The 144,179-nt window shown below is 41.5% G+C and overlaps 4 protein-coding genes across 16 annotated transcripts in view; 3 read left to right on the forward strand and 1 right to left on the reverse strand.

The window, feature by feature from the left end:
* Positions 1-2,792: 2,792 nt before the first annotated feature.
* On the forward strand, positions 2,793-30,623 carry ece1 (endothelin converting enzyme 1). Of its 4 annotated transcripts, none has more exons than XM_083938621.1 (19): positions 2,793-2,922; positions 12,101-12,187; positions 14,813-14,951; positions 18,414-18,626; positions 18,743-18,867; positions 19,003-19,149; positions 20,802-20,867; positions 21,197-21,385; positions 22,108-22,250; positions 22,397-22,511; positions 25,671-25,781; positions 26,219-26,317; positions 26,493-26,570; positions 26,679-26,782; positions 27,118-27,228; positions 27,863-27,930; positions 28,080-28,270; positions 28,855-28,950; positions 29,621-30,623. In XM_083938621.1, the coding sequence occupies exons 2-19, from the start codon at positions 12,101-12,103 to the stop codon at positions 29,795-29,797; spliced, it is 2,259 nt and encodes a 752-aa protein (XP_083794747.1). In that variant the 5' UTR covers positions 2,793-2,922; the 3' UTR covers positions 29,798-30,623. The 4 variants fall into 4 exon arrangements, with proteins under 4 accessions (XP_083794747.1, XP_083794748.1, XP_083794746.1 ...); XM_083938622.1 differs by lacking the exon at positions 2,793-2,922 and adding an exon at positions 11,557-11,720; XM_083938623.1 differs by lacking the exon at positions 2,793-2,922 and adding an exon at positions 11,837-11,897.
* A 1,329-nt stretch (positions 30,624-31,952) lies between these two features.
* eif4g3a (eukaryotic translation initiation factor 4 gamma, 3a) lies at positions 31,953-101,129 on the forward strand. Of its 10 annotated transcripts, none has more exons than XM_083939249.1 (36): positions 31,953-32,522; positions 42,771-42,843; positions 43,364-43,468; positions 45,772-45,939; positions 48,164-48,256; positions 49,229-49,261; positions 54,587-54,607; positions 58,280-58,459; positions 58,736-58,847; positions 58,982-59,142; positions 60,415-60,549; positions 62,595-62,769; positions 64,533-65,306; positions 66,525-66,613; positions 67,694-67,976; positions 68,167-68,291; positions 69,622-69,744; positions 70,346-70,504; positions 71,617-71,814; positions 72,348-72,494; positions 72,644-72,880; positions 74,001-74,105; positions 76,049-76,187; positions 76,535-76,656; positions 77,889-77,979; positions 78,912-79,029; positions 79,112-79,335; positions 81,825-81,937; positions 82,194-82,366; positions 93,173-93,298; positions 93,611-93,692; positions 95,890-95,988; positions 96,175-96,321; positions 98,888-98,969; positions 99,098-99,244; positions 100,137-101,129. In XM_083939249.1, the coding sequence occupies exons 1-36, from the start codon at positions 32,362-32,364 to the stop codon at positions 100,316-100,318; spliced, it is 5,502 nt and encodes a 1,833-aa protein (XP_083795375.1). In that variant the 5' UTR covers positions 31,953-32,361; the 3' UTR covers positions 100,319-101,129. The 10 variants fall into 10 exon arrangements, with proteins under 10 accessions (XP_083795375.1, XP_083795377.1, XP_083795378.1 ...); XM_083939251.1 differs by having other exon boundaries at positions 62,598-62,769; XM_083939252.1 differs by having other exon boundaries at positions 60,424-60,549.
* Positions 101,130-110,132: 9,003 nt separating this feature from the next.
* Positions 110,133-110,677, reverse strand: LOC310965630 (hairy/enhancer-of-split related with YRPW motif-like protein; the record flags this gene model as incomplete). The annotated part of the gene is made up of 2 exons (XM_083939334.1): positions 110,564-110,677; positions 110,133-110,450 (listed from the first exon to the last, which is right to left on the reverse strand). The coding sequence occupies exons 1-2, from the start codon at positions 110,624-110,626 to the stop codon at positions 110,133-110,135; spliced, it is 381 nt and encodes a 126-aa protein (XP_083795460.1). The 5' UTR covers positions 110,627-110,677.
* Positions 110,678-128,332: 17,655 nt separating this feature from the next.
* atrip (ATR interacting protein) overlaps positions 128,333-144,179 on the forward strand; it is a 16,101-nt gene continuing 254 nt past the window's right edge. Inside the window, exons 1-17 of the mRNA XM_083939950.1 lie at positions 128,333-128,581; positions 129,671-130,011; positions 134,119-134,201; positions 135,625-135,795; positions 135,988-136,100; positions 137,318-137,463; positions 137,557-137,652; positions 137,793-137,898; positions 138,252-138,422; positions 140,602-140,857; positions 141,059-141,112; positions 141,451-141,632; positions 142,786-142,922; positions 143,060-143,151; positions 143,517-143,603; positions 143,701-143,779; positions 143,898-144,119. Coding sequence (XP_083796076.1) covers positions 129,672-130,011; positions 134,119-134,201; positions 135,625-135,795; positions 135,988-136,100; positions 137,318-137,463; positions 137,557-137,652; positions 137,793-137,898; positions 138,252-138,422; positions 140,602-140,857; positions 141,059-141,112; positions 141,451-141,632; positions 142,786-142,922; positions 143,060-143,151; positions 143,517-143,603; positions 143,701-143,779; positions 143,898-144,119 — 2,335 coding nt within the window. The 5' untranslated portion in view covers positions 128,333-128,581; position 129,671. The remainder of the gene's footprint in view (positions 128,582-129,670; positions 130,012-134,118; positions 134,202-135,624; positions 135,796-135,987; positions 136,101-137,317; positions 137,464-137,556; positions 137,653-137,792; positions 137,899-138,251; positions 138,423-140,601; positions 140,858-141,058; positions 141,113-141,450; positions 141,633-142,785; positions 142,923-143,059; positions 143,152-143,516; positions 143,604-143,700; positions 143,780-143,897; positions 144,120-144,179) is intronic.

Genomic DNA, 144,179 nt, shown 5'->3' on the forward strand with positions numbered 1-144,179 from the left:
CCATTTTCCCAAAGGAAAAGTAGGCCCATTCATACAGGAGAATGTCAGTGTTATCATATGAGGTTATTATATTGGATTATTATTACTCATGCACTAAGATGTGATGTTGTAGCTCTATGTGGTGGAGCCATTAAAGGATTTTAGTCACTTTAATGATTATTATTATTATTGTTATGAATGTGGTCCTTTAAAATGCACACAAATCAACAAGAGAGTAAACAACACAAAACAACAGTCAACAAGACAGTCATTTCAATATGTAAAGTAACCAAAACAGAGGTCATTAAAATGTACTGTAGTGAAGTACAAAAAAAAGTCTAACATTCTCATTAAAATGTAGCCTAAAAGTTTACAACAAATAGCCTAAAATTGACCTTGGTATGTGGTGGTAAAATAATAATTATATTGGCTATATTTTGGTTTATTAAATCTTATTAGTGGGTATAAAATACGTAAAGACCGTCAAATTGTGAATTCTGATAAATTGCAATAGGCTCCTTACTGTTTCCTGTGGCCTCCTGTGGGTGTCACTGTAGTAGCTGAGCTGAGGTATGTAAAATCAGTCAATCAACAAAGTCAGTCATCAGTCTTAATATGGGATACAACACCTGCAGCCCTAATTTCTTTATTTTTCCTCCTTATTATAGGCCTATACCATTATTCTGGCTGACTCTGGCCTATATTCCCAACCCTACAATTGGCTAATTAGCATAGAGTTAAGCGAACCAACCACTAGGCCTCAGTATGGCATTTGTGTTGTTGGGTAACAGCCTGGAAAATTATTAACTCTTTTTTTTCTGTACTAAATGGTCTTTCTGAGTGGAAAATCAATATTTAGCCTACAGAGCAGTAGCAGATCTATTAAAGTCTAGAGAGCTTTCAGTGAGCACGACAGAGCTTCTGCCCCCCCTCTGTCATATAGGCCAGCCCCGGGGTTGTCAATGCTTTCTAGGCCAAGGACAACTTAGCTGAACGAGAGACAAAGCAGGGACCCCCTACTACAAATATTGTATTAAACTGGGCCTAACAGCTAGGGCGGCCTAAAGCCTATACACACAGCTTGATATGGTGCATACAATACTAAGATATTACAGTGATCATTATTGGCATATTCATATGTTCATACATCCTATGTTAATGTTAAACATACATTATGAAGGCACATTGAATCCTTCAGCTCAACTGTATCTGTGCCCTCCCTTTTCAACCAATCCAGACCTGGTTCTAGTGCTGGACTGGTGCTGGTGCTGGTTCACTGTTGGTTCAACTTGGGAACCTGTTTGTTTATCACAGGCTAGAGAGTCCTCTCATTATGTCACTGTCTGAGGTTTCCCCAGAAATGCTAAAGCCCACTTCAAGCACAACGACAACAACAACAACAACAACAACATTGGTGGACTACAACACACTTGTACTGCTCTTCTTGAATACAATGGATGATTTTGTTTGAGAAGAAAGGTAATTAACTAACATGTTTTGATTCTTATCAACATTGAATGTAAGATGTTAATGTTAGCCTTTGTTGGAAGCGCTGATGTTAGCGCTACCTACATTTGATCACATTGCATTTAAAATTAATGATCCATTTATGTCTTTAGAATTCATGTCTTTACAGGCAACGTCAGAACCAAATGACTGCAGCTGGAGCTGTGTTCAATGAAAACTGCCATTACACCTGGCATGTACTTGTTTATGTTTGCTTTCCGAGTTGTAAGTTGTTGAAAGGACCTGTTTATAATTATTGCGTATAACAGTGAATAAACATTTTCAAAAACTTAACTCTCTGTTGATTAAGCATACTAAAGAAGACATGTCTCTTTAAAAAAAGTTGTTAATTTTGACAAAAAACAACAACAATAAAATACACAAATTCTAAAATCACAACATTTTTTAAAGCGTGCAAGCAGTGGTGCTGGTTCAAGGCCAGAAAAGAGTTGGTGCTGCTCTGGAACCAGTTTTCCTAAACGAGAGTCGGTTCTTTGGCTGTGGAAACAGGAAGAACCGGTTCAAGATTGGGCACCGACTCTGAACCAGCCCTCAAAATGTCTTGGTCGAAAAGGGGTATTAGTGGCTTCTTGCCTATAAACCAGTAAGCCTATCATCAAGTTTGTGTAAATGTATTTTTATCACAAATGTATCTTTTCTTATGTTGCATTCGTGTTCATTTATATTTCCAGACATATTTTTGAAAGAAAAAAGTTGGAAAGATTATCAAACAATTTGGCGGACCCCTTGCAGTTACTATGAGGACCCCCTGGGGATCCCTGACCATCTTTTGACGATCTCTAATATAGACCATTTCACAGTTGTAAATATAAGCATTCTAGATGTGTCCCAGTTTATTTCCTGTTTCACTGTCGGTCTATGTAACTGACATATCAAATGTACATTACTCTGATAGCCTAAATCCTGATGGTATTGTAGCGGGCTTTAATAGTAATACATCATAATCTCGAGATATACAAGATTACATGATTCATACGTTTTCTATTAACCATATGTTTTCCTTTTACACTGGCACCGACATTTAGACAAGGTCCCTTTCGCGCGTCGGTGTGTCTCTATAGCAACGGATGAGGTTAGCGTTTTAACGTTCTTTTTCCAACGTTTGTTCAGTGGTCTTTGAACTGATAAAAATAAAAGACACGCTTATTGTGCAGTAGGAGATAACAGTTGTTCGTCTCTATTTCCCTAAAACTTATACAGTGCCCTCACTGCATCGCCGGTGTATGTGTGTTAACTTTCTTTGGTTTCCGGGTTGGCGGCGTAGCGGAGGTCGTTTCAGAGGGATGTGAACTATCTTGACAGTGAAGCGCAGTTGGTCTCTTTGTTTCGTTTCAGCTGAGGCTCCCTCGTTGTCCCCCGGTCAGAAAACACACCGGAGTCACGCAGAGAGGGGCGGACGGACCATCTGCAAACAGGGTAAGAACATGTCCTCCACTCACATGTATACCGTTGATTAAGAAAAAGAGGTTAATGAGGTGAAACCACCTGTTTGAGGCATGAAACAACGTCACATGTGTTCAATTGTACTCTGCAACTGTTACTATAGCCCCCCCGTCGTTGCCGTGAAACTAAATGCTTTACTAATAAAATTTCGCTGTAAACAAATGCAATTATGTGATTATATTTTATTGCAAAACTACAGAGTATGTAACGTTGGCCTTGCACGAAGTTGACCTTACCACAGCTGCATTGTGCTTTAACCTCCAATAAAATCAGTGTATTATTTCAATGGGAGCTTTTATGTTTTGCAGCTATACACTAAGTTGTCATTACATGTTTGCATTTTTTTAGGCTACTTCTAACTTTAAAAAAAATGAATAAATATGTCACAATCCATTTTCCGGTTTGAGTCTGTCTCAGTAGGACTTTTTAAACACTATACTCGGCTACTCAGGGTACTTTCAGTGAGTCATGTAGCCAAAATCAAATTGCCCCTCTACCGCCTAACATTTCAATTTATTTCAGTGGTCTCTAGATAGCAGTCTAGCCTCTATCCTGAATAAATCCACCAGCTGCAACCAAAACCACAACTTACAGACCAAAAATAGTGTTCAGCCACAATACAGTTGCATGTTTGCTTTGCTTGATTTAATGGTGCAGTGGCATAACATTAATATTTACTTTCACTGTCTAAATGTTAGCTTAAATTTGTATGGGCTCATTTATCATCTAGGGGTCTTGTAGAGGAGATTGCAACAAAGTACATGAACTAGATAATCAATCAAAAAATATATCTTTATGCAAACACTAACTCTGAACATAAACCAACTTAGAAAAACCATGGAAGATGTAAAATGTCATCGTGTTCATCTGTTGAAAGGGTGTAGAAAAAGCAAGCAAGCTTAATATAGTAGTATTTTTTAAAAGCAGAAGTCGCGAAACACTTCACAGGAAGAGCACAATTAACATAAAAAAGTGCTTCTGGATACAGACCAAGATGTTGAAACTTATTAAAACCGATTTATTGCCAAAATAAAGATTGCATCACACTCTAAAGTCAGTTGGACAAGACAGGCAGACATGATCACAGGCAGACATTTGTGTCTTCTTACTCTGTATCTTCTTATTCTGTATCATTCAAGCTCTGGTTCTGCTTTATTATTGATATAAAGTGCTACAAATTCAAACATGTAGGCTGATGATTATTAGACAGCTTGATTCAGGGAAATGTTGTATTGCTCGGGCATGAAATAGGAGACACACAGATCTCTAATTGTACAAGTTAATTCCTGTAATTTGATCGATAGGTTTAATAACATTACACCGCTCTGGGTGAGTTGCACTCAGGCAGCTTGGTTTACTCTGCAGTTATTTATTACCTATGTGTGATCGTAAGAGTGCTGTAGGGCGCCATAACAACGGCAGGAACAGGTAATCTCATGTTATCTGTCTGTGCCTTGGCTGAAAATCTCATTTTAAGCAAGCGTTCCATGTGCCACTCCTTTAATCCTGACATTATGTAGAAAAAAGTCAAAAAGTTGGAGCTTTTAAATTACATTCTTCTGACGTAAAATTCACAATATATTTCCGTTCTTAACTCTGTCTAAAATAACTGATATGCTGCCTCTAATTTCAGGCAATTATCCTTCATTCACTTGCAAATTATATATTATCTTTATAAAATAATGTAAAGAAAGAAAGAAACAAACAAAAAAATCTGCTGAATCATTATATATAAATCTGGAATGTAAATAGAAGGTATCATGAGTGTACATTCCTAGTGAGGCTGATAAATATAAAACTAAGCTGCGTGCAAAAGAAATAGTGGATGCCAGTCATACCAAGACCGATATGTGATCATTGCACATACGTCACAGTATCTGCAACATGCACAGAAGAATGACTTAGAGTGATCTGTCAACCTAGAATCTGAAGAATTTCAAAGCGGCAGCCTGCATATTAATAACCATATGAGAGAAAATGCAAGCTCTTGATTGTTTGTTTTTAAAGCATGCATGACTAAAAATAAATCAAAAGTGTTGTGATTGTGGTAAACGTCACTCGGCTTAGTTTAACAACCCAACTCCAGAGCAGGATAAAAGCTGATTGTCTGGGAAAGTAGCTTTTTTTGTTAACACTTGATTATCAGGGTGTTTTCTCCAAAGGAAACATCCCTGCACTGTGAAAAGAAAGATATTTCCAGTGCTGTCCCGACATCAGAGGTCAGAAGCTATAGTCTGAGACAGCTTTGTTTAATCTATGGCCTTGAGGCAGAAACACAGGGGACTGGACCAGAAAGATTAAGTGTGAGAACTGAAGTGGCTAGGAGCTGTACCTATGAATGTCTTCATGTTGTGTTATCATCTCTGTTTGTTTGATTGATATGTGAACGCACAATCAGCAAGTACATAGTGTACATTGCACAGGGTCAAGACCTCGCACACAGGTCCAGGATTGTACACGGCAGCTTTTACCACTGCAGCAAACAACCTTAGACATAATATAGTTGCAGTGTTTTCAATCAGTTTACCTTCAGGTGAGATTACCGATGAAATAGTTTGCACTGTGCTTGCTTGATCTTGTTGTAGTAAGAAGTGTGGTCATGTTTACATTTGGCCGTGTGGTATTTCTGGAATGTTTCCCCAAACTCTGTGTTCTCCTTTGGGATTCACAAAAGGGTTAACTGATAACTTTCAGCAAGAAGAGGAAGTTTTGTTTTGCTGTGGGTGACTTCCATGTTATCTCTGTGACAGAGAGAGATTAGGATACTAAAAAGCAGAAGCTGGGGTCACAGTAGAGGTCGAGTCACACAGAATTTGAGGCTTAAATTGTCACTTTGATTGTTTTTGGCATGTAGTCTTTAATTACTGTTCCTCTGTGGTCTGAAACCACTTCTCGCTCCTGCATCACACTGACTTACTATGGTGGTTTACTGAGCCGCCTTTCCTCAGATGCAAAATGTGTTAACTGCCAGCTTGCGTCAAACACGTCTGTAAATCACCTGCGTTCTCCTTCCTTCCACTTACGCCCTGTCAGCCTCAAGTCTTTTCACTATTCTTTTTTATTTCTCTAAATTCTTGTCCTGTTCTCATTTTTCTCTTCAGAAACAAACTGTCAAGCACTGTTACACTACAGTACATGCAGAACCCGATCCCGAACACAAACACGCTCCAGTTATTCCTGGAGGAATGCCCCTGCCCTACAAATAATCATCTGGTTTGCAGGATCAGTGACGAATTACTGACGCATAATTGCGGTTTACAGGCTCACTCAAAGGCCGCGGCCTGCGCCATTTCCAAGAATTGTTGGATTGTGACCACTCATACTTCCAGCTTGTCTTTGGGGAGACATCTTCACGCCCTGTGGGACACAGTGGGAGTTTATCAAACTGACCATGACCTAAGACTCTTATCATGAGACACACAATATTTGTAGTTTTAGATGGCGCCCAGTTAGCGCGACTTCCAGAAAGCAAAGACATCAGCCAGGACTCCTCAGTAGTTGTTTTTACAGATGTTATTCAACAGAGTTCACTCTCCTACCATAGTAGTATGTGACGACATGATGATGCCCTCTCAATTTTAGATTTTTATATGTATTCCTAGTTTCAGGATTAGAGCCAGATGGATATGTCACTTCGCAGATATTGGCCTGTCACAGACACATCAATTCAATTCAACTTTATTTACAGTGCCAAATCATAACAAAAGTTATCTCAGGACACTTTCAGACTAGGTGAAGACCACACTCTGTGACTTATTTATGATTTACATAGACCCAACAATTCCCCTGTAGAGTACGGGGCATCACTATCTATCAGTATCTATTGGTAGTTATCAGTATTGGCGTAAATGTTTTCTTTTATGAGAATCTTATTTACAGAACATATAATGCAGAAATGCTTGGGGTTAGAAATGGTGTCATTTAGGTTTTTTATACATTTTTTAAATTTAATTTATTCTTTATTGAAATGGTCAACAACTGACTGATACTCAATATTAAGAGATATTTAGTTATTTAATTTACTTTAATTTATTCTTTATTGAAATGGTCAACAACTGACTGATACTCAATATTAAGAGATATTTAGTTATTTAATTTACTTTAATTTATTCTTTATTGAAATGGTCAACAACTGACTGATACTGAATATAGAGTGCTATTTAGTTATTTATTTTATTTTTATTTATTCCTTTTTTTAAATTGTCAGCATTTGACAAATACTGAACATGATGTTTATTCAGCTATTTTATTTGTATTTATTTTCTCAGTGTTCATTTGTAGAATTGGTTGACAGTGAAATACATTTTATGTACAGTAAATGCATAATAATGTTAAATTTTATTTAACAAAGTTATTTGTTTAAGCTTTCTGCAAAATCGATGCACAATCCTCACAAATAAGTTGGATTTTCATTCCAGCTCCAAAATTCACTATATCAACCTCCATATCAGTAATTAGTGATTTTTCCCACCCTAATCAGGATAATAAATTTGGATCCGGATGTGCAGGGGAAATCATGACTTCACAGAAAAAATGGCTGATAGTAGTCACCAAATATCATTAACAGGAAAGGGAAGGCAATGTTTTTGCTCAGGGGGGTCAATCTGTGTGGCAACATGTGCAAGCACATCTGCACAGACCTCAATGCCAGGAAAGTGTGAGAAACTGTTATTTTGTTTGCTGAGGAATGTGTGAGTGTGACAACAACAACACCGGCGTGCGTGTGCGTGCGTGTGTGCGTGTGTGCGTGTGTGTAAATATTGATATCCCCATTAGACACTTTTTGCTTTCAGCTATAGGTCATTTAAAGCCATTTATGTAATTGAAAGTGTCCTAAAAACAATTGGTCGGCCTCATACTTCTCCCGTCTGTCTCCATCTAGCCCTCCATCTTTTGACCCAACAGTCCTTTCATAAGCTGATAATATGAGGAGTTTGAAAATGCATTAGCACAGGTGATTGATTCTATAAGCTTTATATGTTGTTGTCAAGATAAAGCCAACATCTGTTCCCTCCTCCTGGTGCTACTAGGTTGGCTTCTGCCATCTTGTTTGATAGTTAACAGAAATCTAGTTTGCCTGAATTTCCCTGGAAAGCTAGTAGTGGGTACATGACTTTTCATCTGTGGCATGTTTACAGGAAATAAAGTAAAGCATGGATCTGCCACTGGATTGCCTCCTGGTTGTGTTTACAAAAAAATGAATCTGTCTTCGTCAAGTAACATTTATACTATGTTTATATGAGACTGTACTTTTTGATAAAATATAGTCAGGAATCGTTCTTTTCGGCATTACGTCAGGTGCAGAGTCTTACAATGTGTTGAGGGATGAGTCTGGAGTGAGCTGTGTCTCTGTCGGACTAACAGACAGCTGAGGTTAATCATTACCCTCTTCACAGTGCTGGAACTGTAGTAAGAGAATTAGAGGTAAATAAGCTTCTGTAGTGCCTCCTGTTTCAGTTGTAGGACCTTTGTCTACAAGTTTTAAAATAGCATTTTAATTTGAATTGAAATCCGATTATTTAAATACAAGTATGTTATCTGCTAATAAGAATTTTGTATTCATCAGCTAATCATACAATGGATATATATCTGTTTTACCTTTGTTTATAAACACTGAACTTTCCACAGCATCTGAAAACATTAGATTAAGTTGTTGTCTAATGTAGGATGGTATGGTATATATTAGAGGTTTAACGATACATTGATCTGGATCGTCATCTTTAAGATAAGTGTTTCTTTTGAAGTCCCTACTGTGTTTATCATTTAAATATCTGGAAGAGCTCAGTAATAAATGTGTAAAATCATATTTTAGTTGCTATAAAGAGTGAGTTGATATAAATGCCCCTGATTGTGTGAAATGGGCAAATTATATCTTCTCAAATCGACCGGAGGACCCTGAATTTAATCAAAATCATATTGTGGCCGACTTTGTGATATCAGCATCATATCAAGTGTCCAGTATCGTAAAGAATTAATATAATATTGTATCTTGATGAAAATTACGACTTGTCCAGTAAACACATCGTGATAGACAGCTACACATTGCAAAGGCACTTGAGTTAGTTGAAAGAGAGTATCAATAGAAAACTGCACTTTAAAATATAACTATTATTATTTTTTAATCGTGTCTTTCGTGTTCAGTTCAATGTTAAATTTGTATAAAATAGAATACTGTTGGACTATACTAAAAGTAGCAGGACTGAGTACATTTTAATACCTGTTTTTAATCATTATTGTATTTAATTATAAAACGTTATCACATATTTTCCTCTTATCATGCGGCCCTATTCTGAAGGTGTCAAATATGATAGCTCAGTATAGTACAGCACAGTTTTGGGTCAAATTGACAGCAAATATAGACTCTACTATGAACACCTTCATAGCTAATAAATAACACAGCTGATAATGTGCAACAATTAACATTTACTCAAACTTTATAGGAACTCTGTCAAGGCGACTATTTAATGAACTCTTTACAGGCTCTTCTCCCATTAAGTTTAACCACAACCAACATTTCACTACAACAGGATACATTTAGTTATTAGAGCAACCATTTACCATCATCACAGATTGTACATTTTAAAGGGAGGCACTTCATGTGAATAGGGTAAAAATTCAAAAACAGATATCGTCATGAAACTTTCCCAGTTGATTACTTGCATTAAGACACACATTATTTGTAGTTTTCTGAAATGTAATGTTTAAATGTGCAAATGAGGTATTATCCTATGAAATATTTGTTAATATAATACAGGGTTTGCCTTTTTATCACTCTATGAATCAGAAAATATGCTGTGTTTTTAGGAGTAAAATGTTGTATAGATCAGACTATGAGTGATACATGAAAACAACCCTTCTGTACAAACCTTTAGAACATAGAGAGGAAGAAAACTGAAAAGTTTGGTGTATGAAAGTGCTGCTGAAGTGGAGATTTCTGTCTCAGAGTGAGAAAAACAGCCGTTGAAGATACATATTGTGCAATTCATACATTTTGCAAGACAATACAGGCGAATAGGGTAAAGAATGTTAACAGATCGATTTCACCATTAAAATTCCCCATTAGATTAACTATTGTTTTATTACAAGTTTTCTGAAATTGTTTGTTTAAATATTCGAAGTAGGAATTATCTTATGCTAACTTTTGGTGAATATAAGATAAATCTACAAAATGCAAAAAGACAAAGTGTTAGAAAAACTTGTGACACATGGACCAGTTCGGAACAACAACAACAACAACAAAAATGTATTCCTGTACAAGAAGAGATCATATAGCCAGTGTCTCAACATGCTCCGATGGCAGTCCTCGGAGCTGAGTCATTTTAACATGCAGTTTAACAGTAATGGTTGTCACGGTGATATATTTAGAAAACATAGTGAATTATCTCGGCTTTTCCCATAACAATTACCTACCCTCCTGCTGATTCCGCAACACACTGTGAGAAAGGGTCCTTGTTCTCACAGGGAAACACAAAACAATTAATACAGCTAGAGTTCTCACATATAACTGATAATAACATGTTGACTTTTTTCCCATGTAGTTAGGGTTCGTACGGGTGCTTGAAATCCTTGAAGGTTTGAAAAGTGCTTTAATTTTGAATAAAATGCTTGAAACAACTTGAAATGTATGGTATATAGGATAGTACATTATATGATATAACACAGAGAAAAGAAGATCTCCATATTTGAGAGACTGTAAAAACAGCACTTTCTGACATTTTGATTAACATATTATGAAAAATAGTTGGTGATTATTTTCTGTGGAGATAGTTTTCCTTTAATTTGTCGTCCGTCTGTAGAAAGCTGTCTCTAAACATCGTGTTAGTTGTTTATAGGACAATAACATCCAATGTAATGTGATGAACAAGTGCAATAATAAGTTTACTGAACAGTGAGTATTGTACTGTATACAAATACAGTATGTAGTTTACCACAGGTGCTAGAAAAGCATAAAAATGCACTTTGAACTGCTTGACAAGTGCCTAATTTGACTTAGGAAAAGGTGTAGGAACCCTGAAATGTGTATTTTGGATGTTTTCTCTCGAGCAAAATAGCCCAAAATCTCAAAATTGACTAGTGCTTGAAAACTATGTTTTTGCCTGTAGTGTCTCTCCTTAATTGCCAATGCTTTTAATTAATTCCATGCAACTCCTCCTGCCTTTGCAATGCTACAGTATCAGTTAGTATAACGTTTTACAATAATTTGCTTAAACAGTATGTTAGCTGTTTACTTGTAACATCTGGAGATGTTAAACCTTTACCTTTTCATCATACAAGTTTTAAACATCTTTCAGTACACTAACTCTGCCTGCATTTAATGAGTAAAATCTGCTGTGTTTGTATCACGTGTTAGTGGCTGTGTGGGTGAGGGGTTGAACTGCAGACGAACTGCCTATCAGGTAACGGTTGCCACGGGCAGTGACTGCAAGCATGTAGTGGGAGGATGTTTGTTCCCAGGCTCCTCCCCAGAGAGTATCATGTCCTATAGAACAAGACACTGGGTGTGAACTACAACTATGAAGATCCCTCCCCAAATCTGAGTGAAACCACATTGGGAAATGCACTCACACCCCGCACACACAATCACTCCCACACACTCCGTCTCGGTCATGTAAGTCACACAAGTCAGTGCTCCTTCCTGTTTTTCAGTAGTTCCGTCTTCTCTCGTGCCGTGTTTGCATAGACTTGGGCTGAGCAGGAAGTCTCAGAAAAAAATGGCCCAGGAAGAGCCACAAAACTGAGAGGACCCAGAAGGAGATCTAACGAGGATTTTCGTGAGGACTTTTTTGTTGGTGTTGTGACATTTGACACTGGGCAGGAGGGGGCGGGGGGGGCAGGGATCCCCCAGATGCCATGGGGGCTGTGAGAGGTGTTGTTGGGGCTGAAGTGAGCAGAAAGGTGCTTTTTAAAAGGAGAGGACTGACACTCTCTTTGAATGTCAGCTCGGCTGTGTGAGTGGAAGCGCTACAACCAGACAAACCAGATAGCTCCTGATGGATTTTAGAGGGAAACCCTACCCTTAAGCCTCAGACACTACTGAGGAATAGACATCACACACAAACACGCTCTCTCACACACACATCAGTGGGAGAGGAGAGGGGCTGGAAGGAACATGGAGGCACTGAGAGAGTCTTTTCTGCATTTGACTTTTCAGATGTCAACCTATAAGAGAGCCACGCTTGATGAGGAGGACCTGGTAGACTCCACCGGTGATGACATCTACCCTTCATCACCCATGCAGGTAAAAGAACAGGTCACTGTCAAACATAGGGAAAATGTATAGGCCTCTGAGGGCTTCACACATCTCATGGTTCTCACATACAAGGAATTATTCATGGTGTCTGGTGCACACAATAGACATACTGCAATATGTCTACCTTTAGAGGTAGATGTCTATATGAATGTAAACTTATAAAATGGCTTTGATTGCAGATGAACATCTGCTAATTTTTTGGGTGCTCTTTTGAAAAGTTTTCACCGGCTCATTGCGTCATGAATCCAGTTCAACTCATGAGAAGCGAGTCGAAGTAAAAATGCAAAAGTTATTTTTGCAGTATCAGTTCAAAAGTGATGGTTTTTGTTGAAACAAATACATTATTTGATTCATAAGTTGTGAGATGTGACCTTTCTATGGCTGCAACTTGTGATTATTTTCATTGTTGATTAATCTGTCAGTTATTTTCTCCGTTCATTGATTAGTTGTTTGGTCTATAAAATGTCTGAAAATGGTGAAACAAATTGATCAGTGTTTCCCAGAGCCCAAGATGACATCCCCACATATTTTTTTTTCATCAAGTTAAGGATATTTAGTTGAGTGTAGTAAAGAAACCATAAAATATACACATTTAAGAAGGTGGAATTTGGACTATTGTTCTTAAAAAATGCCTCTCAACAATGAATCGATTATTGACAACTACTCCATTAATCGGTTAACCATTGCAGCTGTGGACCTGTTGACTGACTCTTGTGATATAATGTTAAGCCCCTTGTCTTTTCTTTTTGAAACACATTTTCATATTTTCTCCATAATATGTTGCAGAGGACAACCTGCTAAACGTACCTGAATGCTTTACTGTGTGAGACGTTTAATGACTAGCATATTTGCCTTATTGCCAGTACAGTACATACAGTGATTAAATCATGCTAGCTGAGATAAAGAAAAAAACACATTGTTACCTTTAATGTAGTTATTTTTGTCTGAACCACCTTATATACTTCTGTCCTTAAAATTCAAATGGATTAAAAAACAAATGTAATCGTGTCAGCTTCTGGTTGATGTTCTGGTTATGGACCCCTTTTTTGCAACAAGATACCAACTCCGACTGTAATCTTGTTGACAGCGACACAAAATTCACAATTCAAAAACGTTCAAAGTCCAACACATGGAACTGCTGAAGTCAGGAGTTATCAGACTATAAGACCTTAATTTTCTTAGTTGAGATTCATTTATTCAGTAATTCTTGAGTTCAATATGTCTTTTGAAAAAGAGGCCTGAAAACAAATTGCATCACAATTAAATCATTTGAAATCTTTAAGCTGTTGTAACACTTATATTTATACTCTGAAATATTGGCAGCACTGCAGATTGTAAACATCTGCACACATAGACTGCTTCTGCATTTTAAAGCCACGTATCATATTGTATAAATAGCTGCTTATTTTTCTCTTACCATACCTGTTATTTATGGCTTTAAAAACGGTTTGCCTGTGAAAAACGTATAAATGGTTTAAGCACTCCTTTCTAGTCAGTTTGTTCCCTCTTCTTCCACTTCTGAACCGCAGCTGAGATCCTTCAGTGCAGTCATTCCTCACATATTTTATTTGACCAAAATTGTACCTGAAGGGGCTCCAAACAGAGTGCTTGAATTATAGACGTTCACATCATTTTGCCATCATTTTTGCTTGGGTTCTCAAGGGTAATATAGTGGGATTCTGGATAAAATACAGACAGAAAGTGCACAGGCTTGGCAGTGATTTTCACAGTCACACTCAGAAACACAGTTAGATCCAAACTGACTGAACATGCTGAGCTCCTGGAATTAAGAAGCCACTGTGGCTTTGGCATTTTATTCAGTTGACTGTTGAACTCTCATCTGAGCTAATAGCAGTAAATTGGATCCTTTATATATATACACACTGCAGGGGCTTCCACAGGATGCATGTGAGGTCCAAGATCCTGCATTTATTTACAGCAGGGATACTCAAAGACTGTCCAGAGTGCTAAATGCACTCTGTGAAAGACTTGTGAGTGACCCTTGGAGTCATTCCTGTAGCAAATAAGCTCCCTTGGCAGCGTTAACTAAAGCAACATTCAGTAGAAAAAGCAAAGGAATAGGCGGTGCTCGTTTAAGATCCACTGCACCCGACATTGATTTAAAAGTCACTAGCCTCTAAGTATTGACTCATTTATTCTTCCTTGTTAATTTTCTGAGAACCCGGTACTGTTTTTGTTTTTAGTTGCTTCTCATTGTTTTACAGGTGAACCACAACAAAGCAGATGTGGTTCAGCAGGATTGTTGTGTCTTATCCAAAATATAATTTACGAGTGCACGTTAAACTTGGAGCGAGAGAACAATAGAAGAATGCTTAACCTTTTCTATGTAGGAGGGTTGAAAGCGCTGCGATAGAGAAGCTATTGTGCTTTGTAACCAAACCTGTCATCAAATCCCTGAGAAGCTGTTTGACTATTTTCCACACTGCATTAGTTCAACAAACAGTATTAAGAGTGTGTGTTTGTGGAAATCAAAGCTAATTTCAAAGTCATTTGAGGTGTTTTAACCATGCTAAACCTTCAGAATGGTCATATTTAACATTTAAAAGTTTTTTTTCTCGTGTGTGTGTGTGTTTGTGTGTGTTTGTGTGCCAGGTGACTCTTCTGCACGGACGCGGTCCAACATGTTGGCCAGACAGGACGCAGAGAGAGAGGAGGCTGCTGTTTTTAGTGTGTGTCATGTCTGTGGGCCTGTTCATATCTCTCATCACAACCGGGGTCTTCTATAAACAGAGTGAGTTTGAAGTTCTATTTACACTCAATGCGATGGTTACATACAGTGAAAAGAAACACCTGCGGGCGATAAAAACAAAGCAACCTTTCCAAAAAGAGAAATAATTTTAAATAAAAAACACTCACACAAAAAGAGAAGGGCTTTAAAGTTATAACCTGTACGATTCTCATCTATTCAATTTTCTTTTTAGTCAATGTCTATCAAAGAGTGAGTTAAAACAATGGTGATGGGTCATATGACCCACCAATGAAAGCACTTCTACTTGCCTCTTTCCTGAGTATTCCAATATCCGTTTCTGTGGAGACATTCCCTCTCTAAATGCAAATGCACTGCCATGTTAGTGACACTGTTTACTCAATCAGTAGCAGAAGTTGGTCTGCCAGTGGAACTTGTCACTGAAGCGTATGCTGCGTTCACCTGTAATTGGAAATCGTAACTTCCAACTTCTGAATCAGGCTTGTAGTAAGGGTAGATAGAAGTGTAATAGTAACGTGTGTGTGTGTGTGTGTGTGTGTGTGTGTGTGTGTGTGTGTGTGTGTGTGTGTGTGTGTGTGTGTGTGTGTGTGTGTGTGTGTGTGTGTGTGTGTGTGTGTGTGTGTGTGTGTGTGTGTGTGTGTGTGTGTGTGTGTGTGTGTGTGTGTGTGTGTGTGTGTGTGTGTGTGTGTGTGTGTGTGTGTGTGTGTGTGTGTGTGTGTGTGTGAAAGGGGTACAGACTGGAAGTAGAGAGGTGAATGTGCGTCAATAAAGTTTACAAAAGAGCAAAAAAAAAAAGTCAACACAGTGAACGTGACAAGATGGAGGCTCTGAAAGAACAGGCTCACCTGCAGTTACATCTTACCACCAAGGAGGTAGCTGTAAACAAGGTGTCTCAGAGCTTATGGATTATAACTTTAAGGTAGTGTTTGACAAATACGCCTATTTACAGAATTAGATGAGAAGGTTGATTACACTCTTATGTCTGTACATTAAATATAACGCTACGCCCAGCAGCAAAGCTAATACAATCCACCTACCAGGACCTCTAAAAACTCAAGAATTAACACATAGTGTCATATAGGAATTAATCTTTTCTTCTTACTCACAGCAGTGCATGTAAATATTTTTATTATGATCATGTCACTTGTATGAGAATATCTTTATTTATTATGTGCTTAATTTAACGTATGCACTTTCAGTAATGAAGTTATGATCTTTTTTGACAGAAAATCCTAACCACGTACAGGGGTCACATCGACTCATAATCTTATACGCATTACATATGTATCGTAAAGCTTAAAAACACAATTTTCAAAATGTTAAACTATTCCTTAAATGGGCATTACTTTTGTTCATATAACAATGCAAAGCACAACAAATCCACATTTATCTAAGAGGTTTCTCATGTATCTCTTCTAAAGACTACAGGGCTGTACTATTTCATACAGTATATGTGGTTATTTTTTTATAAAACCAAAGCCGCACCTTCAGCTAAGCTGCCTAAAAACAACTCTAAATCTCTCCCTAGAGCTTGTTCATTATGGGAAAAGGACTTGTGGATTTACCATCACTTCCAGGCGGTGTCTCATCTGTGCCTGTTTCCTCAAATCTACCATGGGAAACCTAATGCCACTTCCTCCCATTCAGAACCGCATGTCAGATCGTACTTTGAAATAATAAAAGGAACGAGGATGAATTCTCCTCGGTGTACTAACCTCATCACTGCTCGTAACTATGTCTCCGTCTCTGTTTCATACCTTATATGGACAGACGATGAAAGTCTTTACAGTAAGTCAAGTACCAGAGGTGAGCTTTTCCCGCGAACTGTACTGCTACTTCTCTAAACACTGTTAGTTTTCCAATGCTCTTCCCGTTAAATAGCTTTCGTGTTTAAACTTTAGAAAGTAACACAGAGGGGTCAAAAGCCTCTGTGCTAGCCCTCTAATCTCTTTTGCTTAATGATGTTTTACACAACACACAAAAGGAGTAATGACATTTATCTAAAAGCAAGTAAAATACCCTTCAAAAGCAAAGTAGCTTACTCAAAATTTAGTTTCAAAACATCCACATTAATTCTTCTGGGGTCCTGAACCTTCATCTGGCAATCTTTTTGATCAATCAGACAATTACATAATCACTTGGCAATAGTTAACATGTGACATTCTCCTCCTAGACAAGATCATCAAACCTCATGTTTCAGCTAATTATTTAAAAAGGATTATTACAAGACGAGATTTTCCATCCAGGTTGTTTATTTTGGCTGTTTCTTCTGATAAAAGTTATATTTTCCAGATGGTCTTAAGACTCACGTGAATTTGGATATCCTACCATGAAATATTTTCAGATTACTTGGTCTCAATCAACAAACAAATGCTGCTGCAGCTTTTCTTTTTTTTTTTTAAAAACTATTCATTCTATATACACATGGATTTCTGAACAGTTGCAGATAAAGATTTCTGTTATAGTATAATGTTGCTATGAGCCTAACACCATGTCCTAACTCCAAGGAGAGTGAGCATCAATGAAAATGTAGTTTTCTGTTTGAATGTCCTAACTCTCATTTTGAACTTAACTTTTATCAAACGCCCTGTTTCTATTTTTTCTTGTTGCTTGGAAATTGAAATAGGGATTTATCTATGGTACTTGATACTTAGCTTAGAAAGTAAAATAAATACGGTAATAATAATTCGGTACAGCCCTACAGATTACCCACAGTTGTCCACAAAAGCCAAGGGTTTCAATGTCAGCTAGCAAAATTAAAAGAAGGATCGGCGGTTCCCCTACTTTAAATGAATTATTTATATTTGATCATATGGCCTCAATTTTGGTAACCTGACGCGTCAGATGGTTTGTTTCACAGAACCATCTGAGAAGCCGCCATTAGAAACTGTTCGGAAAAGGGCAGGTCAATACCTGGCAGGTGATTGAAAGAACCATCTGTCCATCATTGGCTAGCAAACTCAAGAGCGGAAAACATATTTTCCTTCGAAAAAAGCCTTCAGTGCCATTCTCTTCTCTTGATGAAGAAAACCTCTCCAGTTCTGACATAACTAATGCCATTGCAGCATCTAAGCTAACCTTTTTAGGAGCTCCTAAATTCAATGTTGTTGTTTTGAGCAAACATTAAACTCTCCTCATTGTTGTCACACCCCGCTCGCCCCTCCCCCCAGTAGGTCCTCACAGGACACTTTTTGGTTGATTGGCCAGCTCACCGTGGTTCTGAAGGCAAATGCATAACTTTGAGCCTGACGAGATGGATTGTCTTGCAATATCAATGTTAGTTTGGTTAAAAAACATGGCAGTTATATCACACTTGAGACCCTATTGTCTTCGTCTTTTTAAAGACAAATTTAAAAATGTAAACGACAGTCAATCAAGGCTCGATAGTCAAACAGTGGCTTCAAATTTTAAATCAAATGTTGAATCAAATGGTGGCTTTTGGTCGCGACACCTGCTCAACATTTTTTTAAATCTTTTTTCTTGCAGCTCACCCGGGCTTGTGCTTAACAGAGCCATGCATTAATGTGGCCAGTACGGTCATGAGAGCCCTGGACCGATCCATAGACCCCTGCAATGACTTCTACAACTTTGCCTGTGGGGGCTGGATGAAGAATAACCCGCTCCCTGAGGGCAAGTCCCGCTGGGGACCTTTCAGCAACCTCTGGGAACACAACATGCTTGTAATGAAGCATTTATTAGGTAAGTGCCCTTGTCTGAGTGCAGTGCAGTGTCCTCAGCTGCAGTGTTTTTCCAGAGAAGAGGAAATTGGCTTGCTTTTCATTCATGTAATTGATCTTAAGTCTTTTATTGTGCAGAAAACACAACAATTGAAGGTCTGAGTGAGGCTGAAGAAAAGGCCCAGCGATATTACCAAGCCTGCATGAATGAAGCCAAGATTGAAGAATTAGAAGCTAAGCCACTACAGGAGCTAATCAGCCAGGTATGTTTATTTCCTAAAGCCGTCAGACATCAAACACATTCATCATTTCAGTCCTTGATTTCTATTAAAAGAAACAAATTTCCCGCATCCAGCAGTCTGTTTTTAGTGTCTGCCTACAAACACTGCCTGTTTCAGATAGGGGGATGGGCCCTGACTGGACCTTGGGACAAGGACAACTTCCAGGAAGTTTTACGTATGGTGTCAGCCAGCTACCGGACCTCACCCTTCTTCACTGTGTTCGTCAGCACTGATGCCAAAAACTCCAACAGTAACATCATCCAGGTGAGAGGGTCAGGGGTTTGTAGACTTGTTATTATATATACAATTACATACATTTATTTATTTATTTAAAAATCATATATTTACATCTAAGAAAGTTTTTCTTCGCTAAACATCTTATCATATCCTTAAAAACTAACATTAACCTTTACGTCCTTACATCAAATCCCTCAAACACACTTTTACAGGCTTCTCTCAAGGGACAAGTTTTATCTCTGCTGATAATCTGCTTTGGCAGTTACGCCTGGTCCCTCTCTGTTGATGTATTATAAGAACTAGATACTGGATCCCGAAATGGCTCCCATTCAGTTCACTGAGAATTGTTGGCCAGGCATATACTCCAAAAAAGTTTATGCACATCAAGGTTAACTTCTGTGATACATGGCCACTGGATATTTGCAGTAGTTCACGCCACAAGTTCACATCACGTTGCGAGGACGTCACGTTTTTAACTCGCTTTTCTCGGTTCAGTTCGATGACAGTTTTACAAATAAAAAACGTTCATTAAAAGTAAAATAATCCCAATAGAAAGAGTCATAATTGACCTTGTTTGCAGTTCAAGGCGTCCTATCAACAGTTTTACAGACATCTCTTTTACAGTGGTGGTCTATGGAGAAAATGGTTTAGGGGCTGCAGGGGGATTTTTCGTTGATGTACCGCAAGTGGCTGAGCAGTTGCACCATATCCAGTTCTTTTAATACATTAATGCCCCTCTTCCATACAGACAGATTTCCAGCTGGCCAGAACCTGGGGAAGCCAATCACAACCGTTTATCTCATGTGGGGCGGGTTTAGGACAATGACTAACTGGTGTTCTCTGTCCAGTGTTGCTTACCAGGCTCACAAAACTCTAAATGTCGTTATCGGCCATTTCTCACCTAAAGTGTTTTCTGAAACACATTTTAGTGTTCTGTTTAGCTGTATTTGTGACCCAGCATAGTTTTCCTGCTTCAAAACGGACCAAGCACCTCCACAGTTGTTGCCAAGTAAGTGTGTTGATATTGATTGGTTACAGGTCTGTTGTTAGAAAAACTTGTGACACAAGGACCAGTTCGGAACCAGAATCAAGTTATAATAAAAACACAAATGTATTCCTGTACAAGAAAAGAGCATATAGTACACTTAAACACCAGTGTCTCAACATGCTCCGAGGGCAGTCCTCAGAGCTGAGTCATTTTAACATGCAGTCGAACAGTAATGGTTGTCAAGGTGATATATTTAGAAAACATAGTGAGTTACCTCGGCTTTTCCCATAACAATCTCCGACCCTCCTGTCGACTCCATAACACATAGTGAGAGAAAGTCCCTGTTCTATAATACAGCCAGAGTTCTCACATATAACTAACAATAACATGTCGACTTTTTTCCCTATCTGTGGCATTTTGCTCTGCACCGTTGATAACGGCCCTTGGAAATAAAAAATAAACTGAGAGGTGCCAGGCTAAGTGGTCTTAGTTTCAAATAGTTTGACATGAGAGTTTATTCCTCTGTAGGATCTTATGAGACCGTAACAAATGTCAGATATGGTCTTTGTCAAGCTTCTACTTCATGCATTGCTTCGATGCTGGCAACACAGGAATGAAAACAAAAAGCTTGTTTGTAACTGCCGAAATGAAGGCTGAACATGAAGTCATAGGATGTTTCTCTTGACTCCAGGTGGATCAGTCCAGCCTGGGGCTTCCTTCCCGGGATTACTACCTCAACAAAACAGCAAATGAAAAGGTACTGTGGGCGAATAGTTGGATTTACAGCAGTTCAGCACGTACAAAGTTGGACAATAAAATATATGAAAGTTCTAGTCAGGTTATCAAATCAAGATCTGGAATTTTCTGAAATGAGAATAAAAGATTGACTTATAATTGAATTATGACAATACACAAAGGCTCATTGCAAATAAAGTCAATGAATATTAAAAGAGAAGTATTTCAGCTTCACAGGGAAAAAACTATGCAAAGCAGCTTATGTTTGCATAGTTTAGAGTTACATTCCTAATTGAACTCCCCAACCACCCACACATCCACCTAACCGCAGGGCCTGATTTGTCTTTGCAGTATCTGTCGGGATACCTCAACTTTCTGATGGAGTTAGGGGTTCTCCTGGGTGGCTCAGAGGAGACGTCTCGGATGCTGATGGAGGAGATCGTGGACTTTGAAACCACCCTGGCCAACATCACAGTCCCTCAGGAGAAGAGAAGGGATGAGGAGCTCATCTACCATAAGATGGAGGCCAAGGATCTGACGGTAAGTGTCAACAACAAGACAGTAATTTTGACAAGCATCTACAAATCATGACTGCTCCTGTGAAGCTTTGTTATGTGAAAAAATAAATGTAAATGTGCGACTGGTGGTTTGACACAAATAAATAGATTATGCTGTTTGGAAATTGCAAAACTCATCATCATTCATTAAACCCTCTGTATTGTTTCCTTGTATTCCCGTATCTGAGTTACTTTGTGGAGGTATGTGGAAACACCTACAAAAACATCATACAGTTATTAAGCATACTACAAAAAAGAGCCATAAACAATGTTGGATATCTCGAACACATTAATAATAAAAGCAAGAAACTCTTTACTGCCTGGCTACATAAAGAAACTGTTCTCAGACAGAGAGGAGGGTGTATAATTTAAGAGGAAAATGGAATTTAATATTTCGTTGGTTTGAACATAGAACTACATTAAAGTCCAAATTTAAATCAGTTCAAGACGACGAAAAACACATTTATTGTTCTGAGAGGTATAGAGATTATATATGCCTGACACAGATGTTCTGATAAGTGAAAACTTCTTTCCGACTCCTTTCGGACCTGTAATATGTATTTGGTTGTTTAATGATGTCGTTTGTGAGAATCTTTATATTGAGTTTTCTGTATACCGGGTTTGTTTTGTTTTTTATGTTTTACAAAAACTAAACTAACTAAACTAAACTCTGCGTCTGTGTTTGGTTTATCTCTGTCTTTGCAGACTTTGGTTCCCGCAGTGGACTGGATGCCATACCTGACAGAAGTGTTTGCTCCTGTGCCGCTCAACGAGTCAGAACCGGTGGTTGTTTATGCCAAAGAATACCTCCAGCAAGTTTCTGACCTCATAACTAAAACAAATAAAAGGTAATAATAATAATACTATTTCAGTTTATTTGTCAAAAACTGTACAGGTTGTATGTTACTATGTCCCTTCATGTATTTACACTGTATTTACACATGTTTTCAAACCCTACTGAAAGGCACAATGAGTTTGATATTTCCTTTTTCAGCCTACTCAACAACTACATGATAATGAAGGTGGTGAGGAAGATGGTGTCCATTTTGGACCAACGGTTTCAGGATGCCGAGCAGCGCTTCCTTGAGGTCATGTACGGAACAAAGAAGGTGAGAGATGAAATTCAGTCCTTTTTACAGTCACTATAATCCAGCATGACACAGATAGATTTATAAACAGAGGTGGGATTAAGCAGATAAACATTGGTGCAAAAAAAAAACTACTGTGGCAGATTCTCGTCCAGATAATGTATTTTTAGCATGTTTGTGAACCGGATAGAAGCAGCCAAGTTGTGTCCTTGTCTTTCTGCTTTTTTGGCTTTTCTGAAGGCCAGTAGACTGAGGAAATGGCCCCAAGCCAGTTTAGTTTGGAAAGCTTTTTACTTCCCCTCTTGTTCTTATGTGTGAAACTCAACAGAGGATTTGTTGTTCCTGAATTCAGATAAATGGAAATGGGCACCTAGAGAGGAAGAATGTTCCCTTTATTATGACAAGACTTTACAAGAACTGCAAATGATCAGTGCTTTTTTGGCTTCAATATAGCAACATGTTTTTTTAAACTTTATGTAAAGGAGAAAACCTGGATTCCTTATTCAGGGAAAGAGGTTTAAAAGAGAAATCTGCTTAACACAGCAAAATTTCTGCTGGACAACCTGAATTCTTGGCCTATATGTTTAACTGGGGTTCTAACAGGATGTTTATGTCCGCGCGTGTGCTAGACAAAGAGCGGGGCCGACCTAGCATTATGGTAGAATGAAGGAAAAAGTGATTACATGTAGCTGTATGCCCCTGTGTACAATTACATCGCAATAGAGAGCTGCAGTAGCGTTCTTGCACTTATGGTTGCGTCGTCTCTAAGTCAATCCAATTTTTGAATGGGTTTTTGGTTAAATGTCATAAATAAAGGCTGTGGTTACCACAGGCTTAAGAGATTTTAACAATTTTTTCTACAAGATGAAATACGTCAGTAAATACACCACTCACAAATTTTTAAGCTTGTACGTCTCTTGTAAAAGGCAGTTGCTAACAAGTGGCAAAATGAGACCACAAATGTCATCGCGCTGTAAAAGAAATCACTGTAAAGCTAGTGGGTGGTGTAGTTGGTTTATACCCTAATATGAGCTTTCTACTTCTGGTGATAGCATTTTCGCTTCAAAAATAAGATGAAAAGTTTAGATTATCTTGTTGAACAAAGCATGTAAATATGATAAACTTTTGTTCGCCACAGAGCTTATTTTCAGCAATAATCCAAAATCAAATCAATAGGGTTTTTGTGAAGGGAATCAGAACAGTGCTAACCACCAGGTTGGCCAACATCATCCGCAGCACTCCATTAAAACTGAAATAAACCTGTTTATATAAAAGCAGGCTTTCTGTAAAATGCAGACAGTCAGGAAAACCTGTGATTTTACAGATTGTATCCAAAAAAAAAAGAATATATATATAAAAATAAGAAAACACTTAAACTGCACAAACATGTGTGTCACAGTCTTGATTAAATAAGTGTTATGGTGGAGAATGTTATAGAGGAGAAATATGATTACTGACAAGTTGCAAAAAAATGCAGGTTTAAGACGGGTAACTTTTAAGTTCATTATTTATTAATGATTTTCTGCCTTATCAGTAATTTGTTTTTTACGTACATAAACATGGTCAGGTGGTTAAAAGGAATGCTCAGAGACCAGTTTGGCAAAATTCCAAAAAAAAAACCCACTCATTTGTCTAGCCATGGTTCCACAATCCACAGACCACACTATGAACAGTTTTCCTTGGAACTCTTTTCTACCAATGAATTTGTTCCAATAAAAACTGTTTTGTTGTTGTTGCTGTTGACATTGAGCCTCACAAACTAAATTCCATTCATAAATGTTAAATCCACAGTTAATCAAACCCAAATAATCTGCGTTGCTAAATACTTAAACACATGTCCTGTCTAAGTGTACATTAAATAGCACCCTCTCAGGGAGTAACTGTTTCACTGTGAAGGTTCCGGTGACCCGACCTATATCTGAGCAAGATCCTGTGCCCTCGGCCTTCTCGGGTTGTAGCTGTGAAAACAAACCCCAAACCCTCTGTGTGCATCTCTTTGTGTATCTGTTTTCTTTGTTTTTAAGTCTCTTTTTCCATTTGTGCCTGTGTTCACGCATTCTCAACTCATTTCCTCACTCCAACTTTGCTTCCTCTTTATCTATGTATGCATGCACCCCCATTTGCCCTTGTCCTTCTTTTCACCTGATAATAACTTTGTCACATACAGACTTTTTATTTTTTTACATGCAGTCAGGTAATTACTTGATTGAGTTTGGTATTTTGATTTTAAAGTTGCAAATTAGAGCCCGACCGATCTTATTATCAGCCAATATTGCATATCACAGTGTATATCAGTGTATATGTTTTTCGATATGCGCCGATATGAAAACCTTTAAACCTAAGAGTGTAACCTTCGGAGTACCTTTGCTGACTCATATTGGTGTAAAACTGGTGCAAAATCCACATTTCATTCCAGCTCAGAAATGTTACTATATCAGCCGCCATATTGGTGACTGATTCATTTTCCCCCTCTAATTCCCCTCCTATTCCTAGTATAATTTTACAATAATACACAACTAGTGTATTTTGTATTCAAGTTTTTGTAGGTTTAAAACATAGATTTTTAAGAAATTCAGGAAAAAGCGAAACATAACCACATTTAACAAATCAAAGACTATTCATGTCTTATTGGTTAAATGACACTTGAAACAGAACTCTAAGTGAAACTGACTAAGTGAAAACTGCCCTTTATAAATAAGGATGTGTCTCTTTCCCCACTGATACCCTTCCCCACCCCCCCTTTTAGGTTTGAGTATAAATGACTTGTAGGATGTCCTGGTGGTTAACACTCAGAACGCTGCATCTTTCAGCCCACGGTGTTTTTAAAGACAAAGTTGAGCTGTGATCTGTTATCTCTCTGAGTGCAGAGGTCAAAAATTTCTTGTGAAGATCACATCAACTATCCCAGCATGCATTGGGCTTGAAGCAGGAACACATTCATCGCCAAACTCTCACAGGATTAGTAGACTGCATTGTTTTAGTAGAAACATTCTCACAGTCTTACTTTCACTTGGCTACTGCTTCACCATCGCTACAATTCTCTCCACCTACACATGTAGCCTGCAGCTGAATGGTACAAGTCTTCCCGTGTCTTGTTGGGTTTTTCATGATGATTGTAGGAAATGAGGAAATTACTTACTAAGTCTTCACAAGTCTTGATGTGTTGATTTGACATTGCAGAGCTGCACTCCACGCTGGAAGCTGTGCGTCAGCGACACAGACAGCGCCCTGGGCTTCGCTCTAGGCGCCATGTTTGTGAAAGCCACCTTTGCCGAGGACAGCAAGGACATTGTAAGGATTTTAAGTCAGTTTTATTTATAATGTTAAATCATAGCAAAAGTTATCTCAGGACACTCTTCATATAGAGTTGATCTAGAGTGCATTATGATTTATTTATGATTTACACCCAACAATTTTCCCATGAGCAAAAAGACAGAGAGAGATCCAGAAATGCCCAGGAGCCACAATAATAACATTAACAACTATGATAGTAATACAAATATGACTAATAATAGTTATTGCAGTGGATATACTAGAATTATTTGAATAATAGCAGTAATAATAAAATAAATTTGACTAATATTTAGTGCAGTGGTTATGGTAGAATGATATGAATTATTGCAATAATAGCAGTAAAGTCCAGTTCAAAGTCTTTCCCTCCCAAATAGCTGCTCCTGCTGTGTGAGATGGTGTGCCACTGACTTTTTTTTGTCTCTTCTGTGCTTCAGGCTGAAGATATGGTTGCACAGATTAAATGGGCATTTGAGGACAGCCTGAAGTATGTGAGCTGGATGGACTCAGACACAAAAAAAGCAGCAAAAGAAAAGGTGGGAGAAAGCCATTGTGTATTTTGCTTTCCTGGACGTTTTTCTTCTGCAGCTTTAAGAAACGAATGAGTTCTGTTTTGTTGTGCAGGAGTGGCTGAAAAAATACTTTACTGCCACCTGGTGTGAAAATGTGTTTATGTCTATGTGTTTATAGTTGTGTTTTTGTTTGTCACAGGCAGATGCAATATACAACATGGTCGGATATCCAGAGTTCATCATGAACGCCACAAAGCTGGACAAAGTATTCAATGATGTAGGTAAATGTGGAATTGTTTCATATGTCATTGTGTCACTTTTATGTATCACATGATGTCTCACCGAACTCTATGTTTCTGTATCTTCTGATTCATCTCTCTTTTAGTTTGAGGTGGTGTCAGAACTTTACTTCCAGAATGTCATGCAGTACTACAACTTCTCAGCCAGAGTGACTGCAGACCAACTGAGGAAAACTCCCAACAGAAACCAGTGAGTTGCTTCCAGTGAATAGCCCCCCCCCCCACCCCCACCCCCCGACAACAGAGAGCAGGCTGCAAACTCCCACAGGGACATATTCCCATTATCCTGACTCAGCAGAATACTGCTGCCATCCACAAATGTTCCCAGGCAACCAACTGCTCTGCACTGAACCGATCCTTGTCTCTAATTAGGCTAGTGGGGGGATGGGAGAGATGAGGGTTCCCATGCCTTTCAAAGTGCAGTCAGCCTGGCACAGCACATAGTTGATATTCAGAATTTGTTGTGGCCTTGTTGTGAGCCTCACATGGTGGTTCTGTGTTCCTTTTTTTTTTTTTTTTTTTCAGGTGGAGCATGACCCCTCCGACCGTGAATGCATATTACAACCCAACCAAGAATGAGATGGTTCTGCCTGCAGGAATTCTCCAGGCTCCGTTTTATAGTCGTTCCTTGCCCAAGTAGGTATTCTGCATTGCACTTCAGGTTTACTGAATCATGTTGGATGGATTTTATTACAATAGACTAGAAAACAAGTGGAACATTGTCTTAGGGCTAATCCAATATGATATATTATCGTCTTTCAGTGGAATGGTATCGTGATGAAATCATCAAGATATCGTGATGTACAGTCGATATATGTCTAAATTGAAAATAACAAGCACATTAACTTAAACTTCTCAGAAAATGCTGTGTGAAAGGTTTTAAAAGGAAGGGTGTTTTTACACCACACTATTTGTGTGCATGCATGTACAAAGTCAGTCTATAGCTGGAAAAAGTAGAACACATTCTATATCCTGACATGTATTGTTATCGAGATATGAAATTACCCCTTCAGGATAGAAGATTTTGGTCATATCGTTCAGCTCCACATTGTCCTTAGTTCACAAAAACATGAAAGCAGAATAGAGAGAGTGTGGGCAGCTCACTATTCATAGAGACCATAAAGAAATAGAATCGCACATAACCTCCTGTAAAGCCCCAAAAATTGACAATATGTTTTTTTAAATCTCTTCCTCACTTTATAATGCCTCTGAGGGGTTATAAAGGTATGCTCCATGTACATCTTCAAAATGTATGATTTTCTGTTTTTAGAGCTCTTAACTTCGGTGGAATTGGAGTTGTGATGGGACATGAGCTGACTCATGCTTTCGATGACCAAGGTTGGTAAAAAAAACATTTTAAACAGTTTATGTTTAAAAGGCTGACAAATATCATCATTATTCTGATACTAAATGATCAAATGAAAAATAAGTGTCTTGAAGCATGATGTGTCAGAAAATACAGAAGTATTTCAAACTGTTATTTAAAGGCAGGGAATATGACAAGGATGGAAACCTGCGTCCCTGGTGGAAAAACTCTTCGGTGGAGGCCTTCAAGAAGCAGACACAGTGCATGGTGGAGCAGTACGGAAATTACAGCATCTACACGGAGCCTCTGAATGGAAAACACACGCTGGGAGAGAACATCGCTGACAACGGTGGACTCAAGGCCGCCTACAAGGTCTGATATCACACAGGAAGCATGAGTAACCTTGGATGTTTTTTGTGTGTGCTTAAAAAGTAAGGGCAAAATGGCTTTCTGACTCTGACGTAGAAACACAATTAAATGCTGGTACAACAGACAAAGCTCAGAGCCCCGCTGCTATGTTTCCTACGGCAACATTGTCAGATTGCATGTTTAGAAGGTCAGAAAACTATCACGCAGATCTGACATTAATCCCCTGCATCAGATAATTCTTCATGGGTCACATCCATTCATCTGTATTGGAAAAAGCAGCTTTATAGTTTACAGTGAAGCCTGGAAATGCAACAGGTGGTTACGAGTGGCCTTGTCAGCCTCTGGTTACTTCTTCACATGCACACATTCTTTCCGTGTAATGAAAGGTCATAACCCATGAAGCAGAGGAGCAAATCTTATGGAAGTAAAAACAGCCTACTTTACTGTAAGTGGTACATGTAAACCAGAGGGAAATAACACTGCGGGAAGCGGATATTTTATTTCCCCTTGGTCTCTATCATTATATACTTTTACACAAGCAAATCCCTGAATGCATGTGCTTAACATGATCATTTGTTGCTTCGAAGGCTTATGTGAACTGGATCAAAAAGAACGGCGAGGAGGCCACGCTGCCTGCCCTGGGAATGACCAACAATCAGCTATTTTTTGTAGGGTTCGCCCAGGTTTGTATCACTCATATTACTCATATTCTTATTTCACAGTGTCTTAAAGCTTCCCTCCAGACATGTTTTAAGACATATTTAAATACTTGTGTTGAATAATAATTGGTGCCTGCTATGGTTTGATAGACATCTTCTCCCTCTCCCACTTTGAAAAATCCATAATATATGAATTTGCAAATATTAAATATTAATTTAATTTTCAAAGTTTAACTGCTGGACACAACAAATCTCCTACTTCGTTTAAGTAAACTGTCTGTGTTTATACCCTAGAGGCTTTAAGTTTACACATCCCACAAGGAAGGGCATAAAGAAACTTTCCTCCTTCAGCAAATGAAAGGGGAAAAAGGCCTTCTAGGGCAATACTGCCCAAACATAATTCTGCACAGTGAAGTCATTTTTAACTCGAGGGGGAATTAAAGTTAAATATCAGAATAAAACAAGCCCAGGCCTATATGAATTCTAGACAGGAAATTTAGAATGTATAACGTCAAAAAACACTTCAAAGTGCTGTTATTACAAAAAATGTAAAATCATACTGAGCGATGAAAACAACTCTGGCCAGTCTCTTCAGAAATCTCTTTATATGTTTCATAGAAATCAACAAATAATTTAGAAGGACCAATGCAGAAACATTCATTTTGTGTCTCTTTATCCTTTGTTATCCCTGCAGGTGTGGTGCTCTGTCAGGACACCTGAAAGCTCACATGAGGGCGTCATCACAGATCCTCACAGTCCATCAAAATTCAGAGTCATCGGCACCATCTCAAATTCACACGAATTCTCAAAGCACTTTGGCTGCAAAGCAGATGCTCCAATGAATCCTAAACATAAGTGTGAGCTTTGGTGATGCCTCAGCGCTGTTTATCAGCAAGGAGAGAAATTGACATTTTGGAGAATAGAATGACAAAGTCTCTCTGGATGGGAAACGAAAGAACCACTGAAACTCCTGCTGCCTTGCCACTAAATGCTTATCAGGCTCCTATCAGGACTATGAGCCTGCCCTGTATGGAAGATTGCGGTGCTTCTCCACAATGATTATTGGTTTAGCAAACAGCATTCCCCAACATCTGAAGTAAAATGTAGCCATAAATGTGCTTTTTGGACACTGGAAACCCAACAAATGGTTACAGAAAATGGGGGAACCACTCTCAAATTTTGTGAGCTACTTGTTTGTCACATAAAGTGATAAATAAGCAAAGTGCCATTTCTTTTTTTATGTAACTCTTCACTGTGCTTGGATCTGCTCCTGTTTATTTTTTAAATGTATTTATTTTATGGTCACAATTTTTTATATGACAGTGAACCAGGGACCTACAAGACATTTGGCCTGATGTAAAATGAAAATCTGGTTCAAATGGACAGTTGTAAAGCAGTTTATTAAGAATCTGCATAAATACATTATAATACAACAGCAACCATATGTCTCTGAACCAATGCAATATTTCAGAAACATGCTGTGTACAGTCTGGTCAAACTGCATTTTATAGAGATATTAACTTTATATTTGTGTCTCGTTGTTGGCATTTCATTTCTGTAATGAAGGACCAATAAATTAAAGCATCAACTATTTTTTCACCCTAAACTTTGTTATATAGGCTAAGCTATGATGTGCATTAACTGTTTTTATGAGCAAGAGTCTGTCACAAATTATTTTGTATAGTAAAACCAATCTTAAAACACGTTTGTCTCATGTCCACTATTTGTTTAGTTACTTGAGCTCTCTCTCTCTCTCATTTCTTTGTATTTTGGAAACATTTTTGTCTCTACTTCTCCTGTTTCACAGTAGACACAAATTATTCTTTCTCTTTTTAGCCATTCTCTTTTATGGTACCAGTTTCAATGGCAAGTTTATGATCGCTGAGTCTGTATTTTGTAAGTCTTTTTAGGGGGTGTTTTATTTGGGTCAAATATTGGGCAAATTGAAGTTATCTGTCAAGTAAATTATAACATTCAAATTTATTGATTGTTTGAGTTTCTGTTTTCCACAGAAAATATCTCTCTCTCACACACACACACACACCTTTTAATGGACTGTACCAAGATGTGTGACTAGATTTATATTGTACCCACTGCTCAGATTACACTACATTAATAATTACAGTTAATTCAATAAGAAATGGTGTTGCTTGCTTGCAGATGCGAAGCAACCAGATGAGCAGTAGATGGTGCTAATAGCACACAAATCCATATTGTAGTCCCGCTGCTGGTGCAGAGTACACACCGTGGACTGCACTGTGAAAATGCATATTACTAGAAACGCTACGTCAGGGCTGCCCAACCCAGCTCCTTGAGAGCCACTGTCCTACATGGTTTAGGTTTCTCTCTGCTCTAACACACCTGATTCTAATGATGTGCTCATTAAGCAGCTGAAGCTTGTCACAGGTTTGAAAATAGGTCGAGCAGAAAGAAACCTAAAGCATGCCGGACAACGGCCCTCCAGGAGCAGGACTAGCAACCCCTGCGCTACGTGATGCAATTAAAAATATATTAAATTTTTTTTATTTTATTTTTTTTCGATGTCTTTGCATTTGTCAATGACACGATCTTACACCATGGGCTTTAATCTCAATAACTACGTCGAGGAGACAAAATTCAGTCTTTTGGACACATTCTAGACACGTGATCGATGCACGGTCTCTGTAACACGAGTATATAATTATGTTGTTGTTTTTTAAGACTCAATTTATATTGAATCTTCAGCTTGAATATTGAGTTTATACATTACTTTTCTTAGATGTCCCAGAGTTATACCTTATACACAATACCAAAAATGTATTTCTAAATGGAGAAAAAACATAAACTAAAATGTACAAAGACAGTAAAACATATAAAAAGGGATTCAAGAATAACATAAACAAAATCGGGTCTGCTAAACTAAGGGAGTAAATTTGAAATGCCTAAATAATACGGTGTATGTGATTGGAGGTTTAGTTGATTAACCGAGCGGACTCCGTAACTGGCCGATAATTGCCGAATCATCTGTCCTGCCCGGACTGCTTGGAAGCGGCCGCAACGCCATGTTGGCGAAGTCTCACATCTCTGTGAGAGAAAAACAATGATAGAAAACATACGTGTGGAGAAAAAAAGGTAGATCGCCAAAGAGGGACGTTGAAGACCGTGGCGATTATTTATTTTTTGAAAGAAAACGCAACCGAGCTGCCGGGATCCGCAAAGGTTCCGGACCGGGCGAGGGGAGGCGAAACCTCCCACCGTCCCCATGAAAAGCACCGCTGATCCGAACAGCGACTCTCCATGAAAAAGAGACGTTTGTGTTGAGCTTCGTTATCCCGGTTGGTTAAAGGGGATTTTGGGGCCTTCTTGCTTCAAAGAAATCTTGCTACACTTGCTCCCATGTATGCGAGCTAAGGAGTTTTGTTTGTATCAGTATTTATTATTAAGCTTTTTTTTGCGATGAGTTTGCCACCGAAAGTGGTCCCTAAACCCGCCGCCGCTGTCGCAGTCAGCGGAGGACCTGTAAGTGGCCCCTCTCCGCCGACCCAACTGCGGACTACCCTGACCTCCGTGTCTCTGCCGCCGGGAGCCCCAACAGCTCCTCCTGCACCGCCACCACAGTATCCATTTGTGATTTTAATGCATTTCATTCTCCTTTTATGACATTAACACAAACTGTTTTTATTAGTGATATTTAACAGAGGTTTGATGATGGTTTCAGTTGGAGGGGAGGGGACAACCAGCTAAGCTAACTATGCTAATGTTAGCTTCTCAAGCCGGTTGGCATGGCTAACGGAAATGTCAGTTTGATTTTTCACTCTACGTTCTATCTTTATTTGTGTATAGATATCAGTTAAAATGGTTGTCGATGTTTCTTGAAGTGAAATTATTTAATGTGGGAGAAGCTTCATCACAGGCAAAGCTATGTAGGCTTTTTAACGACACACCGGTTACCGGCTTTGTTCAGCAAGGTGCATTAGCCCTAGTTACCGTTTCCAGCCAGCTAAATTAGCCTCCGTTTGCTAACAAGAAGTGTATAAGTCAGTGGATGTTAATGTCGCAGAGCAGTAAGGCTTCAGTTGAACTGTGGGGCTAATGTTAGCCTGTACAAGGCCCGGTTTGTAAGGGAATTGCACCCCTTTCTCCTTTTCACATGACTTGCTTTCGCAGAGGTGCTACCATGCAGCACCTTGACGAGCCTGTCAGTGCCTGGGCCGGTGAGCTCTCAGGATGACAGCATGTAGAAATTGTTCTTGAATGATTTTGTCATTTATGTTTTATACATTTATATTAAATTCTGAATGAATTATATATATATATATATATATATATATATATATATATATATATATATATATACACACACACACACAGTGTTTAATAGGAATATATGAGAAATAAATTATTATGTAAGATACTTGAAAAAATAATAATCATAAAAAATGAATGTATTATAGAGGAAGCTGATTTAAATCAAATCAAATGTTAATGGCATATGGTTTAATATAAGCAGTTTGATAAATAATTGTCAGATGATAAATTTGTGTTTTCACAGAAATTTGTCTCCAATTATTAAAATGCAGTATAAAGTCACAGATACACTTTGATGTCGGTTTGCACAGTAATTTCGCCCAGAATACACATTTAGTTTTTGAGTTTAAAGTGATACATTAGTATTACTCTACCTTACTTTTGGGGGAGTGGAGTCACTGTGGTTATGTCACCTCCTGTTTTATTTACAGCACTGTGGCAGTAGTGTAAGATAGAGGATTAGGTCGACGTCTCCTACATGCCATTGGCAGAGAGATGTGTCTTTTGTGATCTGACAGCTTCTGTTGTGGTTTAGCTTTGGAGGTGCGATGTCGCAACCTGATTTCCTGCCACCCACGATCTCAGCCGCCCTGCTTTTCTGACATCCGTAAAGGGGCGGTAAGTAGCTGGTTATGGTAGGTGGCAGTATTAAACCCTGTCTTGCTTACAGTGTTTTGTGGTGTTTTTGAGTTGTTCGTGAGACAGATTAGCAACTCAAACAAAGAAGATAATAGTATCCTTATGTGTTGTGTCCTCTTTTGACTCTCCAGGCTTTTTGCTTAACCTACTCGGTTGTATGATGTAAAGTACCTACCAGCTTAGAACAGAACTCTCATTTACTCAATTGATGTCTTCTTTAAGGGAAAGGGATACATAATAGTGACCAGGATTATGCTAAATATTTCTCTTTTAAAGTAGGAGATATTTTGTTTTATTTGTATTTTTGGCGTGTTCTGATTACCCTTTCTTAGCTTGGCTTTAATACTGACTTAAGTGATCAGTCTGATTTTGTCCAACATTATGGAATTTCTGACCCCCTCTTGATGAAGTTATGGTTATTGATCCACAGTAGTTGGTTACGTTATAGACCGATTCTTGTTGATGATGTTTTTAAAAAAAAAATGTCATTAAGAGAGTAGAGTTGGCATTTCTAGTAACTACAGTTTGATAGAATGTACTCAGGGGTTGGAGATGTTATTACAGCTACTTGTTCAGTTAAATTTAGATCCAAAATATCCAATACATTATAAGGTATATTTGGTTTTATGTCCTCACTATATGGATATGAGGGTTGGGGGCAAATACACTTGATAATACATTGATTAAAGAATGTTAAAGAATCTGTCATTAGACCCATCAATAGCAAATCTCATCTCTAAGTTCAAGAAGCTTAAGGTAGCCCTGATCCAGTGTTTAAACATTTGGGAATGGGCTTCCTTCCAATTTAACTTTTGCTCCTCTTCTTCACAAGAAGATTAGTGTATGCAATTCATTTTGATTGGCTGTTGGGTAGAGGATTATCTTCAGATTGAATACTGTGGTACTGTTGCATTTAATTGGATTATATTAAACGGTAAATTGTAAAATGTCTTTAAAAAAGTAAGATTTTTTTCTTGCATTACGTAACCATCTATACAGTAAGTGTAAGATAACAGAAAATATATTTAATTTATAGAATTTGCAACGGACTGGAACAAATCTGCTTTGTACTGGGACCTCAGTGTAATTTCCAAAGTATCCGTGATGGTCCCTGGACCCCGTTTAAGGGCGCAGTACTGCGCCCAGGCACGGCACGCTTGCCGGCCACAGCCCGGATGAGAAAAGTGGGCTTTTATGCAAGTATGCAACATGTACGGGCACAAGCACGCACACATGTACAAGCGTGAGCATTGACGGCAGTCCTGAGTTCTATTTATATGAATCTGTTACCCGTGACGGACATTTAAAAAGATGCCGCCAAAGGGTTGGCAGTGGTTTGATGCGGAGGGGAAGTGTTTGCTGCAGATTTGGACAGATGAAACGTTCATACGTTCGTCTGACAAAACTAAATATCCCAGGGGTGATGATGTATAAGCAAGACTCATTAGCACCGAGGCCCCGATCAATTCAAGTAATGTGGGTACAAGCGGGCCTGAGGCGCGGGGAAAGAGGGAGGGGCAATTACTCTAAGCACGGGGCACGGTATGACTGAACAGTGCGCCCTTAGACAGCACTGCACTAGACTCCACTGGATTTAATGTTCATGTCTTTATGAAAACAAGTGTTGCCACTTGTCTGACCTCTCACTCTCTCTAGACCTCTGAGGTCAGGAGTGTGGGAGCATGTTACGCTTCGTCTGGCCTTGGCTCCTGATGTATGGGAATTCCAATATGGAGGATGTTGGCATGTTTGTTTGCAGAGTCCTGAGATGCACAGGGGTCCAGAGAAGCAGGGTGGTGCGGCATGTATGTATGTGTGCAGTGCTGGGGGGGGGGTGTTTGTTTCTGTTACTGGTTGCCAGAGAAACACCCAGCGCATGCTACTGCTGCTAGACTTGCCAGACAATGGTAGTGCTGCTTAGCATTCAGAGTGAGAGGCCAAGGTGGCGCTTCCCACCATCTGCCAACAAAGGCCCAGGTCAGTCAGCCTGCCTCAGCCCTCCCTCATTTCCTTCCATCCCCCCACAGTTCACCTCACCCCACTACTGGCCCAGCTGAGAAAACTGAGGGCTTTTCCCCAGTTCCCCCTGCTCGTCTCCCTGGGCGCCCCGTCCAACCCCTCAGCTTTCATGGTACATCACATTCATCTTTCTTTGAAGAGCCTGGCTTCTTTTTCTCTCTCAAAATTTAGCAAGTTGTTTTTTTATATTCTTCGTCTTCGTTGCTTTGTGTCTTTGTTTGGAGAAATGACAACATTTGTCAATAAAAAGCCGTGTTTAATGTAACCTGTGAGACAGGCATGCAGTCACAACCAGTGTTAGTTATTAGATAAAGTTACATAATGTATGTACCCAGCTGGTTGCTTACACACCACCGCAGTCCTGTATTTAAGGACAGGTGTGTGCAGCCTGCATGAGAAGATATTCTCATGAGCATACACAGAGTGGGATGTTATAAATAAACTGCTGAGTTGTTATGAGCCAGCATGCAGGACTGTTCTTTCCAGAGAGGGAGTGGCCTGTTGAGGAACATATTCTTCTCACTGTCAGAGCTCTCCCAGTGTTTTTAGCTGAAGTGATATTTACACATCATTGCGGATGTGTGTTTTTTTTTTTTTTTAAATCCAATCTTGAATGAAATTCTGTTGCTGTATTTACTTTTGGGAAGCTTTTGTACAACCAGTAATTGTTGAAAATCTGCATTTTCTGATTACACTCCAGCGTTTCCCCTACCATTATATTAGGGCGGCGCCCCCCCTGAACGTCAAGTTAATTTTATGTAATTGTATTTTCTGAATAGCGTCAGATCAAAACAGGAGTCATTTAAGGATCCCTTTCCTATAGAACAGCTCTATATTTTGTCCTTTTAGTAAACAAACTAAACAGCCTCATGTTATTTATCTTATTTACACGGCAGCATGTAAATTCTGTCTCTACATTGTTGCTTGTTTCCAATTCTCAGAAAAAACGACAGCGTTGGAGATTCACTTGTTCAAAGATCGTTTGATAATTTGTTTGGGAAGAGGCTCCACTCCTAACAGGAAAAACGAAACTGAAACTTATCAGAGATCCTTTATTGTTTAGTTTGAGAAGACTATAAAAAAAAAAAACAGAACAGAATTAAACAAACTTTCTAACTTCTTTCTTTATTTTGTTGATTTTTGATTTAACTTTGGACAGTTTCTGTTGGGGAACATTATTTGGACCTTTTGGACAATTATTTAAAAGACATTTTCTGATGCTGAGTGTAGCTCATTGTGCAATACACTGATTTAAACTGAGTTTGCATTGTGGCTCTGATTATTGCTGTATAATTGTGTCCTTCTGTAACACTGATTCATTTACCCGTGTGGGGATTGACCTTTAATACGAACCTAACCATTAAATTGTCTGATTTAACACTGACTAGCACGCTAAGAAAAGAACATTCAGGCGATCTAACACTCCTTACTTGAATCAGCAGGTGGCAAGCGAGACATGGAAACCTGGCGTGGGTCTCGAGGAGTTGTAGCACTTATAGCTGAAACTGTACACACACTGTTCACAGACATAACATTACTGCTAACTTCATATTAAACTCATCACATACACACACAGTCTCTCTCTCTCTCTCTCTCTCTTTCTCTCTCTCTCTCTCTCTCTCTCTCTCTTGACCGTACACTTGCTAATGTTACACACACAACCTACACAGTCATTTCTTAAAAGGAGTTTGGTACTTTTATAACACATTTTAGTGTAAAATCATCTTGAAAATGCCTCTAAAAAATCCAAGATGCTTAGTCCGGATGAGGAGTCAATTTAGGCCCTGTCACGGTGCCGTCCATTATGGTTATTGAAGGAAGTCTTTTCACATTAGTGAAGTTTGGCCTTCCAACAAATATACAGTGTAGACATACTGCTGCAGGTAAAAAATAACACGTTTTGGTCTTTAGACTATCATTTAGAGGTATGACACCAACAGACTTGATCTATCTAGATCAGGGGTGCCCAATCCTGCTCCTGGAGAGCTACTGTCCTGCATGTTTTAGGTTTTTCCCTGCTCTAACACACCTGAGTCTGTCAATAGAGCTCTAACGACGTCGAAACCAACTGCCCACCACCGACTGTCACTCTAACGACGGGCGTGGGCACTTGGAGCACAAAGGGTTTCAGTGACATCATCGGCCTTGTGAGAGGTTAAATACTTGGATCTCCACACCAGTTAGTTGGACCAGTCCCAGCCTGGTCAGATGCGTACATGAACTGATGAAGCCTCTTGGATGAGAGGTGAAACGTCTTCCTAGACAAACAACCAGTCCAGTTGTTTTTGACTGAAATTGCTTTGAGGATAACGATGACCTGGACGAATGAGAACATTCACAGGCCCACCTGAGTCTAATGATTATCAAACCAGTGAAAAGCTTCAGCAGCTTGATAACGAGCACATCATTAGACTCAGGTGTGTTAGAGCAGGGAAAAACCTAAAACATGCAGGACAGTAGCTCTCCAGGAGCAGGATTGGGCACCCCTGATCTAGATTATAAAATATTAGGAAAATGTTCCAGTAAACAGGAGTTGCCCTCCCTCTGTACAAACCGTGTGTAGTTTGTCCTCAGGCTTCAAAGGTATTTGTCCTCTCCATGTCATCATCATGATCAAAGTGCGTTTAGGAATTGAAACCCAACTTGAATGTGGATTTGCCCATTAAGTAGTGAAAGTCAAACCTTATCATCCATGTAAAATAAATTTGTTTTTGGCATTTATATATACATACACTTTTTTCTGCATTTACCTCCTTTCAAAGTAAACACAGCTTGACGCACAGCTCTGCTGCAGAAATTTAGAACCATTGTTGCTTTAGTTAGTTTGAGTTGAATCCACCAACCTCCCACCTACCCTTCATACTGAAGTGAAAGAGCAGTCGTGTGTGTGTGTGTGTGTGTGTGTTTCCACTCACTTCCTGTGCCTCCTTTTTGAACCCACTGAGATTGCCAGGTAGCCTGTGTCATTCAAAGGAACCATGGTATTTTTAAATGTATGCTGTATTTATGTCACACAAGACTGTGTTTTTATACGGCAGCGCAAACATTACTGTTTGATTTAGGTGATATTTGTCTACAGAGCAGCGTACTCAGCAAAAACACCTCTCACTCTGACCCTGGCTTGCCTCTTTTCCTTGGATATTTCATGCAATTTATTCAGGGGCGTGGCTGTTAAATACACAGCTGTGATTCATTAAGTTAATCAGTAATAGCAGATTCCAGTTTATTGAGCTGTATCATCCTCCTGATCACACCCCTGCTATTTGTAAGGCTGTGCTTCCTCCTGTCTTCCACTTTCTCTCCACCTCATTCACACACTCACACACACACAGGGCACATTAGAGGCTTTACAGTAAGCTTATTATGAAGCGGGGGTCGCATCGACCTCCCCTTGGTTTAGGCTGTGATGGCAGACGTGTTTTAGACCCAGTTGATGCCTTGTCAACAATCGCGACAGCCTATCCTTGTTTAGGAGGTAGGAACAATATTTGAAATGTGAGGCTTTTCACAGATATGTGCTCACAGTTCCATAAAGAAACCTGTGGTCACTGTCTTCAAAATGTTCTTTGAGTTTGAATTGCTGGTCAGGCGGTTTGTTATACAATTCAATTAAATTTTATTGATAGTGCCAAATCATAACAAAAGTTATCTCAGGACACTTCACAGAGTAGGTATAGACCACACTCTATGACTTATTTATGATTTACATAGACCCAATAATTCCTCGGTAGAGTACGGTGGCAACGAAAACCTTCCCTATAACAGGCAGGAATGTCAGACAGACCCAGCTCTGTGGAGGACGGACATCTGTCTGCACCGGTTGGGGGGGAAGAAAAGGAGGGAGAAAAGACGGACAGATGGACAGAGAGAGACAAAGACAAATCCAGTAACTATAACAATATCTATAGTAATGTGAATATGACTTATATGTTATTGCAGTTAAAACAGCAGAATAGTAGGAACAAGCACAGCTAAGGTGATAGAATTTAAAAATGATGATAATTATGGTGGCAGCCATAGAAGAGAGACAACATCTTGACGGACAAGATGGATTTTCGTGTGACACATGAATGCAATTCATGCTTGATCTTGTTTTATCGCAAGAATCCGGCTGCTGTGCAAGGTAAAATTGCTGGCATCCTTGAGGCGAAGTTAATTTCAGATTATGTACCCTCAACCCTCCCTTATCTGAAACACTACTCAGTCTCAGCAAGGGCTAAGTATGTATCTGACCATTGGAGTAATGTTGTCCAATTGGATGTTGCAGGTTATTTCTCAGCCACACAAGCTGTTATTCCCTGAAACAGTATCACTGCTGTGAGTCTTAAAGTTGAAATTGTGCTCGCTCTCTCTTCTCAAGCAGAAAATTAATGAAATGACCTAATGACTAATATCTAATTAGTGTGGTCAGCTACTTTCATTGTTGTGCCAGATACATGCAGGAGAGCTTGACTGGAACATGACTGCATACACCTGGTTACCTGGCCACCCTCCTGGAGGGCTTGGCATAAATGATGTTTTACCTTGGTACATATTGTTTCCCCAGTGTAATCACCTGGATGTAACTGTGCAATCAATCTTTAAACTGCAGAAAATAGGTAAAGAAACTTGAATTGAGTGGTCAAAGGGCATCATTTTGATATCATGAATGGACATCCCTCCTAGTACTATTTATTAGTTAACCCACACAGGGATTAGTAAACAAGCAATAAAAAATGTTTTTGATATCAAAGTGGAATTTTTGTTACAGATTGTCTTAAACAAAGGCTTTTTAAGGCACAGAAACAAAATGACATTGCAAGTTATCCAGAGGGAGAACAAACTGGATCAGGGTTTTCGATAAATATGTTTGTTGCTGTGTTCTTTAAATATCTTTTATGCTTTGGAATAGATTTGAAGTTCAGTATTTTCTTTTTGAGTTTCCCCCCAAATCATGATATGAAAGACTTTTCCAGCTAATGGCACAAGTGTTTATACAGTATGTCTAGTAGTTTGTGGCATAACGATATCCTGCTATGACTACAGGCGTTTGCCTTCTGAAATACCAAAAATCTGGCTGCAGTTGTAAGATCAGGTCTTCCAAACTCCATGGAAGAGTTGCGTATCTCACCCTACCTGATCATTAGTTGCATTTGCTTTTCCTGCTCTTGCCACTATTTAGAACAGTCCCTGACCTCCAGGTGGGTCCAGCAGGTTGAACCCTGGTTTCACCTGTGAACACTTTGCTGCCTTTCCTCTGTTTACAATCCCCGACACAGTTGCCAACCGGCGGTTATGTAGAGCAGAAAGATCAGGTTGCCTCACTGTTGTTAGCTCCCCGCTCCTGTGTCGTCTGTGTCAAGAAGCATATGCAAGTAATCATTACTATTAATTTTCTCACCCGCTTTGTGGCATTGGATGCACCCCATTATGGCTCTTCAGATCATGACAGGTACCTGAAAAACAATAACTGACCACCACTCAGACAATAACTGAAAACTAACAGTATTTTCAAAGTTATCTCCTGTCCGGTGCTCTTGGCAAATCAAAACACAAGATGAAAATTGTAAACGCAGTGTTACCCATAGCACAGTTTTATTGTGCTCTAGCTCACCTTAACTGCCATGTCAGTGTGAAGAGTCGAGGCTGTGTTACTAATTCATTCGACTCATAATATCTGTGTGTATGGATATGTGCGTGTGAGGTTTGGGCATGTTGTTTGTCCAAATTCCCTGGCAATTAAACAGATAATGCTTCCTGCTGAGCTTCTGTTTTTTCACAGCCTTTTTTTGGTGATTCTTTTCTCTCCTTATCTCCCTCTTGTGTTGTCGGTTACGAGTAGCTGATCTGGCACAGGGCCAAGAGAGAGGACGGCCCCTGCAGGCAAGAGCAGAGTAAACTGGTTTAAAGGGCCAGTTTGCTCTGTCAGAACAGCTTGTCCCCCACCCCAACACACACACACACACACACACGCACACCTTTATAACTTCAGATTAGGCCTTGGTTTGCAACATCATTGATTTACTCCTTGAGAGACTGTCTGAACATCTGCACAGATATATAAAATTTGAAACAATGTTGCCCCCTTCACGTCATACTTTTTTCCTAGCATAACCCCGCCCTTGGGAGAAAGGGAGACGATGGTTTGTGTGAAAGGAAGAAAGCTAGACGTTCGGTTTCCCTTAAACCATGTGACCAATTGTGTGGGAGACAGTCTGTCACAGACAACAGCCTGAGCAGGTTACTAACCACAGGGCTTCCCTCTTCTATGTGGCTGTTACACATTCCCTCTTTTGTCTCCATCTGAGTGATGTCTCCCGAGTGAGTTGCATTATTATCTTTCAGAAGCCCAAAAGAAAGTTATCTTCAGTTCTGGTTGTGTTCAAACAGAGCCCAAATAATTAGTGTTATTTGTGTAGTGTGTAAGTTTGCACCTTTTGGTATTGCTTTGCAGCTGTCTAATCTGCTGCTCTGTCTTTCCCTCTTGCCTGAAGTGATCCAGAAATCCATTTCAGATTTTCCCTTTAACGTTTGCAAAATGCTGAAGGTACACAGTGTACTGTGGGAGATGGGGCACTTTGGGCGGGGTGGGGTGTTTTGGGGATCCTTGAAATCCAACTACAGAGCCATTGGGGCTTGAAGAAAACCCTTTTGGATCTGAATCAGCTAAATGTATTGTATAAAACGTAGTGTAAAACAAAGTAATCTCAGCAGAGTGATTTTATTTGGTAGTTATGAAACTTCCATACATACTAGATCAAGTCTTTTCATGTGGTTTAGTCGGCAGTATTTAGACTTAACACCGTCTCTTGCATGAATACATAAAATATGAAGTGAATGTTACCTGATGAGCTTCGGACTCTTATCTAGCATCAAACCGTTTTTTGGTATTCAGTTTTCCTTAACGCACCTCTCTCTAGAATCCCACGGGTTCAGCCATCACTGGATGACCGAATCTTCTCCACACAGCCTGGAGTTGCTGCAGTCTACAGCGTGAGTCAATGCACACAGCCCCTCTTACACATGTCCACCTGTGTGCTGCAGTGCATGTACAGAAAATACACACTTACAGTATACAGAATACACACACATAATAATCATATCTAAAGTATGGACTGGATGTAATTTGCATACACTTTTACCATGACTGTACCAAAAGACATATACCCAGTTGCCAGATTATTAGGTACACCTGGCTAAAGCTACTGCAGTCCTGTGCAACACTACCTTCATGAAGGTTGCAGTGTTTAATTTTTGTTTAAAATGTTTAATAGAGGTGTTGATTTAACTTCTGCTTTATTTTAAGGAGCCTTTGAACTGCATTGCATCTTACTGAGAGGGGTTTCTAGGATTTAGTCTGCCCTCGTTGATATAAATAGAGTGGACAAAATATTAGAAACTCCTCTCACAGAACATTATAACCATTATAATCATGCTCTTATATAGGCTTCATGCCACCCCAAAAACATCAACATATGAGGTGATTCTTTTGCTGTTTTTGACCTGACCACAGAGTGCCACAGACATTGCTGTTTTTTTGAGGCAGAGCGCCCAACTGAAGTTCAGTGCAGGAGAAACGCACCAGTTTCCTCCTAAGAACATTGTAACCTTTATGAAGGTAGGATTTATTGCATTCGTTTTCAAGTGTAAACCCCTTCAAGTGTACCTGATAAACTGGCAACTGAATGTGTGTTGAATTTAATTATGTCATAGCGGTTTGGTACCATGCAAGATGACAGTGCCTATAAAACTACACACCCTCCTTAGATTTTTATTTTTTTAATTTAATGTTTTTTTTGAATTGGGTCACAGATTTTTTTGTAAAAAGTGTAAATAAATCTCAGTAAGAGGTTGAATAGTTTTTACAGGCACTGTAAACATGCATTTGTGTTTTTTATTTATATTGTAAAGAAAGCATGCTTATTAAGACATAATGCTGTGATCTGACTGCTATGGTGGAAATGTGTCACCCCAGGGAACCTCTGCCATTCACTGTCTCCTTCAGGAGTTGATTAACATTTCCTGTGTCTGAATATTCACATAATTCTTGTTGTATCTATTTGAACCTGCCTGGGGCTTCAGCATGCGAGTTAGAGGCTTCAAGATGACTATTAAACATGGTCACAGACATAATCCCAAATTGAATATGCATGTCCTTGGTTAAACTTTGGGGGTTTATTGTCTCATCAGTGGTCAGCCACACCTATTGTATCTCCCTAAAGATCAAAACAAACCTGAAATGACATCCTCCTTTCCTCTAAGGACATGACGGTCACCATCTGCAAGTGGGCATTATGTTGTTAAATGATCCGTGTCGAGGATTGCTGCTTGCAGGCCCTCAGAGCGTTGCTGCACCATTCTGGCCTTCTGGAGGGCAGTGATTCGTTGGAGGGCTTTGTAGGATACCGATTAGTGGCGGACCTACCATTAAATGTTTACGACAGAAATTAGAAGATAGGAATATTGATTGCTCTTTTCACTTCACATTTTAATGAATTTTCTCACAAAATTAACTGAGCTGACACAATAAATAAAATCATGGCTCACGCTGAGACATTCCCAACATTTTAATACTATCTTGTCGTGATAATTTGTGGGGAAATATTGGCTTGAGTGTGCTTGTTGGCCCCATAGTGCTTTTATATTTTTAATCACTGGCTTTTACAAGCATCGTTTACCAAAGGATTGATTATTTGACACCACAAAGAAGATATTTTCAGTGATGGTAACATTTCTCAAGTATAATAGATAGCTGCACATTGCATTAAAATCCACTGTATGTTTGAAGACAGATATATTCAGCTGTGAGCTTATTTATCCACTGTAACACAACAGTACTGGAAACACAGCAGCTTCTTGTTAGTTTGAAGGCATTAGGCTGCAACAATGATGGCATGAAACCGTTGTTCTCTGCAGTGGATGCGGAGCTTGTACACTCTCTTTTTCCGTCCTCTCATGTACAGCTCCTATACAGCCGCTTGCCTCCCCTCCCCCATCTCATCACTCTATGTCCTCAAAATCAGTCACTCGCCTGAAGCAGAGCAGGCTCCTCCCCTGGCAACAGCGGCTAGATTAGTTGGTTTATCCTAGGTCATCTGAGGGAAGTGGGCCACACATAGAAGATGGAGCGATGCAGAAGGGATTGGTACTATAGAAGCTGTACGGGCGATTGGCCTGTAGATTTGAATATAATTTCCTTTTTGAGCTGTAGAATGCTTAACATTATGCTTTATTAGAGCTGTCAAAGATTTATGGTCCAGGATGTGTAGCGATTTTAAAACAAAAAAGGAAAAAAAAGGCAGAGAGAGGGCTGTCTCTGTCTCAGTGCCTCCTGCTTTCTTCCTGCAGTATCCTGTCTCATTCCCTGGTGTGTCAGGTTTGCTGCAGCAACAAGCGGCACCTGCAGTGGTGCCAGCCCACAGCTGCAACAGCCAAGGCCCATCCGGCCACACCACAGACTAAGAAGAGCTGAGTCAAATCTCTGAGTCCTTCATTGGCCCATATTGACAAGGCTTGTTTAGCATGATACGGTTGTATCTAATATATCAGATGCACTCTGTTTATCACAGATGAGTGGGATTTGTAATATGATTGCTTGGCCCAGTTTTGCCATTTGAGGCCAAGACATCCTTGCACAGCATAGCTTGGCACAGCAGGCTGCATAGGAGAGTCAGAGCCAACTCCTGCAGGCTTCAACACCCATCCACAGCACAGGTCTTCACCTCTGCACACATACTGGGGGCTAATCCTTGAGCTTTAGCTTAATTTACATTCCTCAGCAGGAGGGAGGACTAATGACCTGTGGAATCTTGCCTCCACCGTGCCTCGTCTGCATCAGTGGTTGTGTTTGTTTGTGTGTGTATGTGTTTGTATCAGTTGTTTTGTGTGTGTGTCTAACCTTACTTTTTTTCTGTGACACAGGTACCCAGGCATGCTGGCTCTCCTTACACTGCTCATGACATCACAAAGGGACACCCGAACTTGGCAGGCACCCCCCCTGGTCATGCCCACTCCCCAGCACTCTCTCAGGTTTCACTACCCACAGCTTCCCCATATCGCTACCCTAAGGGCTGGGAGGCAGGCGGAGGGGTGAGTTAGTTCATCACTGTGCCCGCCATCAACGTTTCTGAATTTGATCTGTCAATTTGTCTGCTTGCTTTTATGTCTTGTGTAGGGGCTCTCATTGTAATCACATCCTGAAAAACCTTTCATAAAGATATTATGGTTTGCATGCCTAAATTAAGTTTATTGTTTTTTTAGATTAGATTTGTTTTTCTCAAAATTAAAGGGTTTTTGTGCAACTTCTTTCACTGAATTTCAATTCTTAAATTGTAACATCTATTTTGAGATAATGCAGTAAAAATGTATGCAGTATATTCTGCCCATTTGCCTGGTACTTAGCCTGTATTATTTTTCTTTTTACATATTTTATTTTGCGGTTTGTCACATTTCTTTTCCTAATACAGTAGTAAGCCATGTTTGCGTGATTGTTTAAATTCAGAAAGAACTATGTTCAAAATCTCTATACACTGGTGCCTAATAAGTGACAAACATACGTCTACTGTATTCTCTATACTACACATGTTTCCTGATAAGAGTCTGGAGTCAGCAAACCTAACATTCATGTAGCAAAATGGAGATAAACAGTATATTATGGTAAGGTTTTTAGGAGTTTTGCATTTACACATTTGAATTAAGGTCAGCACCTAGAGGAAATGTGAGTGAACAATTGGAAAACATGGGTTTGAACTCAGAACCTTCTTGCTGTGAGGTTGTGGAATAAACCACAAGGATTGAGTGATGTTTTGATGTACGTGCTAACTGTCACTGATCATTGTCTGGTTTGTCAGCAACTTTGGACAGCTGCAAAAGCTTTTTGTCCCTATAGGAGAGAGGACTACATTGTTTTCGTCATATTGATAAAACCACACCACAGGAATCACCTGTCAGTCATGTCAAATGCTATGTGGAGCCAGACCTCTGAGCATGCAGCTGAAAGAGGTCCTCTTTCAACTTCAGCATCATCAATTTCAAATTTTAAAGCCTTTTCATGTTTAGACCAAGGTTGTTTAGGTAAAAGCTCTGCAATAAGGGGGGAAATAATTTATCAGGATACGTTAATCATGGATGTGGGTGTAAAGGTGTTAAGGGCAGCACAGTGATTAGGGTTGATATAGGTAAGATTATTTAATTTGAAATTTAAATGTTTGGGGTTAGGTCAAGGTTAAATATATAGTGGAAATCTATCTCCTAATCTGTCTATACAGTGAGATCCATACGCATGTAATGTAAAAATAGTCCAATAGACACTTTGTGTATGTAAAAGGTTGTATTAACTGTCAAATAATGCCGCTGCTTTGATGCTGTCATCTCTGAATCGCCTTGTTGCCTTGTCCATATGTCATCATGCCGTAACACGTCACACGCATTGATTGACGTCGTCGCGATGCGTCGCTTTGTTTACAAATCTTTCCATAGACCTCAGAGTTTTTGTGCGTCTTGTCCGACTGTTTTTGAATATTTTCATCCGACCAAATCTGCAGTAAACACTCCACCACCGCATCACACCAACGTGAACCTTTCGCCGCCATTGTTTTAAATATCCGCGCATGGTCCGTCCTTCTTTTTTCTATGTCCGAACAGGCGTAGGCCTCGTGCTTGTACACGTGCAAACGTGCTCTACAAAAGCCCACCTCTCCCAAACGGGCCGTGGCCGGCAAGTGTACTGCGCCTATACGCGGTACAGTTGCACTCGCACTGGTCAAACGAACTAGACTTTAGCCGTGAAGCGTGCTTGGGCACGGTACGGAAGAACAGTGTGAGTGCGACCTTACAAACATCTTGACTGCGTGACTCAGCTTCTCTGGAAGTATGTGACCATGCTTCCAAGGAATCTAGTTGTTCCACTTTACCATTATAGCCTAATGGTCCACTGCCTCACCCTAAAGCAGCTCTAGTCTCTAAACAACCTTCTATAGATAGCCTAAACTTAAGATGATCACCGCCACCAGCAGCAGGTTGGAGAAAAGTAAGGAGATCTGCTTCTGCCTAGCGCCGCTGCACACTAGATGAGGAATAAAGCAACACAGGATTTGCAGTCCTTGAGGGTACCAATTATCTTTTCGCAGCACATAAACCCCGATTGAAAACATTTTCTCCCAGCAACATCCAAAGTACGTCAGTTTTGTTGGTGTGAGGTCACAGCTGGTCTGTGAAATGTCTTAATGAAATGATTAGTGACTGATTTCTACACAGTTCCTGGTCTGTGTATAATGAACCCTCCTTCTCTGTCTGTCTTTTCTTTTTTTGGCAGTCTCCATACAACCCTGGACAAAATGCTGGTTCCGCCCCTCTAGTGTATTCTCCCCAGACACAGCCAATGAATGCACAGCCACAAAATCGTCCGGTGAGTGTCCCCTCTGGTTTCTGATTTAAAGCAAGCCTGCCTCCCAAGTACCCAAGTGGTTTAAAATGACTATTATTGAAAGTTGGCGCTTCACTGTGTCAGCGATGGAGGGTCCTGGTGTTAAGAAGCCACAAGCAGCTTCAGAAATGTTGACCGATGGCAGCGAGGCAATTTAGCAAAGACTATATTTTTAACGAGGTCTCTTTTAAAGGTCCTTTGTAGGCTTGTTGTAGTTGTAGGTACTGTGTCACTGGTGGCGTATGGGACACGAGTCGTTCAGGAGGGTAGGAGTGCATTCTAAGAGTTAAAAGGTTGTTTCTTGTTTTTAAGGTTATCTCTTACTTAAAAATTTTTATGTGACATAAGCCCCTTTCCAACTGGACAAAAACTAGAGCCCATTTTCCAGTTGAATCTTTCAATAATGATATCAAATGTACAGCACTGTCAGAAAGCTGTATCAGGAAAAGTTAACCCCTATTTTCACACACCTAGTAAGTATTACTTATTAATCTTGCCTGGCTCCTTACCAGCCCCCGTCAGTAGAGCAAGGCTAACGAGACGTCAGCCAGTGTGTATTAACAGTGTCTTGCTTTAAACTGTGTGGTTATAGTGGTAAGGTTTGCCACATAAAACACTGGAAATTTTTTCAATCCCACTACGGTATGCTTATTCACATTATAAAATGATATTCCCTTCTGTGTATGGCAGTTTGGAGTCATAATATCTAAAGGAACATATGTAGTACTCAAGCAAGCTATTATTTGCAAATACACTACTTGACCCTGGTCTGAGAGCTGCATCATGTGCCGTGTGTCTTTTACAGCTTTGTTGCTCTGTGGTTTTGTACTGTATTTTCAAGCATCTGCCTTCATCGCTCATCTTATTTCTGTGTCTCTCTTATGCTCTTTCTTCTTCCCGCTTTGCCATCACTGCTTCAATCTCCTTGCTGGACCTCTTCTCCCTCCCCCCCAGTTTGCTACGGGCCCTCGACCAACCCACCATCAGGTAATTTACCCCCGCTGAACGCCCCTCCTGCTCCCTCTCTTGCATCATCATAATCATCAAAGCAATTTTTACTGGTACCTGCTGGCAAAGGGCTGTTTGTTGGGTGTCTGGTGTTCCTAAAAAAAGTCTCACATTTTAAAGCCTTCAAGTATCTTGGATACAGTTAAAGAGGTTTTAAATATCATGGGAGCATGCTGCTATTTAATCAACATATCTAGCCAGGTGTAATTTGCAGTTTCCTAAAGGGTGTGTTTATTTCACTATTCATGTTTATTTTTATGGTGGCAATGATCTGAGTCTTGAATCTTTATCAGAATTAGATCGAATGAAGCTTGTGGGTGTCGGAACAAATAACTTTGCACAGGATGTAAATTATGGTTTATGCCTCATGCCAAACAATAGTAATAGAGACATTGTTATGTCCATGCTTGCATAGCTGAATCTGTGACAACGCCCTCATGAGACCATGGTCTCCTTTACATCAAGTAATTACACCAAGGTACCGCAATTATGTTAAAATTGTACAACTTGCCACCTTCAGCCCAGCAAACAGAGATTGATAATAATCAACACCTTCTGGATGCAAGATTCTCTTTTCAACCAAACTTTAGACAATAGCTTAATTGTCTTGTTAACTCATTGAAAAACTGAACTGGACAAAAACAAAATAAAACTCAACGTGCGTGCGTGCGTCCTTCCGTGCGTGCGTGCGCGCGTGTGCGTGTGTGCGTGTGTGTGTGTGTTTTATGGTGCTGTTGCTAAGAGTCCTAGACAAGTCTGGCTGCTGACATTCAGTCCAGTTGACTTCCTGTTATCTTTTGTGTTCGCTGATTCACAACATGTTGTAACGATTCAGGCAGCTGTCCACTGTTAAGATGGATGTGTTCTTCATACTCCTAGATGTACTCTGTGTAACTTGTTGTTCAACATCCTCATCTTCTGGAGGCTTCTGTGTGGACACATTTTTAACAGACTATTTATAGTATGGTGTCAAAGAGTGTCGGGTCTGTTTGCCCACATTAATCTGTGCACTCACACATACAAGTGCATGCTCTGGCTGTCACAAACTGGCGCTGGGATCTCTTGTGCCACCACGGAAGTGGAGTTGGGAAGCAGATGAAGCCAAACAGTGGCCTTTTGTTCCAATGGTAAAAATGACTATTGTCCCCCTGAAACACACTCAATGCACAGTAAAGGGTACAGAGAGATCAGAAAATTAATGTATTCAGCCAAAACACAAGTCCGTCTTCAAACAGGATCATCATTATTTTTTTTCCTGCACTTGACTGTTTAACTGACTTTTTTGGATTTCAATTGCAGCTATTGTTTCTGTGTGTGTGAACCAAAAGGTCAAAGCAAGTGGAAATTACACTAAAACAAACAACTGTTTTCTCTGTTTTGTAATCTCCGGAGAGCTTTTCAGAGTGCTGATAACTCTATTTATCTAAGTTCTACCCTGAGTGTTTCCTCTTGGTTGGTCTGTAGTGTAAATGTCACAGAATTGTAACCTTGGCATATTGTACATTTTTGTCAGCATTTCCACCTTAACATGCAGCCTACAGGTCATAATGTTGACATTATTTCAGATAGGAAGAACAGAGTGACTCAAAATCTAGCTACTTCACAACAATCCTGTATGCTGACACAATATTCGCCTCGTTTAATCTGCACCATGATGCTGGAAATGCTTCACGTCAGAAAGAAAGGAAAGATCCGCCTGAGTTCAATCTAGGGATGCAAATTATCAAGTAATTCATTAATCGATAGTTGTATCATCTTATTGATCGATGATCAATAAATTGATTAGAGGCAATTCTTCTGAGAAGCTGAATTTCCCTCTGAATTGGTTAACTGTTTAGACCTTTTGAATGGAATTCCATTACTAGGCAACAGCCTTGGTCCTTATTAACTTCCTGTCAGCTGATGTCTTTCACATTCACTGCAACAGGAATCAAACTTGGACACATTTAGAAAGTTTAGGTTTACAACTTTGAAAAGGTCTATATGTAACATAAAATGCATAAAGAAATTATAAAATTATAAAGAAAAAAATGCAAATCATATTCCTCAATCACTCACTTGAGGGCAGAGAATAACATTTTGTAGCATATTGAACATTCTGAATAGAAACTATCAAAATATTACACAGGCTACTTCACATGAAAATAAACGGGGCATACTCTCATCTGCGACATTGGAAACATTAATAGCAGCAGCATAAAAAAAAAATCATTCCTGAATAGAAGAATACAATCAGGGCTCGAAACTAACTTTTTTTCACTAGGAGCACTGTGGCCCCCAACTGATAACCAACCAGAAACTTTAGGGACACACACGGTAAATCATTAATGGATGCAGAAATTACACATTTTTATTGTGCACTTCTGAAGATGCAACATAGAAGATAAACCGACAGCACCATCGCTGTCATGACAGTAGCTACAATATTTAAAAAAAAATACCATACATTCAGTACAAGGGGTGTGACAAGACGGTACACGATATCAAGTCCACAAAAACGAGATTTTAACACTAAACTTTCAGTATTTTCTTTACATGGGGTTGATTTTAGGCTGAGAGCTGTTGTGGTGCTGCAGGTGTCTTTGCATTGTTCTTGTGTTAGCCACGGTGCAGCCTACGGTACTCACAGAAGTACCCCCCCCCCCCCCCCCCCAACCCGGTTCACTGCGGGGGGCCTTGCCGTCTAAAAGGGCCCCGACCTGCGCCTGTCAACATACGGCACTGCTCCACAGAGATCAAGACCAGAATCGGTGTGATGACCGTCACTCGCTAATCTCACAGAACCGATACGTTTTCATTTCATTGAGTGTATCGACTCACACCCGAGTTTTCTCTTAAACATATGAACCGTATCTGCACAGACTGATTAGATCAGTCTGTGTGTCACCTGCTGCCTCACTCGCTGCGCTGTGCGGAGAAGCAAAGTCAATGAATCAGTTAAACACTGTTGATTTCTTCCTATAGAGTCGACATGAAAACTATTTTGGTTTAGTAAATTTCTGCTGTCACTCGGCTCGGGAGCTGCCGACAGATGGCAGAGACAGTCTGTCCCTACTCGTCACATACAGAGGCTTCGGGTCTGTCAGGTGCGACACTGTGACTATACCTTGTAGCCTAATGTTAACGAAACTGTGAGAGCTCACGTCTTAAAGTGGCTCCATACTGCGCTCCGTTTTTCCCTTTTCATCCTTTCAGTGTACCGGGTCTCGTTTGTTTTTCGTTGTCGTTAGACAAACTGCTTCGTTTGTGTTCCTACCTGTGTGTCAAGTAAGTCTGGCGTCAGGCGGCCCTCTCGTGGACTGGCTGGGAATTCTTGGTTCAAAACGCAATTAACAGCAGCTTGCTTTCACGCAGGTGTTTATGGTTGTTCTAGAAGGGATATTGTACCCTGGCTCAATGTACTTATTACTTCTCGAAATCCCTGTCCGTCACTGACATTTATCGGCAGCATGTCTGTAGTAACCATGTTATATATTTGTAGGGTAATGCCCTCTGCTTTCAGTCAGAATGCCCTTCGCCCCAGTGCTGTGGTGATTGTAGGCTGAAAACCACTTGCTGCTTGTAGTACGGCTGAATGTGACATATTTAGGTGGTAATTCAACAAAGTTGTGGAGTTGTTGTACTTTAAAATACTTCCAGATATTGTGCCCTTGCCGTCTTTGTCGTCATCAACCAACTTAAAGTGGCTCCACACTGCTTCGCTTGTGTTCCCGTGTGTGCATCAAGTATGTCTGGCACCAAGGGAGTCCTCACATGGACTGGCGGGGAACTAAGGGTTTTAAACGCCATAATTAATTAATTTTAATAGAGTAATTTCTTATCAACAATTAATCGATTAATTGTTTGCATCCCTATGTCTGTTACTAAATTACTTCTGTGCTATAAAGTCAAAACATCAGCCCAGGTGACACCATCATCGCTATTCGCTATATTTATACATATATATATATATATATGTATATATATATATATCTCACCTGTATTAGGTACACCTGTCCAACTGCTCGTTAATGCAAATTTCCAATCAGCCAATCACATGGCAGCAACTCAATGCATTTAGGCATTTAGTAGACATGGTCGAGACGATCTGCTGCAGTTCAAACTGAGCATCAGAATGGGGAAGAAAGGTGATTTAAGTGACTTTGAACGGGGCATGGTTGTTGGTGCCAGACGGGCTGGTCTGAGTATTTCAGAAACTGCTGATCTACTGTGATTTTCACACACAACCATCTCTAGAGTTTACAGAGAATGGTCCCAAAAAGAGAAAAGATCCAGTGAGCGGCAGTTCTGTGGGAGCAAATGCCTTGTTGATGCCAGAGGTCAGAGGAGAATGGCCAGACTGGTTGGAGCTGATATAAATGCAACAGTAACTCAAATATCCACTGGTTCCTACAGAGGAATGCAGGAGAGCATCTGTGAACACACAACACCACCTACTTTCTAGGAGATAGAGAACATCAGCAGAAGACCACACTGACACTTTATTAAGCACCACGTGTTCCTAATAAAGTGACTGGTGAGTGTGTATACATACAGAATATATTCTAAAAGCTGCTAAATCATTGGGATGTCGATGGGTTAGTCAAACTATTTTACCCACAGCCAAACATGTTCATTCGCTTCGCCATTGTCTCTAAAGTAGACGCAGCCTTAACATGTTCCAGTTCTGACTAATGAAAAGAAAAAATTAAAAACGTATTTATTTTTGGGGTACACATTTTGCTTTCTGTTTATGTTAAAAAGAAAGGACTTGGTGGCCAATTTCTCAAAACAGTTGCCAATAGAAACCTGGAAACTGTTAATTTTGCCCTGACACAGAGTCTGACTGCACAATTTAAAGAAGGAAATACCGCTTAGGAGTGAAGTGTGTTTTAATGGAGAGAGGATTATGTGCATAGGATATCTGTGCAACTGTGCATATAAAGTATATATATATACCACCCACTAAGGGCGCACTCACACTGTCCTTCCGCATCGCATCGTGAGTTTGTACTCACACTGCCTGGGCCTTGCGCAAATGCTTCTTGCTGTCCATATGTCATCCACCGTAACACGTCACACGCATTGATTGACGTCATCGCGATGCGTCGCTTTGTTTACAAATCTTTCCATAGACCTCAGAGTTTTTGTGCGTCTTGTCGACTGTCTACCAGACAGTTACAGTGTCTGGTAGATGGAAATAATTGGGTAGGTTTCCTCCATCAACATGTGTGCTTAAATGATTGCCTGTTTTGTTTTTGGTTTGAGTCTCACTAGTACAGTCTCCCATTGGCTTTTTTCTCTTTCCTGCTTTCAATACTCAAGGGAGGATTCAGGCCCATCCAGGTAACATTAACCTCTGTTTCAAAAGTCTCTGCAGACCTGCATGGCATGATGAGAAGCATCCTTAAATGATCCCATCCCTCCTAACATTTAACCCTGTTCACCCCCTCATCTTCACTACAGTGTATGCTCAGTTGAGTGGTCTTTTATCATCATTTATTACCTGTCTTTTATCCTGTGGAGGATCATAACTGCACTTTTCACTTCATAATTTCTCCATTCATTATTCATCTTTAATTAGCTTGCACAACTGAATGAACAGCATGCAGAATGAAAGAGCCTGTATATTGCTCCCTAAGATACGTGTATTTCCTTGTATGTCCATGTGGTAAGAAACCTGTAGGAAATGGTAATGTTTAATATTATTTTGTAGGTGCCCATTGGACGTACATTAGGTTTGAGTTTTGCTGCAGAGCACACTTATTGTTTTAGTGATTGCTTTAAGCCTAAGCTACAAAGCACTTTTTTGTTGACAGCGTTGAAAAGTTGTTCTGTCTTTCGACTCATATTTCTTGCTTTGCCAGCGACTTTACTGAGATTCTCTTTGGATAGCTAATTAACATTTTCCTGGTTGTTTCCCAGATTTCCACAGGGATATGTTAAAGGTGATTTCCCTCCTGGGTATTTTTAGAAGGTTTTACAGCATTGTTTATTCTGCTCTCCTTCACTGGAGCACAATGTGACCGTGGTTGGGTATTCTCAGCTTGAGCCCTAGTTATTTTGAAGTCAGTCACAGCTGTTGGTCTTGGTCTTTCTTCGGGACCGTCCAAACACAAAGCCCCCTCAATATTAAACTTTTAACTGATTGTGACATGTGCTGTATAGAAGTCATTGTAGCTGCAGTCACTACAAGTATATTTACAAAGTTCTCTGTGCTGTGTGACGCACGAGAAAAGGCCGTATTGCTGCCTGATGAAGAGAGTCATGCCGTGTGTCACACATTCAGTGCAACAGCAAAACTGGCCAAGCTGCTCGGGCATAGAAAGAGGTATTTGAAAGCATTCAGCAGCTGTCCAAAAGGTTTTTATTTTCTACAGCTGTGGTATCTGACACAGCTTGTTTACAGTGCAGACAGACTGGCCAAGAAAATAAAAAAGTAGGAAAATATAAAGAACAAGAAGTAATTAAATTTCCCCTTTAAGTTTTCTGCATGAAATGGTAATCAGACCGGTCTGTGCCAGTAAGGTTGGGTCCGCTTTGCTTTTAAAAAGCGTTCCAAAGTCCTTTGTTGCTTATCCAACCATAGGAAAGAAGACATTTTAAAACCTGTAGTCTCCCAGGCAACAAGAATATCTTAAAGGGATAGTTCGGGGTTTTTCTGTATGATGTACTAATCAACAGTCGGTGTATTATCTAGAGTAGATGACGGTTAGCACACCGCCAGTTCGGAGGAGCAGCCGGGAGTACAGACATTGAAGCTGCTGTGGGCAGGGACAGCAGCTAAACATATTTTAGTCACCTAAAACAGGCACACCTTAAAAAAAAAAGTCACAAGCACTGGTCGACCAAAAAATCGTCCACAACAATTTGGAGCCCTGTCTTGTCAAAATGAAGTGAAAATGTATGTGACTGGCCACTGGCCTAAAAGGCTGTAGGGCTTTTAATTTGAAGGGCCAGATACAGGAAGTCGTGAGACTCACTCACTGTCATAAAGGGAGGTCCCTTGACTGTACGTTGTGGTTAGACAGTTAATAATGAATAGCCAATCATGTTGGGAAAGACGTGTCAAATATGGGATCACTTTGAAAAGAACAACAGTGTTTAAATATCTCTTTTGTTCAGAGGGGTTTTACAGTAGAGTTGATATTGCACATAATGCATTTTTTTGATTGCAAAAGAAGGAACTTTGATGCGGAATTTCTAAAAAATATTTAAAGCAAATATGCTTGATACTGAGAGATTGAGCAGTAAACGTAGTCTTGAGGTTCAAAATCCCATCCATTGTCAGAAATTTGTATTAAAGCATCAAGCCTTTTCATAAGAAAATATCAGCATTTTAGTTCATCACGTGGCCTAACTTCTGAAATTCAGCTTAGGATCAAATTGGCGTGTCTCTTTTTACTGCCGTGGAATAACCAACATTTTTTTTTGAAAACCGGAAGCTTGCTCGCTCCGTATCAGTAAATGATGTGCTTTTGCCCTACATTCTGTAATACGGGCGCACTTGAAATTGTGGTGCGGCTGGTTTGACCACGAAAAGACGAACGGTGGCTCACTTGACCGCAGTTCAGTCTCCCTCTGCAGAAGTTCTTTTCCTGCACACTAAAGGGATCAACTAGTTTCCACAGTTATCACTCATTTTTATTTTCTTGTATTTGTTTATTCCATAAACTGTGGAAAATCTGACTCAAACAGCTTGTCCGCGGTGTAATACGGTGCGCGGCACAGTAGCATGCATGCATGCATAGAAATACGTTTAGAGAATGTAGTGCCAAAGATAAGGGCTGTCTGACGGCAAAGTAAAACAGAACATTTTCTTTTAAGTAGAAAAAAAAAAAGCAGCGTGTGTGTGTGTGTGTGTGTGTGTGTGTGTGTGTGTGTGTGTGTGTGTGTGTGTGTGTGTGTGTGTGTGTGTGTGTGTGTGTGTGTGTGTGTGTGTGTGTGTGTGTGTGTGTGTGTGTGTGTGTGTGTGTGTGTGTGTGTGTGTGTGTGTGTGTGTGTGTGTGTGTGTGTGTGTGTGTGTGTGTGTGTGTGTGTGTGTGTGTGTGTGTGTGTGTGTGTGTGTGTCTAAACAAATGTTAAAATATATAGAATAGAAAACTGACCAGGAATCTATAAAGAGTTGGACCAATTGGTATTAATAAAACCGGATCAATTCAGTTCAATGAACAAAATTTAGAGAACTGTACTTTTTCACTCTTGCATTGCTGAACTATAAGTTGCCAAGGTGATTTTTAAAATAAAATGCAGTTCAAGATACCACAAAGGTCTCTTGACAACAAAACAGAAGTTCTGCAGGCAGACTCCACTCAGTTAGTTAAGGTTTTCCAAACTGAATCCTAAATGATCAGCCACTTCCATAATAATAATAGGAGAAAAATAACCTTTGTGATGAACGCAGGGAATATTGTGATTATCTAGAAGAATTGAGACAATTCACTCTGTAGTGCGCTGATGGCACTGCCATGGCTTCCATTTTCTAGATGTTATCTCCATATGAATGCATCATGCTTTTAAAGCTTCTGCTTAGTGAATTAGATGATTGTAGGAGGAAACAGTCCAAAGTGTCTAAACGGAAAGTGGTGTGCCATACTTTGTAGATGACATTCATCTGAATCATAATATTGCATGCCACAATACAATACAATGTTACAATATAAAATCCAAACTTTAGAGCGGTTTAGTACATTAATTAATGTATGGCTTGAGGCATTAAATAGTAGTAAAGATGTGTACTAAAAATCATTCTTTCAATCCTCAGTTGGAATGAGAGAAAGTTGTGGTGCTGGGACTCTTTTTACCTCTCTTTTTAAGCTGCTGATAAAAACTACTGTCTCTTACTGTGAGAAATGTGTAGGCCAAATGGTCAAATAACATCTGAAAAACTGTTACTTTATTTGTAATTGAGACAAAGCTTGGCAGCAAATAGAAATGAGACTGCTGCCTCTGGGATTGTGTTATAATGTCTTTTGTGTTTTTTTCCCCCTCTGTGTTCCTCTCAAATGTTGCTTTCAGTTTTTCCAGAGGACTCAGATGCAGACTGCAAGGCCCACCATCCCTACAAACACACCCTCCATACGGCCTGGCTCACAGAATCCCACGGCAGCGGTCTACCCCACTAACCAACCAATCATGATGACCATGGCACCCATGCCTTTCCCTTCCCCACAGGCTGCACAGTACTACATCCCACAGGTGAAACAGACACACTGAACTAAGCCTTAAAGATAACATGTGGTCTAGAACTCACAACTTGTAGAATTTGTCAAAACAAACACAGATTCCAAATGTTAGCATTATCCTTGTTTTCATTTCACATCGCTGGTGTAGAGCACCTGCAGAAATCTCTCTGGTTGCAGCTGGTACTAATTTAATAAAATTGGACCATTCAAAAAAATAATATCACTGATGGTGATTTAAATGAAGTATCTGATGTGTTAAACCGTCTCTGTCTGTTCTCTTTACTTGCAGTATCGTCACAGTACTCCATACGTGGGACCTCCTCAGCAGTATTCTGTGCAGCCTCCAGGGTCTGGCACCTTCTACCCTGGTCCAGGGCCAGGGGAGTACCCTGCCCCTTATCGTGAGTCATTAATCCAACAAAGACACAAATCAAGCACTATTCACTTGTGTGGCCCCAAAGCAGGAATGTAAGGGTTGTACTAATATCTGTTTTTCTTCTCTCTTGTTTTTCCTTTTTCTCGCAAATGGATTCAGATCCCCTCAGGTACCACCCGCCTGTTTCACCCTCTGTTCCTGCTCCCGTCCCCACAGCTGGTCCACCCTACTACCCAGGACAGAGTGTGTATCCCCCCTCACCCCCCATCATAGTGCCTACACCACAGCAACCTCCACCAGCCAAGCGTGAGAAGAAAACAGTGAGTATCTTAGTAGTTCCTTTGTCTTTTTCTATAGGCCACACATAACCTGAGGTGCTTCTCTCATTAGATTTTTGATTATGTTTGCCACTCTGAACCTCCAGTGATCGTGTTTTTTGTCAAATTTTTAATCTTTTGCTTTCATGGACGATTTCACAATAACAGAGGAGATAAAACTTTAAATCTTAAGACCTCACCTTAAGACCCATGGAGGTGCTGTATTTTCGATCATATTATGATTTCCACCAGCTGAAGATGTATTTTCAAGGACTCCATCCATATTGACATGTTTTGACCTCTGAAAGATCAGCTGATAAAACAATCTACCCTCAGAGTTAATTAAGTAGCTGTTCTGGAGCTTCAGATTATATCATACAGTATAATCTTCATCAGCAGATAGACTTGTCCTTTGTGTTTAAGAGTACCTGGATTGATATCTCTTTTAAAATATATTAATTGTTTGCAAGGCCAGTTTATTTATGGAACATATTTCTGGAACTGGAGAGTTCAAAGTGCTGTTCGTAGAACAACAGGGGCATTTTCAATATAATTGAGCTAAAAACAGTCATTAAACAGGGTTTTTACAGGTGGTATGAAAAGTCCTTGAAACTGCTTGAAATTAAGGTCATAGGATGACAATTTGTCACCCTTCTGTAGAATGATGTCACAAAATATAATTTTGATTATTTATAACACAATTTAAGGTGATAAGTGTAATAATCAGTATACCCTGTATAAAAAGTAATTTAACCCAGACAATAACCCTAAAGCACGGGGCACGGTACGGATGGACAGTGTGAGAGCGCCCCAGGCCCGTTTGTACTCACACTGCCTGGGCCTCGGTGAATGCTTCTTGCTACCTATACGTCATCACGCCGTAACACGTCACACGCATTGATTGACGTCATCGCGATGCGTTGCTTTGTTTACAAATCTTTCCATAGACCTCAGAGTTTTTGTGCTTCTTGTCCGACTGTTTTTGAATATTTTCATCTGACCAAATCTGCAGTAAACACTCCACCTCCGCATCACACCAACGTGAACCTTTCGCCGCCATTGTTTTAAATGTCCGAGCATGGCTTTGGCCGGCAAGCGTACCGCTCCTAGGCACGGTACGGTTGCACTCACACTGGTCAAACGAACTAGACTTTAGCTGTGAAACGTGCTTGGACACGGTACGGATGGACAGTGTGAGTGCGCTCTCAGATGTGGCTGAGGCACAGGGTAGCTCTGAAACTCGGGCGCTTTAGTGAGGTATGTTTTGTGCCATTGTCCTCCCAGATCCGTATCCGTGACCCCAATCAGGGCGGCAGGGATATCACAGAGGAGATCATGGCAGGGGGCTCAGGGAGCAGGAATTCAACGCCTCCTGTCAGCCACCCCTCCTCTACCCCTACACCCCCACAGGTATGCCTCCCTGACACACTCTGTAGTTACAGTTGTAGTAGCGTAGCATTAAGAGTAGCTGATAGGCCAGATTAGGCACTAATCCTCTCTGCTCTACATCATGTATGTGTGACAGGACACAACCTTTGTTTCTTTTGTAATTTATTCCATTAATTTCATTAACATCACACGCAACCAGGGCCTGACCAATATGGGATTTTTGAAACCAATAGCGATTCAGGAGGGGAAATATTTACAGATAACCGATATGGCGGCTGATAAAGTGAATTTTTGAACTACAATGAAATAAACCTTTTTCTTTGTGGATTTTGCACCAAGAACTTAAAGCCCTGTGTAACACTGTCAACAAATCTGAAAATGATCAAACAAAAAATGAAAGCAAAAATTAGCTAGACAGTAATGTATGTTCAGGATCAGTCAATTGTTGACCATTTACATAAAGGATGAATAAAAATACAATAAAAAGCTATATGACACCATTTCTAAATCACCACAATTTCTGCATTATGTTCTGTAAAAAGGTTTTCATATATAGGCAACGTGAATACAATATAATAAATATCTCTGTGACAGGCCAGTATCGACTGAGTCATTTATCAATCTGGCTAAACACAACTTATGCAGACCTGAAGGCGGGGCCATGACATGTTAAAACCACTTTACACTTATAGGCCTTTGAGCCAAACCGTGCCATGCTCATTTGTGTTTCCATTACCCCTCTTAGCGTGCCGAGTCAGGCTCAAGATGGACCTTGTCCGGAGTAGAGCCAAAGCTGTGTGTTCAGCTCAGTACTTTTGTAGCTTTTAACTGAATCTCTGTGGTCTGAAGTTTATTTTCTCCCCTTTTTGTACTTTCAGATATCTGTTTTATTTTACCTTCATGTTTGCGTTCAGCTGTAGCAGTCGTGTTAAGTTACTGGCATGAAAACCTAACTTTTCCTGATTATTCTATCTCACAATAAAGTCAATAAACAACTTTTTTGTGAAGAATTTATTGGAAATTAAATGTGTTTATCCATCGCTTTATGACAGCTTGGCTCATTGACTTCTAAATAGCAGTAGATTTGAGAACAAGAACGTCTGTAGCGATATCCTGCATGTTTGTGAATTCAGTGACATTTCAATAAATAATGATAATAATAATAATATATATATTATAAAAATATAAAATACAAATATGGCCAAAATTCACAGAGCCACTACAAATAAGTACTTCCTTCCAACTAGTAGCCCTGTTGTAATGGAAACACTAATCCCTGCTGTGTTGACGGGCCGAGTCAAACCGAGCTGAGCCGAGCCAGCTCATGTGTATTAAAAAACGGCATTACCTTTCTCCTTATAAGTTCACTGTAATCTTAACAGTTAACAGTTAACTGTTTTAATCTTACACCTGCTTCTTTTTCTATCACTGTTTCTATTCACTCACAGTAAATTACACTTGTGCTGTCTGTATTCTCCCGCTCCTTCTACAGAATTCACTCTCTTATCTCACCTGTCTGTTCTTTAAAATGCATTGCAGCCCCTAATTAGATGTGTAAAATGGTAACCAGCAGGGCTCTGGGTCATTGTACTGAAGCTGAAGACCATTGTTCTAACGCTATTGGCACATCTTACTAAATGAAAGCCCAAATCAGACAGCTTCTCTGGATTCTGAAGGACATTGTGACTTCTTCTTCCCTGTCTCCTTCTGTGGATGTTAACAGTCTTTCCTCTCTTTCTCTGTCTTTTTGTGCCCCTTTTGATTTATTTCTGTCTGTATCTTTCCCTCTGTCCCTTTCCTCTGCATTGGTCGGAGCTGTTCCCCTCCTCCTGCCATTCCTCCCACATTGATCTTCATTTTCTGTCTTGTCCTCCATTACTGTTCTCTTAATCTAACCACACCCCATTGGACTCCTTATTTCTGCTTAACCTGCATTTGGGCTTGTGTATTTGTTTGTTTGTGTGCGTGCTTGCCTACATCTTTGTGCCTGTCTCTCTGGGTTTCTGTGTTGCTAGTTTTTATGGCCGCACCCTCATTATCCTCACATTTTCTACCTCAAATCGCAGCAGCAGCTGAGCAGCAGCCAGACTCCAGAGCAGCAGCAGTCGCAGCAGTCGCAGCCTCCTCCGCCACAACAGGCCCATCCTGGAGGCTTTATGTTGGAGCCACCGCAGCCCCAACAGCCACAACAGCCCAAGCAGTCGTTGACCACTGGGGCTTCAGACACCAAACCGGGGCCAGGTCTGCACTTACCCCTCTCTTTCTTTAAAACACATCCACAAGTTGTCCTAACAAGTCTAAAGCAAAGTTTGGACCAACTGCAAAGTGACAAACCCGTTTCAGAACGTAATTGGGAAAAGCTTCAGCGGTGTGAACCATCCCGTCTCTAGCCAACAGATGGTGTGACCTATGAATCTGCTTTTCAATTCACCAATGGCTGATTTTAGAACATAAGGCACGTCAAGTCAGTTACAAACTCTCAGCTGGTCAAAATGGCAGTTTTGGACGCAAGCTCAACTGAGAGGGAGAGAGAGAGAGGGGGAGAGGGAAAGGGAGGGAGAGAGAGGGGGGGGGGGGGTGAGAGAAAACTTTAGTCAAGGAAGTTAGAGAGTTAATGAAGAGAGGGAGTGGTGTTAGCGAGAAGCAGTAAACCTGAGAAATAAAACGTCATTTAATCACTACTAGAAATGCAGCTGTAGCAAGTATCTCCTTATCACTGTACTCATTTATGTTCTAAGGGCGCACTCACACTGTCCTTCCGTACCGTGCCCAAACAGGTTTTACGGGTAAAGCCTAGTTCGTTTGACCAGTGTGAGTGCAACCGCACTGCGCCTAGCTGCGGCCAGCTGGCCGTCCACGTCCCGTTTGAGAGAGATTGGCTTTTGTAAAGCGTGTTTGCACATGTACGAGCACGAGCATGCACACGTGTACGAGCACGACGCCTACGGCGGCTCTCACGTCATTTTATATGCGCCTGTTCGGACAAGAAAAAGAAAAAAGACGGACCATGCGCGGACATTTAACAACAACAACAATTGCAGCGAAAGGTTCACGTTGGTGTGATGCGGAGTGTTTACTGCAGATTTGGTCGGATGAAAATATGTCATCGCGATGACGTCAATCAATGCGTGTGACGTGTTAGGGCGTGATGACGTATGGACAGGCAAGAAGCTTTTGCGCGAGGCCCTGGCAGTGTGAGTACAAACTGGCTGGCCAGCGGGGGGAGAGGGTGGGGGGGGGCTGGGGCAAGTACGGGCGGACAGTGTGAGTGCGCCCTAAGACGCAACAAATTATAACCAGCCACAAAAAAGCCTGAAAAGTCAGAAGTTAGAACGGAAGTACAGATAGCTGTGCTTTTGAGATGATGCACCACCTCGTCTCCTTGCATTAGTGTAAACTGTCAGGGTTCAGGACGTTGGAGACTGGCCCTTTTCAAGTAGTTGCGAGTTTCAGATTGTCTCTTTGTGAACCTTGAGTCTGAGCTGGGCTTAACGGTCTAACCAATGCAGTTTATGTTCATATTGTGAAAATATAACATTAGACCCTCCTCTCTGTTTTACTGCTTTGTTATTACCTTCTATGTCTGGGATTCTTCTTTATTTTTGGCATTATTGCCCTCCTCATGTGGAGCAGCAACCCCATTAACCCTCCACTCTTTTGCTCAAACAATGATTACAACACATCTTAAGTATCACTTTTTTCCCAGAACACGCTGCATGTCGAATGATTTCACTTTCATTTCACAGTGTCGTGTCAGCAGGGCTCTCCGCTGCCATTTTAAACAGCATTTCTTAGCATACCTTTTGGAACCAGTTCTAGTTTATAAGTGAACTTCAGACTGCAGGTTTAAGCTGCTGGTTTATGGAGCCTTGAGTTGTCACAACCATGAACTTAATGTCCATCCAAGCATCTTAACATACACATGATCTGTTTGAAGAGACTGTTAATCACTTTATATGATGAAAATATGGCCTTTGTGTTTATCTGAACACTTCTTCTTCCAGATGATACGCCAAAACTGGAGCCAGTGGTCCAGAAGTCTTTCTCGCCTGGGCTTGTGCAGCTTGAAGCCCCCGTAGAGAGACTTGAGGCCAAAGCTCCTGTACCTGAGCCCTCTTCTACCGTTGAACCAGAGCTTCCCTTCCCCGCCTTGATGACTGCTCCCGTCACTCTCCCCCTTTCAGTGGCCAACAACAGTGAACGTCCCTCAGCCAGGGAGTCCACTGCCTCAGCCTCTCCACCCTCCTCCTTGGTCGGGGAGCACAAGCCCTCTTTGGCGCCACATCAGACACTCAACACAGACAAGCCTCTCTTAGAAGCCCCAAGAACACTGGCTGCCTCGCCAGCACCGGCTCCCAAGGCTTTGAACGGCCTTGCAGACTCTGGGACTGAGCTGGACACCCTGGCTCATGAATCTTCTCTTCTGTCTTCAGCTGCACTCCAGCCCCAGGCCTCTGCTCCTGCTTACAGAGAGGCCCCCTCCTCTGAAACTTTGCCCTCTGACATGAGGCCGGAGTTGCCTGTTGTGCTCGCTCCTATGGCACCTGTGGCCGTGGTACCAGTGACCCTGACCTCAGGCGCTGCCCCAGCTTTGCCGGTTACGATCCCCCTCGGCCTTCCGCCTCTAGTGCAGGCCACAACAGAGGCCGAAGAGCTGAGCAAGTCCTTAGATACTAAAGACCTCGTCCCTAGAGCAGGGACAGAGGCACATGGAGGCATTACTGACAGCAAAGCAGAGTCTCAGCAACAAGCACTCACCAGGAAGAGTCCCACTACAGGTACTGTATGTGGTACATTTCAACTAATGTAAAATGTATTTTAGTCTGGATAATTTGATTAACATAAAGTATTTCAACCTGCAACAGAGAAGTCAGGACTATTTGGACTGAGTGTTTTCTTGGTGACAGTCCAGCCTAAAATGAGAGGCTGTTTTCATTGTACTATGCCAGAAAAACTAAATTAAGTCATTTCCATCCTCTAGAGTGTTATATGAACGCCCATATAGCACACACTGCAAATATTCTCTCAAGAAGAAATGGTATAAACTCTCAGCATGGTCCAAGTTAGGTTTAGTTGTCATGCTTTCAGAAAAACCTGGATATAATAAGAGAAAAGTTGGAGTATTTTAGTGAACAACATGCTTGTTTTGTGACATTCTCCACGTGTTGCAAGAGAATGTACCCTGGGTCACATACATGTCACAGTAAGCAGCGAAGTAGCTCAGAGTCTGCTGCAGAGCGACACCTGACAGACCAGTAGAACCAAAATGTCCCAGCATCAGCAGCGTCTGTAAGGAACAATAATGACTTATGGTCTGTAGACATGTTCACTTGTTGTTGTAATTAAAAGGGAACAAAATGTTGTGCAGTCATTGTGACCCAAAGCTTGTTAAATTTTATTAAGGGAGTTGTTTTCCTCTTCATTCAACAAATCATTTTAAGTTAATGGGGGGGTTTGATCTCTCTACAGAATTAGAGAATGTTGTGATATACCTCAAGATATGAGAAATGTTACTTCGTCCCTGTCCTTTATAACCTTTACTTATGTATTCTTATTAGTTTATTATGTTCTTGATTTGTTTAAACTACAGCAAGATCAATTTATGACAAATAAGTGCCCATAAGTACAAAATTTGAAAAAACAGAAATAGCAGAAAGGAACTTAGTGTGAGCTGTGCGTTAATCTCCTTAAAACAATGATTCATTGTAGGGGGGGGGGGGGGGACCTACCTTTTTATCTGTGTTGTTCTGCTGTTACATAGTATTTGAAAATAATGTTAAATGTTTAATTCTTGTTTTATTTCGGCCAGATATGGGGAAGGTTTAACATATTGTGACTATGCAGACGTCATTTTAAGTGATTTTCCCATTTGCAACTAACAGTTCTTTTTGTCTTTCAAAAAGGTCTCAAGCGCAAATTTCACTTTTAAATCTATTGTGGTTGTGTTGTTTGGTGACTGGCTGATAATATGTTCCTGTGATTGTATTTTACTGCAGTAAATCAAACTGCTTCTGCTATACCAAAGACCTGGAGGAAACCAAATGTAGCGCTCTCTGCTGGAGACACGACTCAAAAGGAGGATGAGGTAAGAAAAGAGGTCCAAAACCAACTTAACATTGATTTTGTGCGATATTGTCACCACCATCGTGGCTAATATCTCATTTTGGAACAAGACTTTTTAAAATGCCTCCAGAGTATCTAAGGATCGGGACAGAGAGGGTGAGAGACAGAAGAGGAGAGTCACAATGTGGGCAATAGTTCAAGTGGAAAATGTTTCCGCATGTGGTGGGGTAAGCAGACATAAATGACTTTGGGGTGTTATCGTTCGAGAACAACAGGGAGGAGTTATCCATCTTCTTCATTGCTCACCCAGCCCACACTGTATGTAAAATCGTGTCTTTCCCGCTCTCATTTCCTCTCCTTTTATTGTTCTTGGCTTGTAACTGCGGGAGAATTTTCCCACCAACAAATACCTGTGTCTCAGACTTTTAAATGGCTTCTTTTGCACTACAAGTGAGGAAGTAATGTTATTTTATGCAGAAACGCATATTTTACACACATCACAAAAAAATAAACTACCCACATTAAAACATCTTGGACCATAAACAAATGATTTCATTGCAGTTGACGTAATAAAAGTTTATAAAAGTCTAACAATTTTAGTTCATAGAACATTTTATTAAACAGTGAAGCTGGCTTATCACTGGACTGAAAAAATGACAAGAACAATCTCTTTTTCAATGTGCGTATATGGTGTTACATGTACAAATAATATTTCAGATGTAGAGAAAATCATACACAGCAAAGTTCTCTGCTTTGTACCACCAGTGGTACTGTACCTACTCTGACAAACCTGTCTTTTGTTGGTACCTGACCCAGTCTGCACTCAGCATTCTGTCGCCTCTCACTGATCCCTGAGTCCCCTCTCTTCCCTCCTCCTTTCTTTGTGTCCATCCCTTTCACCTTGTCTGCAGATGACCTCCTTACAGCTCTGTAACTGATAATTATAGACGGTGTTATGTGCTAATTTTTAAATATGAGAGCTACGTGACAGCAGCAATTAAGCTGTTAGGAATTTATTATCTTGCTAAATGATAATAAAGCAGCCCATAATTCTTACCCACAAATAATAGGAATCTGAAAACTGAACCTTGCCTCCACACAGGATGAACCCAGGCCAGGAGATGAGCCTCCTGTAGACCAGGACCTGCAGTCGGCTCCTCTGAGCAGCAGCCCGGTACCCTCAGTCCTCGCCTGCACCCCTGCTCCAGATACTGCCAGCAGCCCCAAGGTTGACGGAAAGCCTTCCGCTCCAGAGGAGAACGGTGAGGCCGAGATGGAGCCTATGAGGAACGGGGCAGGTCACACTTCAGAGACAGAGAGCAGCGACAGCGGAGCCACCCCTGGAGACAAAGAGAACTCCACAGGGGCCCCACAGGACATGGAAGGTCAGAAAGGCCCTGTTCTTTGGATAGACGCTTAAAGCTACTTTAGGCAAAACTGTTTGATCAGTAGCCACTCTGATTTCTGAGTTGATATTCAAAATTTGAGCCCAACTGACTCTTTAATTGTGTTTGTTTCATGTATGTTTGCTCTTTTTCTTTACTCTTCCCTCTCAAACCCTGTTTGGTGGTCTAGACCTGGCCGACCCCAGTGGGAAGCGTCAGTATAACAGGGACTTCCTGTTGGGTTTCCAGTTCATGCCCGCTTGCATACAGAAGCCTGAGGGTCTCCCACCCATCAGCGATGTGGTTCTGGACAAGGTAAGCCAGTTGTTGTAAAAACACTCAGACCATAGTGCCTTAAACCAAGTCATTGTGGTGACAGTCCATTTCCACCAGGAGGACCTTCTCTAAATGTAGCTTTTATAATTAAAAATGGCCAGTAAATTATCTTTGTCCATTATAACGGTGTCGGTCTGTATTGGGCTCTGTAAATCGAAATGCACGTGCATGTTTAAAGTTTTGTTTTGAATGAAGTTTAATCAGGCAACAGAAAATTAACCCGCATTAGGTTAGATAACCATTTGATCTTTTTTTTTCTGCCTTTGTATCAAAAGAGGTTTTTTGGTATTGTTTTTTTACACTGGTTTCAAGGTTTAAAATCGTGCCAACCTTAGGCCTATATCATTGTAAATTCAATGCCATTGGGTTTAAGACTGTTAGTTGGACAAAACAAGTAATCGGAAAATCTCTCTTTAGAGAAATTATTCAGAATTTACTAAGGTTTTAAGGAATAAACAATTAAGCATTTATTGATATTATGTTCATCAATAAGGAAAGCAGTCATTAGTTGAAGCCGTAGTTTTGATTAAACTTCATGAACCAGGATTGTTCATCATTGGCTCACAGCAACAGGCAGTGTTTCAGAGTTTGGTTCATTCCTCTAATCCACACATATGTATGGGGGGAGCATATGCCCCACTGAAATGCTGTTTTGATTAAAATCTCATTACAATTATGTCACACTTGGCAGTGTTAAGAGTATGTGGCCCTCCCCCACCTCTCCAAAAAAAGAACAACCAGACCGGCGATGTGCGATCCCGAAGTTTCATTTTCTCTGAGGGAGAAATTGAAATCTCATTGGGAAAGAGTGGAGAGGAAGTCAAGGACAGCTGAAAGACAAAGAGCTGGATTTGTTCTTCTCTCCTCCCCCACAACACTCTCTCTCTCGCTCTCTCTTGCGCTCTCTCTCTCTCTCTTACTCTTTCTCTTTCTTTCTCTGTATCTCTCCCTCTCCTCCTCCCCTCCCCTCCCCTCCCCTCCACATCTGGTTCTGACTTCTCTCACTGAATGGCCCGCTGATCGGGCCGAGCATAATTTATCACCAGTACAATGAAAATGCCTAAACTAAAAGCTGTTAATGTACCAGACTGTCATTCACAACAGGTCACCTTTAAGGGGCCACTGGGTTGGAAATACACACACACACACACGCACACATACCACACATACACACATACCAGGCTGACTGCTTTTACCCTATTGCCAATATTATTAGGGAATCACTGCTCCCCCTGCTGTTCAGCTCATCCAATGTGTTTATGTGTGTGTGTGTGTGTGCATGCTGATGTACTGAGTTTGTGTCCTGCAGATAAACCAAAACAAGTTGCCAACTCGAGTGGTGGATTCCAGCAGGGTGATTTCTAGAGGGCCTGATTTCACACCTGCCTTTGCAGATTTTGGCAGGCAGATGACAGGGGGACGATGTGCCACAGTGAGTCACGTGCAGACACACTCACACATGCTCAAGCTTCCACACTCATTCAAGTCAAACACACCATTTCTTACTTTAGGTTTCCTCTCAACACACAATTTGTCCTCATGTTTATTAACTTATTTTGAGTGAAATTTAAATGGATACTGCACATCTTTCAAATCTATCCCCTAATTGTCGGTGGATAATGGGATACAATTTGAGGTACTGTATACTAGTGGGTTTCAGTCAATGTCCATAAATGTGCAGTGGCAGAGTCAACACAGCCACAACCATTGTTTGATTGGAATAAATCTACTCAACACATGAGAGTGCGTCTGTACTTCTAGACTATACAGGGTTCAAGTAGAGCATATTTCATATATTTCACAATAATGAGCAGAGTCTGGCAGAGAATGGTTGACTCTTAAAATGATAAAGAACTGTCAGCTAAAAAACAAATAGATAAACATATACATTGTTTTGTTTGAGTTTTTTGACGTTTTTCATTACAGATAGACGATGTGTTTTTGTAACTGGTTATTGTTACTAGTTAAAAGAAAAATCATGTGCTTTCCAACTAGTATCGACAAGTAATTTTGACGTGCTGTATTCTTCACAGCATATGGCCATTGGAGCAAGGAGGCCTCCACCCAGGAAGATCATCATGAATGTGTCTGTTAATGATGATATTCAGCTGAAAAAATCAGAGAATGCCTGGAAACCTGGCATGAAGAGGCCAGACGTCGCCGCAGACGATCCTGAGGCACAAAGCACACAGGTAGGGCCAAATATTCACACGTGTGTACACAAATACGCAGACAAGATAGTCACAATGGAGCTTTCCATACATCAACACCAGTTTTTATTATTAATGAAGAGTTTTATATTATGGAAAATTTGGTCTAATTCGATAAAAAATAGAAAAGAAAATGAGTCTTGTTATTTGTCACTGTTGTGGGAATTTTGGATATTTGTAATTCATAAACATAGTTTTGTCAGGTCAGACACAGTTCAGTGTCTCCTCTGTCTCACCTTCTTAATGGATAATGCAAATAACTAACTCATGATGATATATATATATATATATATATATATATATATATGTATATATATATATGTATATATATATATATATATATATATATATGTATATATATATATATATATATGTATATATATATATATATATATGTATATATATATATATGTATATATATATATATATATATGTATATATATATATATATATATGTATATATATATATATGTATATATATATATATATATATGTATATATATATATATATATATGTATATATATATGTATATATATATATATATATATATATATATATATATATATATATAGTTAGTTAGTTAGTTAGTTAGTTAGAGTTAGTTATTTGTGCATCGGTACCCTGTGTTAGAGACCTTGTGATGAGAGAGGTTCAGAATGTTCAGAATTGTTATGTCTAAGGCATGTTTTTGTTTGGTCTAAAGACGTCACCCAACTGAGGCTTATCGCGTCCTGTCTCTTCACCTAAAAGACTGTGCAAGATTTGGCTCATCGTCATTCCTGCTAGACTCTAACTTTGTGAGGATGCAGGGGTGAACGTATTTTTGTCTGCAGAGGAAAATGCTTTGGCAAAATAAACCACGGAGAAAAAGCTGATCCTGTTTGTTGATCTTTATTGAAGAATCCATTTCCACAACATCAGTAAATGATTTCCTACTTCATTAGGAAAAAACTTAACAATAATGAGACACTTATGAGTAAAAGTATGCATTTCAGAAACTACCAGTAATTTTAATGACATGTCCAAGTTCATCTTCATATGAATTCAGATTGATTGAGCTATTGATGGCCTCATTATGACTCTTTCCTCTCAGGAGCTCTTCAAGAAGGTACGCAGCATCCTGAACAAGCTGACGCCTCAGAAGTTCAACCAGCTGATGAAGCAGGTGACGGACTTGACCATCGACACAGAAGAGAGGCTCAAAGGGGTCATCGACCTGGTCTTTGAGAAGGCCATCGATGAGCCCAGCTTCTCTGTGGCATATGGAAACATGTGCCGCTGCCTCGCCATGGTGAGCAGGTCATCGTGTCGACTTTAGAGTAGAGAAAACAGGCAGGAAATAAAAAAATGACCTCCACAGTGGTCCATTTACCGAACACAATATGGGAATTTGAGTACAATAATAAGTCTTAAAATAACTTTTGTGAATTCCACGTACTGTGCAGTTTACTGTATGTGTGTGTGTGCAACCCAAATGAAACCAACACACACTATCTTCAGTAGAGGGAGGTGAAAAGAAGGCCTTCTTCTGTTACACTATTTGGATTAAATTTGTCGGTGGTAATAAAAAGGGAAATATGTCATCCCAATAATTCTTTAAATTGGTCACTATTCATAAAAAATGCATTTCTGCAATAAGGAATCCTGTTAGCAACAATGTGAGAGAAACATTTTATTTTTTATGGATCTATCAGTTGGTAGCCCTAACCATGCATGTGCATCCACACACATATAGGGCTTTATACTGCCTTGTCTGTTACAAACCAGAGTCACATATTTTTAAAGGTTTAGTTTGTCACTTGACTGTCTACTGTTCCTGTACAGCTTAAGGTGCCCATGACAGACAAACCCAGCAGCTCAGTGAACTTTCGCAAGCTGCTGCTAAACCGCTGCCAGAAGGAGTTTGAGAAAGACAAGGTGGACGACGTGGTGTTTGAGAGGAAGCAGAAAGAGCTGGACTCTGCTGCATCGGTATGTGCCAGAATTAAGTCAAGTGTGACACCCAAATTCATACTGTACCAAAGCATTAGTACAGGAGAAACAATGAAACTTTGCCAAAGATGCTTTGGGAAAACCTCTAAGACAAGCCTTTTTATTAATGTTCCCCTTGATCCCCTCAGGCGACGGAGCGTGACCGGCTTCAGGAGGAGCTGGAGGAAGCCAAGGACAAGGCCCGGCGGCGTTCCATTGGTAACATCCGGTTCATCGGTGAGCTCTTCAAGCTCAAGATGTTGACAGAGGCCATCATGCACGACTGCGTTGTCAAGCTGCTGAAGAACCACGACGAGGAGTCTTTGGAGTGCCTGTGCAGGCTGCTCACCACCATCGGCAAGGACCTCGACTTTGAGAAGGCCAAGGTGAGCAGAGAAAAAAGTTGTTTTATTAACCGAGCCAGAGTAGTTCATACTTCAACAATTTGGGAAATATGCTTATTTGCTCCCTTGCTTGTTAGATGAGAACATTAATATCACTATCATGTCTTTATGGTAAATATAAAGCTACCGTGAAATGAAGCTACAACTAAATATTCAAATATTTAAATTTAGGTCAAGCCCTACTGAATTTTTGCTGTTGATTAGTACTGAAGCTCAATAACTGGTATACGGGACAGCCGCAGTAAAATCTTCTTGTTTCTGTGGCTCAGTTTGAGTCCTTGTTTGCAGGGATGAAATCTGTTCATCAGCACAGTGTGTCAGTATGCCTCTGCTGAAATGCCACAATAATAAATTCCTCCGCTTGGTTGGTTACTTGGCAAATAAAATATTTGTCGGTGGAGGGGATTCCAATCTACAGCGACACAGTTTTGAGAGGCATAAAAGAGAAAGTACTAATGGGTTACGCTTTGTTCTGGCTGAGTGGCTCTCCTGTTGACATCTGTGACTGCTAGCTGGACGCACCGAGAGTCCTTAGATGCTTTGAGAGACATAACTGACCCGAGGGCCTTTCTGCTCTCCCTCTCTGCTGTACTGATGTGTGGTTGGATCCTCATCATCTACAGGTCACCCTGCAAAAGGAAAGCATGCTGACAAGCAGAGAATCTGCTATGAACTCGCTTTGTTTTCCTTTTCTGTTTGCTACGGAAGGATTATTACACTGTCTACTGACTTAAGTGTAATTTTTGTACATTAAATCCTACAAAAAGTGGTCATAAATCATCTTGTCCTTCAGATGAGTTTCATCAGGTTTTATGTGGCAATTATCTGAACATGGCCGTTTTAATGTCGGGCCATTACAGTGCTTTAGGTCTGTACTTTCTGAGCTATTGCAGTTTTAGTTCTGCCATCTCCCAAATTGTTCAGAATTTAATCTAGTGTGGTCAGGACAGCCTCTGCTCTGAATAACAAACCGACCAATCTGTCATTTTAGTGAAATAATGTTGAAATCCCTGAAACCCACTGTGCAGTATATTGAATAGAGAATTTAACCTTCATGTCTCAAATTAACTTCTCTCTCTTTCTCTCTCTCTCTCTCTCTCAGCCTCGGATGGATCAGTATTTCAATCAGATGGAGAAAATCGTCAAGGAGAGGAAGACGTCATCCCGGATACGGTTTATGTTACAAGACATTATAGACCTCAGATTGGTGAGTGTTTGTTTTGTCTGAGTGCTCTCATTTTACCACAGAGGTTTATTTTATTGATCTCTCTGACCTGAAACACTATGTAATTTGGTATCCTGCTCATATTGTGCTAAATAGATGTCTACTACTGCTTTTACTCCTGAGAACACATGATACAGGTTTTTTAAGTAAAGTAGAAGCTAAAGAGCTACTAAGATTTGAAGCAGAGATGGTAACAGTATTATATCATTGATTTATCTATAAATTTCCAGATGAATGCTTCTGAATTACAGTACAATTACTGTTCTAAAGTACAGGTTTGAGGCTCTTGTTTTTTACTTGAGTATTTTCTTTTCATGGTACTTCATACTTCTATTCCACTATTTAGTGGGAAATATTCTGTTTACTCCACTACATTTATCTGATAACTTAATTAACTAGTTACTTTATCATATACACTTGTTCTAGAGTAAACACACAGGCTTAACAGTGACAGTTATAGAAAAAAAAAATACTTCTGTGTCAACATTTTCTTTTTTCAAAGTAGAGAGAGACATTGTGGTGGTTATTTAACCAGACTGAAACGATTGCAAGAGAAACAACAGGCACAAAGTGAGCTGTTGTGGAGAAGAGCGATGAAATACAGTCTACGAGAAGCAAGCAAAGAAGAGCGCAGCGGGAGTGTTGTGGCTGAGCACATCTCAGCGCACCGGTATTTGACGCTCTGAGACAGTACCGTTGAGATGCAAGAGAGGACAGCAGTCAACATCGGCCACTACGGCCAGGAATTACTTTTCCGCATAAGTTTCTACTCAAAGGGCCAGTAAATATTCCCTTGCGGGCCAGATCCACGCGCATTGACTGACTGACTGAATGACACACAGATTCGGTTTCTCAGTATTAAAATCAATGCCCTTAAAACATTTTCAACTGCCATTAATTCTACCAGATATAATTGTGTTAAAACAATATAGTATATTTTGACAACATCATGCAAGTAAACTATTGTGCACCCACTTCTGTTTTGCTGTAGCTGTAATACTGCAATACGGACTCACCAGATATAGTATAGATGAATCGGTATATTCTTTGTGGTTTAAAGTCAGATTAGGTCTGGGCAATATGACAAAAAGAATATTCAAGACAGTTCGCTCTTTGAATCATTATCTTTTTCTGCAAAAAGACGACAACACAATGCAAGGTTGTGACAGTTATGTATACATAATAAATACCCATTATCACCTGCAGCTATGACTGTCAGCCTTAGCTAGTGAGCTATCTTTCGTTACCAGACCTCTCATGGCTTCACCTGCTGAGAGTCCAGTCAATCTCTCATCAACAAACATCAAGTTCAGATCAATGTGTTCAGTCATGTTACACTTATCTCCCCTTGTACCTGCTGTGTGCTTTAAAAGGACATTTTTAGTTCATATTATAATTAGTACAGCGTTGTAGAGGGATCAAATGTCTTAACAGGAAAAGTCTTTCATGGTTCTCTCTTACAGTAACTCTTCCCAAAGACCTGCTGTTTGAATCAATGACACTGTCACCTGTAAGACACTGGAAACAGATTCAAGCCCTGTTGTGTGTCAAATTAAAATTAAAATGAGCAAGTCTACTAAGTATGGATCCACTTTGTTTAAAAACGAAAACAGCATGTTCAGCATTGTGCAAATATTAACATCAAATGAAGAGCTGAATCCGACAACCTTGTTAATACATTTTTATCTGAATCTGTCAGTCACGATTGCTGGCTAACTAATCAGTCTTTGTATTCAGGACATTCCTCTGTGCTTGACAACTGAAACAGGTATATCTGCTATGATAGACCCACTGATACTCTGAAGATGTTTAAGGAAATGATCTGGGCTGTCATTTAGGAAAAGAAATCTGTCTGAAACTACTGAATCCGACACGACTGCGTGATTCAGTTCTGAGGGTAATTGTAGTTCTCGTTATTCTTCCAGCACAACTGGGTGTCCAGGAGAGCCGACCAGGGACCGAAAACCATTGAGCAGATCCATAAAGAGGCAAAGATTGAAGAGCAGGAGGAGCAGAGAAAAGTGCACCAGCAACTGCTCTCCAAGGACAGCAAGAGACGGCCAGGTCAGGCCTGTAGTCTAAATCCTCTTTAAGGCTTAGAGTCACGTCGGCACAGCTACAGTGACTCAGGAAGCCTGCAAGCATACAGTCTGAATTCCTGTCCTTATAGCCTGCAGAGACGTTATTGTGCCAAAAAGCACACATGAACCCGTCCTCTTCCCCGCCACCCCCACCCCACTCCCTCCCGTCTTTTAGCCAACCTGTAATATTACATCATGTTTTACACAAAACAGTCAGAAATGTCACTTTCAGCTTTCACAGTTGATTTAATGGATGAAAATGCCATTAGATCTCAACTGAATTAATTTAAAAAAACTGTATTTCATGTGTGTGTCTCTTTGGCCACGTAGATCCAAGAGATCAGCGAGATCAAAGAGATCAGCGTGTGCAGCGAGAAGAGACCTGGAATACTGTGCCCATGACTAAGAACAGCAGGACCATCGACCCCACCAAGATCCCAAAGATCTCTAAGGTGAGACATACAGCTACCAACAAACCCACAATGAGTAGGACACAACACGCCACGTTTCAAACTACTTTTCACATTGATCTATCAATCAAATGACCACGTATTAAAAACTGATTAAAGACTGCCTGAAAGTCTGAGATTATGTGGAGAATCTGCAAGCTGAGTCTTGGTTGAATATTGTCAGTTCTGCATTCTAATTAAGATAAATTGCTGAGTTCGTTCTTCGTGTTATGACAAGTTTGCCTCATATTCATTGTGTTCATCGTGTGACGTGTGTGTTTCTCCACGTCAGTCAGAAGCTCCTTCCTCGGTTGTTGTTGTTCTTTCAGTAGAGAGTTTCTGTACTCAGCAGATAGCTATTTACACAGCAACAGGAGGAATCCTGTGGCTCATCATGTGTACTCAAACACCGGCCCTGATCTACATTATTGTGGTTTATGTTCAGTAGTACACAGTCCCTCTGCTGGATCCATGAGGTAGTGCTTTGTATAACGAAAACGAGTTCCCCTGCAAGAGGAATGTAAATCGGTCTGAATCACACCAGGACAATACTCATTTTACTAATCCTTTCTGCCAGTTCACGTTCACCCTACATGTTATACACTACATGTTGTGTTCTACTTGTCCTTGATTAATATCTTTAATCAAAGGTTTTAACAAACATATTCTTGAGACGTCTTGAATATAAATAACCTTGTGTAAAACGTTGATGGATGGACTACAGAAGAATTTACTAAACAAAAAGCAAGAATGAAAAAGAAATCTGCATATATCAGTTTCCTTTTGTCAATAGATTGTTAGAGCTAGTAAACACAAGCGTATTAGCATCTACATTGATTGATTTGTAGGGATAAAGTTTCAGAATAGTGGTATGACTCTCTCTCACACAAAACAAACCGGCACATATGCGTCACATGACTTCGTTCGTGCGAGATTCGTTTTCACAGGGCAACACTGCAGGAATCAGGACACCGTAGGTATAGTAGTTTCTACAGGTCTTATGGTTATGAAACCGTGACGTTTCGTAACCGTGGTTATGGCAAAATTGGTTAAGCCAGAGATCCCTATAGATTTGTGTTATTTCTGGCAGCTCAAAACATTAAAGTGACAATCATGTACATATAGGTTTAAAGCTGGGTCCTTTTTCTTGTCCAAGATGTTTGTCCTAGTTTGCCTTTGACTTTCAGTTTCCATGTTTGCTTGCAGCTTGTTCTTAAATTATTCTCTTTCTGCAGCCTCAAATGGATGAGAAGATCCAGCTGGGTCCCCGGGCTCAAGTCACATGGGTGAAGGGCAGCAGCGGAGGAGCCAAGGCCAGTGACTCAGGTAAAACAAACACATGTATTAACTGATCCAAGACCAAAGTGGGTCCAAACGTTGCATGAGCAGGAGTTGAAAAACAGTGAAAAGATCACACTACCAAGCACATTTCATCTTGTGTCTCAGAAGTTGGTTCATCGTACCGAAACAATAAAAATAACTTGGATGAGGAGGTATCCTTCCTCCCTCTGGCACTGTGTCTCAACTCAAATTTGACTTACTGACTAATTGTTGACATCAAGATTTGAGTTTTAACACTTGTAAACTTATTTGAAAGCATGTTAGTTAATCATTGTAGCACTGCACGAGGTAAGGTGTCAGTATGTCTTTCCACTGTTCCAAAGATCGGCAACTCTGGTAAAATCCTTAATTCACAGTGTAATTTTGAAAATATGCCACCTCTAAGCGCTTTTTCTTTCCTTGCTGTTTGATGAGCAATCGTCCGCAGAGCAGCAGCTCGTTCTTCTGAGGCAGTCCGTTAAATTAGCAAACTACAACCGGCGAAATACTGAGCCTTTGTCAATAGCCGATGAGCTCGTCCAATCACCCATCCCTTTTTCATGGTGTTGCACTCATTTGTATGCCTCGTGCTGATGGAAATAGTTGTGTAGAGAATGAAAATAGAGGCTGCAAGAAGTTCAAATACTTCTGACTTTCTGAACTCCACACACCTCAGCAATCACTGAAGAAAAAGGAGGGGAGTGTTACATCAATGCTCACCCTCACTGAAATCTGAGTTGGAGGCTAACTAGTGATTTTTTCCCTGTTGATCAGCATTTCATTTTGTATTTCCCCTCTTGTCATACAAGTCAGATATGTTTCTGCGTATACAAGTAAATTGACTCAGGCGAAACAACACTTTAGCTCTAATAATCCATAATCATTTCCCTTGATTTTCTGGTCATTCATGTCTCTTTGAACTTTTCTCTCCATAACAGAACTATCACGGACAGCTGGCCTCAATCGTTACTCTGCACTGCAGTCGACTCCTCCCCCTCAACCCTCCACCACTCCGCCACAGAACACAGACTTTGACTCTAGGAGAACTCTGGGAAGGTAAAGAGCAACAAAATGCTTCTGGGTATTTCATCTCTCACATACGGTAACATCCTGATTCATTTTATTTCTCTCCTACTAGTCGTAGCAGTGCAGGGAGAGAACGCGGCGAGAAACCGCTGATCTCTGCCCCTCCATCATCACGTCCCGGATCGTTCACCAGGGGAGGTAGTTCGAAGGAGCTGCTTGAGAGTCAAACCTCCGAGGAGCCGTGGAGAGACCGGGAGCGAGAGGGAGCTGAGCTCCGGAGACAGAGTGTCACAGAGGACAAAACGGAGCTAGAGCGCAGCAGAGTCAGGGAGCCCGGTAAGACAACGTGCTGCACAACACTGTACACACATGACAATATTTGGATATAATAGATATGAACTGTCCATATTCAGGTTTTTTTCTGGCCCAAATTTGAGCTGATTACGTGCATGAGGTGCCCAGCCACTGAATACTGAACTAACGTTATGTGCACAAAACCACGTCTGGCTCTGTGACTCACGTTTATGATACTTATTCAAATGTGAAGATTGACTGAACAAAACATAAGCTCGATTGCAAATATACCTATTTTGTGTGACTTGGCCACAAACAGGTTGTTTAGCAGTCTAAAACACTAAATAGGTTTATCTTTTGATATTAATACTTGTGGACCAAGTTATAGTTGGGTTTGTTGAAAATGTCGGGCGAGTGAGGGTCTTCTTGGCAAGTGTGCGCATCTGTTTATCTCTGTGTGTATGTGTGTGTGTGAACGTCAATAACAGGGAGGAGAAGTGCTATGCGTAGATGTATGAACTGAACGATATTTATAAATCCAAAATCGCGTTGATAAAACAAACAAACCCTGAATCAATCTGTGGCTCTTGGTGTTTATTTTGTGGCGCTGCGCCACACATTGGTCTATGTATGGGAAACAATGATGGTCATCATGAGTGACTCCCGTCAGGGCAGGCCTACTGAGTAGGTTAATATTTCTGTTAAGGATAGGAAAGGTCAGCACAGACATCAGCAGTCAGAATGAGACCTAAGAACAGCCTATAGCCTCAGAAACTCTGACATGCACCGACCCGATGTCAAGTGGCCCTGGTTGAATCCACTGCAGGTCTCCTAAAACTGTACAGACTAGAAGACATCACTGCTCTGACGGACGTTTTCTCTCCCGAACAGTAACAAGTGACCCGTAAACTGACTAACCTGACTCTTGCCAGATGACTTTCGTTCCTCCTTGCTTCACTCATACATCTGGGATCCCTGCATAGGAAAGTGATTTCAGGAGGCTGGGCCTTATCAAAAATCCTTGCATATGATTGGATAAACCACTTGTCCGTGATCTTCATGGACGTGCTAGTTCAACCACTCACATCGAAACCAACCCGTGACGCTGATGAGAACGACGCAGGGAAAAGACGAACCCGGTCGGAAGAAGAACAAAAGCCTTCAGAGCCGTTCTCTGGTGTTTTTTTAAAGAAGAAATATTCACTAGATTGGACAACAGGGATGAATTAGCAGCATCCATGTTGACGCCGGCTTCCTTGAAGTGAGCCATTGTCTCAATCACAACAGTCACTTCTTTGCTACATTACATATATAAAAAAAACCCGCCTGGTGGTCCTGATTGGCTCGACCACCTGAGATCACTTTCCTATGGATCGATCCCAGATGGTTGAGTGGAGCTAGAGGGAGTCAAGGCGGAAGCAAAGTGGAACGAAATTCATCTGACGTTAACTGACCACTTTCAGCTGAAAGAGTCTGCAGTTGCCATAGTGACGGCAGATGTCAGAAGAGAATTTTAGCTGTCCTCATGATGAATGCCTCTTTGTTTAGGTTTTCATGAATATTAAACATACCGTCACCTAACTGATCAGTCTTTATAGTTTTGCTTGAGTAAATGTGTCAGTGGTGTTTATACGTTGCTTGTTGTTTCAGTAAACAGGAGGAGAGCAAGTTCTTCCTAATAATATCTATCTCTAATTAATTTTCTAAATTATTCTATTTGTCTTTGAAACCTCCTTGTGTAAGCACGTGTGCGTAGAATTTTATTCACCACTTAAAAGAAACAAAACCTTGTTTGCCGTTGTGGGAAAATAAATGACAGTTAAGAGATTAACTCAGTGCGGCCACAAACCTGGATCCCTGGTGAATTAAAACATATCTCAGAGTATCCCCTTTTTATACAGTCCCTTGTTAAACTGAAACACCGGCAAGTCAGTGTGCTTTAAGTTTGATTTTGAAGGTTTTCACTGGTACAATGTTGCATCTGTGGCTGCTGATAATGCAACCACATAAAAGTCTACTGGTTTAGTTTTTTTGCAGGAACACAAGCAGCCTGTAAACGTAATTTTGCAGCCCAGAGCTAAAATCAAAAGCACCCATTCTGCTGGTCAAGTTAAACCGAGTTGAAAACATCGCCACTGAGCTTCTATAGAACTACATTGATTATCAATCAAGATTCTAGCGCAGTGGCAGACAATTTCAGCAAGGTGGCCGTTTCAAAATTTATAATGCAGAAAAAACCCTGATATTGGATACATCTTTATCATTTTATATTTACATACAGTATAAATGATATGGTCAAATGTGTAATATTGTCAGGGTTTTATTGGCAGCTAGGAAGTTCAACTCTGCAGAAAGCTCTGTGCAAAGTATCTCTTTAAGCAGTAAAACTAAAAACTGTAGTTTTAAACTTGACAGAGAAAGTAGAACATTAAACTTCTGAAATAATAAATGAAGTTACTGGGGGCACCGAAGCACATGCCTGACGAAAAGTTATACCGCAGTCAAACATTGTTGTGTTTTTACGTTGACAGTGAAACCTGAGCCAGTGGTCCAGACCCAGGAGAGACCAAATCTGCCTGAGGAGGAGATAGAGAGGAAATCCAAGGCCATCATCGACGAGTTCCTGCACATAAATGACTACAAGGTACTGACACAAAAAGATCTAATCTAAATTAAGTGTATTAGTGTATAAGTGATTGCTTCTTCTCATCCTCCTGCCGATTCTTTAAAACCAATTCATATTTGTTGCTTTAAACAACATTTAATGAAGAGTAGTAGTTTCTCTTTCATAAAAAGCATGATAATATCAACAACAGATTTAATCTGGCTGCTTTATCACTGAGCGTGCAAAAATAACTAGTTAAATTTCACTCAGTCTGGAATATATTTCTTTACTGCAGGAGGCTGTTCAATGTGTGGATGAGCTCGACTTAGGTCCTCAGCTGCACGTCTTTGTGCGTGTCGGGTTGGAGTCAACCCTGGAGCGCAGTCAGATAACAAGGGACCACATGGGCCAGCTCCTCTTCCAGCTGGTGCAGCAGGGAATCCTGACCAAACCCCAGTTCTACAAAGGGTCAGTTCTCTGTCTGTCAGACTATTAATCGTTATGTTTTTTGTTTAAATCAGTCTTTATTTATGTGTACCTGCTTTCTGTTATTGTAGTGCTGGGTTCCCATGAAGTGGAAATATTGATTGAAACATATTTTTATTCTAAAATGTCCCCTTTTAATGATTTAGTGGTTATTTATTGGGATATGCATTAATCGTACTTAAATGTAAATTAGAGTTCTCCAGAGTTTCCTACCATCCATTCATCCATCATCTGCAACAGCTTGTCCCTGACGAGGTTGCTGGAGGCTGGAGTCGATGCCAGCTGACATCGGGCATGAGGTGGGGTGCACCCTGGATAGGACAGTCTATCGCAGAGCACATACAGTGCGTTTACATGGACATCAGTAACCCGAAAATGGCCATACCCCGGTTAAGGGAATGATCGGATTGAACTTCTCCTTGTATACATAAAAAGGGGTTGAATGGGGAAATGACCAAGTAACTCTGCCTCCGGTACAATAGGTGGCGCTCCGCCAACATACAACTGGACTGAATATGGCTTTTTTTCCGGTTTACCTCATCACAGGATCACACGGTTGTAATTCTGTCCGCCATGTCCTTTGTCAAAATCACAAACGACTTTTGGACAGAATTACAACCGAAACGGGTCTTCTTGGTAGTGATGTTACTTGCCGTTGCGAAATCCTCCCTCCGTTTCAAGGTAATGCTCTATTGTTGTTTTTTTCACATTGTTTTCGGCGCTGGCTGTTATCGTGCAGACGAGAAACCCGATAATAATCCGGATAAGATGTTTACATGCCAGAGAACTCCGGTTACTAAAGGAGTTATCTAGGTCTGTTAACCGGGGTGTGAGAATTCCGATTTTACCGGGGTTATGGTCTTTATATGGTGTTTGAGAAACCTGGGTACGCCCATAACCTCAGGTTTTTAAACTGCTTTAAACGCACCTATAGAGACAGACAGGGACAGACAACCATTTACACTCACATTCACACCTACAGGGCAATTCAGAGTCATCAATTGCCTAACACATGCATGTCTAACATTACTATAGATATTATTATAGTTACTGTTACGCTTTGGTTGCTTGCATCTCTGGAGGTGTGTCTGTCTGTCTCTCTCTATCCATCTGTCCGTCTTTTATCTCTTTCTCTCTTCTTTTCTTCCTCCCCAACCGGTGCAGACAGATGTCCGTCCTCCACAGAGCTGGGTCTGTCTGACGTTCCTGCCTGTTATAGGGAAGGTTTTCGTTGCCACCGTACTCTACAGAGGAATTATTGGGTCTATGTAAATCATAAATACGTCATAGAGTGTGGTCTTTACCTACTCTGTAAAGCATAGTTCACTAACTGGCAGACCGCGGTCTGAGTCCGGACCAAGAGGCAATCCTGTACGGACCCGGATCTATAATCCATTTATTATTGCGGTAATTTGACGGGATACTTTTAACATGCGCAGCTTTCCGTCGCAGCTTTTCTAGTGTTTACGGCTGCTCCGGTTGAGATCAGGAAATGAACTGACCAATCGTGTACGAGCTAAGTCATCCCAGGGGATGCTACTCAGCAAATCAAGTCTCTGCATTCCAGGCAGCAAACAGCGGCATAGTCAAAAAATTAAGAGGCGAATGACGGATGAAAGGACAACAGAGAGACAGAAAGGACGATAAAGAAAGCAGTACAGAGAGAGGAGACAATCAGAGGAGTGATTTGGAGACAGGGAGAGAATCAAAGACGATCAACACACGATCTGAAGAGTGAGGCGGGAGTAGGGAGAGAAACATACGGTCAGAAAGTGAGTCTGGATCAGAGAGAAACAGACGGTCAGAAAGTGAGTGTGGATCAGAGAGAAACAGACGGTCAGAAAGTGAGTGTGGATCAGAGAGAAACAGACGGTCAGTAAGTGAGTCTGGATCAGAGAGAAACAGACGATTAGAAAGTTAGTCTGGTTTAGAGAGAAACAGACGGTCAGTAAGTGAGTCGGAGGAGCAGAGAGAAACAGACGGTCAGAAAGTGAGTCGGAGGAGCAGAGAGAAACAGACGGTCAGAAAGTGAGTCTGGATCAGAGAAAAACAGACGGTCAGAAAGTGAGTCTGGATCAGAGAGAAACAAACGGTCAGAAAGTGAGTCTGGATCAGAGAGAAACAGACGGTCAGAAAGTGAGTCTGGATCAGAGAAAAACAGACGGTCAGAAAGTGAGTCTGGATCAGAGAAAAACAGACGTCAGAAAGTGAGTCTGGATCAGAGAGAAACAGACGGTTAGAAAGTGAGTCTGGATCAGAGAGAAACAGACGGTCAGAAAGTGAGTCTGGATCAGAGAGGAACAGACTGTCAGAAAGTGAGTCTGGATCAGAGAGAAACAGACGGTCAGAAAGTGAGTCTGGATCAGAGAGAAACAGACTGTCAGAAAGTGAGTCAGGATCAGAGAGAAACAGACGGTCAGAAAGTGAGTCTGGATCAGAGAGAAACAGACGGTCAGAAAGTGAGTCTGGAGCAGAGAGAAACAGACTGTCAGAAAGTGAGTCTGGTTCAGAGAGAAACAGACGGTCAGAAAGTGAGTCTGGATCAGAGAGAAACAGACGGTCAGTAAGTGAGTCTGGCCAGAGAGAAACAGACGGTCAGAAAGTGAGTCTGGTTTAGAGAGAAACAGACGGTCAGAAAGTGAGTCTGGATCAGAGAAAAACAGACGTCAGAAAGTGAGTCTGGATCAGAGAGAAACAGACGGTTAGAAAGTGAGTCGGCATCAGAGAGAAACAGACTGTCAGAAAGTGAGTCAGGATCAGAGAGAAACAGACGGTCAGAAAGTGAGTCTGGTTTAGAGAGAAACAGACGTCAGAAAGTGAGTCTGGATCAGAGAGAAACAGACGGTCAGAAAGTGAGTCTGGATCAGAGAGAAACAGACGGTCAGTAAGTGAGTCTGGATCAGAGAGAAAGAGACAGTCAGAAAGTGAGTCTGGATCAGAGAGAAACAGACTGTCAGAAAGTGAGTCTGGATCAGAGAGAAACAGACGGTCAGAAAGTGAGTCTGGATCAGAGAGAAACAGACGGTCAGAAAGTGAGTCTGGATCAGAGAGAAACAGACGTCAGAAAGTGAGTCAGGATCAGAGAGAAACAGACGGTCAGAAAGTGAGTCTGGATCAGAGAGAAACAGACTGTCAGAAAGTGAGTCTGGATCAGAGAGAAACAGACGGTCAGAAAGTGAGTCTGGATCAGAGAGAAACAGACGGTCAGAAAGTGAGTCTGGATCAGAGAAAAACAGACGTCAGAAAGTGAGTCTGGATCAGAGAGAAACAGACGGTCAGTAAGTGAGTCAGGATCAGAGAGAAACAGACGATTAGAAAGTTAGTCTGGTTTAGAGAGAAACAGACGGTCAGTAAGTGAGTCGGAGGAGCAGAGAGAAACAGACGGTCAGAAAGTTAGTCTGGATCAGAGAGAAACAGACGGTCAGAAAGTGAGTCTGGATCAGAGAGAAACAGACGGTGGTCAGAAAGTGAGTCTGGATCAGAGAGAAACAGACTGTCAGAAAGTGAGTCTGGATCAGAGAGAAACAGACGGTCAGAAAGTGAGTCTGGATCAGAGAGAAACAGACGGTCAGAAAGTGAGTCTGGATCAGAGAGAAACAGACGGTCAGAAAGTGAGTCTGGATCAGAGAGAAACAGACGGTCAGAAAGTGAGTCTGGAGCAGAGAGAAACAGACTGTCAGAAAGTGAGTCTGGTTCAGAGAGAAACAGACGGTCAGAAAGTGAGTCTGGATCAGAGAGAAACAGACGGTCAGAAAGTGAGTCTGGATCAGAGAGAAACAGACGGTCAGAAAGTGAGTCTGGTTTAGAGAGAAACAGACGTCAGAAAGTGAGTCTGGATCAGAGAGAAACAGACGGTCAGAAAGTGAGTCTGGATCAGAGAGAAACAGACGGTCAGTAAGTGAGTCTGGCCAGAGAGAAACAGACGGTCAGAAAGTGAGTCTGGATCAGAGAAAAACAGACGTCAGAAAGTGAGTCTGGATCAGAGAGAAACAGACGGTTAGAAAGTGAGTCTGGATCAGAGAGAAACAGGCTGTCAGAAAGTGAGTCTGGATCAGAGAGAAACAGACTGTCAGAAAGTGAGTCTGGATCAGAGAGAAACAGACGATTAGAAAGTTAGTCTGGTTTAGAGAGAAACAGACTGTCAGAAAGTGAGTCAGGATCAGAGAGAAACAGACGGTCAGAAAGTGAGTCTGGATCAGAGAGAAACAGACGGTCAGAAAGTGAGTCTGGATCAGAGAGAAACAGACGGTCAGAAAGTGAGTCTGGATCAGAGAGAAACAGTCGGTCAGAAAGTGAGTCTGGATCAGAGAGAAACAGACTGTCAGAAAGTGAGTCTGGATCAGAGAGAAACAGACTGTCAGAAAGTGGGTCTGGTTTAGAGAGAAACAAACGGTCAGTAAGTGAGTCTGGATCAGAGAGAAACAGACGGTCAGAAAGTGAGTCTGGATCAGAGAGAAACAGACGGTCAGAAAGTGAGTCTGGATCAGAGAGAAACAGACGGTCAGAAAGTTAGTCTGGATCAGAGAGAAACAGACGGTCAGTAAGTGAGTCTGGATCAGAGAGAAACAGACGGTCAGAAAGTGAGTCTGGATCAGAGAGAAGCAGACGGCCAGTAAGTGATTCTGGATCAGAGAGAAACAGACGGTCAGTAAGTGAGTCAGGATCAGAGAGAAACAGACGATTAGAAAGTTAGTCTGGTTTAGAGAGAAGCAGACGGTCAGAAAGTGAGTCTGGATCAGAGAGAAACAGAAGGTCAGTAAGTGAGTCAGAGGAGCAGAGAGAAACAGACGGTCAGAAAGTTAGTCTGGATCAGAGAGAAACAGACGGTCAGAAAGTGAGTCTGGATCAGAGAGAAGCAGACGGCCAGTAAGTGATTCTGGATCAGAGAGAAACAGACGGTCAGTAAGTGAGTCAGGATCAGAGAGAAACAGACGATTAGAAAGTTAGTCTGGTTTAGAGAGAAGCAGACGGTCAGAAAGTGAGTCTGGATCAGAGAGAAACAGAAGGTCAGTAAGTGAGTCAGAGGAGCAGAGAGAAACAGACGGTCAGAAAGTTAGTCTGGATCAGAGAGAAACAGACGGTCAGAAAGTTAGTCTGGATCAGAGAGAAACAGACGTTCTGAAAGTGAGTCTGGATCAGAGAGAAACAGACAGTCAGAAAGTGAGTCTGGATCAGAGAGAAACAGACGGTCAGAAAGTGAGTCTGGATCAGAGAGAAACAGACGGTCAGAAAGTGAGTCTGGATCAGAGAGAAACAGACGGTCAGAAAGTGAGTCTGGATCAGAGAGAAACAGACGGTCAGAAAGCGAGTCTGGATCAGAGAGAAACAGACGGTCAGAAAGTGAGTCTGGATCAGAGAGAAGCAGACGGCCAGTAAGTGATTCTGGATCAGAGAGAAACAGACGGTCAGTAAGTGAGTCAGGATCAGAGAGAAACAGACGATTAGAAAGTTAGTCTGGTTTAGAGAGAAGCAGACGGTCAGAAAGTGAGTCTGGATCAGAGAGAAACAGACGGTCAGAAAGCGAGTCTGGATCAGAGAGAAACAGACGGTCAGAAAGTGAGTCTGGATCAGAGAGAAACAGACTGTCAGAAAGTGAGTCTGGATCAGAGAGAAACAGACTGTCAGAAAGTGGGTCTGGTTTAGAGAGAAACAGACGGTCAGAAAGTGAGTCTGGATCAGAGAAAAACAGACGTCAGAAAGTGAGTCTGGATCAGTGAGAAACAGACGGTTAGAAAGTGAGTCTGGATCAGAGAGAAACAGACGGTCAGTAAGTGAGTCTGGATCAGAGAGAAACAGACGGTCAGAAAGTGAGTCTGGATCAGAGAGAAACAGACGGTCAGAAAGTGAGTCTGGATCAGAGAGAAACAGACGGTCAGAAAGTTAGTCTGGATCAGAGAGAAACAGACGGTCAGTAAGTGAGTCTGGATCAGAGAGAAACAGACGGTCAGAAAGTGAGTCTGGATCAGAGAGAAGCAGACGGCCAGTAAGTGATTCTGGATCAGAGAGAAACAGACGGTCAGTAAGTGAGTCAGGATCAGAGAGAAACAGACGATTAGAAAGTTAGTCTGGTTTAGAGAGAAGCAGACGGTCAGAAAGTGAGTCTGGATCAGAGAGAAACAGACGGTCAGTAAGTGAGTCGGAGGAGCAGAGAGACACAGACGGTCAGAAAGTTAGTCTGGATCAGAGAGAAACAGACGGTCAGAAAGTTAGTCTGGATCAGAGAGAAACAGACGTTCTGAAAGTGAGTCTGGATCAGAGAGAAACAGACGGTCAGAAAGTGAGTCTGGATCAGAGAGAAACAGACGGTCAGAAAGTGAGTCTGGATCAGAGAGAAACAGACGGTCAGAAAGTGAGTCTGGATCAGAGAGAAACAGACGGTCAGAAAGTGAGTCTGGATCAGAGAGAAACAGACGGTCAGAAAGTGAGTCTGGAGCAGAGAGAAACAGACTGTCAGAAAGTGAGTCTGGATCAGAGAGAAACAGACGGTCAGAAAGTGAGTCTGGATCAGAGAGAAACAGACGGTCAGAAAGTGAGTCTGGATCAGAGAGAAACAGACGGTCAGAAAGCGAGTCTGGATCAGAGAGAAACAGACGGTCAGAAAGTGAGTCTGGAGCAGAGAGAAACAGACGGTCAGAAAGCGAGTCTGGATCAGAGAGAAACAGACGGTCAGAAAGTGAGTCTGGATCAGAGAGAAACAGACGGTCAGAAAGTGAGTCTGGATCAGAGAGAAACAGACGGTCAGAAAGTGAGTCTAGTTTAGAGAGAAACAGACGGTCAGAAAGTGAGTCTGGATCAGAGAGAAACAGACGGTCAGAAAGTGAGTCTGGATCAGAGAGAAACAGACTGTCAGAAAGTGAGTCTGGATCAGAGAGAAACAGACGGTCAGAAAGTGAGTCTGGATCAGACAGAAACAGACGGTCAGAAAGTGAGTCTGGATCAGAGAGAAACAGACGTCAGAAAGTGAGTCTGGATCAGAGAGAAACAGACGTCAGAAAGTGAGTCTGGATCAGAGAGAAACAGACGGTCAGAAAGTGAGTCTGGATCAGAGAGAAACAGACGGTCAGAAAGTGAGTCTGGATCAGAGAGAAACAGACGGTCAGAAAGTGAGTCTGGAGCAGAGAGAAACAGACGGTCAGAAAGTGAGTCTGGATCAGACAGAAACAGACGGTCAGAAAGTGAGTCTGGAGCAGAGAGAAACAGACGGTCAGAAAGTGAGTCTGGATCAGAGAGAAACAGGCGGTTAGAAAGTGAGTCTGGATCAGAGGGAAACAGACTGTCAGAAAGTGAGTCTGGATCAGAGAGAAACAGACGTCAGAAAGTGAGTCCTGATCAGAGAGAAACAGACGTCAGAAAGTGAGTCTGGATCAGAGAGAAACAGACGGTCAGAAAGTGAGTCTGGATCAGAGAGAAACAGACGGTCAGAAAGTGAGTCTGGATCAGAGAGAAACAGACGTCAGAAAGTGAGTCTGGATCAGAGAGAAACAGGCGGTTAGAAAGTGAGTTTGGATCAGAGGGAAACAGACGGTCAGAAAGTGAGTCTGGATCAGAGAGAAACAGACGGTCAGAAAGTGAGTCTGGATCAGAGAGAAACAGACGTCAGAAAGTGAGTCTGGATCAGAGAGAAACAGACGGTCAGAAAGTGAGTCTGGATCAGAGAGAAACAGACGGTCAGAAAGTGAGTCTGGATCAGAGAGAAACAGACGGTCAGAAAGTGAGTCTGGATCAGAGAGAAACAGACGTCAGAAAGTGAGTCCTGATCAGAGAGAAACAGACGTCAGAAAGTGAGTCTGGATCAGAGAGAAACAGACGGTCAGAAAGTGAGTCTGGATCAGAGAGAAACAGACGTCAGAAAGTGAGTCTGGATCAGAGAGAAACCGGCGGTTAGAAAGTGAGTCTGGATCAGAGGGAAACAGACGGTCAGAAAGTGAGTCTGGATCAGAGAGAAACAGACGTCAGAAAGTGAGTCTGGATCAGAGAGAAACAGACGTCAGAAAGTGAGTCTGGATCAGAGAGAAACAGACGGTCAGAAAGTGAGTCTGGATCAGAGAGAAACAGACGGTCAGAAAGTGAGTCTGGATCAGAGAGAAACAGACGGTCAGAAAGTGAGTCTGGAGCAGAGAGAAACAGACGGTCAGAAAGTGAGTCTGGATCAGACAGAAACAGACGGTCAGAAAGTGAGTCTGGAGCAGAGAGAAACAGACGGTCAGAAAGTGAGTCTGGATCAGAGAGAAACAGGCGGTTAGAAAGTGAGTCTGGATCAGAGGGAAACAGACGGTCAGAAAGTGAGTCTGGATCAGAGAGAAACAGACGTCAGAAAGTGAGTCCTGATCAGAGAGAAACAGACGTCAGAAAGTGAGTCTGGATCAGAGAGAAACAGACGGTCAGAAAGTGTGTCTGGATCAGAGAGAAACAGACGTCAGAAAGTGAGTCTGGATCAGAGAGAAACAGGCGGTTAGAAAGTGAGTCTGGAGCAGAGAGAAACAGACGGTCAGAAAGTGAGTCTGGATCAGAGAGAAACAGACGGTCAGAAAGTGTGTCTGGATCAGAGAGAAACAGACGTCAGAAAGTGAGTCTGGATCAGAGAGAAACAGGCGGTTAGAAAGTGAGTCTGGATCAGAGGGAAACAGACGGTCAGAAAGTGAGTCTGGATCAGAGAGAAACAGACGTCAGAAAGTGAGTCTGGATCAGAGAGAAACAGACGTCAGAAAGTGAGTCTGGATCAGAGAGAAACAGACGGTCAGAAAGTGAGTCTGGATCAGAGAGAAACAGACGGTCAGAAAGTGAGTCTGGATCAGAGAGAAACAGACGGTCAGAAAGTGAGTCTGGATCAGAGAGAAACAGACGGTCAGAAAGTGAGTCTGGATCAGAGAGAAACAGACGGTCAGAAAGTGAGTCTGGATCAGAGAGAAACAGACGGTCAGAAAGTGAGTCTGGATCAGAGAGAAACAGACGGTCAGAAAGTGAGTCTGGATCAGAGAGAAACAGACGGTCAGAAAGTGAGTCTGGATCAGAGAGAAACAGACGGTCAGAAAGTGAGTCTTCTCGCGGCCCACAAGATTCTGAGTGACCTGGAATTCTGAGATTCATAGAACCGTAGTTACATTTGTAACTTTCATTCCATTTCTTCCTTACTGACCGCCAGAGACAGTGCTTCACACTGGATGACTCATACAAACAGTCCCATCAGGGCTCCCCAAAATGTTGGGGAAGCCAAAGCATGCCAGCTGAGCCATCAATGAATCAACCCACAGACAAGGCACGTAGCACACAATGTTAGCTGAAGTTATGCAGTTGTGGTTGACAATCATGTCAGTACTGCCTGTGCCCAGGGCTCCGAGGGAAGCAAGGGTTTCTGACACTAAGGTTAGGTCCCATGCAGAAGCCTGTGGGGGCTCAGGAACGCAAACCTAGAGGCTCCTTTAAGAAAAGGGACACCAGCCTGTGGTTCCCTACTGTGTCGTTGCTGGTCCTAACGTGCTGCAATGACAATAGCAGCCACAGACATCTTTTTCTGTCAGGGTAGAGGAAGACTCTCCCCGATTGCAGGAACCCAAGGACGGTAGGTACTGAACAATGTACTTGTCTCTGTTAGCAAAGAACTTCTGACAGTTCTCATACTGCAGGGGTTCTGACATTCAAAATTGAATTTTTGACAAAACCTAACTAATATTTACCGTTAGCTAGAGCAAAAGCACTCTGCTAACCATGAACAGCATACTTAGCTGTAAAACAGTACTGTCATCTAGATATTCTTTTCTTTGCTTAGATTTATCAAGTTAGTTTTCAAGTGTGAAAAACAATCATTCACAGTAAGTCAACTCCGGCATTAACATGTCACATCCATGACAGTAAGCTTATGTAATTGACTTTGAATAAACATTCACATGCAAAAAAATATTATATTAACAATAATAGAAGATGGCTTCAACCGGCATTTTCACAAGACCCACACCGACCGGCGGACCCAATTGCTTTTCTGAAAAAGCTCCAGCCTGTTGCAGCTTTTGGAGGGCGAGTAACCCGTAACTCCAACCGATGCGGTAACAGAGCTACCAGCGACGAGTGGAAATACTTAGCTGTAGCTGAAGCTACCACAGTAAGACGTTAACTCTAGTTAACCTGAATAGCGAGAAGATGAAAAGGAAATGATCTTGTGGATGACACCGGAATTTATACCTGAGCCGGGGTCATCCGAGGTCATTGTGACTTTGTTTATCTTAATACTCGATCTGCTCATGTGCGAGACAGAAGATATCCAGTGTAAAGCATTGCCTCTGGTTGTCAGTAAGGATGAAATAGAACCCTGTGTTATTTTTTAATTGATACCTTTTTGTTTTCTGTCCCTCTCAGCCATTAAGACTTTCTGTTCTTCATCCAGCCAAGAAGCATCTGCCATCTGCTTATCAGCCACCTTCTAACTCAGTTCAAGTGTCTCTTTTAATTTATCCAATAGCTGTCTTTCCACTACCATGCCAATGTGAGCTAGGCCGGGAGAACTAGGATAATTTGCAGATAGTGGAAACTATCGTACCGGCAGCCCCACAGTATTTCCCTAAAACCTGCCCATAACGTTCCGCCTCAGTGTAAACAGGCTCTCTGATGGTATTAATTCAGGGAGTAAATCAATATTTTGTTTGTATACAATAACTTGTGTATTTGAGCAGCTTTGTGTTTTACACGTTTATACATATATGAGAGACTAGTTGTCACCTCCCAGACCACAGGAACATTAATATAATTTTTTTAAGATAATTCCAAACCACCACGGTGTCTTTTTTATGTTCTCAGGTTTGCAGACACACTGGAACAAGCAGATGACATGGCGATCGACATTCCCCACATTTGGCTGTACCTGGCCGAGCTGCTCAGCCCCGTGCTGAAAGAAGGGGGCTTCTCTATGAGAGAACTCTTCAGGTACTGAGGTGGCTGAACCAGAGTCATCCACTTGAAATTCAAGGAGCAAATACACTAAAACTAGTCAAATTTGTTTGCTCAGGAAAAGTGTAACCACTGTTCTGTGTTGTATTGTACGGTTGTTGTTCTTTTTCCTCTTTCCTTTCAAGGTGAATTTCAGGCTTTACTTGGTGAAATTATAAGTTTGAGGAGAAGCTTACGGCTGTACAGGAAATTGTCTCCAGTGTCTCATTGTATTGTATAACTTTTTTCTGTGCAAAGGACATTTGCGCAGACTTGTATTTAAATGTTGTCGTCTCCATTTGTTCACAGTGAATTAAGCAAACCTTTGCTTCCTGTGGGAAGAGCTGGGATCTTAATTTCTGAAATACTGCACTTACTATGCAAACAAATGGTAAGCAGCACTTTAATCTTCAACTGTGTAGTTATGTCACCTGCTCTCATTATAAAGCCAGTAGAGTATAATCACTAGCTCCATTTTAGTTAGGGTAGTACAGTTAATAGATCAATCGTTTGTCGTTCACTTAAATGTCTATCAAAGTTAATGATTGATTATATTACAGCGTGCTCACACTGTCCTTTTGGCCGCGGCCAAAACCGGTTTTTCAGAGCGTGCTCACACTATCCTTTTGGCCGCGGCCAAAACCGTTTTTTCAGCTAAAGTCTAGTACCTTTAAGTAGTGTGAGCGCACCCGCTCCGCGCTCAACTGGGGCCAGCTGGCCCTCCACGGCCCGCTTGAAAGAGGTGGGCTTTAGCGGAGCCGTTTGCACATGTACGAGCACGAGCGTGCGCACGTGTACGAGCACGAGCCCTACGGCAGTAGCGTTATGTCCGCCTGTTCGGACATGTAAATAGAAGGACGGACCATGCGCGGACATTTAACAACAACAACAATGGTGGTGAAAGGTTCACGTTGGTGTGGTGCGGAGGTGGAGTGTTTACTGCAGATTTGGTCTGATGAAAATATTCAAAAACAGTCGACAAGACGCACAAAAACTCCGAGGTCTGTGGAAAGATTTGTAAACAAAGCCACACACACGCGATCAATGCGTGTGACGTGTTACAGCGTGATGGCGTATGGACAGCAAGAAGCATTGGCCGAGGCCCAGGTAGTGTGTGTACAAACGGGGCTGGGGCGCGGGGGGGAGAGGGAGGGGGGACAAGTACCCTAAAGTCGGGTCGTGGTCCGGGAGGACAGTGTGATCACGCTCTCAGCTAAAGTCTAGTACCTTTAAGTAGTGTGAGCGCACCCGCTCCGCGCTCAACTGGGGCCAGCGGACCGTCCACAGACCGCTTGAAAGAGGTGGGCTTTAGCGGAGCCGTTTGCACATGTACGAGCACGAGCGTGCGCACGTGCACGCGCACGAGCCCTACGGCAGTAGCGTTATGTCCGCCTGTTCGGACATGTCAATAGAAGGACGGACCATGCGCGGACATTTAACAACAACAACAATGGTGGTGAAAGGTTCACGTTGGTGTGATGCGGAGGTGGAGTGTTTACTGCAGATTTGGTCGGATGAAAATATTCAAAAACCGTCGACAAGACGCACAAAAACCGAGGTCTGTGGAAAAATTTGTAAACAAAGCCACACACGCGATCAATGCGTGTGACGTGTTACGGCTTGAAGGCGTATGGACAGCAAGAAGCATTGGCCGAGGCCCTGGCAGTGTGAGTACAAACGGGGCTGGGGCGCGGGGGGGAGAGGGAGGGGGGACAAGTACCCTAAAGTCCGGGTCGTGGTCCGGGAGGACAGTGTGATCACGCCCTTAGTGATGTTTTGATTGGAATGGCTTTTGAATGTGAAAGCCCAAAGTACAGACAAATATTGCAATTTTATAATTCAGTTTATAAAAAAGTGTTTATTTTACTACATTAATCAGATCATGGACATGGTTATTTTGTCATTTTGGCTACGTTCACACGTTGTGTCTCAATGCACAATTCCGATGTATTGCTCAAATCCGATTTTTTGTTTGGCTGTTCACATTACTTCTTTAAATGTGGCCTGTCTACGGATTGCTGTGTAAACAGCTCACACTCCTCAGGTGACCTGCATGCACAGTTGATCATTGATGACATCACGCAGAAATGGTGTTTACGGAAGCAAACATGGCAACGGCAACCAAACTGCAGATACTAATGAGGTCTAAAACTTCGCTATCCCTCCACTGACTGCCTGCTTCACTGCAGTCCTCCATGTTTGTTTTGATTCTGTTCCTGGCTCCCATCTGATTTTTCAATCAATTTTATTTTTCATTAATTTACAAAAAAAGTGACTGTTCAGATTATGGTCTCATCCAAAAAAATCCGATACGTATCCGATTCAGTACCTTATTTAAAAGTGGTCTAATTCTTATTTGAAAACGCCAGATTCAAAGCGACTTGTGTTGTTCGCAGTGTCAAAAGCAAATCAGATATGGGTCACTTATGAGCGAAAAAATCTGATTCAGGTCACTTGTATCTGCAGTGTGAACGTAGACTTTGATTTGTAGCATATTTAAGCTCATTTGGCTCTTGACTTTTCCTGGAAAGCACGCAGTTGAAGTAAGATATTTCAGAGAAGAGAGCTGAGATCTCTTGTCTCCACAGAGCCATAGGACTATAGGTTCTTTGTGGAGGGAGTCTGGTCTCAACTGGACCGACCTCCTGCCAGAGGAAGAGGACGTCCAGGCTTTCATCTCACAACAGGTTGGTAATAAAGGCCTCAAGAAGAATATATTAGTATTAGAGGATATATTAGTACCAAACCACTGGCTTTCTGGATACTAATGTAACACAAGAAGTTGACACAGACCACCACCTCCTCCTTCTTTCCTCATCCGTCTTTTATTTGTCACTCATCATATCGATGTCCTCTCGTCTTGATTCAATCAGAAACTCCAGTTTGTTCTGTCGGACGGCTCCAGTCCTGAGGCGGCCCTGTCCAAAAAGATCTTGTCTCCTGAGGAGCTAAACCAGCAGCTGGAGAGACTCCTCCTGGAGGACATGGCCAGCGATGAGCAGATCTTTGACTGGGTCGAGGTATGAGAAGTGACACGTGTGCACTTTTTTCCAAGAAAAAAACATCAAACAGCACATAAATTCAGAGGGCAGTCATTTATGAGTTGCAAAACTGTAGCACAGCTCTGTTTCATTTTCAGTCTGTAATGTGCAGAAATAGTGCAGTGCCCAGTCAGGGTGGGCCGTTTGCTTGGCCCCCAGAAGTACACTGTTCTAGAAAACGGCTTATCCAATCGACTTCACACTTGACACTGCACTCATTTGGGTACTCACCTGCCAAGTGTGAAGTTGTCTGGCTGAACAGTTCTTGAGATATGTGAATGACAGTCATACATACAGACATACAGAGATTCCTTTCTTTATGGTTAGATGATGCTACTACAGCACCACCTACTGGCCAAATAAAAGCAAATTTGTCAGGCATCATATCTACACGTCCACCAAATGTGGATGCAACTGCACAAAGTGTTGAAGAGATTTGACATTTGTATGCCTCCTTCAAAGTCTACTACTAACTAACTACATATATTATGTAAGTCGGGACGGTTGCATGTAAACTGCAACTGGACTGGGTGGCAGAGTAACTGCAAGGTCACAATTCTAGTTTGTAATATAAGTAGGGCTGGGACTTTAACGCGTTAATTACGATTAATTAATTTAATTAATTAATTACAGAAAAAATAATGCGACAAAAGAAATAACGCTATTAATCTCAATTTATTTTCGCACCCAGTGCAGAAAGTTGCTCACTGCACAAGTTCCCGCCCGGCCCGATATACTGACGCACAGGACACACCACAAGAGAAATTAAAGCGATTATGATGAGAAGCGAGAGGATGAGTTTTTTTAAAAAAAATTATTCCTTTTGACCTTAATAAAAAATGTATTGTTTACTCACAAATTATATTCAGCACGTTCACTTACTTTTTTTTTAAAGACATTCTCTAAAAATAATAAATATCACCATGACACTTTTTAATGGACCCCATGAAATAAAATAAAACTCAATTGTTCAAATATACATTTCAACCAATTCAGGCCTGAATGCAGCTTGGGTACGTTGTAGCCTCAAACAAATGGCTGCTTCGCCACGACAAGGCAAAAGAGCCTCACACACCCACGCTGGAGAATGGCCGAAACAGGAGGAATAGAGGATCCACATGGAGGAGAATAAGACACACACTGCCGCCGACCGTGGCTCGGCTTCGTTGTCCGCAGCTCCACACACGCTTTCACACAGGCTCTGCTGTGGGGGTCGCGAGCCGCTAGCCGGCTAGCTGTCCACTCAAACAGACAGTAACTTCACCGCAAAGTCTTCCAAAGCGACCTGGTTGAACACATCCACGACCCTGGTGACAGACATTCACTCGACAGTCTCTTTTCCTTCACTCTTCACACCGAGATTCCAGGCTTCGTCCTCCTCTCCTCTCGCACCTTTTAAAAAAAAAATACATTCACAAACATTTGTGTCTATTTCTTGATGTACTTTCAGTGATAGTTACAGACATTTATAAACAAAAAATAATTAACATATTAAATGCATAGTTCAATACACCAATAACATTACCCAGTATTTATTTTTGTTAATTTTTTTAATGATTGCTTTTAACTTTAAATTACATTTATAAACCATGAACTTAGACTTTAATAAATCTTAACTGCTATGTATTATGCAGTTAACGTATTTATTTAAACAAATGCCCTTTTTATTCTTTATAAATTTCCACCGGGCTACATAAGAAACGACCAAGTGGAAAAATGGAGCACAGTTTGTGCAAATTGTGCAAGAAAGAAAAAGGAAAGTTTGGGGTCCCCTGCTAGAGCTGCTGCCCCTGCGACCCGATCCCGGATAAGTGGTTGAAGATATGTGAGTGAGTGAGAATTCGCCTCCAACCGGAGCTCTTCAGCCTCCGCTCCCACCCCAATGCCGAACATGCTGCAGCTAACGTTAGCAGGAGGTTGTTGTCATTAGTTGATGGATCATTTTTGTTTCTGTGTTTTTGAGAACATGGAAGAAAAAGCCCTCTATGTGAAACTGTTTATTTTATGTCAAGGATATTCTAAATATTTTTGCAATGTTAGGTTTCCACCTTTCTTACTCTATTCAGCACTGTTTTATTTTTTATAAACCAAAACAAAAGTGTGTGACATAAAAGTTTACAAAACGTTAGTGCTCACTGATAAAAATAAACACATTTTGTTGCGATTAATTACAAAGCCTCTATTTAATTAGATTCATTTTTTCAATCCTGTCCCACCACTAAATATATGCCTTAGACCCACAGAATCCAGGAAGAAATTGTTGTTGAATTTTGTTTCCGAGGCGTAAAGTTCAAAAGTTACAGGTCATGACGTAAAGTTCATTGTTATAGCGCCACCATCTGAACAAATTGCACCAAATTCAACAATGCATTGCAAAGGGTTTCCAGCAATTGTGAAGTAGATCGGACAAATGGTTCTCAGGATGTCGGAAGGACACACACACACACACACACACAGATTCCTTGCTGTACAGTGGTTAGATAACTGCAGAGACATATTTACATGTTGTGTGTTTTGTCCTCCTTCTCTGTGCTCCATTTCCCAGGCAACCTTAGATGACTCTCAGATGAGCTCGTCTCCCTTCCTGAGGGCTTTGATGACAGCTGTGTGTAAGGCAGCAGTGAAAGGTAAGCACTACACCACCTGGAGGAGAAAGCCATCTATTCTGCTAAAAATCGCTGCCTGATTGCAATATTTACTCTCTGCCAAACACGGCTCAGCGTGCTCTCACTCTGCTTCCTGCTTTACCCAACAGATGATAACACCAACTGTCGGGTGGACACGGCCATCATCCAGAGGAGATTGCCTGTATTACTCAAGTACCTTAACTCAGACACTGAGCGACAGCTGCAAGCACTTTATGCACTTCAGGCGCTGATCGTCACCCTCGATCAGCCTCCAAGTAAGTGCTGCATCTTAGCTTCATTATGAGGAGGCGGCAGGTGTAAACCTTAAGAATTATTTATTATTTCTTATCAGAGAAGATTAAATTGTGGTCCCAAGCGATTCCTTAGTCATGTTTATACTAATATTATAGGCAATATTGTTCTGAAGCTATTGATCGTATCACATGATCTTCATCAGCGGATGGAGTTTGCCCAGTTGTCATGAAATTGTAGATTTGCATTTTTTTTCTGAGCACTTTGAGGATTTCCTGTCAATTTTGAATTCAAATTGTATTCATTCAAAGTTAATTCATTCTTGACCTTGGAAACAGTAATTTACTGTTTGTACGGTCAATAACTACAAGGAGATTCTGCACCTGCGTCGTAATGATGGTCTGCCCTTACGCCACCTTTGTTTATTGTGGTGGCTGGTAAAAAGAAGTAACCACTGTAACATTTTCAAATTTCTCACCACACCAGAAAAAAAAACAGAAAGTCATACTCTGCCACTTTTACTACTACTACTACTACTACTACTGGCAATAGGAAACAAGTCTGTCAACTATTTTTTTTGCAGTTTCCCACATTTAAAACCCAACATATAAATGCTAATTTTGAATGCGAGTAGTATGAAACCACATAACATCAACACGTTGGACCACGACCTGCGGCCCTTTGTTGCATGCTACATGTTCCAAGTCAAATAGCCTCTGGAAATGCACTTCTTTTTTAATCTGATGTAGAACAGTTGTCAACAACTCCCAGAGGGCATTTTCTCAATGAGAAGAAGCATCTTCTCCACCAGGATGCGTCTAATGGAACTTTTCAATTAACTGGAATACAGATGTTACTGCAGCAGCACAGAAAGTTGTGTTTTAAAAAGATGACTGATGTGTGTTTGTCTTGCAGACCTTCTCCGGATGTTCTTTGACTGTCTGTATGATGAGGACGTCATCTCTGAGGACGCGTTCTACAAGTGGGAGACGAGCAAAGACCCTGCCGAGCAGCAGGGTAAGGGTGTGGCCCTCAAGTCGGTTACGGCCTTCTTCACCTGGCTGCGGGAGGCGGAGGAGGAGTCAGAAGATAATTGATGAGGGAGACCCCCAAGGGGGATTCGACATAGTAGAACTGCAACCTTACAGCAGAACAAACATTCACGATGGATTTATGGGGAGGACGACATGTTTTACGGCTGGAATTTTTTTCTGCGGTACGGTTCTGAAATATGCCGCCATTTTGAGTTTGGATTCCAACGGCGCAAGCACTAAATACCTGTATTATACATAGAAAATATTTTTGTTTTAAATTTAAATTTTGTTTAAAATTTTTTGTTACTTTTTAAGAAGAGACTTAAAAGATACATAGGTTCTGGACTCTTTAATTTATTATTTTTTTAAGGACTGCAAATTTGAAAGTTATTTAACGTTTGCAGATGCTCACAAATGAGAACAAAACCAGAAATAACAATATAATTATAATAACAAAATAATAATTGTGAAATAAATAGCCTCCCTGGATTCCACATTGTTTGGTTTAAAACAGGGTAAAACTAAATATTTTGAGATGAAGGGGAAGCGGAGATAAAAAATTAAAAAAAAGAGTGGATGCACAGAAACTACATTGTCAGTGTATGACGTTTTGTGGTCAAAGGTTATCTCCTAATAACCAGGAAGGGTTTCCCTCAGCCTGGGCTTGCTCTACGTTGATATGTACATATACCTCATGAGAGGTGCAGGTATGCAGTCAAGACAAACGCAGACGAACAAACCGGATACATTCAAACGAAATGAGCAAAAATGCAACATTAAAAAGCCAATGGCCAGGTTTGCTGAACATGACATGCTTGTAATACTTCAGACCTACAGAGCAGATTAAAGCTTGTAAATACATTAAAGACAAAAAGGTATTTAAAAAAGCTGATTGTCATGATTTGTTCTTTTGCTGTTTGGAGGTGCGTGCGTGTGTGCATGTGTGTGTTTGTGTGAGTGAGACGGTGCAGTATTTGCCATACAACTTGATAAAATCTGCATAGGACGCATGAGAATGGAAGATCCTCAATGAGGGAACAATGTCCGGGTCACAGGAGGAAAGAGGTTGCCAAAAGTTAGTATACTGAAAAGTGCCCTATGAGCCACTGATTTTCTCTGCTTAGTCATGAAAGCATTAACATTTGTTTTAAATAACTCAATTCATGACTTGGCTTTGAGATAATTGTTTGTATTTGACCACTTTTTAGGTCAGCGAAGGCCCTGTTGAAATGGAAATGTTTTTTTATTATCAACACCAATGAATTGGCTTATTGGAAGCTTTATCATATTCTAAAAGTCCCCAAACGTCGCACAAAATTCAAGAGAATTTACGCATTTAATTGTTTTCAGAAATGGGTGTGGAAAATTGACTCGCTAGCGCCCCCTAGAATTCAATTCAATTTCAATTTTATTTATAGTGTCAAATCATAACAAAAGTTATCTCAGGACACTTTACAGAGTAGGTAAAGACCACACTCAATGACTTATTTATGATTTACATAGACCCAACAATTCCTCTGTAGAGTACAGTGGCAACGAAAACCTTCCCTTTAACAGGCAGGAACGTCAGACAGACCCAGCTCTGTGGAGGACGGCCATCTGTCTTGACCGGTTGGGGAGGAAGAAAAGGAGAGAGAAAGAGAGAAAAGACACACAGATGGACAGAGAGAGACAGACAGACACACTTCCAGAGATGCAAGCAAAGCCTAACAGTAACTATAATATTTATAGTAATGTGAATATAACGTATATGTTAAGGCAGTTAATACAACAGAATAGTAGAAACAAGCACAGCTAAGGTGACAGAATATGAAAATGATAATAATTATGGTGGCAAACATGATCAATGATGAGTAGTGGCAATAGCAGCTACGATACAGCTACAAATTTTATAGTTTATTAAACTAGTGATAGTATATATGAGTAACAGTGATAATAGCAGCAGGAAGCGTCATGTAGGACCACGGCAGCAAGCACCACCACGATCAGCAGAGACCTGCGAGACGACAAAGCACAAACAGCTCCGGGGAAGAAGCTGAATCAGTAACATGCATTGATGAGACATAAATGATACAGGCAGAGAGGAGAGAAGCTCAGAGTATCAGGAAAAGTATTATCCCCCGGCAGACTAGGCCTATAGCAGCATCATTAAGCAGAACAAAATCAGCTTAAAAATGACAACATTGCTAAGGGCTCGTAAGCCCTAGCTGTAAGCTTTATCAAAAAGTAAAGTTTTTAGTTTACTCTTAATTATGGGGACAGTGTCTGCCTCCCGAATAACATTTGGGAATTTGTTCCACAGGAGAGGAGCTTGGTAGCTGAAGGCTCTGCCTCCCATTCTACTTTTGGAGACTCTAGGAACGACGAGTAGCCCTGCATTCTCAGAGCGCAGAGATCTAGTTGGGTGATACGGTACTATGAGCTCTTTAAGATACGACGGAGCCTGACCAATAAGAGCTTTGTACGTAAGGAGAAGGATTTTAAATTCTATTCTAGATTTTACAGGTAGCCAGTGCAAAGAAGTTAATACAGGAGAAATATGTTCTCTTCTGTTTGTTTTAGTTAGCACACGAGCTGCAGCATTTTGGACCAACTGCAGACTCTTAACAGACTTATTGGAGCAGCCTGATAATAAGGAATTGCAATAGTCCAGCCTAGAAGTAACAAATGCATGGACTAGTTTCTCTGCATCTTTCTGAGACACAATGCTCCTAATTTTTGCAATATTACGCAGGTGAAAATATGCAGTCCTTGTTGTTAGTTTTATGTGAGAATCGAAGGACATATCCTGATCAAAAATAACACCCAGATTCCTTACTGTGGTGCTGGAGGACAACACAACATCATCCAGAGTAACAATGTCTTTAGCTATTGAATTTCGGAGGCCTTTGGGGCCAAGTACAATAATTTCAGTTTTGTCTGAGTTTAACATCAGAAAATTTCAGGTCATCCATCTTTTTATTTCCTTAATGTACATTTGAAGTTTATCTAACTGATCGGTTTCTTCTGGTTTGATCGGCAAATATAATTGTGTATCATCAGCATAACAATGAAAGTTAATGGAGTGCTTCCTTATAATATTTCCTAAGGGAAGCATATATAAGGTGAAAAGAATCGGTCCAAGGACAGAACCCTGTGGGACTCCGTGACTAACTTAAGTGAACATGGAGGATTTGTCATTAACATGTACAAACTGAGATCTATCTGATAAATATGACTTAAACCAGCTCAGTGCGGTTCCTTTAATGCCGATCAGATGCTCTAGTCTGTGTAGCAGGATGTGATGGTCAATAGTGTCGAAGGCAGCACTAAGATCTAGTAAAACAAGTACAGAGACAAGTCCTTTGTCTGAAGCTATTAGAAGGTCGTTAGTAATTTTCACCAGTGCTGTCTCAGTGCTATGATTTGCTCTAAATCCTGACTGGAAATCCTCAAATAACTCATTATTATGTAAAAAGTCACACAACTGATTGGCAACTAATTTCTCGAGGATCTTAGAGAGAAAAGTAAGGTTAGATATAGGTCTATAGTTGGCTAGTACCTCAGGATCCAGACTGGGCTTTTTAAGAAGAGGTTTAATTACAGCTACTTTAAAAGACATTGGTACATAACCTGCTGATAAAGACATGTTAATCATATCTAATACAGGAGTGCTAATTAAAGGTAACACTTCTTTAAGTAACCTAGTTGGAATAGAGTCTAGGAGACAAGTAGAAGGTTTTGATGCTGAAATAGTAGAGTTTAATTTGTTAAGGTCGACTGTAGAAAAGCAGTCCAAGAATATATCAGGTCGTACAGTTTGTAAGGTTCCTGGGTTCGATGAAAGATTGGTGCCAAGCGAGTTGATTTTGTCTCTAATAGTTATAATTTTGTCATTATAGAAGGTCATGAAGTCGTTACTGCTGAGGGTTATAGGAATAAATGACTCAATAGAGCTATGGCTCTCTGTCAGCCTGGCTACAGTGCTGAAAAGAAATCTAGGATTGTTCTTATTCTCCTCTATTAAAGATGAGTAATATGCTGCTCTGGCATTACGGAGGTCCTTCCTATAGGTTTTAAGACTTTCTTGCCAAACTAAGTGAGATTCCTCCAGTTTAGTGGAACGCCATTTACTTTCCAACTTTCGCGATATTTGTTTTAATTCACGGGTTTGTGAGTTATACCACGGAGCTAACTTCCTCTGTTTTATTATCTTCTTTTTTAAAGGAGCAACAGAGTCAAGTGTTGTTCTTAGAGAGCCTGCAACACTTTCAACAAGGTGATCAATTTCAGAGAAACTAACGTTAGTGCAAGAGTCTTGAATATTAGGATGAGGCATTAAAGTAAATGCAGATGGAATCGCTTCCTTAAATTTAGTTATAGCACTATCAGATAAACATCTGGTGTAGACACTTTTACCCAGTGGTGAGTAGTCCTGTAATATGAATTCAAAAGCTATTAAATAATGGTCTGATAAAATAGGATTCTGTGGAAAGACTATTAAGTCATCAATTTCCACACCATAAACCAAAACAAGGTCGAGGGTGTGATTAAAACAGTGAGTAGGTTTATGTACACTCTGACTAAAACCAATCAAATCTAATAGAGAGATAAACGCAGTACTAAGGCTATTATTATCGCTGTCCACATGAATATTAAAATCACCTACAATTATTACTTTGTCGGATTTAAGGACTAAATTTGACAGAAACTCTGAGAATTCGGACAGAAATTCAGAGTACGGACCAGGAGCACGGTACACTATAACAAATATAATTGGCTGCACAGTTTTCCAGGTTGAATGTGAAAGACTAAGAACAAGACTTTCAAATGAATTATAATTTAGTTTAGGTTTAGGGTTTATTAATAGGCCTGAATTATAAATAGCTGCAACGCCTCCTCCTCGACCACTGCCTCGAGAAATATGAGTATTAATATGACTGGGAGGAGTGGATTCATTTAGGCTAACAGAATAGAGCCCCTACTCCCAGAATGCTGAAAATGAATGAAAACCGGTAGGCATATATAACTCATCCAGGCGCACAAAACAGAAAGTAGCTATAACTTGAGCAATAATTGTCCAATCGGCTCCAAATGTCTTAGGGTCAATGAGTGTCCAGTCCTGAACGCAACCACATTCCCATATTCACTCATAATCATAGCGCCCCTACTGGTGACAGGAAGTGACATGTTTTATACTTTAAGGATCTCCTCCTTTAAATTTGATCTAATCAACTTCAAGCTCTGTCAGTAGAATCTTAAGACCTTTAGGATCAAATGTTTATTGCCATTTGCATGTCCATGAAACGCTATTGGCGTGTTGGTGCAGCAAAGTTCAGTGTTCCTGTCCAACAGGAAGTTGTTATAAATGGACCATAGATTGTCTGATCTTCCCCAAATATCTCATGCATCACAAGAGCCCCGCCCTGAACAAACCTAGATGACAACATTTTACTCACATTGAGAGCCTCATAAGTCAAATCCTAAACTCAACGGGAAGTGGGCCTTTTTGGATTTTATGGCCATATTCCAACATTGGCAGGTGTCATTTTTCAAACTTAAACTCCTAGAGATTTAACATGATTGACCTCAAAACCGGCCAATATCATCTAAATAACTTTGTGGTCAAAGTTACCTCATATCGTTTCATTTTCAGGAGCGTGTGTCCGTAGCCCAGCTGCGAATATTGGTGTCACATGAAACAGGAAGTTGATGTAACTGTAGCATACATTGTTCAGTCTTTACCAGATTTCTGAGGAATGACAGGCCCCCCCAGCCTGAACACACCAACAACTGAATATTAACTCACAGCCACAGCACCACCTGTTGGCAACAGGAAGTCAGTCTGATATGACAAACTTCATCACATTTACATCAAATTCTCAATGTGTGTTCTTCGTTTGATGTACAGCAAGGCAAAGCATGTTTGGTAGGTGCTCTCTAGTGCCACTCGGTGGATGCAGGAAGTAGGGCAAAAGTTTCCATACGTTGCCTGCAGACCCACGCCCTTCGTGCAGTGTTCACCGTTAGCAGAGACGCGAGTTCCCCCGATGTGCACCTGATGCAGGGGCCCGTTCATCCCTGCTTGCAGCTTCAATTGTGATTGTTTTTGACTGATATTGCAGTTGATTATATATAACTCATGACATTGTAGGGAATGATAATTGGCGCATCATTATTCTCATTTCCATTGAGAAATATGTTAAAATCTAAAATCTTTTTTCTATTGAGGATCTGTACCAAAGAAAGATTTTTATTCTTAAGTCTGCAGAATACGACTTGTAGGCCGGGACATCTCTGCAGCATCACATTATTTGGTCTTCTGAAACGTGCTTTTCCTTTAACAGATATTGCGTCCTTCTGCTATTTTGTAGTCCATTTTTGCGATGTTGATAAAATTGCAATTAATTGTTCAGCCCTGCCCAGACCTTAACATCAGTCAGACATTTTCACATCATCATCTATAATTCATTGGTATCCTAAGACTCAATATTTCCTAGATTATTTGTGTTAAACTTGAATTATAGTTTCATCTATCATGTAAGTTATGGATATTGTGATCTTTTATTATCGTTAAGATATTTACTTTCCACTTGAATAACTTGCAATATTTTTACAATATTCACAATGGACATTATAAGCACATTTTTCAACAAATAAGCAGGTTATTTATTTAATACCACCATATTCCCGCTTAACCACCGTCTCTTTAGGACAGGTCACAATCTCTTGTTCCACAGGGGCTCTGTGAGTGAGATTCCTCTGGTTTCCCACCGCACCCTCTTTAGGATCAATACGCTGTCTGAAAAGTGTTGCCTCTGTAGAACAGTCAACTCTATAATTAGGATATAAATAAGATAGACATGTCAGATTTGCGTCTGTTACTAGACTTCTGTGCTAGTCATGGATTATCTATAACTAACACCATGTTCGAACATAAGGATGCTCATAAGTGTACGTGGTACCAGAGCACCCTAGGCCAAAGGTCGATGATCGATTTTGTGATCATATCATCTGATCTGAGGCCGTATGTTTTGGACACTCGGGTGAAGAGAGGGGCAGAGCTGTCAACTGATCACCATCTGGTGATGAGTTGGGTCAGAGGATGGGGGAAGATTCTGGACCGACCAGGTAAGCCCAAACGACTAGTGCGGGTGACCTCGGTACGTCTGGAGGAGGCCCCTGTCCGAGAGATCTTCAACTCACACCTCCGGCGGAGCTTTTCTGGCATCCCTGTGGAGGTTGGGAGCATTGAACCGGAGTGGGCAATGTTCAAAGCTTCCATTGCTGAAGTTGCAGCGGTGAGCTGTGGCCTCAAGGTCTTAGGTGCCTCAAGGGGCGGTAACCCTTGAACTGAGGATTAACGTTATTACCGGGATATGTTATCCCAGAAGACTCCAGAGGCAGTTGCAAAGTACCGACGGGCCAGAAGGGCTGCAGCCGGTGTGGGAGGAGTTCAGAGAATTCATGGAGAAGGACTTTCGGGCGGCACCAAGGTGCTTCTGGAAAATCATTCGGCATCTCAGGAGGGGGAAACGGGGAACTGTCCAAGCTGTTTACAGTAAGGACGGGACGCTGGTGACCTCAGCTGATGAGGTAATCGGGCGGTGGAAGGAGCAGCAGGGACCGGGTCCCTCGGGAGATACTGTGGGAGGTGCTGCGGGAGTATGGGGTGAGGGGGTCACTTCTGTGGGCCATCCAATCTCTGTACACCCAAAGCGAGAGCTGTGTCCGGATCCTCGGCAGTAAGTCTGATTCGTTCCTGATGGGGGTTGGCCTCCGCCAACACCAATCCTGTTCGGGATTTTCATGGACAGGATATCACTGCGTAGTCGTGGTGGGGAGGTGTTGCAGTTCGGTGGGCTGGAGACCATGGCTCTCAGCAGGAAACCGCTGGATTGCTTACTCCAGGTAGGGAATGAGTCCTGACCCCAAGTGAAGGAGTTCAAGTACCTCGGGATCATGTTCACGAGTGAGGGGACGATAGAGCGTGAGTTTGGCCGGAGAATCGGAGCAGCGGGGCCGGTGTTGCAGTTGCTCTACCGCACCGCTGTGATGAAAAAGAGAGCTGAGCGGAAGGCAAAGCTCTGGATCTACCGGTCAATCTTCGTTCCTACCCTCAGCTGTGGTCATGAAAGCTGGGTCATGACCGAAAGAACGAGGTCGCAGGTACAAGCTGCCGAAATGGGTTTTCTCAGGAGGGTGGCTGGAGTCTCCCTTAGAGATAGGGTGGGAAGTTCTTCCATCCGTGAGGAACTCGGAGTAGAGCCGCTGCTCCTTTGCGTTGAAAGGAGCCAGTTGAGGTGGTTCAGGATCATCTAGTAAGGATGCCCCCTGGGCGCCTCCCTAAGAAGGTGTTCCAGGCACGTCCAGCTGGGAGGAGGCCTCGGGGAAGACCAAGGACTAGGTGGAGAGATTATATCTCCACGCTGGCCTGGGAACGCATCGGGATCCCCCAGTTAGAGCTGGTTAATGTGGCCCGAGAAAGGGAAGTTTGGGGTCCCCTGCTTAAGCTGCTGCCCCCGCGACCCGACCCCGGATAAGCTGATGAAGATGAGATGAGATGAGATGGTTGTTGTGTTTGACTCTGTCAAATGCAACAAAGAGCACTTTTTCTGCATCATTACAATTTAGCTGTGTGTCAGCAAATTAAACATGAACAAAAAATGCAGCAGGTTCAATTATGTTTTTGTTTATTCAAACAAACTCAGTAATAAAGTAGACATTTTCTAGAGGAGCTAGCTGAATATGATGATACATCACAACAAAACTCGGTAACATCTCCAAGACACAGTGTACTCAAAATGAGGAGTCAGTCGTCTTTACATCAGTCGTCTTTACAAAAGACAAAAACATAATCAGTCCTATATAAAACATTATACAAAATGGACATTATTTGCACTTCAGAAATGTGAATGAGAAAAAACAGTTGTAGAACAGATCAGGCTAAGAGATTTGAGTCAGTTAAAACCGAGTCAAGTCAAAACATTTCCATACAAAAACAAGAAAGTAGCACCGCATTCTGGAACAGAAGCAGGTTTATAATTATACCTATTCAACAAAAGGGTAAATCATTCACATTCATGCTATAACAGATCAATGTTGACTTATCAATTTTTGGATAAGGACCATTTTGAGAAAATGTCCACACAGTGGACAATCTGACTACTAAAATGATCACAGACCATGTAGTCGTCACATACCAGCATAACGTATTTAGAGTTCTGCATAACAGTAAATACTAATTTTTGTTACTTCTGATTTGAGTCATTAAACATAATTAGATCTTTCTTAATGTGAAAGTTTCTGTATTTCACTTTTTCAATAGCAAATGTTAAGAAAGTTTGAAACATATAAAGGTATTTAAACAACCTTCTGTACAAACAGAATAAGAAGTCCAAAACATATCACAGAATTTTAAAAAATTGTGACATTAAGCAAATCTTTTATAAAAAAAAAAAAGGTAAACATTTGGATCTAATAGCACTTCAGTTTTGAGTAATAAAGATTAAAGTCCATTATGACAATATGTCCATGAAAAAGGACAGTTAATATTTCTGATCAAAATGATCAATAACATCAGAAGATAACAAATGTTACCAGAGCGTTTACCACCAACACATGAAGTACAGTGAGGTATGATAAGAATGGCTGATGCAATCAGATTTGGTTCATGCAACATGCATGACAAGACGTTCTCTTTCTTAACTTGAAAGATATTGTTGCTGTCATTTCCTCAGGAGACGTCGTCTTTCACAACAGAAGAACAAACTACAAAATACAACCTTCTGTACAAGCAGAAGAACAAGTCCATCACATTCAAATGATTCAGTTTCAGTAATCTTTGACCTTTATGGTCATGTCACTTTGTCTGCTAGTAACTCCAGTATGTAGGTGTCTACCACGGCCTCCAGAGGGCGCTGTTGACCGGACTCTTGTCTTTGGTGACGCTGCTCTGGACTGTGGAGCTCAGAAGAGAGAAGTCAGCCTCTCTCAGGTTGTTATCAGAGGAAGACTGCAGCTTGTTGAAGTGGTTCAATCTTCTCTGCTGCTGCAGTAGTCTCAGGACACAAACGGTCATCTCCAGGATGTCTGCTTTCTCCATCTTGGAGTCTGGCTCCTGTTTGAGGAACTCTGGACCCAGGAGAGACTTGAGCCGCTCAATGCTGCTGTTGATTCGCTCTCTGCGTAACTTCTCCACCAGAGGCTTTCTGAGCTACAGAAAGAAGAACAAAGTCATGAATAAACTTATTCCGCAGGATAGTGTTAGCAGAAACAATGACGACGTCTCGCTGACAATATTTCAGTCTTCTTGAAGCTTCAGTTTACCTTGTGGGTCAGAGTCAGATGCTCCTCAGAATGGGTCATTGCTGCAGTGAGTGTAGGTGCCATGTCTGGGTCTCTGTGCTGTAGAGGTCTCTGCAGAGAGAGTCTGAGCTCTGCTGGCTTCACACCTCATATTTATAGACCCACATCTCCATATGAATGTGTGGGTCTCGGTCTGGTTGGAGTTTCTCACAGTCTCAGCCAATCACAATGAAAAAAAAGGAATGCGGAGCAGCGACATGTCCATGGTCACATTTGAATGAAACAATTAGATCCCAGAGGAACAGATTGGGGATCAATGACTTTAACACGTCACACGTGCAGTGGACTGTTGACTCTATAGTCACTTGAAGTGTAAAACTCACTTATATCCTGTAGGGGACAAATTACTGAAAGACTTGCATGAAACTAAATAAGACCATCAATGGAAAATGTATTTGTCAGTAGCATGTCATTGTAGGCCAATACTTATAGAAATCCTCTGAGGTGATTAAAAGTGTAATGACTGCATGCACAAACATATTTACAATGATACCAGTTGGATCTCTGTCTGGTCAAAATGTTTTTAAAAAAGTCGCCACACTGATATGCACCAATAGCCTTTAAGGTTCTATGATGACAGGGGATGATAAACAATTCCAAACAATTATGAATTCAATAAATACACAATGAAAACATTCCTAAAAACATCAATCCTAAAGAGTGGAAGAACAGGGACAATAATAATAGATCAAAATCATAAAAAAGTATCCAAAATAGTTGTATGTTATGAAGTAGTTTACATGATAAAAAGCATTTTACCAGAAAATATCTCCTCACATACATCCTATTTTTCTACTAACATCGTCGTTGAGGCTTTGAACAGGCAGCTATTGGACAAAATATATCTAAATTTACCTAATCTCATTGTTAGAATATCACTTGCTGTGAGAGTTTGAAGGAACATAATGCCATATCTCCGCTATTAATATTCATTCTGAAACAGATGAGCAGGTTTTCATTTCAGTACCACCACACTCCTTTTGTCCCATTGGGGGGCTCTGTGAGACTCTTGCCTCTCGTTTCCCACACTTTGTCTTTTCACTGCTTTTTCACTGAAGGACCGATACAAGTGTGTCTCATTGTGAAAACCAAGTGTGTGGCCTTTTGGAAAGAGAAAAGGTTTCCGTAAACTTTCCTTTCCTTTCCTGGAGTGAAGATAGTGCTCTGTATAAATTACAAATACAATTGCAACAAAGGATTCCTGCATGTATTTTCCCTCCAGAATTTTCTACTAGATCTCATTTAATTTAATTTGATGTAATTTGGGACAGATACAATATACATTTTCCAATGCAATGTATCTACCTAGAAGGGCCTTTAAAATAATATAAAACTGGATAACAGGCTACAAAGTTAAACCTTGTACTGCATTTTGGTGAGTAATTGAGTTGGTGAATAATAAATTAATTGATTATAAGTAACCTTTTTTTCGATGATTCTAAATTGTAGTAGAGAAGCCGTATCTATCTTGTAAAATTCTGTTTTTTTATGAATTCCATCTGCATCCCTTGTTTGAAACACTGTCAATAGTTATTTAAAAACTTCAGAATTTGTTTTAAACCAACAGTATTCATTCAAACCTTTTCAACACCTGATTAAAAAAAAGGTACATGACTTGTTTATTTAATGGTTAATAAATGAATGACCCAACAGGAATTATTGTGCTAATGTATGATTTATGTTAATGCATGATGTAGGGTCTAGGCCTATATATAAAAAGGGACTGTTAAGTAATATGCTCATATGCTGCACATAAAAATACAATGTGACCTCAATAAAAGATTAATTCCCCTCCTCAAATCAGCTATGAATGACTAAAAATAGCTCAGCCCTAGTTTCAAGATGTCCCAAATGTCAGCAGTGTGTTAACGTATCAATAAAAATAGAAGACCACCATGTCATAGCTAATTAAAATCTCTTTATTACAATCACATGTACATCATCATATTCCAAAAAAGCTTGCTGTTGTGAAAAGTACCCTTGCACATATGGATGTAGGTGGTGTCGCAGGCTGGATGGAGGGATTGTCAGATGGAGTAAAACAAGTGTTGAGTTCCCCAGCAGCAAGTGTCTCCGCTCCAGTGTGCTTTTAATTTCACATCACATGAGGACAGCAGCGCTATTTTCAGCTCTCAGTGTCCTTGTATAACGTAAGCAAAGAGAGTGAAAGGGGGGAGGGAGGGAGAGGGAGGGGGAGTAGAAATTCTTTCTTTGTCATCCATTATTTAGACGGTTTGAGTCACAGCCGAGAGAGAGAGAGGGAAAACGTGGAAACAGTTAGATCCCACATCTTTCTCTCTGAGTCTGAGTGATTTTTAAGGTGTTTACATCTTGTTTTTGTCTTCTTCAGATATCAGTTTCTTCTCGCTGTGTGTACAGTACAGAGATAGGCCCAGGATGTAGCTTAGCTTAGCACAAAGACTGGGAGCAAATGGAAATTGCTAGCCTAGCCCCATCAAAAGAAAAAAATCCACCTTCCAGCAACTACCAAGCTGTCTGATTTAAACAAACCTGGCAACCTCACTATGAGGACAGAACGTTTGAGCCCAATTGAATCACTGGTCATATCTCCGACTGAACAGTGATTCCATCTATGTCTGGTGTTGTGCTGCTATTTCCCTGGTTGGAAAAAAAAAGAAGAGCCTATCAGAGTTTTGTTGGGGGAATAAAATAGCAACATAGGAAAAATGTAGGTAATTATTGCCGAGCCTTGATCCACCTCCACTGGTCCAGACTGAAATATCTTGACCTATTGGATGGATTTTCCAAATGTTCTTGCCGGTTTTTGACCAAATACCTCTGAAACAAATTACATTCCCATCAGCATCAGCTGTACTTTGTACTACATGTTAGCAAATGGTAGCATGCTTAAACAGTAAACTACGATGCTGACCACCGTTACCTGCTAAACATCAGCATTTTGAAGTAGTCATTGGGAGCGTGTTAGCATGCTGATGTTAGCTCAAGGTACTGCTAGCATTGTTAGTTTATGATGGAAACAGGCTAGCAGTTTCCCTCTGCTTTAGGCATCCTGTAAAACCACAACTTTATATATATATATATATATATATATATATATACTCCTTCATTTAATACGATTAAACAGTCAACATCTGTTGTTGGAAGGTTTTTCTTTTGCTGCCAGTATTTGTGCTAAGCTAGGCTGAACATGTCCTGGAGCCATTTCTGTACTGAACACGCAGAGATGAAACTGATATCCATCTGAAATATCTAAATACTCTGAGAAGACAGAAAACAAGAAAATCTATCTCAAATGTTTTAGTGTTCTTTTAAGCATTTGCGTGTCAGTGATCCTACTCATAATTCATGGATGCCACATTTAACATTCAGAACAAACTGAACCACTTTCCATATGTTGACAAAATTGTGAGTGTTAAACATACTAATACTACAATGTTAATCTCTGCGCTGCATATACAGCCTCCATAACACTGCTATAAATCTACATAATCACATGATAAACCACAGGAGGCGTCTGATGGCATCAGCATGTCCTGTTGCTAACTCCAACCTCATCTGTACCTTTTGACAAAATCAATATGTACATGTCATAATGACACAAAACAACAGTGAAATTCAATTTAACCATTTAAAGAGATATTAATATTCACATTTTGTGTTCACTCTGAAAATGGTAAATCAAAGTTTCACCAGCTTTTAAGTAAATTAAGTAGATTTTATAGATCATAAAAACTGTTCACATTAGTTTTGTAACCCATCACAAGAAAAATATCAAAATATGTCCAACACAATGACAATAAACTTTTTTTTCCTCCATAAATCGCTATGATAGTTTATAAAGAAAACATCAACACACACACTGTCATTCTATCTACAGTCGTTCCACTGGCCTCAGTCCCTGGTACAGGAAGGTAGGGGAAACATTTTGTATAAAAAATGATGTGCAAAAAGTTGTTTTCTTAGGTCCCTCTCATCTCATGGAAATAATTTAAAGAAAGAATGCAAATATCTACATAACCTTTGCTCTTGCCATTTTAGACTCTAGGATTACTGTGCACTTGCACTGACTCGTCACATTTGTGCATCTGTTTGATTTAAAACGAGTTACTGCATTCAAATGACACCTGACAGGAAGCGCACACAACGCTGTCATTGTCATATTAAAACTAGCTTGAGGTATTATTGCACATTTTCCCTAACTGCAGACCTGGAATCAGTAGATTTCAGATTTACTCACACTGTACATGCTCTTAGTGGAATGTCTGTCCTGACTGTACAGATGCTGCAGCTGTCTGGACAAGCTAATGTAAAGTGTTTTTTTTTTCTTTGAAATTGTCTCCACACAGTCAACGCATCACTGTAGATTTCAGTAAACATGCATAAGCTGTTACCTGGGTAGGTAGATCTGTAAACATTCTGCCAACAGTAGAGACATCAGTAGGAACGGGGAGCCATGAGCCATGAAGGGCCAACAATCTTATGCTGCCTTCACTCTGTGTCATCACGACAGTAACAATGGTAGGGGGGGTCCAGTTAAACAGGGCTGCAACTCTCATTCTTTTCATTATCTATTAATCTGCAGGTTATTTTCTAGATTAATCGATAATTGTTGGACTAAAAAAGTCAGAAAAAAAGAAAAATGTCTGTTTCTCAAAGTCCAAGGCGATGTTTGTTTTGTCAGTCCTAAACCCAAAGATATTCCGTTTAATATGATATAAAACAGACAAGAAGCTAGAAATGGAGAGGCTGAAAACAGCATTTACTGACACTTTTTGCATGAAAACGTACTTTAACAATTAATCAGAATAGTTGGTTATTACTTTTCTGGTGATTGATTAATTGATTAGTCAACTATTCGTTGAAGCTCTACCTTTATTTTGACTGTTATCACATGTGGAAAAGACAAGTCTAATTCATAGTACTCATGCTCATAAACTTAGCTTAATGCATTAGATGTAATTTGTGAGATGTAATAATAAAATGTTTGCACGTTTTCTGACTCAGGTGAATGTAAGCATTGTCTGAATGATATGGCGTGAATGTGGCATAAGTCAACTGAAGCCCAACAGCAGTTGATTTTACAGATTAAAGCTGTGGTCAAAAATCCTCTGCAAACCTTCATGGCTCTTTGTTCCCCATCCTTGATCAACACAGTTTCACTAGTGTTACACACCAAAGTAAATTAGGTTGTGTTTCTCATTTTTAGTACAAAAGCTCCCACCGACTGATATTTCAATTGTAAACAGAGTTGCTATAAAAACCATTCAAGATTTGGTATCAAATCTCAGTTGTCATTGTCTGCATTGCTACAGTTGATGTGGTCTGTGGTCCTGATGTAAAAGAAGTTGTATGTGATCTATAGTTAGTGCACAGCCAGGTTCATCACGCAGAACAGTATTGCTCCCAAAATCTCATGGTCTGTTTGAGGATTTGAGTCTGAACCCAAATGTTTTGTAATTTTGTCAAAGATTCTGTGAAATAAATGTAGCATAAAATGTAGCACGAATCGCATGATGCAAACATACACGCTCATCTGACCTTGTTCAGGTTGTTTGTCTTTACAGGCGCCATGCACTGACACACACATTTGGTGCGGAGTGCTGTACAGTAGTGACACACCCACACATAAAGCTATCAATTGAGGTGATGTACAGTGATGACAGTGAGGTTCCCTCTCTCGCACACATTCATTAAAGGAACAATCCGACATTTCTGTTAATATTCTTATTCCCTGTCTTTCCCAGAGTCATATGACAAGATGGATAAGTTTTGTGCTTCAAGTACAGCGATGAAGAGGACGCTGTCTTTTGTAGGCGAGTAACTGAAGGATCAAAAATACTCCAAAAATGGACAGAAATAGAGAGGATGACTAACAGAGCTGTAGGTTCATACAGTCTGCACAATCATCCGTTTTAGGGTGGCTTATAACATCCATAAAAGGGTCTGCATGCACATCAGCCGATGAAAATTACATCACTCAGACCATTAAAGACCCACATAGCTACACAGATACATAAAGTAGAATCAGACAGCTTAGGAGTTTTTGTAAAGTGGATTTTTTTTTCTTTTTAGATTAAGCTAGGCTAGTCTTTGTGCTTAGCAATGCTTAGCACAAGCTATTTCTGTACTGGACACACAAAGATGAAACCGATATCCATCTTCCCATCTGACTTTGAAAAAGACAGAACAGGAGGATTTACTAAAATATCGTATTGTTAGCTTAACATCACACACTTGCACAGAGTTACAGTTAGACGTGGTGCCCATGCAGTTAGACGGTGGTGACCGTCAGCAGGGAGCTGGTACACAGCATGTCCTCATGGTTGTCCAGCCTGGTCCCATGAGTCAGCAGCTCCTCTACTGTTGTCCAGTCATCCAACACCTTCCTGTTCCTCAGACGACTCAGCTTCCTCTGACTCATCTCCAGGACTGTGTTGCACCTCCCTTCTGCAAAAGCTCCGCCTCCTCTGCTATCCAGCACGATTCCATCTCCAACAGAGGCTCCTCCTCCTCCAGCGATGGCTCCTCCCCTGACAATGGCCTCTCGTATAGTTCCTCCTCTGGCCTGCTGCTGCTGCTGCTGCCTCTGCTCACGGGCCAACAGGAAGTGTTCCCTTCTCTCCATTCGACTCCAGTAGCGACCCATAAGCATGTCGGTATTGGTCTCCTCATCTGTGCTCATCCCACTGCGTTCGTCCGCCAACTGAGACGCCCGGTCTCTCAGGAGCTGGTTCCTGGAGATCCGTGAGGTTGTGTTGGGTTTGGAGCATGGATTAAGTTTTGGCTGCATACCACAACTGGGATTAGGGCTTGAACAAGCATTCATTTGTCCTTTCTTTGCATCCCATCCAGCAGCAGAGCCAGCTCCAGTGTGACCCTCCAGGGTGCTGTAGAGACCTCTGCCTCCCCCACCAACCTGGGACTGACGGATGGCCGGCTTTGGCCAGGTGTCATTGACGTCTCCAGCCTGAGGAGGGTGGACCAAACTCTGGAGCTGCTGCTGCTCTCTGGCTCGGCTCCTCCCGAGCTCCTGCTGCCTCTTTCTATCCATCTCCTCTTTTATCTGAGCCTCCCTCTCCCTGGCCAGCTCTTTCTCTTGCATTTGCCTTTTTTGGTCCAGTTCCCTCTCGATCTCTCTGTCCCTTTCCGTCACCAGTTGATCAGGCATCAAGCCTCTTTCTTGCGAGTGCCACCAGTCATGGTGAGCTATCTGGGCATTAAGGTTGTTGTCGTAGCATCGCTCATGGGTGTTGGCTCCCCTGATATGCCCCAGAGTGGTAGGGTGTTGTTGTGGTAAGGGGGCCAGGCCTGCAGGGTGAGAAGCCAACACACCAGCCACTAGCTCACCTTCCTCTTGCAGGCCCGGTGGCCAGATGTTATGCGGCTGGACACCCCCACAGTGGTGCAGCGTTGCTGCGCAGTATGAGGGAGAAGCTGGGTGGCTAGCCCGGCGGCGGTACTCCTGGGGAGGAGGGCGATGGTGCAGAGTTCGGCTTCTCCTCAGCATCCCCACTGAACTGGAGCCCTGGTGGTGCTGCTGCATGGGTACTAGTGGTCTCCGGTGGCTGGAGGGGGTGCTGCAAGTGGAGAGTACTGGGGCAGTCATTCGTGAGACTGCAGCGTGAGCATGGGAGGGGTTGAAGAGGGCTCCGCTGCTGGAGCTGTGACGGTTCAGACAGGGCCGGTCAGCTTTATGGAACTGGACCGATGAAACCCTGGAAATACAAACAGCGAAGTCAACAAAGAGCAACAAGGGGGAGGACATATATATTTAGAGTTCAATCTAACAAATACAGTTAGATATCTAAGTGCATCTGTTGCTTTGAATTTCTCATATAGTTTGTCAGGTATTTTAGGAAAATAACAAAGAAATTTAGCTTCAAACATTTGCTTAGCTTTGTTTACTTCAGAAAACATACTGATGTACGTTTTAAGGGTTTAAAAAGGGACTAAGCTGTTCATTATTGGCAATACAGCTTTGTGGAAAATATTAAGAATCACAGGGCTGTTACTTTGAGAATAATAATCCAATTCAATACAATTGTATTATTCCCTGAAGTTTTTTTGATTTGGGGTATAAATAAATATAGGAAGCTGACATATGCACGGACAGATAATTACAAGCAAAATAGCTTGTAATGATGTAACAATATGTTATAAGTGAAGCAAGGCAGGAAACAATCAAAACATTTTTTTTTACATTTTACTGCTGTTTTATTTTTAGATCTCCAAAGTTTTTACTTAACCACTGACGTTATATTTTCTTCTGTCTGTCATTGTCAACAGGTGTCACCATCGAAATAAATTGGCCAACTTCTTAGGCTTTGAATGCATCTTTTTTTTAATTTGTGTGCAACTGATGAACTCACATTAGACAAGTCTAACAGCAAAACGGTACGTTATTCTACCAGCCTCATACCTGAAAAGTCCACGGGGCGGGAGATCCAGCATTGGCCCAGCGTCCTCCTCCTCCATCTCCATCTGCAGGCGCTGACACTGAGGCTGCATGGTCAGTGCCTCAGGGATCGCCTCCAGCAGCTCGCGGTGGCTCTTGGGACAGCTGTCACGACGCTCCCGCCTCTCGCAAGGTTCGCCCTGATGTTGCAGCCTGGCGTTGTACAGTCGCATTCGCTTCTCCAGCAGCCTCTGAAAGTGTCTGAACTCCCCGGTGCTCACACTATAGAAGCCCGAGTCGCTGAGCTCCGAAGAAATAAAGGATTCAGAGGAAGGAGAGCCGCCACCCCCGAAGCCCCCGCAACCCCCTGGGGCGAGGGCCCTGTGTGAATGACAGTCCTCCAGGCCTCCCTCTTCGGTCTCCAGCCCCGAGAGGTCCCCCTGGTGGATGGAGCCATCAGTCCAACCTAGCCCGCTGTCCAGCTCATGGTGGAGGGGCAGGAAGCCCAGCGGCTTCTCCAGCATGAAGTCCTCGTCATCCGTCTGCAACAACAGGTCTCCTCAGTTCCACGGTCATTTACACAGATACACAAACCAAAACACTATAAATAACTGCATATTTTATTATTTTATCTGTGTGTGGGACCCCAGTACCTTCTGAGTGATACCTAAATGTGTCTGCAAAAGTAATATTGGGCAACCTTATCTATAAAATACACAGCGCAGTTTTGGATACCTGACTGTGGCAGCCATTAGGTTCTTCTAAGTTTGCATTGCAACATCCCATCAGGCAGTTCTGTCCTTTTGGTCCACGACCAGTCAGTTCTGGATCCTGAAGGATTCACGATGTGATACAAAGAAAATGAGAACAACACAAAGCTTATGTGCGTCTATGGGTTGTTCATTTATTACTAACTGCAGGAATTGTTTGTCAAATCTGGACTAAAATGCCAGTGTAAAGCAGAACAATTTGATTGTACTTTTTTCACGATGATGCGATTAAATGGTGACATTTATATTGAATGTGTGTGTGATTCTCTTAGTGTCACCTGGTGGCCCATATCCACAGTGTCCCGTGGGGAGCTGGACAGGTAGCTGTACCGTCCTCCTTCACAGTGATCTTGTGGCAGAGACAGATGGCTGTAATAATGTCTGGAACAGACGACAACAACACAGAATTAAGAGATTTTCGAGACTAAATTAGTTTTTTTAAATCCTGTTACCAAGCAGAGCTAATATACTCCTTTTGTCTATCATTCCTAATCATCATGGTACATATTTGCTCACTGACTCCATTGCTGAGTTCTAAGGCATCAGTTTTTTTTTAACGATGTACTGGTCTGAGCTGGTTCCTGGTTCAGCTTTGACCTACTGTAGTTTGGTTTACCGGATGAACACTGCGGATATAAAACCTGCCATTCAGCTTTCTCCTACCCTTCTGTTATCTCAGGTATCTATTTAGGAAGGGCAGAGTCGCTCTATCCGGGTGCTGCCCATGATTGTGACTGGTTTAAAGAAATACAAACAACCCAGAGCGTTTTCTCCCTGTACCAGAATGTTACTGCAGTGCTGTGGAGATAACTCTGACCTGTACTTTATTTATCAGCCAGGACAGCGACGTGTGTGTGTGTGTGTGTGTGTGTGTGTGTGGGTGTGTGTGTGTGTGTGTGTGCGCGCGCGCGCGCGTGTGTGTGTGTGTGTGTGTGTCATCAAGGCAAAATGTGGTCCTGGAGACACCTACTGTAGCGGGAACTACCACAGAAGACGGGTTTTGAGTTTTTTTGCCAGCTTTTTGTCAATGACTATATCTTGTCACAACAATAGCATCCCAATTATACAAGATATAGCCATGAAATGTTACAGGTGTGTAGTTGAGATCAAAGTGAAAGCCAAGTTCAAATATGGATGTGCAAGGGTGTCAGAAGTAGGGGGTAGACACTAAGAACCACTTAATGCCTCTGGCCCAATTTGGCATCGCCGTTGGTGAGATCCCAACACAAGATGGTCTCTAGTTTGATTTGTAGACATTCATCAGGTAACATTCAATTGTGGTTGTCAGCTTAATTAAATTAATCCAGTGTTAGTCTGACAACCAAACTATGATATAAAGTAATTAGTGACAGGCAGTTTCTGGTTCTCAGATTACAGTTGGTACAGCCAAAACAATAACCAGGTTGAGAAAAAGAGAATTTTACTTTTAAACAGTAGCTATCAGCACTCAATAGAGCAGCAAAGACTAATCAATTAATCAATTAGTTGTCAACTATTAAATTAATCATCAACTTTTTTGATAATCTATTAATCACTTTGAGTCAAAATTCAGATTTCCATTCCACCTTCTTAAATGTGAATATTTTCTGGTTTCTTTGATTCTATATATGACAGTAAATTGAATATCTTTGAGTTAGGGACAAAACAAGACATTTGAGGAGGGCTTTGGGGAACTGATCAATATTTTTCACAATTTTCTGACATTTTCATAAACTAAACAACTAATGGATTAATCAACAATGTCAGTCATCTACTACTCTGCATTGTGGCCAACGAAGCAGACCACATTAAATCCTTTGTGTCGTGGAGTGTGTGTGTGTACCTGTCCTGGTAGGAGGGGCTGGATGCATTAAGCCCCGCCCCCATCAGTGGGAGGGGCAGGTTCAGGTGCTGCAGGTTGAGGGGGAGGGGCTCCCAGATTCCTCTTTCTGCTTCGGTGCCACACCCCCTCTGACCCTTAATCTGCATGGTGATTGGACGCTGACTGGCCGCCAGGATCCGCAAAGCATCCCGCTGGCTCAGGTTAGCAAGACTCCGCCCACTCAACTGGGACAAGCAGACGGAGGAAGAGAAGGAATGTGATGTCAGCTAACCACCCTCCTCTTATCACATTTAGCAAACGGAGTGAGATGACCGTCCCGTTTATTTCAACCTGATGAATGGAAGTGTGATATTCACTCTCTTCTTCTGCTGAGAAAAACATTTGGTTCTTTAGCTATTCCACTGTCTTCACCAGATATTCAGCAAAGGTAGGTTGGTCAATATAAGATATGTGCATTCATTGTTTGGCAACTGCTGGCAATGTAATAAATCAATGAGGTTTATCAGATTTATGGGTTTATTACATTTTTATATAATTTTTGCATCAGTTTAATTCACTGAATCCTACATGACCTCCAGAGACGGTATCTCATACCTGCAATCCACCTACTTTACACATGTGGATCAGTTTACTGGTCATGGTTCGCAGAAGGACTGTTTTGGAGGAGCTTTGTCAATAACCCTGAAGATGTCATAGTGACATCATCATGGTTATCTCAGCTCGGGGCTCGAAGAGAACAAATGTATACCAGAAAGCCTACATTATGAACTGGAGGTGCAGAGTTTTCAAGATGTGGCTGTTTACTAGGTAGGGAGGATCTAATCACCAGGTACTGTCCAGTTGCATTATGGGAAATGTAGGATCCAATCTTATGGGAGTTTGACCCATATTAACTACAAAAAGTCAACATATTTCAGCCTCCGCTGAAACATTCTTTTCCACAAACTTTATGGGAGTGACAGAGTGAATCACTAGAAGATTGCTTTAATTCTGCCATGCATTATGGCAAAACAGCACAAATGATACCACAATCAGATTTTAGCCTGCACGCTGCCATTTTAACGGCACTTTTAGTCTTTTTTTTTTACAGTGTGAACACACTACAAACTGAAAACACTATAAGTCGACATTATGCAATTGGGTCACAAGACACAGCTCTGCCTGCAGACGGTGGATTTATACCAACATGACAAACAGTTGAATATGACAAATGTGAACATGGTGTCCATGTTTCCTCTAAAGGGTTAACACCTACGATCCAGCATCAGCATCATCCTGCTTCACACATGCACACGACACATACACACACATGCATGCACACACATGCACAAACTCTCACACACACACACACACACGCACACACACAGCCATCGAATTAGACGCGTGAACAGTATTGTTAACTCCAGCACATCACAACCATGAGTCACCCTCTGCTAGATCCAACCAGAAACACACACACACGCACACAAACACACACACACACACATCGCATGAGCTGAGAAGCACAAAATGGCACCTGTGTGTGGATAAAGAGGATGGCAGCAGAAAGACTGTTAGCCTTCAGCAGATTGAGATGATGGATATGAACCATGTTCTTACACACAGCATGAAAATCCTACATAGTCACAAATAGACATAAACTGTTTGAGATCCAGGCACATAAATTACGGTCATTACCCCCCTCCCCACCACCACCACCGCCACCACACACACACACACACACACACAGATGCAGGGATCTGCAGAACTCATGAAGTGATGCCATTTTGCATCTACACATACACACACAGACACACACACACACAAACATGAACGCCTCGTACAGAGCGTATTTCCATCATCTTCAAATGAGACTTCATAAAACACACTCAGCATCATTTTTAACATTGAGGCAGGATTTTGGACACTCACCGTTTGGTCACCCATCCACGGTCCGGAGAGCCAGCAGCCCATCGTCACGGCAACAGAGGACAGCTGCCTTGGTTCCTGTGAAAATCAACGACGCTGCTGCTTCCTCCAGCAGATCGTCTCCTCCTCCTCCTCCTTCTCCTCACTCTCTCCGTCTATCTCTCCTCACTGTGCCTTTCACTATCACTCTCTCCTCTGCATCTGTCCTCTCCTCACTGTCGTCCTCCTTTCTTCCTCCCTTTCTTTCTTTTTTCATCTATATCTTCAGCGTTTCTGTCTTCGCCCCTCCCCCCCCTTCACAGCTCCAGGTTTATGCATCCTACACACAGATACACACTAATGCATGCATGCAGCTCGGCAAACATAAAAATATGCGCAGGCTGACAGTGCGTTCAGAGACGGAGAGGGAAGCACAGTGAGGATGGTGTGCTGATTGGTGGCCTGTTAAGTGTCATAAGCCAATCAGATGCAGCGGTCTCCCTCTGGACGGCTTCCTCTCTCACTGAAACTCCTTAGGAAGCCTCTGTATGTAAGGGAGAAAACCCGTACTGCAACGATACACACAGTAACAGAGGAAACACCATCCAACCATCCATCTTCTAGCTGTTCATCTAGGATCATCCAGCAGATGCTGCTCATGCATCCACATGGTGGGAGATGCTAGTCCCTCATGTCTAATAGAGGTCTTCTGCTTTATATATGTCCCAAATTTTGGACTGGATTCAAATCTGAGAGATCATCTGGAAGGGACCCGAGGACTGTTGGACCTGGTCCGATATAAGGATGCTTTCACACTAGCAGTTTAGCTCAGATCCACTGATCCACCAACCTGGTGTGGACCAAGAAATTGTACCTGAGTTGATGTATCAAACAAAGATTTCTGACTTTCTGTTTATCCCGCGAATGGATTTGAACCTTTGAGAAAACTCAGAACCCATTTTGCCTCGAGTGCAGTATAATCGTTAGTAACCAGGTTGTAAATCTGCTGAGTTTGAACTTGGTGATTCCCGACTGAGAGAGGTTAGATCTGTCTATGAATTTCGCATCACAAGGGACATCCTGCCCATCTTAATATGAACACAGCTCTCGGTCTGATTGGACAGCGGTCTGAGTCCCACTACAGGGCCGTGGGAGAGGACAGTCAGAAAATAATGTCTCAAATCCACAGACAGAATGAGAAACATGTGAGTCTTAAAGCCGCTCCTCTGCTCTGCAGTAAGATACTCAAAGACATGCACATGTATGTAGGCTTCGTTTCATCTGATTCACTCAGTGACCCTGCTTTGACTGTTTGGTTGTTATGGCAACCAACTCGCCTGCCAAATGTGTGTGTGTGTGTGTGTGTGTGTGTGTGTTGCTTTGCTCATTCAATCATTTATCTTTTTCAGACATGAGTAGTTGAATTTGTGCAGAAGAGACCTGCGGAATACTGGTGGTACCGTTAATACTATGGTGCTGCAGATGTTCGTGATGATCGTGTGTGTGTGTCTGTGTGTCTTGCTGCTGCTGATGATGATGATGGGTGCATCTGGATGGATGCTGAGCTCTGCCAATCCTGTACCAGAGTAAAGAGGCAGAGAGAGAGAGAGAGAGAGAGAGAGAGAGAGAGAGAGAGAGAGAGAGAGAGAGAGAGAGAGAGAGAGAGAGTGGGCATGTGTCAGTGTTAGACACACACACACTCACACACACATACACTGTAGAGCCTCAGCTGCAACACACAGACCTATCTGTGTCTAAAAATGGAAAGCACACTTGCTGTTGCTGAGAAGCCTGAGAATCTTCTATATGTGGAGGGTGTTCGTACAGGCATTCATAATAACATCCATCAGCCTGAAATATGGATGGAGGACACATTGTCTGACGGAGTACCTGAACTTCTTTGCAGACGTGGTCTCCCCTGTTAAGAATGTCCGCTGTTACCCTAATAACAAGCCATGTGTAACGCAGGAAGTTAAGGCTGTCCTCAACAAGAAGAAGGCTGCCTTCAGAAGCAGGAGCAGGGAGGCCATAACGGCAGCACAGCAGGAGGTGAAGCACTGTGTAAGGGAGATAAGGACAGCTACAGGAGAAAGGTGGAGCAGAAACTGAGGGAGAACAATGTGAGGGAGGTCTGGGAAGGTGTGAGGACCACCACAGGTCACAACACAAAGACCAGAGCTACAAGTGGGACAGTGGAGAGGGCGAATGAGCTGAATGACTTCTTCAAAGTCACACCTCCCCAAAAGTCACACCTCCTCCCAACACCTCAACACAATCCTCGCCTCACCACAGACCATGTCACAGGACAACTGACGAAGCTCAGGCCCAGGAAAGTAACAGGCTCGGAAAAAGTGTGTCCGAGACTACTGAAGACCTGCACTACAGAACTGGGGGAACCACTACAACGGATCTTCAACCTTAGCCTGCAGCTAGGGAGAGTACCCAACCCTCTGGAAGACATCCTGCATCGTTCTGGTTCCCAAGAAGAACAGGCTCTTCCTCAGCCTCCTCAGACCCCAGGTAAAACACACCCAGGACCACCTGCAGTTTGCGTACCAGCCAGATGTAAGTGTGGAGGATGCCATCCTCTACATGCTGCACCGAGTCCACTCCCATCTGGATAAGGGAAGCGACACAGCCAGGATTCTCTTCCTGGACTTCTCCAGTGCCTTTAACACCATCCAGCCCCCTATACTTCAGGACAAACTGAACAGGGCGGGAGTGGACCCCTATCTGGTAGACTGGGTCAGAGACTACCTCACTGACAGGCCACAGTGCGTCAGGCTGAAGGACACCACGTCTGACACTGTGGTCAGCAGCACTGGAGCCACTTAGGGCACAGTGCTGGCCCCCTTTTCTCTTCACCCCGTACACCTCGGACTTCTGCTACAACTCGGAGCTATAACTTCTGCTACAACTCAGAGCAGAAGTATAGCTCAACACCTCCAAGACGAAGGAGCTGGTCATTGATTTTTGGAGGTCCAGTCCAAGACCGTGATCAGTCCTGCTAGAGGGAGCTGAGGTAGAGGCTGTGGACTCATACAAATACCTCGGGCTTTGGCTGGACAATAAACTGGACTGGACAACACACACCATCCACCTGTACAGGAAGACACAAAGCAGGTTGTACTTCCTGAGGAGACTGCGGTCTTTCAACATCTGCAGCAAACTGCTGTGGATGTTTTATCAGTCACCAGTGTCCTCGTCTACACTGTGGTGTGATGGGGAGGGAGTCAATGCCAGCCACCCCCTGAACACCGTCAGCAGCACTAAGAGGAGCCTGTTCAGTTGAAGGCTGCTCCTGCCCAAGTGTAGGACCAACAGACTCAAGAACTCCTTTGTCCCTCAGGCCTCATCCTCTACAACTCCTCACTCAGGGGGAGGAGGAAATAAAGAGGACAGAAGGGGAGGCGTGGGAGCCACTCACTGTGCAATTAATAATCTACTCTACACTCTACATACCTGGACACGTACCTTCTTCTTTTGTGCAATTACTTTATCCACCACTTAATTTAATAATAATAAATTAATCTTACTGCTCATTTCTGTCATGTACAGTCATACATAATTTATCTTATACATTTCCTCCACATTTAACTTATCCAATTTAACTTTCTGTGAATTTTATTCGACCTGTATTCACTTTATATATTTTTAACTAAGAGAGTTTACTGTTTATTGTTTTACTTTGTATATTTATTTAGCTAAGAGTTTATTGTTTATCTTATACTGCATTTTTTTTAACCTCCCTTGTGGTTTTGTAAGCTGCTGGAAACTCAATTTCTCTGCAGGAGTCATCCCAAAGGATCAATAAAGAGAAGTCTAAGTCTAAGTCTAATAAGGTGGATAAACGAGTCTCATGTCAGATGACCAACTTGACATGTTATTAAGGCACAATAAATATTTTTATATATTTTATACATACATGGTCATTTTTATTGAGGATGCAGGTCAATGTCCCCCTCACTTTTCAAAATGTAATGATTGTACTGGGCATGGCCTTGTGGCAGTGTAATATGCAACAATGTTGCTATGGAGTGCAGACACAACGTTGGCAAGGAATAAGGTGGATATGGGAGTTTTGTCATCAGTGTGATGTTGCCAGGCCATCAGCACAGATCCTGAGAAGGTATTGATCTAGCCAAGAAATAGTCCCACATAACCCCCTGTAGAACAACTACATGTCATTTTTACACTACTTTCTTGTACTGAACAAACAACACATACTGTGTTAATTAGTGGAGTTTGGAGATGCTGCCAGCATTTTGTTAGCTGGCTTGACTCTGTACATATTCTCTATAATTTATACTGTGGATTTTGTACGTTTAATTTTTTGACATTTCTGGGGGAAAAAACAAGCATACACTTCTTTCATTTTAAAATACATTTATACATAGTGTAAAAACATGTCACAATATTTTTAGTTTTTTTTATTGTCAATTTCTTTATTTAATTTATGTTTCTTGATTTGCATAACGTGTCCTTTATCTTTCTTTTCTCTTATTATGTTTATTTAAATGTACCAAAGGCAAATTCCTATGAGAAAAGCCTAAGTGACAATAAACTTGGTTCTTTCTGAAAGGTCTTTCCTTCTGTTTCCAGTCTTTGTCCTATAATAAGTCAACCAGCTACTTGTTGTATCTTATTATTTACCCCAATTAATAGTCTCAGGCAGCTAACGCTTGGGAAAACATTTGTCAAAATGTGGAATTACCCATTTCCTTTTTTTAGTTGCGCTTTCAGTACAATTTGTCGTGAACGGGGACCCGTACAGCAACCAGCCCAACGCATGGTCGCCTCTGAGCGCTGTGATTGGTCAGACTGTGAGCGGCACCGGAGCGGTCTGAACAGTACACTTTTCCTATAATACATGTTAACTTCAACTAACTGCTGACGGACTGTACTGCTTAATGAATGTGTCGGTTTAATTAAGCGCTGAGGCTGAAGTCTGAAGGAACGCCATTAACAGACATCTCTAAGGTCTTTTTTTTTAGTATTAACTGACATTTAAATACCGTTGTGACTGTGTTAGCTGTTAGCTTGGCAGGTCAACGTCCCATTGGATCAATGCTAAGTTATATTTTTAGCTAACGGCCAACAGGAGCGACAGCAGAGACAACAAGGTACCACGAAACACTGAGGAACTACACACTTCACTGTTACATCAGTTAACTTAGTAACTGTCTTGTTTAGAAGTTTGAGTTTAGCCAGAAACCAGCACTCACTTGTGTCTGAGCAGAGTCACTGTTGTTGCACCTCTTTAACCTGTAAACTATTCAATTTTATTTATAGTGCCAAATCATAACAAAAGTTATCTCAAGACACTTTACATATAGAGTACATATAGACCACACATATATTTATGATTTCAGAGAACCCACTATTCCTCCATGAGCATCAAATCGAAGTATCTATAATAATAATAATAATAATAATAATATATACAAATCACATTATGTGTTCATTCCTGTAGAGCATTTACTGAAGTGTTCATCAGTGTTAACATACAGTTCCACCCTTCAAGGCAGTAGCCTCAGGTGTCAGTTCATTTATGTGAAACTTGCCAAGCAGTTAAATAAAGCAAACTACGACTGAATAACTTAATTTAAAGTAGCTCTCTTAAATGTGTTTATGAAGATAAAATACATCATATGAAGTGATAGCCATCTGTTTAGTTTCCATAGCATCTTTGTGAATGCTAATGTTTTCTTATTATGCGAGTATTTAATTGTATGTAGGCTTAATCTTTCATGATTTGAGTTGTGTTTGTTCTTTTGTGTATTATATGGGCCATGTGGTATTGAATGACGAGGCATTTATGGATGCTCTATACTATGGAGGCAATTTGGTCAAAGTCGGGTAACCAGCCCTAAACAATTATGAACATTAATAAATGGCACTTTGTTACTTTGTTCTGTAAGATGTAAGACCAAAATTATCTATAATGACTTTAAGGATACTGATCCAAGGTTTTATTTATCAAGCATCAGAGTAGATAATCAACTGACCAAAACTTATCAGTGATGCAGTTTTGGTTATATTTTTATGTTACGGAGCTACAACTCGTATAAGTAACAACACTCTTTGGCCAACAGATTTTTTGCTCTGACACTCTTGAAAGATATAGACTCTGATGCTACACCAAACACATTGTAGACTAACAGTTTGTAGCCGGTTAACCTGCCTTACTCTATCCTCTTCCTCCTCCTCAGCATGAATTGCCCCCCCTCCAAGCGCCTCCGTGGCCTGAACCAGCATGTAGTGACGGCAGTGGCCTTTGATGACCCGTTTGGAGATGATGACGACTTCACCCAGGATGACTTGGATGAGATAGACATCATCGCCTCGCAGGCCATCTCCTCAGAACCTGCACCTGGGCTCGGGTTTAAAGGAGCCAAACCAATGGAGCTGGATCGTGAGTCCACCCGGCCGCCATCTGCAGGGCAGAGCAAAGCTGTGAGCAGAGCCACAACCAATCAGAGCAGAGGGAACACCTTTGGGTTCAGCAGCAGCAAAAGGGGGAATGCTGGAATACCAAGCAGAGAGCCTCTCGGTGAGTTCAGAGCAGAAATCCAACCTGTATTTTCATTTATCCTTTAAACTCCTGCTGATCATTTTCCGAATCATTCATCAGTCAGTGTTAAGGTAGCAACAGTTTTTGTTAAAGCGATGTTAGTGTTGTAGACTAAAGCAGCGATGAAAACAAGTCACACGACACAGCTATGAGACTAGAAGATTTCCCATTTATTCCTCCACTGGCATCAAATGTGATAAGACAGTGATTTGGAGTGTCTGTTCAGATTCTGAAACCTCTTAAATTTCTTCTGTATTATATTAAGACAAGAACAATGTTTTGGCTTTTTGTCTGGTAAAGAGAGTTCTGTTTCATCCTTACTGACCAGTAGAGGCGGTGCGTAAAGCACTGGATACCTCCACCTCGCACATGCGCATTTCGAGTACCTATTACCAACATAGTCACCCCCCCCTCACGTGACACCGGGAAGGCTATATCTTCTGGTGTCGTTAGAGGAACTGTTCCTTTTCATCTTCTCGCTGCACATCCTCCAGAGGCTGTGACCAGCTGATTGGTGTTTGTTGGTGAAGGCATTGTGTACACTCCCGCTCCCAGCACTCGCTGGCCTCATTGCTCTCAATGTTTGGTGTGTTTATTGTAAGGTGGTGTGTTAGCCGTTAGCTTTGCTCGGTTCTGAACACTGCTTTACTTATGTGTATCTTACTGGGGCGGTAGTGTTCTCGCTCCCAGTAACGCTATTTGATTTTCTGTTTGGCGGCAGCACTTGTGCTCAGTCTATTTGATATTCTTTATCACCTTGGTTGCTGGTGAGGGCTCCTGCTCTCAGCACTTGTTGCCTCATTACTATTGCGTGTAGTGTTTAGTGTAGTAGCCATTAGCTTTGCTCAGTTCTAACTACCACTTTTGTTTTTTTGTACCTTACCGGAGACGGTAGTTCTCGCTCCCGGTAAGCTATCATTTATTATTTTCTGTTGTCAGCAGCGCTTATGCTTGGCCTGAATGATATGTTTTGCAGGTGCTAGCTCTTCGGGGCCGGCCGTCCGATGTTTTTCCCATCAGCTGCTCAGATACTGGGCTGCTTGTACTTCAGACCCTTGGGTGGTTTTCACCTTGACCCGGGGGTACTAATTGCAGTTCTGACGCTTGCCCCTAGCCTTCAGCCAGGTCAAAATGAGTGTCGTCAGTGATTCGGCGAAGGCCTTAGCTCTGGGTCAGGAGTGGTCCGCCCTCCTGGCCAAGGGTGCAATCGAGCCAGTGGATCCTCTGCTATGTCCCAAGCGGGCTCTACTCGAGGTACTTTCTTGTGACAAAGAAAGATGGCAGATTTTTCCCCATTCTAAACAGGTTCCTGAAGGTTCTACATTTTCACATGCTGACCGCGTCGGACACGCTTCGTGTAGTTGCCAAGGGAGAGTGGTTTACCACTACTGACCTGAGGGACGGATACTTCCACGTGCCAATTGGATTCGCACCACCGGCACTTCCTAAGGTTTGCCTTCTGTGGACAGCATTTTTAGTTGAGGGTATTTCCCTTGGGCTCTCCCTCTCCCCAAGGGTGTTCAACAGGGTTGTAACAACAGCTCTGGCACCCCTGCAGAAGCGGGGCATGAAGGTCCAGCCGTATTTGGACGACGGGCTGGTCTGTGCACCGTCCCGGTCTCAGGTGGCCCAGGATACGGCTCGGCTACCTTTGGACGTGGCCCAGCTGGTCCTGACCGTGAATTTAAAAAGAAATGGCCTGGACCCATCCCAACGGGTCATATACCTGGGGATGGTTCTGGACTCTGTCGCTATGAGGGCCTATCTGTTACCTCGGCGCGTAGACGATAACCCTCTTCAGGGTTGGCAGGATTTTGCCATTCATTCAGTTTCTCCGGCTCTTAGGCAAACTGACAGCTGCTTCGTCTGTGGTGTCTTTGAGCTTGGACCTACTTGGACCCCAAGTGGCACGGGTACTGGAAGGTCAGGGTCTCAGTGGTGCCTCCTCATTTCTGGTCATGGGGGTACCAAGGCCATGGGGGGGCCACAGGCTCCTTCTGGTGGCCCCCTTTTGGCCAGGGAGACTCTGGTTTCCACTGCTGCGCAGGCTCTCCTGCAACTCTCCATGGTGCCTCCCCTGCAGGAAGGATCTCCTTTTGCATCTGGGGGGTCAGGTCTGACATCCTGATCCCTATCGCCTCCAGCTCTGGGTTTGGCCCTTCAGGGCCTGACCCTCTACTGAGGGGATGCACTGCAGGAGTCAGGAGTTCAATTCTAAATGCCAGGGCGCCATCTACTCGGATTCAGTATGAAAACAGATGGAAGCTGCTCTCTGACAGGTGTAGGGATAAGGCAGTAGACCCAGGGTGTTGCTCTGTGACGACTGTTCTTGAGTTTCTGCAGTATCTGCCTGATTGTGGTCACTCTCATTCCACTTTGAGAGTCTATGCGGTTGCTAGCAGCAGAAGCATGCAGGGAGTTGCATGCCCTGTCCGTGGCTGATACCTGCCTGCGATGGACCCTGATGGCTTGGGTGTGGTCCTATGGCCGACTGTGGCGTAACTGCCCAAGGTGCTTTTGTGCACACATCTTAACCAGCCTATCTAACTTGCGTGCTTTGGCTCCCTGTCTTAGGTGGGTAGTTCGGAGCTGCTATGCCTGGCCCGGGTGCTTGAGGCTTATGTTGCTGCTACTGCCGGGATACGGCGGTCGGAGCAGCTGTTTGTGTGTCATAGTGGCCCTAACAGAGGTTGTGCACTTTCCAAACAGCGGCTGTCCCACTGGGTTGTAGATGCCATTACACAAGCCTATAATAATAATAATAATAATAATAATAATACATTTTATTTATAGGCGTCTTTCTAAACAGTCAAGTAATACCTTTTTAACAAATGTACGGTGTTCTTGTCACCGTATATTTGTGCAAACACCTGCAATAATAAATATGGGGAGTAAACAAAATGATCAAATCAGGTTAAATTAACAACAACACAGTGCAAATGAGATCAAAGGGAAAAGGCAGTTTTGAACACATGGGTTTTCAGTTTGGACTTAAAGTGAGGGAGTGAGGTAGTGTTCCTGAGTTCCAGTGGTAGGCAGTTCCAGAGACAGCTCCTATGGGGCCACCCATCTGGGGTGAGGTGCCACTCCACCAAAAGCGTCTCTACATCATGGGCAGCACTGAGAGGGCTGATGATCTGTGCCGCGGCATCGTGGACGTCGCCTGGCACATTCACACAGTTTTATCGTGTCAACGTCGCCGCTCCCCATCAGATGGGTGTGATCCTGTTTCCGAGCTCTGCTGCGTCTGGTGAGTAAGGTGGGTATTGGATTCTTTGTGACCTTGTTGGTATGAGTCATCCAGGGCTTTACGCACCGCGTCAGTAAGGATGAAATCGTACCAAAGTCATGAATGTAGCTACGGTTCTATAAATCCTGGATGACCGCCAGAGCGTCCGGTCACTCAGAATCCTTGTGTTTTCGCGAGAAGATCCTTGGAACAGATACTCTAATGACACCGGAAGATATAGCCTTCCTGTGTCACGTGGGGGGTCACAGGTGACTATGTTGGTATTAGGTACTGGAAATGTGCATGCGTGAGGTAGAGCTATCCAGTGCTTTACGCACTGCCTCTGGCGGTCATCCAGGATTCATAGAACCGTAGTTACATTTGTAACTTTCGTTTGTTCCTCTCAGTCTGTATTTGGCCGAGAGTCAATTTGGGTTTGAAACATGCACATTTTAATAGGCGCTGTTAACATTGTTGTTTCCTTTGGGAGATATAATTCACAAAAACACAGATTTCCAATTTCTTGGAGAATGACAATGATGCATTTACATGACAAAACCTTAGTTCAAGTAATACAAGAAACAATAAATTATTTGAATATCCTCATAAAGAACACACACACTTGGTTGGAGTAACTTTCTTTAAACACCGTTGATGACCATAAACTGTGTGAGTTGTATGAATCCATAAATATAGAGAAAACAAAGTTACAGGATCTGAAAGGAGAGAAAAAATAGACAAACTGAGTGAATGATCAGTCAATGTGCGTACAGTAAACAAACACCGTCAGCTGGGGAGTTCATTTTTGTGTTTGGTGTTGAACGTGTTGACGGAGCTCTGTTGTTTTGTGTGTTCAGGTAACATGCAGCAGCAGTTTGGGTCGGACAGAGAAGACTCCTACAATCTGTTGGAGGCTCAGCATGCAGAGCTAAAGAGGAAGGTGAGACTGAAAATCGTCAGGACAGGTTTAGCTGTCGCAAAACATCTTGGAGAATCAGTACAGTGAACAAAACAACATACATCATAGCAGTGAACAATAACAATAATTTGCATGTGAAACTGTTGCATGAATAAATAGTCATTTCTAAGTTTTCTGTGACTTCATATATTTATTGTTGAGCAGTGATTTTGAGATAAAACTTCATCCATAGGAAAATTGCTGTGTAGCAGTTGCAATTCAATAAAGTTGAAAGAGTTTAAATATAAAAATCTAAAATAACAATAACTTGTGACGTGATTTTAAATCACCGTGAGCCGCAAACCAGTAACCGAACACTTCCATGAAAAAACAGGAGATGTTTAATTCTCACTTTATTTATTAGTACATCTTGAACTAACACTATGTTTTTCCCTATTTGATATTACTGTGCATGCTTCTAAACTGTTTTGGCAACTTGTTTTTTATAATCTCATATTCTGAAGGCATCAGGCTTGACATAGACATTTAGTCTTGTTAAAAAAAAGGTAACAAATTAACACCTCAATATTGGACTTAAAAAGGCATCTCCAGCAACATGGAAAACATGGAAAAAACGCGAATATCGGCCGGCCGATGTATCCGTCTATCACTACAGTCAACACAATCAAGTGCAACTCTATAGATTTAACAGTCAGTGAGTATTGAGTGACATCCTAATTCAGATTTCTTAGGTCAGAGGTCAAGGGACCCGTTTTAAAATGGCCATGACAGTTTTTCCCTAAACAAAATTAATGTTACATAACCCCAACCTAACCAGAGGATTTCTTAAACTTCTAGTTTCCAAAATAGCAGCCATTTTACGTACCCTGTTATTAAGTTTTAACTGTTGTTTCCCTTAAGAAGCTTTAAGGCTGTTAAAGTCATCTTTCATCTTCCACACATCGTCAGTCTGAAGATATCATATACAGCATGTTAATTATCAGATATCTTCGTTGAAGCAACAGGATGTTTACACTGACTGAAATATTGTATTGTTTTTATACCTTCAAAATTCCATCTGATGGAAATGTGCTTCATTTGCACAGTCAATCCTGACATAGTTGGTATCTTGAATTAATAAAAAACTTCACCTTTCATCTAAAAGGTGAAAGTCCCGTTTCTGTAATTGATAAAAGTCTAATTTAGGTCATTACAAAACATTAAAATGTGCATATTTACAGTATATGAAAATCAGAATCTAACCAGATATTTGTTTTTAGCGTTCAGTAATTGACAGTGTTTGATTGTTGATGATACAGACACATTTGAGTCTGGGCCAAAAAAGTGTTAAGGTTGGATGTCCAGACCTATGTAAAGATGAGGATAAGAGAGCAGTGTGATGAGATTTATAATGAGTGTATCGAACAGACTCTGTATAAACACGTCCTGGTGAATGTGTTATCAGCTTAAGGAGGTGGAGGAGGAGATTGTGTTCAAGAGCGGGGAGATCCGGGTCCTGAGGGACTCTCTGAAAGGAGCTCAGCAGGAGAAGGAGGCCCAGAGGCAGAACCAGATCCTACTGGAGAGCCAGAGACAGAGAGAGCAGAGTGACCGAGAAAGGGAGCTCAACAAGAAGGTGTGGACCTGGCACACATGCGCGCGCGCGCACACACACACACACACACACACACACACACACACACACACACACACACACACACACACACACACACACACACACACACACATACACATACACATACACATACATACACGTTAAGAGCATATAATCCTCAGAATAACATGATAACATGTTCTCTATGTTCAGGTTCAGTCTTTGCAGTCTGAGCTGCAGTTTAAAGAAGCAGAGATGATTGAGATGAAGGCCAAACTGCACAGCTCAGACAAAAACAAGACGGCCTCTCCGCTGCCTAGAAACAGGTCAGTCATCAGCTCAACATTAATGCTTGTCAGCTTGCCCGGGGCAAGTTAGCTCTGTGTTCGGGCAAGTGGAATGCCTCGTGCCTTTGTCTGATTAGGCAAGTGAAAAATAAACTAGTGTGTGTGTGAGCTGCTGCTCAGAGATAGACTTGACAAACAACGGCAGAGAAAACCTGCAGGGGAAACGGCATAGAGCCAGAATATTTTCACATATAACTTGAAGAATTGGAAGCAGACTTTAATCGTTTTCCACCAGCTCTGTGTCACTGCACTACAATTTTGTATGTTTTACGATGAGTTAAGAAGGCAGTAAAGCTCGTCTGATTTCTGTAAAAGAGACAAACTTGAATTCAGAAAGTAGTATTTTTCTGTTAAATAAGGTAAATGGGTGTAAGAATATTTCCTTTCTTGACATTTTGTGAGCACTGTCGCCTCACAGCAAGAGGGTTCCTTGTTTGAATCCGGGCTTTGGCCTTTCTTTGTGGAGTTTGCATGTTCTCCCTGTGTCTGCGTGAGATCTCTGTGGGTTCTCCGGCTTCCTCCCACAGTCCAAAAACATGCACATGTTTATTACTCTAAACTCCCGTAGGTGTGAATGGTTGTCTGTCTCTTTGTCTCTATGTGCCCTGTGATAGACTGGCGTCCTTTCCAGGGTGTACCCCGACTCACGCCGAATGTCAGCTGGGATCGGCTCCAGCCAGGGACAAGCGGTTGAAGATGATGGATGGATGTTCCCTGTTTTATATCATTGTGAACTTGGATTTTGGTATCTCTTGGTTGGACAAAACGGCATTACCTTAAACTGATTAAAGACTTTGTGGAGTTATATAGTACAATATATAAAGATATATATCCATCCATCATCTGCAACCGCTTGTCCCTAACGGGGTCGCGGGGGGCTGGAGTCGATCTCAGCTGACATTGGGTGTGAGGCGGGGTAGAACCTGGAAAGGACGCCAGTCTATCACAGGGCATAGAGACAGACAACCATTCACACTCACATTCACACCTACTGGCAATTTAGAGTCACCAATTAACCTAACACGTGCACGTCTTTGGACTGTGGAGGAAGCCGGAGAACCCGGAGAAAACCCACGCAGACACAGGGAGAACATGCAAACTCCACACAGAAGGGCCCCAGCCCGGATTCTAACCATCGATTATCATCCACTCACCTCTTATCTGATTGGCTGTTCTCTTTTTCTCTCTCCTCTCAGTCCTAAAGTGCTAAACTCTCTTGCCCAGTTGCATCATGGGAGCGGCAGCAGCTCCTCCTCTCCAACAGCAAACAGCTTCATCACCAAGGAGGCGTTTGAAGCCCACGTCCCATTGAGAATGACGCCGGTGAAGATGTGGAAAGGCGGTGGGTCACTTGACAGTGGTGATGCAGTTGTGGCTGAGAAACATATGTGTTGAGGACAACCTTATTTTGATTGGTGCTTGTGTGTTCCAGCAGACAGAGGATCGTCCAGCAGCAGACCTGGTGACAGACAGGAAGTGTCTCGCCCAGACCCCTTCTTGTCCGTCAGACCTGCTCACCTGCAGCACCGAGGTCAGTCAGTTTTCTGACAGCTTTCTAACATTATTAAAACTAGTCAGCCTAAATGATTAAGGCATTAGAGTGACTCTCAACCCACTCAAGCTATTTTAAATTCTTTATATCATTTATTGTTGTTCTGTGTTGTCCTCCAGGTGTCATCCTGCTGGGGTTGTTGCTGCAGCAGCCTTTGTCTCCCAGCAGCCTCAGCCTCTCTCACCTGCTGTCTATGAGTCTGACCGACATCCACCTGACATCTAGGTAAACAGACAGAACTGTAACCATGACAACGCAAGTGCTGATTGAGTATAACACCTCTTCCTAACAAGCAAAGTGAACTCTTGAGAATGGAGAGCGATGGGAGGAGATGAGATTTTCTTTTCCTGCCGTTTCTTATCCTAGCCTGACATCGGCTCTCATTTTCGATTACCTATGGGTGTTCTCAACGGTACAGACCTAAACGCCTCTGGACACAATTAGATCGACTTACAACCAATCAGAGCAAAGACACAATGTTGCACTGAGTGAAGTTAGGGGAAAAAATGGCTGCGGGATCACAAACTCTAGCTGTTATGAAAAGGCTAACTTATGTTGTCTTGTGTGTGTGATTTCAGCGGGCTGTCTGCAGGTTTTCTGCTCCACTCTGATGCGGCAGCCAGCGTCAGTGGCAGTGGAGGCGGAGCTCCCAGAGCTGTTCTGAGTCCGGTCCAGAGCCTGGCTGTAACTGGGCTCAACATGCTGAGTCAGAACCGACCAGCGGCTGCGGCCAGCAGCGGAAACAAAAGGTAGACTGACTGAGACAATACAGCTGTTCTGATGAACTGTTACTTTGATATCAGCTGCTCAATGAAGAGCAGTTCTGTGTACAACAGAGACCTCTTATGGACAAATGATGAAAAAGCATCTCTTAAATGACCACATGGCAAAACAGCGCCATGATGCCATGCGTTTATGTAGATTAAAAATTTCAGCCTGTACACCACTTAGAATGACTGTTTCAATATATTTGAAACAGTCATTCACTCATTCATATTTTTTATGTCTGTGACATACCCTTTTGAAATAGTTACCCTTTTTGTTTTACAGCCTGAGATGACAATACATAAGTATATATATTTTTTTCCAGCGTGATTTACACATTTGTCCTTACACCAAGTGAATTTTTTTTTTTTTTTTTCAAAATTTCTGAAAATGTATTAAAAACTAGAATAGCAGTGTTGGAAAATTGACGAGTCCCTTTTAAAATAACTATTATAAACATTCTCAGGTAAAACCAATCACCTTCCACTAAGTGATGTGGTGAAGTGAAGTGAAGTGTAACTGGCCTCCACCTGACATCAACTGTGGTGGTTTTGATAAATTCAGAATAAAATCAGCTGTTCCTGAGGATTCCTCTCCTAGTAGTTCATGGTAACAAAAATAATTCACCATGGCTGGAACGATGCTTTCAAAAGAGCTCCAGGATAAAGTTGTGAGAGGCACAAGTTAGGAGACGGATCTAAAAAGATTTCAGAGGCTTTAAGTATCCCTCTGAGGACCGTTCGGAGTATTCTCCAGAAGTGGAGGCATATGGATCCACCCAGACCTCGCCTAGATCGGGCCGCCCCTCCAAACTGGAGACCGAGCCAGGAAAAGATTGATCAGGGAAGCTACCAAGAGGCCCATGGTGACCTTGAAGGAGTTACAAGTCTTAATGGCAGAGGTCGGTCAATCTGTGCATGTGACAACAAATTCACAAGTGCTACATGTTTGGCAGGATGGAGAGAAAGAGAAAGAAGCCTCTTCTGAAATAACTGTCACACTGAGTCTAAAAAAAACATATTGAAGATTCTGGTGCCAGTTGTTAAAGGTTATTTGGTCAGATGAGACCAACACTGAACTTTCTGGGCTGAACTCTTAAGCACTATGTTTGGCAGAAACACAGCACACCACCCAAAACACACCATCCCTACAGTGAAGCCTGGTGGTGGCAGCGTTATGTTGTGGGCTTGTTTCTCTTCAGCAGGGGCTGGGCAGTTGGTCAGGACTGAAGGGAACATGGATGCTGCCAAGTCCACCCAAATCCTTAAGGAAAACCTGCGGCAGGTGGTTCCCCTTCCAGCATGAATACGACCCAAAACACACCTTCATAAAAACAACACAGTGGCTAAAGGACAGGAAGGTGAAGGTCCTAGAGTCGCCCAGTCAGAGCCCTGACCTGAATCCTACAGAACATCTGTGGATGGACTTGAAGAGTAAAGTCCAACACCGCTCACCACAGAACTGATTGACCAACAGTTCTGCAGGAAGATTGGGGAAATATTTCCCAGTCTAGGAGACAAAGCTGGTAGAGACAGATCCAAACAGACTGATGGCTGTAATTAAAGTAAAAGGTTCCTCCACAAAGTATTACATCTGGGGACTCATCACTTTTCCAATCATGCCATTCTAGTTTTTATTTTATTTTTTAATTTTCAGAAATTAAATAATAAAACATTTCACTTGAATGTTGTAAGGCAAAATGTGTAAATCAAGCTGGAAATTACCATTTCAGGCTCTAAAACAAAAAAAGTGACTTTCTATTGGCTCTGTACAAAACGTGGACAAATATACAAAAGCATGTAACACAAAAACAACAAAAACAACAATAACAAAAACGGTATCCCACATGAGCTGTTCACTTAAAAACAAACATATATCTACACATTTTCTCTGTAAAGGGCTTTTTTTCCTCTTCTCCGAGGTGTTCTCTACATAACTTAGACAAAAAACAATTTCCAATAACAACACTTGTATGTACATTATTTACCCAAATGTAAAAGCTGAAAAAGTAAGAAATAAACCCCAAAATCGTTGATCATGCCACCATTTTAGAAAAGTTGAGAACCGCTTATATAGACATTAATAATGATAATAATAATAATAATAATAATTTAATAACATAAATCCAAGCAAGAAAATAATGAATTCTGTGTGTTTGTGTAGGTCGTGTCCCGGAGCTGTCCTCCTCCTCCCTCTGTTAGACCTTCACCTGTCTCGGCTCTGTCAGGCTCTGGACTCGCTCCGCTCCATCTCCACTGGGAGCAGCGGTTCAAACTCTACCGCTGCCAGCTCGCTCCCAGCAGGCAGTGTTGCTGGATTGGGGAGACTGGAGGAAATTGGTTTGACTGGTTTCAGTGTGGAGGACACAGGTTTGGCTACTTTGAGGCTCCTCTACCTGCAACTGGCCCACAGTGACGAGGTGACGACACAACAGTAACAATACAGACATACAACTTACTACTCAGATGACACATGTCAAGGTTTTATCCTGATATATAGACATTTCAATTAGAGGAATATCGTGTTAACACAGTCGTAGCTTCTTTTTCTTTGACCCAGTTTAAGTGTCTTTCCTTGTTGAAATACATTTGACACTTGATTATTTAATTTTCACTCCCAGGTGGTGGAGGCTGTGTTGTCAAAGGAGAGTCAAAGCAGACTTACAGACGTGAAGGTATAAACAGAAATACAACCACGCACACTCTTCCACTTTCAACTTTATTGTGTTGTATTTAACTTCCTTAACGTTCCCTCCTCACCTTCATCACATTTCTTTCTTTGACTTCTGATTAGTTTTTATTGTTTTTATTGTTTCCTTTTATTGTGTGCTCTATTTTATGTTTTAAACTTTGCTCAGCACCTTGCAACTCTGGTTTTGAAAGGCTCTTTATAAATGAAGTTTACTTACTTACAGTAGAGAGGGGCGATATCTAAATAGTAACTTTGTGATATGAGACTACATGTTGTTTGCTTTAAGAAAGCCATTTAATAAAATCCTCCCTCTGGTCTCAGAGTGAACACTCTACTGCAGGTGTGGATCTGTGCTCCCAGAATGACTTGCTGCGGTCAGTGTTGCAGCTGTGTGAAGCGGGGCTGGGCGGTGACAACGACACACAAAATGAGCAGCTGGTCCTCAACGCCATGAAGACTTTGTGTGTCCTCATTGAGAGGACACCACACACACATGCCGACAGGTACACACACACACAGAGTGTGCCGTATTGTTTTTCTGTATCAATTCATAGTGACCACAGCAAAGTAATCTGATCATATGTGACAATAGTTATTATTTCAGGTAAGAGGAGATTTGTTCAATAAAATACAAAAAACACAAGTGGATGAAATTTAACTTTGCTTGAATACTTTATTGAAAGTCGTGAATATTTGGAAATAAATATTACAGCTCATCTGCTTGTCGGCTGCAGAATATCTAAAGATTCAAGGTCTCATGTATTTTTACCGCAAAATGCACTGTTAACAGTGAAAGAAGAGACAGCGAATGGTCTTTTGATATTGACATCATAACAGCACTTTCACTACAGTTTCAATGTGTATATAAGTAGAATATTTCACCTATAATAGTATATAAAGAGTGAAAAATGTGGGAGATGGTGCACGTTTAAGATGCGTTTTTAGATTAGGTTAAATACCACAACTGCTATTAGCTAAATCAAGATATCATCAGGGAGAAAATAATCTGCTGAACATGGGGGTGTACATTTTATGTTTGTAGTGTTAAAAATGTGAGAAATATCGTAAGTTAGACATTTGCAGTACCACATTTAAGAACACATTTTCATATGTTTTGATGTTAAATGATGTATGTATAGTGAAAAAAACATAAATGTCCAGGGGAGAGCAAATATTCCTCAGAGTCCAGAATAATTATGATAAAGATGATAATTCATACTGATACCAACAAAAGAATAAAGTTTGTGTCATTAATTTGTGAGGAAGCAGTGAAGGTGTCCTGAAACTTGACCCACACTGAAACACCCTGACGCATACTTTTCTGATTTTATATTCCTCCAATTAAATTGTAAAGTACACAGATTCACACACACAGATGATGCAATCCACAGCTGCAGGTAGAGGAGTGGCTGAGCAAGGAATGTGTGTGGGTTTTACGACTTTTCCATTGACTGTCAGTTATGTAACATACTACTGCCATCATTTACAGTCACCGACGTGAAAGAAAGCAGAAATAACTGATGAAATATAAATATGAATTCTTGAGTCTGACCAACAGTGTGAGAAGAAGCCTTTGGTTTTTACTGCAGAAATGATGAAAGATAATTTCAGTGTTGACTAGTGATTTATTCATTAACGCACTTGTTGCTCTCTCAGGTTGCAGTGTGTGTTGCAGGTGGTGTGTGTGTGTTTGTCAGCAGACTGCAGGTTGCACACAGTTTCAGGGAGTGTGTCTGTCCTCACATCCATGTCCGACCACCAGGCACTGGCTCAGCAGCTCTGCTCTCAGCACGGTGAATCTCAATCCGCCATGCTTTTTGTCTCTACTCTGTTTCAAATATTCACTCCATTGTTTAAGTTTACACTCTACATGATTATATCGAAAAATGTCACTGTAACACTAATAGATTTTATTTTTTGCTTTCTTTAGACCCGTGTATTTTCTTGAAGTTGTTCCAGTTCATCAGAACCAGACCAGACAACCAAGCAACACACACAGACTGGATGCTGCTGGACCTGCAGGTCACACACGCACGCACGCACGCACGCACGCACGCACGCACGCACGCACGCACGCATAAAGTGAAAGTGCTTCTACCTGTTCTGTCCATAGCCTCCAATTCATTTCAAGAAACTTTCTTGGTTCCCAAGGGGAAATTCAGGTGCACATGGGTTAGATATATACATCAAACACAAACAAAACATAGCAAAAAGAAGCCAACATCTGTACAGACTAAAATGATGCCAGCATCAGTGCTGTTGTCTCCTTCATGTTTTAGAACGGCTCGATCTTCATGTGTTTGTGCCAGCTGCAGCTAATATTTTAACCTAGCTTTTTTTGATAGTTTACAGAACTAGTTTTGACCACTGCTTTCTTTTGGTCGTAGGTGGTTCGTTTGCTGAGCAGACTGTTGACTCAGCGAGCGGAGAGCTGGAACACCGGTCAGCATAGCACCTGCCAGTGTTACACTGAGGTAAAACTCTCTGACCCTCTGCACTGTCTTTTTATAGTCACTAAACTAAATGTTCTAAACTTAATGAACAAGCCTCTCAACTCACTCTCTCTCTTAGCTGGTTCAGACAGTGGTGATTGTCTTTCATCGTCAGTGGTTAAATCTTCGTGGTTCTCAGGATTCGACAGACTCAACAGGTCAGTCACATTTCAGATTTAAAACACAAGGCTGCGAAAATTTAACCTCCATCACTGAAACCGCTCATGACACCCAACAAACGATGAGTCAGTGGGTTTTTTGTGGGTTTTTCTTCAGGCCTAGCCCCATCCTTGCAGCAGGGCACCACCCCTATGTTGCAATGGTGGCGCGGCCCAGCGGCGACTCTGCTCAGAGAGTGTCTGCTGCTGCTGCACTGGCTGCTACTGCATCATGGCAGCTACTCAGAGAGCTGCAGGCCGCTGCTGCACATGTATGACCAGGTGATCCCTGCTGTACGAGACACGCTGAGGAAGATCCCCGAGCTGAGCGAGAGCGAGGGTACATACACAAACACTTACACACACACACTCATGAACGACATAATATGGCAACCCTCAG

Source organism: Echiichthys vipera (genome assembly GCF_963691815.1).
Source record: "Echiichthys vipera genome assembly, chromosome: X".
Lineage (NCBI taxonomy): Eukaryota > Metazoa > Chordata > Actinopteri > Perciformes > Trachinidae > Echiichthys > Echiichthys vipera.

What these genes read in the sequence shown, in the direction of transcription:
- ece1 (XM_083938620.1), top strand. Translation starts at nt 12,059, where the DNA reads ATGGAGGCACTGAGAGAGTCTTTTCTGCATTTGACTTTTCAGATGTCA. An exon ending in TACAGGAGCTAATCAGCCAG is followed by an intron (nt 18,868 to 19,002) that starts GTATGTTTATTT and finishes TGCCTGTTTCAG; the next exon opens with ATAGGGGGATGGGCCCTGAC. An exon ending in TGGACAAAGTATTCAATGAT is followed by an intron (nt 26,571 to 26,678) that starts GTAGGTAAATGT and finishes TCTCTCTTTTAG; the next exon opens with TTTGAGGTGGTGTCAGAACT.
- eif4g3a (XM_083939249.1), top strand. Translation starts at nt 32,362, where the DNA reads ATGAGTTTGCCACCGAAAGTGGTCCCTAAACCCGCCGCCGCTGTCGCA. An exon ending in CAGGAAGAGTCCCACTACAG is followed by an intron (nt 65,307 to 66,524) that starts GTACTGTATGTG and finishes ATTTTACTGCAG; the next exon opens with TAAATCAAACTGCTTCTGCT. An exon ending in AGCTGGACTCTGCTGCATCG is followed by an intron (nt 72,495 to 72,643) that starts GTATGTGCCAGA and finishes TGATCCCCTCAG; the next exon opens with GCGACGGAGCGTGACCGGCT.